At 43.1% G+C, this 144,179-nt stretch overlaps 2 protein-coding genes across 5 annotated transcripts; one reads left to right on the top strand and one right to left on the bottom strand.

The window, feature by feature from the left end:
* Positions 1–29,278: 29,278 nt before the first annotated feature.
* LOC147606919 (HMG1/2-like protein) lies at positions 29,279–63,225 on the top strand. 2 transcript variants are annotated; one of them, XM_086791225.1, is made up of 8 exons: positions 29,279–29,415; positions 61,697–61,760; positions 61,865–61,996; positions 62,130–62,187; positions 62,302–62,346; positions 62,435–62,515; positions 62,608–62,706; positions 62,809–63,225. In XM_086791225.1, the coding sequence occupies exons 2-8, from the start codon at positions 61,714–61,716 to the stop codon at positions 62,827–62,829; spliced, it is 483 nt and encodes a 160-aa protein (XP_086647351.1). In that variant the 5' UTR covers positions 29,279–29,415; positions 61,697–61,713; the 3' UTR covers positions 62,830–63,225. The 2 variants fall into 2 exon arrangements, with proteins under 2 accessions (XP_086647351.1, XP_086647352.1); XM_086791226.1 differs by lacking the exon at positions 29,279–29,415 and adding an exon at positions 29,462–30,302.
* Positions 63,226–67,430: 4,205 nt separating this feature from the next.
* On the bottom strand, positions 67,431–127,484 carry LOC147606918 (ubiquitin-activating enzyme E1 1-like). Of its 3 annotated transcripts, XM_086791159.1 has the most exons (7): positions 127,363–127,484; positions 127,023–127,240; positions 88,458–88,675; positions 87,544–88,329; positions 69,140–70,011; positions 68,601–69,033; positions 67,431–68,266 (listed from the first exon to the last, which is right to left on the bottom strand). In XM_086791159.1, exons 1-7 carry the CDS (start codon positions 127,413–127,415, stop codon positions 67,676–67,678), a joined length of 3,171 nt encoding a protein of 1,056 aa, XP_086647285.1. In that variant the 5' UTR covers positions 127,416–127,484; the 3' UTR covers positions 67,431–67,675. The 3 variants fall into 3 exon arrangements, with proteins under 3 accessions (XP_086647285.1, XP_086647286.1, XP_086647287.1); XM_086791160.1 differs by lacking the exons at positions 127,023–127,240; positions 127,363–127,484 and adding an exon at positions 89,483–90,447; XM_086791161.1 differs by lacking the exons at positions 88,458–88,675; positions 127,023–127,240; positions 127,363–127,484 and adding an exon at positions 89,483–90,447.
* Positions 127,485–144,179: the final 16,695 nt, after the last annotated feature.

Genomic DNA, 144,179 nt, shown 5'->3' with positions numbered 1-144,179 from the left:
GCTTGGCATTCTTCACTAGGATATTCAAGGGTTCGTTCAGTTCTCGAATGAACCTGGCCATCAGTTATTCTTCATCCAGTGGTGGCCGAGTACTTGAGGAAGAGAGCGAACGCTTGGTGATACACTTCGATAGTTCTGCTCCCCTGGGTTAACTCTAAGAATTCATTCATTTTGGTTTCCAAAAGGCCAGGAGGAGATAATCTCTTCCTTAGGTAAATCTTGAGATCATTCCATGTCTGGGTATTCTGATCTAGACGATTTGTCTTGCAGTGGTTTCTCCATGCCACTCTCACTATTTCTACTATCTTTAGCCTTGCAAGAGCCATTTTACTCTTCTCATTGTACCCAGTGACATCGAAGTATTCTTCCATTGCTTCGATCCACTTCTCCACAGCTTTGCCCAAGTTTTTCCCTTCACCCTTGAAAGGTCTAGGCTATGATCTATGAAGAGTTTTACGAACATCCGGGTCGAGCTCTTCCTCATTGAGTTGGGGGTTAACATTCCCACCACGACAACCTCAATCCATGATCCTTTAAATACAAAAATTCTTGTTAAGTCCCTTTTTTTTCCAAATTAACCAAGATGCTCAGGTGAAAAGACCATTTTATTTATAATTCAAATCTGACTTTAGATCCAAATGATTCTGGGGTTCTTTATAATTGGCCAACCTCCCACAGAATCCTAGGATAAAGATCCCTTCTACAAGAAGAACATACAGAATTCATTACCAGAGAATAATTCATTCATATTCTTAACATAATAATGGTCCATCAGACCAAAAATTTTATTTGAACATTCCTCCACACGAGAATTTCAGTTATACATGTTTCCAATTTGTCATCCCTTAAATAGATCCACTGGGTCAAAGGTCAAATAGCAGCAATCTGTCAGCACAATCCACTAATCTCATAGTGATTTGCTGAAGTCACAATCGTCTTCCAGTTACTAACATCATCACTGGGATTCGTCCTCCCATTCATCCTCATTATGGCTTTGTTCAACTTATCTTCTTTCAACCAGAATTCAGAAATCATCATCTTTCAATCAAAATCCAAATCAATTCAGCAATTCTCAACCAGAATTCAAAAATCATATCAATTAGCATTCAAATTCATCCTCTGGATAGCATTTTTGCTTATAACTTCAAGGTCTTAGATTTACTCGTATATATTGTCAGTAAAGAGCTGTAGATATACCCACAGTATATATTATCAGTAAAGAGCTGTAGATATACTCACGGTATATACGGTTAGTCATGGTCCTTAGAGCTATAAGGTAAATACCATCATATCTATGTTGGATATGATAATTCAACTATGAATATTGATCAAAACATACTCAAGGTGGATCAAAGCTTGTACAAAACATCATGAACATGAGGGACAAAAACTAGTATATGCAGAAATTACTTTGAGATTAACACAAAAAGACTCTAATTATGATTAGGCATGAACCAAACTTACATAATCACTTGATCACGACTTGTACCTTATTTAGAGACCCCTCTACCCTATTTTTAGTTGCATGAACCATATGCACCAACCATTTGTAGGCTTTACACCAACCACTGACCACCACTAGCCTAACCACCATACATTAAATTGGACTAAGGAGTTGGGATTACATTTACAAAAAGACTGGGCAAAGATGGTTTGCACAATGGTATGCAAGGATGTGAGGTTGATTCTCACAAAATGATTATACTTGTAAGGCTGATTTACTTGTATTAGATACCGGTCCCGTTGAAATTGTTTTGGGATATGATTGATTGGAAACTCTTGGGTTTTTTCACATGAATTTATAGCAAGGGTATATGAGTTTTATGCATGGAAACTATGAGGTTCATTGACCGAAACTCATGTACCGAGTATCAAGATGATCAATGCAACACAACTTAAGAGGAAGCTAAAGAAAATTGGATGCATATATGTTTTACAGCTTTGCAAAGAAGAAAGCAATGAAAAAAATGGTGAGGTTGTGCATAAAGGTATGAAGGAATTGTTGAATGAGTATGAGGATGTGTTCCAAATTCCAAAACACCTCACCCTTCTCCTTCATGAAGTATACCCACACTTTCCTTGTGTGGTCATCAATAAATGTCACATAATACCTGTAGCCTCCCATAGACATGGTCTTCGTAGGACCCCATACATCTGAATGCACAACATCTAGTGTATTTTTGCTCACATTTCTGTTATGTGGAAATACATGCTTTGTTTTCTTTCCAAATTGGCATGCTTCACATATTTTCTGCATACCTTCAACTTTAAACTTTGGCAGCCCTGTAACAATTCCTTTAGTCTACATAGACTTCATTCTCTGCACATTTACATGTCCGATTCTTTTATGCCAAATGTCTGTGTCTGCAACAATTCCTGAACCGTTTGCAAACATCGCAACACTCACTTCAGGCATGTTTACATTCAATGTAAACATTTTGCCCACTCTATTTCCTTTTGCAACCAACCTGCACTTGTCTTTAAAGTCTTCAACATAACAACCATTAGGGTTAAACCGAACCTGCAAACCCTGCTCAATCATCTGGCCAACTGAAACCAGATTCTTTGTTATGTTCGGAACATGAAGTACATCTCCAAGGTACTTCACTTTGCCATCCTGCATAGACAATGGCACATCTCCAACATGGGCAATTGGATGAGCAGTGTCATCCCCTGTTTCCACAAAACCTAGTCTTTCAAGGTTTTTCATCTCCTTGAACCACTCCCCCTGACTTGTCATCTGGTTTGAAGCACCTGAATCAACGTACCATACATCATCTTTATGTGTTGCTTTAACATTTTCAGACATGGCATTAACAACACGCTGCATAACAAACAACCTTTCATTATCCTCATTGCTTCTGCACGAGGATGCATAGTTGTTTTGCTGCAATTTTCCATTTTGCATGTCAGCATACTTCTTATAACAATATGCCTACACATGTCCAGGCTTACCATAATAAAAGCATCCACATGTATCATTATACTGCCTTTGCCAATTTCCACGACCTCTTTGACTCCCCTTGCCTCTGAATTAGCCTCTTCCACCTGCGTGTTGTTCTTGTTGTTGTGAATTCTGGGACTGTTGTTGTTGCTGCTGGGGCCATAATTCTGATTACCTGTTCGGCCACCTCCTTGGCCGCGTCCACGACCTCCTCTACCTCGTCCTCTTCTTGAACTTGTGTAGAAGGCATGTTGCTCTGAATTGTTTTTGTTTTGTGAAGACTGTTGGTCTTCACCCAAGCTCTTCTCTTCTATAATCAACATAGACACCAAATCTATAAAATTGGAAATGTTTTCCCAAGTCTGAATAGACATCTTGAACGCCTTGTATTGTGGCCCGAGACCACGTAGACAGACTTCCACCTTATCATCATCATCTACTGAAACACCAATAGATGCAAGGGATTCCACAATACCCTTTATCTTTAATGCATAGTCATTCACAGACATACTCTTTTTCTCCACAGTATGAAGTTCATTCTTCAACTGTATCTTTTGTGCCTTGGTATTCGTTTCATAGAGTTTTACCAAGGTGTCCCACGTCTCCTTGGGGGACTTGGCATCCTGTATGTGCCCAATCATGGTGTCTTGTATACTGATAGAGAGACAATACATAACTTTTTTGGCTCCTTGGTTCCAATCCTTGAACTCTTTCACGTCTGCAGCAGTCGGATTGATCTCCGGTATCTCCGGTGCCTCTTCATGCTCACCTTCTATGTAGTCCCAGTAACCCTTTCCCATCAAGAAATTTGTCAGCCTGAACCTCCAAGCATGGAAGTTGTTCTTATCAAGCTTCTCAGCAACAATCTGGTTTATGCCATCATTTGACATCTTGCCAGACACACAAATTTACCAGAAACAGCACTCTGATTTGTCCTGCACAAACTGCTGTATTTTCTGCAGCAGCGGTATTGTATTACACTCAAATGTCACACAACCAGTGACCTCAATGTGCATACATACACCCAATTGCAACTGTTGACCTCCTTGCAGCAGCACACACAATGTCTGCACAACCAATCTGTCTTCCTGTAGTTCTTAAAACAGAGTTCTACAGAGAATCGATGACTTACCCATCGCAGTGCCGAAATCGCCTGCTTTCTAGAAAACGGAGGTCGTAACGCACCTGAAACGCATTTTCGGCTTGAAAAATGGTGTCCGATGGGACAATATAGTTGTCTTATAGCTTTACTCCCGCAAAGAAAGCTCCTCAATCAGAGATCGTTTGCCGATGCCTCCCGTAGAGCTCCCGACAAGGGTGTAGTCGCCTCGCTAACACAAATAGGAAAGAGTAGTTGAAGCTCTCACCCTTGTACTGCTTCCTGTGCTTCTCTTGCTTGCAGCTCAGCCCTTAGCATAAACCTGGCTCTGATACCATGAAAAGATGTAGGGGAGAAGAGAGCTTGAGCTCTTGCAAGCACACACACACTCACAAAAACCTAAAAGAGAACACACAAGGTGAGAGGCTGAAAATCTTCTTCTTCTTCACTCAACACTCAACACACCATATATAAAGATAAGAGTACACACATATGAAAGGTACTCAACCAAATACATACTAGGGTTCTCCATAGTGTGAACCCAACTAAATGAGCTGGCGCTATAACTATGCCAGTCTCTAGAATGGCTGTCACACAGCCTGTCATCCCACTGGCCGCATATCACTCATAATCTCACCAACTATGCCAGTGTTGTAAGTGTGGGGCCTATCCCCCAGGCGGGTCATCAATGTCCACCGCCTCACTAGATGAGCTCGATATCTCAACAAAAGCTAGTGATGAGTGGTATCCATAACAATCTACACCCAGAGAGATGGTGGAGTGTATAGAGGCTCTATCCCAAAATATGACAAGAGATCCTCTATAAATATGGAGTGTATAGAGGCTCTATCCCAAAATATGACAAGAGATCCTCTATAAATACATGAATGGATTTTTCCACCTCATAAGATGGCTCAAAAGGAAGAGAAAAATCATTCAAGTGTGTAGCAAAACCTATGTCAAATAAAATAATCGATGGCGAGGCTATGTGAGGATCAACATGCATCTCCCATGGTTAATTTCATAAGTGGATACAATGTCTGACGTAAATGTTGTGGTGCCTTCATCACACGAGGTACAATCTCCAAGGGGGTGAGCTCCATAACTTGTGCTAGGTGGTCGGGGTATGGGATGTATGTAAAAGTTTGGGCATATGCGACTAGATTTGAGGGTGGAACATGATACATGAATTGAAACACCTCTATGCGATGCTCTCGAGTAAAATGAATACATAGGGGAAGCCACGTAATGCTATGAAGTGCATCGAGTCCTGATAGAACACCTCGTGATGATGAGATGTCCATGGCTTGTCAAGCACTACGGATGCAAGAGTATCCCATGTGCTCTCAAGAAATGGAAAAATACCCCACCAATCCTTATACCATCGCAAAATGCACATGATGCTAGAGATGCATGTATCATCATGTGGGGAACGACTCGAATATGAAAAAGGATTTGAATCATGTGCTATTCCATGAAAAATTTGAACAAATTTCAATGGTGGACAATGGAATATTTCTCCCTCCTCTCTTTTCTATTTTTGCGTGTTGCTCCTCTGCACTCTTTTTTTTTCCAAAGAATAATTGTTAGTGAAGTTAATTTTGTGTGTTATGGTGTGTGTGTGTGTGTGTGTGTGTGTGTGTGTGTGTGTGTGTGTGTGTGTGTGTGTGTGTGTGTGTGTGTGTGTGTGTGTGTGTGTGTGTGTGTGTGTGTGTGTGTGTGTGTGTGTGAGAGAGAGAGAGAGAGAGAGAGAGGGATGAAAATTAGTCTATGGTATGTGTTAATTTACATAGGTAGTGGGAGAAGGCAAATGGAGTGAGCCACGTGGAGGAAAAAGAAAAATGTGCCAATGCTTACCACTCCTATGTACTCATGGATGAAGGGACCTCCGAGCTTGCGCAATGCATGGCTGCGGTGGGAAGCTACCCTCAATCCCACCTCCCTTGTCGTGTCTCTTTGCTGTTTACGGCGGATCGATTTGTCCCCTTACTTGGAAAGGTGCTGGCCACCTTCTCCTGGCTATGTGGGATAATATCAGAGTGTACTTTAATGTTAACCCTCTCAAATGTATTCCGACAACTTAATAGCATCGTTAGTTTAAATTTCATGCATTGTCAGCCTCCCATAGTGAAGGAAATTCATACCTTTGGGTTTGAAATCAAGATCCTCCCATAGTGAAGGAAATCCATACCTTTGGGTTTGCAATTAGGCTTTGAAAGTTAAGTAATGATGTGGTAATGTAGTATACAAGCTCTTTTGAACTTTTTTTTAATGCAAAAGAGAGTTTCTATTAGTATCAGAGAGACGATACAACACCCACACGTTACAACTTAGATCTTGCTAAGGACCTAATCAGCATATTAGCTGCAGAGATTTTAATTCTTCCACCCTTTGCCCTAGCAAGCTTACAAGCTTGAACCAAAATATTCCTCACTCTCTCTAAGCTGAAAGTTGTATCCTTTCCAAGCCTTTTATGGACTAGAGCATTCCTAGACTCCCATACTTCATTAAAAACAAAGGCCCTTAGAGTGTTCCACACTTTGTAGGCAGGCTGGATTCATCATACCTTTAAAGCCAAGTAAAGCTTGCTTCCAATACAACTTATCTGTTACACCATAGTTTGAAAGAAGCTTCTCAACCTTCCTCCAAATGGGATAAACTGCCTTGCACTCCCAAAGAGAATGCCTCAAAGTTTCCTTTTGGCTTTGACACCAGGGACATAAAGGATTACCATCTCCCCATTTTGAGGTTACCTCTCTCATAGGCAGTTTGTAATGCATGATCCTCCAAAGTAGTAAGTCTAACCTACCTGAACCTGATGATTTCTAGACTTTCTAGGACAACTTTTTGCAATAACCAAAAGATAGCTTGCAATCCATCATTGCCCACTTATCTATCATCCTCTTAATCCACTTAGAGCTGTGCCTTTTTAGTCTTACCTTACTGCCTAGTCTTCTCCCATTTACTGATTGCTCACTTGAGAAAAAGGTGCTGATGGCCATGTGGACTTGATCCTAGAAATTACTTGTGAAAGAAATTCCCTTTCCTTCCTACTGCAACTTTGCCAGATTTCCCAAGGGATCATCCATTGCTGAGCCTCACTACTCCACATGTCCTTAAACAACCTTAATCCTTTGTCATGGCACTGTTTAGCCAATGTGCAGTCCTGCAGGTTTTCCATCAATATATGCAGCTTCACTGAGCCAAATGCACTGTTCAAGAGAGGAGTCTACTCTTGAATTGCACTTCCAATTGGCTTGTTCTAGCATTTTATTCCAGCTGTTCACCAGCTGCTGTGTGTAATTGGAACCTTTAATCTTGATCTTTTCAGGCACAAGCAACTTGTCAATCCAATTAACACTAGGCCACTGCCTTCCTTCTACCTTGGCGGAAGAAATCCTCCACCTCACAATTTCAGCCCATGGTTGTGCAGACTCAAGTGATTTTAACCACTTTGCTAACAGCTGCTCTGCTTTGTCTATTAGCTTGGGGATGCCCCACCCTCCTTCCTGTATTGGAGAGCATACTTGGTCCCAAGAAACACAGGCCCAAGCCCTATCTTCAGCAAATGACCCGAGAAACCTCTTGTAGACTGTTTCCACCTTTTCACATTCTGAGCTTGAGAATTTAAACAATGTGGCAATGTATATAGGTAGATCCATGATCATATGTTTCAAAGCAATAAGTCTACCTATAAGACTAAGCTTGAGTTGGGACCTACTTTGAACCTTTTGCATAATTTTTTGATACATCCACTCAAAGCAATGATGCCTAGTGATACCAACCCCAATGGGACATCTAAGGTGTCTGACCACTTTGCCAATCCCTATGTTTTTAAGACCCAACTGATCCCTATGTCTCAGAGAGGTTTCAGTTTGAGAAGGTCAATTAGGCAAGGGTGTCCATTGGCCCCCCTCTTGTTTGCCGTGGTTACAGACCCTTTACTGAGGAATGTAGATAGGTTGGTGCAAAGAGGATCCATCAAAGGGCTTCCACTTCCAAATGGAGGTACACTCTACTCTGCTGATTGTAGTTTAAGAGGAGACATTCAATTTTATGATGAGCTATCTTAGAGCCACTCACTTTACAGAAGTCCTCATATACTTGTACCAATTCCTGTATACAATCTTTCTCACACTTGACTATATTGCTGTTGTCATTGGCAAAAAGCTGACAAGTGAATGTACCTCCATTTGGAAGTGGAAGCCCTTTGATGGATCCTCTTTGCACCAACCTATCTACATTCCTCAGTAAAGGGTCTGTAACCACGGCAAACAAGAGGGGGGCCAATGGACACCCTTGCCTAATTGACCTTCTCAAACTGAAACCTCTCTGAGACATAGCCATTAACGTGAACAGCTGAGAATGCACTGGTGAAGAGGGTCTTGACCATATGGCAGAACATAGTCCCAAACCCCATCCTTTCAATGACAGCTAAGATAAAGTCCCAACAGACCCTATCAAAAGCCTTCTCTAAATCCATGTTTATCATGACAAATTGATCCTCTTGCTCTGCAACCCACTCCATGCCGGTGATTGTGTTCAAAAGAGCCTTATGGATACTCCTTCCATGAAAAAATCCATATTGCATAGCATGGACCCTTTGACTAACCAATGACCTGATTCTCAAGGCAAGAGCCTTGGCCATCACTTCATAAGTTGTATTTAACATTGTGAGAGGTATGTAGTTCTTAACATCTAGTTTGTCCCCCCCCTTAGGAATTAGCTTGATCAGCTCGGTGTTCATTTGCTCTGGTAATTGGCCATCTCTCCTACATGCATTAAGTAGGTGGCATAGATCTTCACCTGCATATCCCACTAACTCTTGGAGCACCTCTGCTTGCAGCCCATTTGGACCAGGAGATTTCTCCTTTTTGAGTGAAGCAACCACAAAATCTATCTCATGTGAGGAAAAAGGCTTGCCTAGTAAAGTCTAGTTTCTTCCCCCACCATACATTCCACAGGTTTCAAAAACTCTTTGACACTTTCACTATAATTGTCAATTAGCTCCATAGGTGACCCACAACACCTGATAAAGCTTTCACAAAAGTGTTCCTTATCTTGTCTTCATTTGAAATTATCACTCCATGTTCATCTCTGATAGAAGAGATAAACTCCATATCCTTCTTGGATCTCAAGGATTTGAAAAAGACCTTGGTAGGGGCATCCCCAACATGCAGCCAGTACAACCCTATTTGTACCCTTGCAGCCTGGCCTGCTCCATTCTTCTAGCATGATCCTCAAGCTCCTTGAGGACCTGTAGCATAATTGAATCTCCTTCCCCACTACCACATATGGTCCTCACAGTAGCCAAAGCCATGTGGCTATGATTTTCCTCTTGCTTCCTCTCTTTAGCTCTCTTTTTCCCCTCACTTTTTGCTAGATTAGCGATAGCATTACAACCCATTTCCCACCTCTTGTAAGGGCTGGTCTCTTTGTCCCTAGCCTGTACCCAAGCCTCCTTCATTCTCTTGCAAAAGCTCTTATCTTGAAGAAAGGAAATATTAAATTTGAATGCAGGGGGTCCTCTGTTAGTCCTTCTCATCAACACCTTACATCTGAAGAGCAATTTTAAGGGTATGTGATCAGACATGGGGTATTCATGCAAGAGGCTACCATTGCAATCACTACTTAGCCAGCTGGCCATCTCTGAGGCATACAGTCTATCCAATCTTCTTGCTACATAAGCCTCATTAAACTATCTATTGCTCCATGTGGTACTGTTTAGAGCCCTGCAACCATCCATGCAAGCTAGATCTAGTAGATCTAAATGGTTTTTTAGAGCCTTCCATTGATCAGAGTCTCTTTGGTCCTCAGAAGTTCCAGTCTCCTGCAAGCATCATTGGGACATCCCAATCTATTGCCTTGATTGCATCCCATAAACCCCTTCTCTCTACTTCATTATTTGGGGCATAAGCACATGTAAGACCTATTTGGGTACCACATACCTCAAGTTTACAAGCCAGGAATCTGTCTGCATCATCTTTCATTACATCTAAAATCTTCCATCTTTTCCTGACCAAAAGCATACAGCCACCAGAGCCTCTTCTAGTTCCACTGGTAATGTACTCCATATCTCTGAATCTAAGCAACATTGGACCACACTTTGTCACTTGCAGGCAAACAACATCAGGTCTTTCAGCTGGCCACCATCTTTCTTACACAAGTATGTCTCCCTTCTGAGCATAGCCCTCTTACATTCTAAGAGAGCATCTTCATCTGTCCTGAGTAGACTCTATGCATTCCCTCCATCATCTTTCTTACACAAGTATGTCTCCCTTCTAAGCATAGCCCTCTTACATTCTAAGAGAGCATCTTCATCTGTCTCCTGAGTAGACTCTATGCATTCCCTCCATCATCAAGGTTCTCAACATCTTCTCCTTCAAGCAGAGTGGCAAATGCCCTTGCTTTATTTCTAGCTTCTTTCTTAAGATTTCTGCCAGCACTCTTGTTCGTAATGTCTTGAAGAACTGTTTTTTGCCCCATTTGGCTCTGGTTGTTGCCAGCCTTCTTTTGGGCAACAACTTGCCAATTTTCATCCTTCTGAATCTTTTCATTGCCTCCTCCCTCAATCTTGTTGGCATATGCCTTATCACTATGCTTGTTCTTTTCCTGCATGTTGTCCCCTTTGCTGCTCCTTACCATGATTGGCCTAGGTAGCCTTAGCTGCAGCCTCATTAACCTTCTTATCCTGAGCATCCTTTGGGGAGTTGACTTACATTCCTTCAGAGGGTTGCTTGCTATTTTCACTCTCACCTGGGCAATCTTTTGCAAAATGCCCATGGCCCTTACACTTGTAACAAGAATTAGGAAATGGGTGGAAGTGGACTTCAATGTCAACTTTGAAACCTGCCATGTCGAATTGGATGAAATCTGGAACCTCCATCCTTCTATCCCACAGTACGCATGCTCTCCTTGTTGGTGCTCTGCCTTTAGACACAGCCACTTTACGAACATGCGGTACTCTGCCCCAAGGCACTAGCCAACTCCTTAACTTGATCCTAGAAAAAATAGGGAAGCCCTGGGAAGTCCACCCACACTGGGCACTAATATAGGAGAGTCTCTTTTGGCTTAAATGTTGGGGACTAGGGGATAGAATATACAACATTTCCTTTGAAGGCATCAACTATTGCAAGAATATACTCCCTTTGGCCCTCATGTTCAACCATAGCCTGATAAAATCCCTTACCCACAAAATGGAACCTACACAGAGAGGCTTTTTTCCCATACACCTTATGGAACCACCTCTGAAATTCCTCATCATATGGTGGCTTACCCATGAAATAGAAATAGACACCACAAGCCATAGCCCTATGAAGCTTTTCCATAGTTTTGTTGATCAAAAGTTCCTTACCAACTCTGAGAACCCTCTTACCCTCACCCACCTTGCTAGAAAGCTTGCCCAATTCCTACACAATCTCATGCTCCAAAAAGACCCTTGCTTACTCAAAAATGCCTCCATTCTGAACCCTAACAGCATAAGTCTGGTCACTATTCTCTTGTACATCCATCACATCAAGCTGCACTTTCTCAGACTCACACACCCTCCTCTTGGAGGGTCTCTGACTGCCTTATCCCTTAGTACCCTGCAGGTCTTTTTGTCTATTGCCGTCTTGCTTCTGTCTTGCTCCAGCCAAAAGTTCTCGCCCACCAAGCTGAACCCTTACACAGTACATGTAGACCAGCTCTTTTGAACTTATCTGGTACTCAATGGCTTACAACCTACTTGTAATCTCAGACTTTTTGCAAATTCTTAGATAAGATAGCTTGTGATATTATCAATTTCAAGTGTAACTTACAAAGTGGTTGGCGAATTTGGGACTACTGAGTTGTTTTGCTAAGTTTTTTTATTTTGCCTTTGTGATGTCGCCTCTCCAATGGGACCAATGTTAAGGTGTAGCCGACTAACACTTCAAGGGTCTGTGCATCGATGGAAGATGCATAGAAGGCAACCACCCAACGGCCAGTGCCACTATGGTGCTCAAGGGGGGAGTAGAAGGAGAGGAGAGAGGGGGTAAGGGTAACTAGATGAATCCGACAAGAAGATAAGGTAACACGTGTGAATGGAAGTGAGGGGTAAGGGTAACAAGAATGAACTTGAAAAGGGATAAGGTGACAAGAGAAGAATGAAATAACATAAATGTGATAAATAGAAATAACTCATGTAAGGATTCTATGATAAAACAAGGATAAACTCCAATGCTCTCACCTGATTTATTGTAATGTTTAAAAGGTACATAATCTTAACTCGTACATAGATAGGCACCCTCTCCATGCACAAGGAAACACACCCCCACCTCCTTATCACATGCAACTAAGGACATTAATCACATGAACACAAAGCATCTCACACATACCATAGCTCCAATAATGCAAGACTCAACCTAGCAAGCGAAAGTAGCCCAAGCCACCAAGAATGTCAACCACACAACCATGCAAGCATCTCTCACATGCAAGAGCTTCTAGTGTGAAAGACCTCACCTAGAGAGTAGCAGCTAGAGAGATTTTCCAAAATGACACCAATGTGGTGGATTCCAACTTGGTCTAGAGGGAATGCCTTGCCTCTCACCCTTGCCTCTCACCCTATGCTTCTTTATATAGGAAAAAGAGGCTCATCTCCTTGCCACATAGAGTGATCTCACATATTACAACCATAGAGTGATCTCACATATTACAACCAATAGGGTGTGGGCATACCCATCACCCCTCAAACCATCTAAATATGTGCACAAAGTAATGCAAATGATGTGCGATGTGTGCACACAAATGAGTGCAATGTGGGCTATCCAAGGGAAAATACAAGAAGCTAAATGTGAGGTGAGGGATAAGAGAGAGGGTTAAGTATAGGGGTTAATAGTGTCACACAACACAAATAAATTTACACTGTCTTTACTTCCAAAATATTACATGCATGCACACACACACATGACCCCTATCACTAAAATCAAACCTCTTTACATCGCCATGGCTTAACATTAAACCTTTTAAATTTTCACACACACACACACACACACACATATATGACCCCTATCACTAAAATCAAACCTCTTTACATCGCCATGGCTCAACATTAAACCTTTTAAATTTTCACTCTCAAATGCTTATAAAAAAGAACAAATAAAATTGAAACACTTACTTGTTGACATCGAACATGCCCCTACACAAAGGAGCTAGTAAATGGAAAAATATAGCACTCTAAATGGGTTTAATTTCTCCACTAGAAAGATTCCATTTATCATAATGCATTTGTCATAATGAAATTATTAAGCATGATAAATAATCCACTTGTCATTAGTGTACTCAAGTGTCATTAGTGTCTAATAAATTTGTATAATGAAATGGTCAAAATGAAAAATAGCCCACTTGTCATTATTTTACACAAGTGTTTGGGTAGAAAGCCTAATTTTCTTCTTCTAGCTAGCTCTTGCACCACAACCTTCAACATATTACTAGGAATTTCTCTCAAGCACATAAAAAAGGCCAGAATGATTAAGCTCTTTTTAGTACAAAAACCATCCAACACTTAAAAAAGGCCATAATGATTAAGATCTTTAGTACAAATATCATTAATACCACAACATGAAGTGCTTATAGTCTATTCCAAAAATGCTCTCCATGAAAAGCACATGGATGCATACACAAACTAATCATGAATCCCCCCGACCATCAAACCTATAAAAAAAAGCCTTATAACAATCAAAGAACAATGTGTGCACAAAGTGGTGGTCAAAATCTTAGGGTATAAAGGCCTTTGGAAATGTTGTTTGCCTCACCACCATTCTCCCTCCTACCTTTGGATTCCAATTTCCACCATAACATCAATGGTTTGCTTTAAATTTCACTTTTATGTGGCACATGATGAGAAGTGAAGAAAAAAGGGTTCTCTCATTTAAACAATAAATATTGTTATTCATCAAGATCTGGCATAAATCATTACTCAAGGATAAGACTAGGAGCTAAATGAAATATGTGTGTAAGTCTTAGTTTCTCAAGATCTTTCAATCAAATGAGTTTAAATTTTAGGTGTACAAATCTTGGGTAGTTCAATTGTTAGTGGATGTATCAACTTGGATAAAAAAATTTGTTTTGATCATAGATCCCCATCCCCCAATGTTCTCATGATACTTGATAAGATGGATATCAAGAATGTCGAAGTGGAGACCAAAGTAGCAACACACACATAGATGCAGCAAGCAAGAAGAGATAGATGAAAGCACAACACTTAAAGTAGATTGATGAGAATGAGTGAACTACATGTGAAGTGACATGATAAGGTCACTTACACACACTCATAAGGGAGAGAAAAGTACCTCAACCCATTATTAGTCTATGTCCACACATCACTACCATATAAATGGCTACAAATTCCCCTTGTAGTGATGATGTGAACATGTACAGGCATCATGTGGCTGATTGATCCCTAAATGGAAATAAGCCAAAATATTTATGAGAAAAGATTCAAACTTCTTTCACATGAGAGAGCCTTCATGAACATATCTGCCTAAAAACCTTCAAACTTCTTTCATATGAGAGAGCCTTCATGGACATATCTGCCACATTATCATGTGTAGAGATATAAGCCAGGCTAATCTCTTATACAATGAGCCTCTCCTGACATAATGATAATGCACCTCAATGTGCTTTGTGTGAGCATAAAACACTAGGTTCCTTGTAATGGCTAATGCACTCTAGCTATCAGTGAAGATAGAGGTAGGGGACTACTGTCCAACAAGAGGATTTGCCAAAAGATGTTTGAGCCATACACAATCCACAGTCATTGTGTAAATGCTGCCATCATGTACTCAGCTGCATAGCTCGAGAAGTGGCCACTATGATGACTACTTCTTGATGAGCCACTATATACATGAATCACCAAGGTGAAAGCAAAAGCCACTAGTGGCATGTCATAACATCGAGCCCAATCAAAATTGCTAAAAGCATGCAACTAAACATCACCCCTTAGCATAGAATAAGCCAAGGAAATGATGCCCTATAAGTATCTAAATACTTGCTAATGCTTACTTCCAGGGATGTAAACATGGTCAACTAGGAGACCCCAAACTAAATGTCTAGCCTTGTATTACCTAGATAGATGTGGCACCTAATAGCTTGTTGTTGATAAAGTGATGCATCAAATGCATCCTGGGGAGACTAAGCCAAGCACCTTTCTCTACTGGTGTAGCAACAGGCTTACAGTCTTTAAGACTAAACCCTACAAGTGGTCTCTATATGTATTTTGACTGCAACATCATAATACCATCATAGTCATATGAGATATGGGTGCAAATGTCTCATCATAATCTATGTCCTTCCCTTGAGCATAACCCTTTTGTAATAAGCCTTGCACCTTGTGGGCGATCATTACCATCAGCTTTACGCTTAAGCTTATAAACCCATTTTGCACCAATGGCCTTTTACCATAAGACAAATTTGTTAAATATCAAGTGTCATTTTTGAGGATTGACTTGTACTCATCCTACATGCATCTAATAATCATTTTCTTATGCTTCCTCAAAGGAAACATGTTCCTCTTCATTGCATATACTGGCAATGAAGCATGATCCATAAAAGAATAAGATGCATGATGAGAATCTGCAAAAAGGAATGGCTAATTTGCTATCTTGTAATGTCTACACACTAGCCATTTTGGCATATTCTTGGATGCCTACATGGCTGCCCTTTTCTCATCCACTGCATCATCCATAATTGCCTCATTAATAGGCTGACCTGTGGGCTGAAATTCAAACTAATTTTTAGCTAGAACGGGTTGATTTGTAGCACCTTTTTTAGCATTCTGCTCCACATATGTTGCCTGGCATTATATAAAGGTAGGAGAGTATCGAAGATGTCCTATGAGTATACATTTTGTTATTTTTTACATAAAAGCATGGGTTGAATTGAGTTCTTAACAAAGATATTCTCTACTCACTAAAATCTCAACAAAGAACATCTCTACTCTCACTAAAATCTGCTTTGTGGCCGGATGGTAGAGTCTATACCCTTTGCTTTCTAAGTTGCATCCCACACAAATACATTTTATCGCCTTATCATCCAGCTTATTTTATTGTTGCTCGGGCATAAGTGCATAAGTAAAACAACTAAAAACACCCACAAATATGCTATAGAGCGCTTCCTATCATTCTAGGCTTCATAAGGGGCATCTGTTTAGCACATAAGTTGCACACATAACTACCTTCAACCAAAAAACATGAGGCAAATCCTTGCCTTTGGCTTTGTAACGTGCCATCACCCCATAAAAGATATGCTCTTCCTCTCAGCCAGAACATATTATTGAGGTGTATAAGGCATTATGCATTGATGTTTTATGCCTTTTTTAGCCATATATACATGAAACTCCTTTGATATATACTCCCCTCTTTAATCTGTGGTACGACGGGTGCCAACTTTATTTTTAGACACATTTTCAACCATAGAAACAAAGTGTCTAAAGCATGTAAAAACATTTTATTGGATACACCCAACCCATATATAGTCTAAAGGCCATGTCATGTCTTTTCTTCTCTCTCTCTCTCTCTCTCTCTCTCTCTCTCTCTCTCTCTCTCACACACACACACACACACACATTAGCTAGTTAGTAGGATTATTATCTCTTTTGAAGGTTTTTTTAATGGATAGATTACCTTTATGGTCTTCATAATGTGTAGCAATTTAAGTTTTTAAAGTTTTATGCCGTGAAAGATCATACTTCTTGTGAGTGTTCTCTTATATAAACCGCACATTGTATTCTCTTATAAACTTTAGCTATTTTAAACTTTAGAAAACAAATTCTTAGATTTTATGAGAGAAACATGCTTCACTCATATCATATTACAGTGCAACAACTGATGTTGTAAAGGATAGTAATGGTGACATAGACACCGAGGAGGAATAGTCAAACTTATTTTACTGATTTCTACTTATTGAAGTTATTTCTACGTCTAGTGCAAACTAGGAGATTTGCAAGATGCATTTACAAAGAATGGAAACTCTATCAAAATTTTGAAGTGTATAATTTTCATGCTTATGTTAGAGTATTTGTACCCCAAAATTCAAGTGATTTTCTTGATTCTTGGTGTTTTTTAAAATTTAGAAAAGAATACCATATTACTGAAGTGATACAATAGATGGAAAATCTCCACACCCGTGTGCTCCAGTGAAGGGATCTTTGATGGCTGATATGGACTATTAAGATGGAGGTTGTATTCTCATAGAAGTTAGGGAGTAAACTCACAGTGATTGACTGATGAACTATGGAGAAGGAGCTGGTCGTGTATCTATATAGGCATGTATACACTTGGGGAAACCTGACATAACAGTGTAGGTTCATGGTCATAGTTGGTGCCACTGCCACCATTTATAGTGTAGACTCGGCCCATAAAGATGTACTAGATAGTGCGTAATAGTTCCCCCACTTGCCATGGCCATCCGGGCTCATCTTGGGCCCCGTTTTTCAGGCCCCACACTATCAAGATAGGGTGTCCAAGAGTAAAGTCTACCTACTCCATGTGTGGGCAGTTATGTGACAGTGTGGTTAAGTGTAGCATGAAGCCTATTTGGTAGTGTGCCAAATCTAATCCAAGCTATCTCTAAACCCTCTAGCCATACAAGCAACCTTCCCATGTGAATACAGGGATGCCGAGCACCCAAGCTACTCAACCAATGGGGGCTATACAAACATGAGCTAGTTGGTGCCTCGACCATATACTATGAGGGTGGAGCATTGATATCCAACATAGTTTACTTCCAAAAAAAAAAATCTTTATAAGAGTGGAGTCATTTAATAAATATATCCACCTTACCAAGTTAACAACATTGATATCCAACATAGTTGACTTTCTTAAATATCCTATCTTTATAAGAGTGGAGTCATTTAGTATAAATATATCCACCTTATCAACTTTCATGGTAATTATTCTTAGAGTATTCTTGGTCTTATCTTTTTCCTCTTTCTAATTCCCATTCAAGAATTTTTTATGTTTTTCTATTTACTAAATGGATTGTGATAGACAAGATTGTGTTGTCATTTTCTTAATTTTTCATCCCTATGACTTTATTTATCTAAAATGAATGGCCAAGTTCATCCTTCTTTGCCAAGGTAGCCACAAAAGTACTCTTTTTGATATCTTGTGTTGCAAATATGGACTCAAAATTTCTTGAAGTGGTTCTCATCTTTGCAGGTCTTAACTCCAAATTTATTAGAGTGGTTTTCTTCCTGCTTTGTACTTCTAAACCCTAGGTACATCTTCTGAATTTGACATGGAAATTGTTATCAATATCCTCTGGAATGTGTGACATATTTTCTCACTCACAATTAGAGTCACGTAAAATAATTTACAATATTACAACTTTCTTCATGGATTCAAACAAGAATTTTTCCTTGGTCACATCAGAAAGCTCTTCCCATCATCTCATAACTTCTTGTCTTGCATATTGCTTCACTTTATCAAGTAATATTTTTGTCTCTTTAGCTTTTGTAACTAATTTCTCTACATATCTTTAGAGCACCGTCTTTTTCCTCCTCCATGAATCGAATTAATAGAATATAGACCATATTTTGTAAACCATTTTAAAACATTATAGACTACTTGATTGTAGACACCCTCATCATAAAATATGACAACATGTATAAAAATTGCACCATCATTACTATTCTTCTTTATCAAGAAAACATGCCAAAAATGTCATTAAGTTTCTTGAAGGAATTCACTCTCAATGCCTTTAATTTTTCCCATATGTATAAAATTCAAATTCAAATATTTCTTTGATCTGTATTAAAAGAGCCTTGATTTTAGACCCATCTTAGCAAGAGATATCATTGATGACAAAGTAAAGGCATCATGACCAAAAAATTCTTTTAAAAATGTATTGGGCATTTGATCAATATAAATAATGAGTGGATCCCACAAGAAGATAATTTACTATCACTTTATATAACTCCCCCATATAAATTAATTAACATATTTAAGTACCCTAGAACGGTTTGTTTTTTATTCCCCCATGCTATGTTATCAGGTTAAAGATATATCTTCCCAAGATATAATAGCCAAGTGAAATATTATAAATTATTCATATCAAGAACCTTCTTGTCCTCTTGCAAGGAATCATATTGATAGTGGCCAAACCACTTATCTTGGATCGTGGAAGTTCCAATAGGAGAGATAAAAGAGGCAAAGGGGTGTGTCAATCCCTCTTGTTTGATCCCTTCCTCTACTCTCAATCCTCTATGTTAATCCTTCCAAAATGCAATGGTTAAGCTAGAAAGCTTGAACCACTCGCTTATCCACTCTAGCTCAATCACTCCCTCAATCAAGCTAAGACCATATTAGGGAGTTTGGAAAAATCCCATTCCCATTTTGCAAGATCAAAAAATGGGGGGCATGGTGAACCCTTTTAAGATTTTATTAGAACCCCATCATGTGGCATATCATAGGAATTCTCTTGAAGAGTAGGTTATAAATCCACATTCTCCGACAAATTTGGAATTGGTATACTCAAGATACACTAAAAAGTAGATTGACAAGCAAATTCCCAAAAGTAATGGGATTTTTCCAAACTCCCTAATATGGTCTTAGCTACTAATCATGCACACTCAATCACACTCCAAGCAATTACCCAAGCATGCACACCATAAGCAAGCAATAGGTAAGAGAACAAGAGAAGAACTTGCCATGAGTGCCCTGGATAAGTAGTAAGGTGGATGATTAGGTACCGGTGGTGAAGACATGGCCCAACTTCTGCCTAGTTTCGACCTAGGTACGAGAGTGGGAAGAGCTTGGCCGGGAGATTTGCAAGCTTCAATGCTCTACATCAACTTCCAAGTGCCTATAAAGGATTCATTTTCTTGGGCAAGGATTTGGCAAGCATGCAATATAATGTTGAGATTTGGTTTTCAATCAAGTTTATATTGAGATTTGGTTGCAAAAACAAAGGAGATGCTACCAAAATTAGGTTAAAATCCATGCATAAGTGCAACCTAAAACCCTAATTTGGTCCACAATCGATAGAGCTCATTTTAAGGGTTATACATAGCTTGAAATCTTTTACTAAGGGCTACAATTCAAGCTATCAAGCACTCGATTCCCGACAACGATTGCTTGTCTAATCGAAAGCTTCTGCAAAAAAGTTAAAGTGGGGCCCAATCAAAAACAACACTTCATATTGGCAAAGTGAGCATAGGGTTAGGTTCCCTTCCCATCTAGCCTTAAACCTCACCAATCGGACACCCGAGTTATCCGCTACACCCAAGTTTTCATTGGATACCCTGTTTTTGTAGAAATTAGGTTTTTTGGACTGAACCAATTTTGACATATCATAGCTAGATAGTATGCTCTTCCCTCATTCCGGCAAGATAAAGACTTCAAGAATCGAACTCCATTTGCTCGATCAAAGTGGCAAATTACTATCCTGTTGACCTTTGAAGGAAGTCAAAACAAAGAGTACTTGTGCGTTGACCTTAGTCAAAGTGATCATACATGGGGCTTCTACACGTCATTTCCTCTCTATAGAACTAAAGATCTTGTAAATCAAAGTTTCCAACTTGAATTTGGTCGTTTTCCAATGGCATCCAGATCAAAGACCAAGTCAAAGACCAAGGCTACTTTCAAGGAAGTAGTTGAGCATGAGGGTGGTTGCAAGATCATCATTACAGTGACTTGGGTGGTTATTTCATCAATGATTCGAGGGTAGGTCATCATTTCAATGGTTCGGGACCTCATTATATTAGGCCACCTCAATTTAATGAGATGGGTGCTTTTCATCCAAGACCATGTGATCGTCATAGAGGGATGAGATGGGAAGGCTACTTTCAAGGAAGTAGTTGAGCATGAGGGTGGTTGCAAGATTATCATTACAATGACTTGGGTGGTTATTTCATCAATGATTCGAGGGTAGGTCATCATTTCAATGGTTCAGGACCTCATTATATTAGGCCACCTCAATTTAATGAGATGGGTGCTTTTCATCCAAGACCATGCGATTTTCATAGAGGGATGAGATGGGTGCTTTTCATCCAAGACCATGTGATCGTCATAGAGGGATGATGATGAGGAGTTCAAGGGTGTTAAGGATAAGATAAATTTCATTAAGTTAAAGAAGAGGGTTCATCGAATGATGAATTTGAAGAATGGATTGACAAGATGGAGCTTTACTTTTAACTTAGTCCCCGTAGGCGATAGGGCCAAGGTTTTGTTTGTTACTTTGCATCTAGAAGCGTATGCCCATGCATGGTGGCAGCACTTGTGAATGCTCATGGATATTTGATCACTACTTGGGATGATTTCAAGATTGAGTAAAACCTTTTTTTGAGCCCTTAATAGATCAAGGATGGGATGATCTCACTCAAACGTTCAATGTCAAGGACTATGTGCACAAGTTTATGAAGTTTTCACTTCATGTGAAAGGCTTGAGTGAGGAGTACAAATTGAGGAAGTTTATCAAAGGGCCGCAAAACAACATCAAGGTTGATGTGGATGCTTAAAGGCTCGACACCATCAAGGAGGCCATGCTTGTGGAGATCTATGAGGCAAAGTATACACATGCTAGTGAAACAAGGCATGGATTTAGGGCTGATATTGGCACTTCAACTATGGGAAAATCTTCAAGTGGAGTTTCTTATCACACAGGTCCTCCTAGATTCCCAACTGTTTATGGAAGAGGTGGAAGAGGAAGTTTCAAATTTGGTAACACTTTTTTTCGACATCCAAATGGTGATGGGAAGTAAGTTGATGCAAAAGCATCTAACAAGAGCAAGATTTTGGGAGAAGATTATAAATTAATGACTTGAAGGAAAAGGGTTTGTGCTTCTGGTGATAAATGAAACAAGGATCATTGGAACTTATATAAGGCCAAGAAGATTGAAAAGCAAACAGGGAAATATGTAAAGTGCCTAAGGTCAGATGGAGGGGGAGAGTACTTCTCTAATGAGTTCTCTGAATTTTTGAAGAAGAATGGTATTCGGAGACAGTTTACATGCAGATACACTCCGCAACAAAATGGAGTTACTGAGCGGAAAAACAGGCACATTGCTGAGATTGCGCGAGCATTGATGGAAGAGAATAATATGCCGCATTACTATTGGGCTGAGGCTGTTTCTACAACAGTTTACATCATGAACAGGACTCCAACTGCAGCCATACATGATGTAACTCCAGAGGAGAGGTTTACTAGCAGAAAACCTGATTTGTCTCATCTGAAAGTCTTTGGATACATTGCATATGTGCATGTGCCAGATGAGCTGAGAACTAAGCTGGATCCAAAAGCTGAAAAATGTGTGTTTATTGGATATTCCCTTGAGCAAAAGGGATGCAGGTGTTATAACCCTACTACACGTGAGTTGAGGGTAAGCAGGGATGTTGTTTTTGATGAGATGAGCAGTTGGTATGCTGCTGAAAAAGAAGTTGTTGGGGCTGATGTGAGTGGAAATGTGGTTGCACAGAATGCAAGTCAGCAATCACAGTCTTTGAGTGGACCAGGAGAGTCCTCATGGTTCAGTTGACCATGGAGTGGCAGGCTGCGTCATAATACCAATCCTGCAAATGTGATTAGTACATCACATAAAGGCAGTAGAAAGTGGTTGAGCCCCTTAGTATGCCTAACATTTCTGCAGGGCATTCTCATGTTGATGGAGAGTCTAGTGGCTCAGAGATGAGCCTTGATGAGAGGAGCTTGGAATACCAGCTATGAGAACACCTGGTGTAAAGAAGGCTATGGAAGCCATGAATGCAAAGCCGTGAAGATCTGGGAGAGTAAAGAATCATGTGCAGAGGTTTACCTATGATGGTTATGTGGCACATCATCATGCATACATGGCAAAAGTTGTGCAGGTTGCAGAGCCCACATGCATTGATGAGGCTATTGGAAATGTGTGTTGGGAGAAAGCTATGGATGAGGAGATGGATGCACTATATGGAAATGAGACTTGGGATTTAGTGCAATTGCCTGAAGGCAAGAAAGCCATTGGATGCAAGTGGGTGTACAAAGTCAAACATAATAGTGATAGAAGCATAAGCAGGTACAAGGCTAGATTGGTAGCCAAAGGATATGCGCAGACATATGGCATTGATTATGAGAAAACTTTCAGCCCAGTTGCCAAGATGGCAACAGTGAGAGTTGTGATAGCAGTGGCTGCGTCAAAGAAATGGTCTTTACATCAGATGTAAAGAATGTATTCTTGCATGGGGATTTGCAGGAAGAGGTGTATATGTTGCAGCCACTTGGTTATGAGGATGTGAGTCACCCCGAGCATGTTTGCAGGTTAAAGAAAGCCTTGTATGGCTTAAAACAAGCACCAAGAGCATTTCTGAATATTTTGTCACTATTGGCTTTCATGTAGCCAATGCATATTTCTCGCTGTATGTGAGGCACAGTGATAGAGAGGTTGTGCTTGTTGTCATCTATGTAGATGACTTGATCATTACGGGAGACTATGATGCAGAAGTTTGAGATGAAGGATTTGGGGGAGCTCAGATATTTCTTGGGCATTGAGGTGATTAGGTCACCACATGGTATTGGATTACTGCAGAGACAGTATGGCTTGGACATGTTGTCCAAGTATGGTATGACAGGTTGTAAGCCTATCTCAGTGCCATTGGATCAGAATGGCAGGAGAGATCTTGGAGGATCCTACTATGTGTAGGTGCATAGTAGGAAGCTTGATCTACATGACGATCACCAGGCCAGATTTGTTGTCATTTTCTGCGACAACGTTAGCAGTATATAGTTGGCCAGGAACCCAGTTTTTCATGCTCGCACGAAGCATATAGAGGTCCACTGCCATTTTGCCAAAGAGAAGGTTTTGGCAGGAGACATTGACCTTGTTTATGTCAGCACACAGGATCAGGTCGCTGATATCTTCACCAAAGCATTGGGTACAGAGAAGCTACGCAAATTCAGGGCTTCACTTGGTGTACATGAGATGGAGTTGAGCTCGAGGGGGAGTGTTGAGATATCGAGCTCATCTAGTGAGGCGGTGGACATTGATGACCCGCCTGGGGGATAGGCCCCACACACCACTAGCATGGTTGGTGAGATCATGGGTGATATGCAGTCAATGGGATGACAGGCTGTGTGATAGCCATTCTAGACTGGCATAGTTATAGCACCAGCTCATTTAGTTGGGTTCACACTATAAAGAACCCTAGTATGTATTTGGTTGAGTACCTTTCATATGTGTGTACTCTTATCTTTGTATATGGTGTGTTGAGTGTTGAGTGAAGAAAAAGAAGATTTTCAGCCTCTCACCTTGTGTGTTCTCTTTTAGGGTTTTATGAGTGTGTGTGTGCTTACAAGAGCTCAAGCTCTCTTCTCCCCTGCATCTTTTCAGCTTTTGCTTGAGCTACAGTTTGGAGCACCTTCATTTAGAAAGCAGGATTGGGCTCCATTGACACTCCATGGGCGTAAACGATCTTATCCTCATCATTGACCGATGTACCTACCTTTTTAGATCCTTTTGATAAGGACACCTTTTTCTTGATGGCCACATCTTTTACAAAGGTGTTCCTCTACTCCATAGTCCATTCATTGCCCACATCCTTCTCACTTGGGAGCAGTACATTAGCATTGGCTAGGGCACCCCATTTGTCTTCATTCAGTTGGGACCCTGGCTTACATCAGGCAGAGTACCTAGAGTTTTTCATTTTTGTTTGGGATGTGGGTAGTGTTCCTCTCACCTTCGACATATATTTTACCCTCTTCATTGGCATGGATTCATCAACATTGTACTCTAGAGCTGCTAATAGAGTTTCCCATTTTTATTTAAGATCCAGTCAAACAACTTCCGTGTCATTCCTCCATGTCCTTGGGCCCTTTTTTCCCACAGGGTTTTTTCCCCTTGGACAACCATCTCTCCCTTATACATACCTATATTTTATTCCCCTTCCGCTTATGCTTCATCCAAACACCTCTCCATCTCATCTTCATCGACTACACTTTGGTCCCATCCCCTTTCACACCAAAGGGACCGAATGTGCTTCAGAGGTGGGAGGATGTTAACCCCTATACTTAGCCCTCTCTCTTATCCCTCACCTCACATTTAGCTTCTTGTATTCATCCAAGGTCACTTTTTCCCATGAGGTTTTTCCCCTTGGATAGCCCACCTTGCACTCATTTGTGTGCACACATTGCACACAGCTTGTATTACTTTGTGCACATATTTTGGATGGTTTGAGGGGTGATGGGTATGCCCACACCCTATTGGTTCTAATATGTGGGATCACTCTATGCTTGCCATATGGCAAGGAGATGAGCCTCATTTTCCTATATAAAGAAACATAGGGTGAGAGGCAAAGCATTCCCTTTAGCCGAAGTTAGAATCCACCACATTGGTGTTATTTTGGGAAATCTCTCTAGCTCTTTGCTTTCTAGGTGAGGTCTTTCACTAGAAGCTCTTGCATGAGAGAGATGCTTGCATGGTTGAGTGGTTGACATTCTTGGTGGCTTGGGCTACTCTCGCTTGCTAGGTTGAGTCTTGTATTGGAGCTATGGTATGTGTGAGATGCTTTGTGCTCATGTGATTAATGTCTTTAGTTTGCATGTGATAAGAGAGGTGGGGGTGTGTTTCCTTGTGCATGGAGAGGGCGCCTATCTATGTACGAGTTGAGATGTACCTTTTAAACATTACAACAAATCGGGTGAGAGCATTGGAGTTTATCCTTGTTTTGTCATAGAATCCTTACATGAGTTATTTCTATTTATCTCATTTATGTTATTTCATTCTTCTCTTGTTACATTATCCCTTTTCAAGTTCATTCTTGTTACCCTTACCCCTCATTTCCATTCACACTTGTTACCCTTATCTTCTTGTCGGCTTCATTTAGTTACCCTTACCCCCTCTCTCCTCTCCTTCTACTTTACCCCTCGAGTGCCACAGTGGCACCGATCGTTGGGTGGTTGCCAGGCATTCTATATATCTTCCATCGATGTGTGGACCCCCGAAGTGCTGGTTGGCTACACCTTAACATACACTAGAAGGGTGTACAGGTGAGGATAAGGGCAATATTATTTTTATGTGTGCCTCATTTTTGTGTGGGTGGTTAAATTTTTGGAATAGAGCTTGTGTGTTCGTGCATGTAAGTTTTGAGTTAGAGGGGGAAGGTCTCATTACATAACCCATGGACACCTTTTAACTTTTTTCCACCTCTTCTTCTTCTATCACACTTTGTAGCTATTGTTGATCACTCTATATTTTCCTTTTACTTGTCTCTCTAACTTCAATTTCGGGTGGGTCAATGCCCCTCCTACAAAAGATTTTTACTCTTGTCCATGATAGGTTTGTTGCTATTTGATGAGTCTCTCTAATGCTTCAATTTTGGGTGAGTCAAAGCCCCTCCTAGAAAATATTTTTACTCTTGTTCATGATAGGTTTGTTGCTATTTGATGAGTCTCTCTTTTGCTTCAATTTTGGGTGAGTCAAAGCCCCTCCTAGAAAATATTTTTACTCTTGTTCACACAAATTTTTAGTTTCCATCTATTAACCCACTTTGATGGGGTTGACTAAAGATACTTAGTGATTCTCTACTATTAAAGTTGTCTTTAAAGCCTTAGAGCCTAATGAAGTCATGCCCCTTATCCTCATCTTAGTCCCTTTCTTCTTTATATTAGTTAAAGCTTGGGTTTGCAACATGTTCCTTATGTGCCCTAACCTCCAAGCCTACAATTCTTGGTCATTTTGCTCCCTCTACTTTAGTTGCACAAATTTGGGTACCCACAAGACTTGGGCCTTTTAGGCTTGCTTATGTGAACTTGTGGAGGTTGTTATAGTGTTCTTATAGTGTAACCCAACTTTTTTTTTAAACACTAAGGCTCTTTTTTAAATAACTCGAGTACCCCTTGGTCTTTTCCATCACTACATTCTCACAACTTGCATAATGTGTGTACGTCTTTTATAATCATTCTTGATTTATTTTCCCTTAATAATTTTAATTGAAAACTTGGTGAGCCTTAGATCTCCCTTTCTTCGTTTGGTATGCTCCTCCACAACTTTCCCTTTGTGCCATTTTTCTTTATTTTGAAGGTTTTGGGCCTCAGAGGGGCCTCCCTATTAGGCACACAAAGTTGTTTACCATGGAGAGTATTTTGTTGAAGAGTAAGAGTTTTCCCAAATTTATCTAGTGGATTTAGAAGTATATTTTTAAATTATGACTATAGCCTAGCTTCTCTCTCCTATAAGTGCACTATTAAATATTTGATTGACACAATAGTGTAGTGGATTTAAAAGTATATTCTTAAATTATGACTATAGCTTATTCTCTCTCTTATAAGTGCACTAGTACATATCCATTGGACACCATACTGAAGGTGATATTGCAACAAAAGAGGGTTTTAATTAAAAAACTCAAGCATCACTTAAGATGTCACACACCAATCAATTGGCAACATTTTTTAGACTCACATAGTAATGTTACCACTATTAGTTCTGAAGCATAGAGTCACATAGTAATGTTACCACTATTAGTTCTGAAGCATAGAGTCTTATTGGTGACAGCACTCCATCTAGTAAGGAGATCCCCCCCACTTTGTATCTCTTAAAAAATAGTCCTCCATTCCAAAGATCTCAAGAAATAAGCTTTGATTTCTCATTCCTTCACATTTGGAAATAATAGCATTGTTGGAGTGCACCCATTCTTAGGTTGCAACTTTGCCACAATTTGAGCTTTCTTTCACAAGGAAAGGTGTAGTTCTTTACATGTATGAAGATAGGTCTCCCCTTAATTTAAGGGAAATCTTTGCATGTGAGTTCTCACCCCTATCTTGAAATGCATGGCAATACAACAACCACTTCTCTATTATACATGCCTCAGTACTGTATGCAAGACCTTCTACCTTTGTGCATCACAAATTCACCTAGACCTTGCACACCTTACAAATTATTGACTCAATTCATTCATTATTCTCTATTCAAGAGAGTTACTCCCAAACTATCACTTCCAACTATGCTAAATTATGCAAACTATATGTCTAAATGATAAGCTATCTGGCCCTTTAGACTCATTATTAGAGTGCACACATTATTCCACCAAAAATTCAACCTACTGAACGACATGACCGAGATGCCACTTATTGACTTCAAGCCTAAAAAGTGTGTCGGCTCTACACGTGCCGTGAATGACTATGCATGATGGGTTACAAGATTCTTTACCTAATATTTTTCTTCCCAGTGGACATTCATGTATCCTCATCCCCTCTAAGTAGCACAAAAATAAATGCTTGTACACATAGTGTATACATTTAGTGTCCTCTACACTCCTTACCCATTACATGGCTAAGGCTCTTACCACATAAGTAAATACATGCCCCTCATTACCACCATCTTGCATGTACCACAAAATATCCCCTCATCTACATAAGCCAAGGTAGATGTGCTCATCTTGAGCTTGCATTCAATCTTTCCTTCCTATAGCAAAGCATCAATAGCCTCTTATGATACTTTAAGGAACAAGATCAAAGCATTAATAGCCTCTAAATATGGCACCAAAATGTTTTTTGCATTTTCATTAAATTTATTATGTGAGATTTTCAAGAACAAGAGTGTTTTTCTAAGGTTTCATTTTAGTTTGGCTTGAAAAGGTCAATGAAATGATGAGTCTCCATATGCTTTCTATTTGCATGCATTCACCCCTAATATTACTTTAAGGAACAAGATCAAAGTGCATTTGTAGCCTTGAGGTAGCATTATAGACTCTCCTTTGACACTTAGTTCCTCATAAGCATCTACCTATATAGACCCTTCCAAATTAGGCCCAATACACATGATGGGTATCCCAAATCCCTCATCTAAGGTCTCTTTTGTATTGTCCATCTCTAGCTCATCTTGCTAATAAGGAGGTGTATTGACATGTATCCTAGGCAAGCAAGTTAAGTGGTGCTATGCCTTTTCTTGAGTTACTACATTGTGATTGTTGATTGGACATTGTAGGCATTAAAGGACAAACCCTAAATACGCAGACAATCATTGCAGAAAGGCTCCAATTGCTGTTAGAATACTGTGCAAAAATGTCATCACCATGCAAATGAAGGGGGTTTTGGGGCAGGCTAGTCGAGAAACGCCTCGAGCTGTATAGGGTAGACGTGCGAAACCCCTCTTATGGTGGGGACAAACCCTAAATAGACAGACAATCATTGCACAAAGCCTCCAATTGCCGTTAGAATACCGTGCAAAGAGAAAGGGGTTTTGGGGCGGGCTAGTCGGGCGCCCATCTCACATTTATGTCCGGCAGACGTGCGAAACCCCTGTTATGGTGGGGACGGGCTTAGCCGGTAACCGGTGGGCAGGTCGTCGTCTTCTACATAGCAAACGTTGAAGAGGCGAAGAGTCGCGCAGTGGCCGCACCCGGTAAACCAAGTGCTGTGTGAAGGAAAGAGCCCACTACGACGACCGGTAAGTTTATATACTAAAAGTCCATCGTTTTTTGCCCCTTGTGCTCAGGGCTAGTTCTGTCGAGAGGTAGAACAAGTACACATGTGGGTACTTGGGTGGAAGCTTTTCCAAGCTTTCCCCCTATCAGTTTCTGATGCTACCCTCTTCTCGTGAGCGAGCTCACGCAGCTTTCCCCAGCTTGCCCTCCCTGAAAATCTAGGGTTTTTCTTGTTCGTTGTCTGTATCTTTATGTACAACCCTAAAAATCTAGGGTTTCAGCCCGTGCTTTTTTTTTTTGGCTGCTTTTTAGATCTGCAATTTCTCTGTTTTTATCCGTGTGTTTGATCTTTGCCCAATGACTTCTGCTGAGGTTGGCAGTAGTACCTTCGAGGGCACGGTAGCTCCTTAGTCCATTTTCAATTCAGATGTCCAAAGTACACCTACATTAGCCTCTTTAACACACACACACAAACACACATCCTCATTGTGCAGCAAAGTCACTTGTCAGGAGCTTGGCTAGTCCCCTGCTGAAATTTCAATATCCATACACATAGTGGGCAGGGTCCATGACCCTGTCATGAAGGGCAGGATATGGCTGTCTTGCCTTGTATGCGGGGAGAAGGACCCATCATGGCTATGCTGACCATGGACTGAATGGATCGCGACAATGGTTCTTATGTATGGCACCAGCAGGGCTATCATTGGAGGGGTGGAGGCCTGGACACCGGAGTTCACCTGTTCATGTACAATGAGTGGCCTTGTTACCAGCGTGGAGCTAATCTTCAAACCCCCTTATTCCATGCAATTTCAACTGTACGAAGTTTAATGCCATCATAAAGTTTGGCCCTCATGGTGGAGCAGTGAAGTAGGAGGGGTGCGACAATCCACATCTACTACATACAATACAGGTAAACAAAAGCAGTAGTAGTGTGAGTACAGTTCAATTGTAGCGCCAAGTGCCCTTGAAACAGAATCATGGTATCAGCTGAGGAAGTTGACTAGGAAGCACTGTAAGGGTAGAAGCAATATTCCCAATGGGGGCAGCAGTTGTTTGACCCTTAGTGTGATGTGCATGGGCAGTCTTGGCAATCGCTGGCTGTCTAGGCAGGTTGGACAGGTGGACAAAGCCACATGGGCAAGCACATCAGTCACGTGGGTAGCCGGGCAGGCCAGTTGAACCAGCCAGCAGATAAGTTGGACCTACCCATGACCATGGCATATTTGAAGGAATAGTTAGCCTAGAAATAGGCTGCCTAGTGGTGATCATAATCACAAGTAGTAGATTATTTCCAGTAATCAGATTGCAGAAGCCCAACAGGTGGTGGCTTTATTTTTTACCAATCTTCTTTTCTTATAATTTAGCCGTGGCAGTCCCATGTACAAATTACCTTCAGTCTATCCACTGTAATCATTCGACAGAAATATATGGACAGTTTTTATTGCAAAATCTCTTGCCTGCAGTGTGGGGGTATTTTTTTATGAGCAGTCTACAACATTGGGCTCACATTTAGTATTCAAGTGGGTTTATTAACCAACCCAGCCTCTTTGCATTTTTTTAAAACCGAGCAGCCACACCTAGATTTTTTTTCTTCTTCTATGCAGAAAGTCTTGGACCAGCAACAGCCTACTGTCTGATGCATTGAGCATGTCTGTCACGGTCTAGGACCAGTTGACTGATTTTTAACTGAACCGTTGGTTCAAAGGCAGATGCAGCGGCAACAATTGCAGATCCAAGCACAGGTAGAGGCCAAGATGAATGAGCTTGCGATCTTGTGCTCCAATTCACCGGCAATAGGCTTACTCCACATCCCTATGAGCAAGCACCTAGTGTTGTCCCCTCATTAATTCTGTAGGTGGCTTCTATGCCAGAAGAGCAGTTAGTGGTAACTTTGCAGCTGGTTTGCAGGTGTATTGCCACCAGCTCTCTAGTGCTTTCACTTGGAGGAGTTTCTACTAACTCCCAGACATTGTATCGTAGACAAGAGAACGTTTCACGGTGGTGCTCATCAACAATGGTCGCTGTGTTGTGGTATCAAGTTATTTGTCCACTCAATTAGATGATGAGCGGATCAGGAATGCGACTCGTATGTTTGATAAGGAGTGGGTTGCTCTAGACTCTCAAGCCTCCCACCTTCTCATGCATAGGTGATGGCGGTGCCATTGTCCAGTGGACATAGAGATGATGTCACCATTGAGCTATCTAATGGTCCTCTTATCTTCTTGTGTGAGCTTTGGGCTCTGGATGAGCATACTCCGTAGTGGTGCTCCATCGCTAGGACTGGCACGGCGTGATTCGTAGTGCCAGGGACGGGTGGATTGCACACGGTGTATGTTTCTGGATTACCACCGCTAGGACTGGCACGGCGTGATCCGTAGTGCCAGGGACGGGTGGATTGTACACTGTGTGTGTACCTGGAATTGACTTTCCGGTGGGCCTGCTTGTGCCCGGAAATGTCAAGTATTGTGCAAGTACATGAACGGAGATTATCCTTTAACAATGTTGCATTGTGCACTCATGTTTGCCTGCCTTTGAAATGTTTTCGCGTGAACTGGTTTCGTTTGTATGCCTGACATGTGTGTCTAGCTCAGGGGTCGGGGACGCCCTCCCGTGAGCCGTGGAATGCCTTGTCTTCTGACAGGTTTTGTGGCGTGTGAACAGGTGGGAAATCCTTATTTTAATAAGAGTTTTAAGTTATAAGCCTTATAACTTACAGGTTTCATACTTCATTAAAAGTAGGTGGACACTTTATAAGTGTGGGCACCCTCTTTTGGCCTGGGCACCCTTTTATAGCATGTGGGGTGGGGCTTGGCCACCTACCCCACCTACCACACCCAATCCTTTGCATGGGAAGAAGGCGCCTCACTTCCAGTCCTCTCCCTTGCATTGGTGAGGAGAAAAACACGACTGCTTGCTGGGATTTTGAGAAAACAGGCCGTACAGCAGCTGGAGCACTCATTATTCTCATGAAACAAGTCGTACAGCTCCTATTCCAACTATTGTTTGAGGACTGAACCACACAGCAGGTACAGCAGGTATATTATCCTCATTTCTTGCTGATTCTGGTCGTACAGTAGGTACAGCAGATACAGGAAGTACAATATCATCATTACCTGTTGATTTTGGCCGTACAGCATCTTTGGAACCCTTTTCCCATGGACTGAATGGTACAGCTTCTCTCTTTTCACTTCCACACGTGGATTCAGGTCTGGACAGCTCTCTTTTTCTCTCACGTGTGTACTCAAAACAGCTAGCAGGAGCCCTCTTCACTTCCCCGTGTAATTCAGGTCAGTACAAGCATTCACGTGTGATTCAGACCAGCAACAGGTCTCTTCACTCCCACGTGTGATTCAGGTCAGGCCAGTGGGGTTATCCGCGTGGGTTTAGGTCATACGCATTCCCCCCAAGTGGCCCAGGTTGTTTCACTCTTCCTACTGGCTGTACGGTGGCTCCAGAAGATTTTCATCGCGAAGAACGAGGAATTCTCGTGCTCTCCTATGTCTGGACTCCTCTTCCATTCACCGAGTCAACTCCGCGAGGGTGCCCCATCGCTAGGACTGGCACGGCGTGATTCGTAGTGCCAGGGACGGGTGGATTGCACGCGGAGTGTGACTCTGGAAGGTGCTATGGACGGGGCAGCCCTTGGTAACTGCAGACTCGGCATCAATAAACATATTCGGGTTTGATACTTTGTTTTCATTGTGCATTGCTTATTGGAAATCTGGCCTTGGGCCCGTGTACTTGTAACAAATTCTCCCAAGTAATAATATCATTCCTTGGGGGGGGGGGCCGGCCGTTCCGGCCTCAGTGTGGTGTCATCTATCTATGCTCAGAGTTGTTAATTACTTTTTTGCTATTTTGTCTTGTGCTATTGTCTTTTAAGAGTGTATATTAAAGTGCTAATTAGAGAAGTGAGTCCAGGAAGGGGTGACCCCTGCTTGGGTCTCGTTTCAGATGAACAAGGAGCAGATTGCTCTAGACTTTCAAGCTTTCCTCCTCCTCCTATGACGAGTGGATTACTCAAGATCAATCCTCCCACCTCCTGCATACGTGATGGTGGTGCCATTGTTCAGTGGACATATACCATCATGGAGATGATGGGTGGTTGAGACAAGCACCAGGTGAAGATGGCCGCCAACCAACTTGGCGATGCTGCCTACTAGGACTACCGGTCATCACTTGGATGTAGCTGTGCGAGCTATTCTCGTGGTACATGGTTGCATTACAGAACATCTATGATGCGGGACTTGTCACTATTTGGCTCCCTAAGCATGATTTTGCCCTACATCTCTGGAGGTTTGACAGAAACTTAGTACAAAGGGCTTTGTGTGAATATATGCTCTTATATGTGTGTGTGTGTGAGAGAGAGAGAATATCTTGATACAGAGTTCTACACCCACTATTGGGCACTGATGACGTTAGTGGGGATTGTTGAAATATACAAGTGAATAGGGTGTGTGCGAGAACAAGCCCAGATTTAGGAAGTGTGGAGATATTCTGGGAGAGGTGGAGAGAATCAAGCAAAAGAGGTGGAGTGAATCAAGGAGAAATCAGTGGGATTAGATGCTTGGATGTAAACTCTATAAATTGAGGCATTGGCCTAATGAGAATTAGCTGGTTTTTGATTATCCATGCCTACATTAAGCTATTAGTTAATTACTCACTAATTACGTCTTAATTATTTTGTTAATGATGTTGATTCTAGTATTTGATCCGCCATAGCTCATCACATTGCTGTAATTTTAATATGGTATCAGAGTCAAGCCTAGAATTCATCAAGTTTATGAGTCCATAATCTAGTTGATTAGGATTAGTAGATAATTAGGAAATAATCAAAATTTTTTAGTTATTTTCAACTAACCTCTATACCCCCAGCCAGTGGAGGAGCTCCATCTCCTTGCACACTCAAAATTAGTCCAAACTCTTCTAGCTCAACATAGCCAGCCTCTCCACGATCCAGCCCATCGAATCAGAAGCGCAAACCGCCGTCGGATGTTGCTGAAATTCGCGATTTATCAAGCACCTGTTTCTGGGAGAAAAACTTAGATCTTCTCTTCCACAGATCAAATGGGTCTAATTCCTCTTAACCCCGGGGGTTTTCAAGCATGCTCTACAAGCTGATGAAGTCAGAATTTGATTTGATCAAGTCTACAGTGAGATCCAAGCTCTTCATCAAATCTGCAGGTGACTTTGGTAAAACAGAGATTAAGCATTCAATGTTTGGTCAAATCTTGTGTTTCTTGGCTTAATTCTCTACTAGACTAATTGCTATTGATGGCCTTGAAAGCATTTGAGCTCATTTGAACTTTAAGGCCTCAGATCTGGGCTCCCTGCATACTTTGTTTTTTGCACACAAAACAGAGGATTAATTTGTTAATCAGTGATTAATCAATGCTAATCACTATATTTTGGTGTAATTGAGGGTTCAAATTAACCATTAGGTATCTGATACAGATTCTTATAACTTCAGATTGCAATTCGGAGATGGTTTGATACTCCAACCATTCCGTGCAAATTGGTTACTCTTGATTTAATGTAATTTCTGATAAAATTATATTGATAAATTTGTGGTAATTATTATTTTGCATTTAACCCTTGGTTAATGCTTGCAAATCACACTCAAATTCAAGATTATTCACAGCCAGAGTTGCATTTGGGAATGTGCATAAGAATGAATGCCATATGCATTATGTATTGGGCACATTACATCAGTGTAAAAATGGGATCAGATACTGCCGTTGTCCAGAATAAGGTAAGAGGTAAGACCTCCGGCATAGATTTGGGTTTGCATTGCATAATGATACAAGATAAACATCAAAAGCCCAAAAGAACTGTTAACAAAACATTTAAACATGTTGCTCACATGGAGCAAGAATTGACGGACAAGCTCATGGCCCCAGCCATGAAAGAAGAAAAACATCTCTTTCCAAGAGGAAGATCCACACCAAGAAGAAAAGCTAAAGGAAGCATTGAAGGAAGACATGGACATGAGAAGAGAAGCTGCCACAACAAGAAGACTGAAAGAAGAGGAAGACATGGACGCGTGAAGAGAAGCTGCCACGACAAGAAGACTAAAGACAAGAGAAGATGTGAGGCTCCAAAGAGTGAGGGGCCATGTGAAAATCTCTGAGAGAGAGAGAGAGAGAGACCCCACAACCCAATGTAACCTGCCCGAACAAAGTAAAACCACCTCTGAGCCACCGATGATGTAGGCCACGTGGTAGATGTATGTGTGAGCACTTTAGTCAAGGTCGCGGGCACTTGTAGTAGCCTTGGACACATAGAGAGAGAGTGTCAAGAACTATGAGTTTAGGGACTTGAGGCAGTGGTCGCGGACTATCAAGTAAGAGAGAAACTTGGTACAGGGTCCAGGTGTGCTAAGTTAACTTGAGGGGAGGTGTGCTAGGCACTGGTCGCGGACTATCAAGTAAGAGAGAAACTTGGTACAGGGTCCAGGTGTGCTAGGAGTATTCACTTGAGGGGGGGTGTTGAAATATATAAGTGAATAGGGTGCGTGCGAGAACAAGCCCTTGGTTAGAGGCTATAAAAGAGAATGTGTAAATGTGAGAGAACCTGTGAAAAGGTGAGAAGAATCTACTGGGAGAGACTAAAGGGTAGCGTGAGAAGATTTAGGAAGTGTGGAGATATTCTGGGAGAGGTGGAGAGAATCAAGCAAAAGAGGTGGAGTGAATCAAGGAGAAATCAGTGGGATTAGATGCTTGGATGTAAACTCTATAAATTGAGACATTGGCCTAATGAGAATTAGCTGGTTTTTGATTATCCATGCCTACATTAAGCTATTAGTTAATCACTCACTAATTACGTCTTAATTATTGTCTAATCACTTTGTTAATGATGTTGATTCTAGCATTTGATCTACCATAGCTCATCACATTGCTGTAATTTTAACAGGGATGTCGTAGTATCTAGTCCATACTATGCATAATGGAGTTGATAGTTATATAGTCTTGTGGGTTGACTACCATGAGTATATAACATGCACGTTCCTAAAAGGTGAGTTTGGGCATGTTCTTGGATTCATCTAGGTATATATGATTTAACTATGATGTAAGAGCATTATTAATTCCAAAAGCTCTTTTCTAGGACATGATGATTACTAGGGTGACTAGCCATTGTCTATATTTTTTTTTTCAAGTATGACTAGAACTACTGTTACCTCTAGTGTGACTAGAGGTGGGTGGCTATGCTAGTGTGAATGGTAACTCTACATCTCCAGTATGATTGGAGAAAGCTAATGTGATTAGCCGTTCTTGCTCTCTACTAGTGTGACTAGATGAGAGGCGAGCGAGATTGGTAGTGATGTGCCACCAATGTGAATGGGAACACATACACACCAGGTCCATTTTGTTAGCACATTCATCCCCAGTTTCTACCCATTTCTGGTGTCCTTTTGGTACCTTTTGTAGGGCCCTTGATTGTGGGTGGCCACCCCTATTTTCCATATTTTTTTGGGATTTTTCCCAGCCCGTTTGGTATTTCCCCAGTTGGCCGGCTACTCTGCTCCAGTCGGCCAACTTATTCAGCTCCAGTCGGCCAGCTCTCCCCACCTATAAATAGGTGGGACTGGTCTCTCACTTTTTCATCTTATCTTATATCTTTTGCTCCCTCACTTGTGAGACTACTTGTGTCTCTTGCTTGAGACTGTTCGCTCTGTGCCCTTTTGCTTCCGCTCTATGCACTCTTTTACATTTTAGCCACCTACGTGTCCAAATCAGTGAGTTGTGGATCCATGACAAATATCAAGTGATCGAGGACAGGTGAGGGATTTCAGCCTTGTGCGATGAGGTAAGGGTTTGGTGGGGTAGGCAAGCACAATATACCCCAATTAACGTAGGTGCAGGAAACCCAAACATCCACGTTTCCCAAAACTCGAACTTGTGAACACTCTTAAAATCTAGGTACTCTACCCTATCCAAGCGGTCAATGCACATGGGTGCTGGAAAAGAAAAGAAATTTGCAGGTTCCCTAGGCTCAGATACCAACTGTAGGGCACTTGCGTCTATGTGCTAGGGTTTTCCAAAGATAGAAAGAAGAGCACGGGAGAATCAAACATACAACGCACACAAGAGTCCTAAATTATTGGATTGTATTATGTACAAGAAAGAAGTAATACAATCGAAATTCAAGTACAAGATGTGGCTGAGAATGAAGATGTCAAATCACAGCCCTGTTACCTACTGCACACTCGTGGGCTAGCACTTCGCCTACAGAGAAATGCTCTATGAACTCCAATGTACTCCTAGGCAGCCAGGAGTAATGATGTTGGCCAGTTGTACCCGACTGCCGCATCATCAATGCCACATCACCACCGCCACATCAGCACTGCTACGTGGAAGTGCTGTGTGTCACTTGCACTATTGGCTGCTATCCAATGTCTGGCTCTGCCTTGTATACTCGTAGGTGTGTCACATTTACAAGTACCTTCTTTGATGACAGCTTGGTATTTGTCAAGAATGAGGAAGAGCACAAGAGGCATCTTGCCATTGTGTTTGAAGTGCTAAGAAAGCACAAACTCTGTAAGAAGAGTTCTTTCTTTCTTTGTGAGATACACTACTTGCGGCACATTGTTTCCGAGGGTGTACATATGGATCTTGCAAAGATAGTGAAGGATTGGAGAGAGCCAAGAAATGTTCATGAAGTACGTAATTTCCTTGGGTTATGTGCGTATTACAAGAGGTTTGTATGGCATTTTGCTCACATGGCTTCTCCTGGCCCGTTCTCATAGTGCCCAACCTTCAGAAGCCTTTTATGGTTGAATGTGATGCAAGTGGGGACTGCATAGGTGCTGTCATGAACCAAGAATTTCATGCAATTGCATTTGAGAGTAGAAGGTTGCATGATGTAGAGATACACTTGGGTCTTTATGAGAGGGAACTCTTGGCCGTAAATCATGCCTTGATAGTGTGGAAACACTATCCTTTAGGGGCTGAATTTCCAGTGAAGACTGATCATCAGAGCCTTAGGTATTTCTTTATCAGACAAAGCTTTCCGAGAAGCGCATGTATATGGCAAACTTCTTATCAATGTTTCATTTTCAGATGATCCATTGCTTGGAAAGGGAAATGTAATGGTAGATGCATTATTCTAAAAGCCTTATGTTGGTGCGTCACATGAGGACTTGTCCGGGATGTGCAAGAATTATGTCACAAATGAGGAATGTGCAGCCATATGGGCTGATTTGCAGGCCAGGACAGCACTCATGCCTTCCACATTAAGGATGGTTACCTCATGTATTAGAACATACTTGGTGTGGTGAAAAATCTGAGAGCCAAACTTATGGAATAGTCCCATGCACTATCCAGCAGGGTTAGGGGACCTTGGGATTAGGAGTTTGATTTGAGAGCCAAAGTTATGGAAGAGTCCCATGCACTACTACATGCTGGTCATAGAGGGATTATGCCCACAATTCAAATGATTGAGAGGTACTTCTATTGGCCAACTATGGGAAAGGACATTGATGCATTTGTGCATCAATGTATCACCTTCAAAAAGGTGAAGTTCGATAGACAAAAGGCTGTTATGTACCTGGTTACTAATCTTCGGATTAGTGGGTCTAATCTAGGGGCCTTGGGATTAGGAGTTTGGTCTAAGAGCCAAACAGTCCCATGCACTACCATATGGTGGTCATAGAGGGATTATGCCCACAACTCAAATGATTGAGAGGTACTTCTATTGGCCAACTATGGGAAAGGACATTGATGCATTTGTGCATCAATGTATCACTTTTCAAAGGTGAAGTTCGATAGACTGAAGGCTGTTATGTACCTGGTTATTAATCTTTGAATTAGTGGGCCTAATCCAGGCCCTTGGGATTAGGAGATTGCATGCAGATGTTGGGAGCTAAGGCTGAGATCCAATAATACTTGGCTACTTGCTATTTATGGCAGTTGACTATTTATAGCATCCGTGACTCCTATATAAGTGAGGCCTTGGGTTATTATTGAGTAGCCAGTTGTGTGGTGTACTTTGACAGGTTTGTGCTTAGACCAGAGTTTCTACTCCTGCTACGGACATGGCGGAACACAAAGTCTTGCCGAGGGTCCATGTGTCACGTGCTATGCATATATGTATATATGTAAGTACTTAGTATACATCCATAAACATATATAACATTTAATTATTTATTTTTAGGGTGATTGTATTTACACTCCACGCCCGTGCCATGGCTAATCCAATGCATGAACAGCCTTAATCCTTGGTTTAGCTGCTAGCATCAGAAGGACATCATCATTAGTAGCATCAGAAGCATCATCATCAACAAATAGAAAGAGTTTAGTTCTCTTTTCCTCTTTGGAAAATAGAAAGAGATGCTTATAACTCAAGTTCTAAATCGAATTTGCATGTGCAACTGAAGAGACAGTTGCTGAGATGGCCTGGGCGAGTCGTCATGTCACCTCAAAAAAAATAAAAATAAAATAAATTATTAAAAAAAAATAAAAATTACTCGGGGGGTTTTCGACTGCTCTGATTCCAATTCCAGCCTCTGTTTTCCCAAAAGATGAAGGGAAAGGCCTCTAAATCGACCTCCAACTTAAAAGGTACATATCTTGTAAAACTATCAAAATTGAAAGTAGTTTAAGCAAGAAACATACTTAACCTCCTGCAAAATACAAGTTGTTAGATCAGCAACCAATATTATGCACAAGTTCGATGCTTTAAGATGAATGTCTAAATGTTCAAGCATTCTCAAAATCAGCATCCAATGCAAGATCTTCAAATAGCTTATTGTGCATGTGCCTAAGGTGAGTACCATCCGTTCCATACACTTGTATCCATCTATACGCTCTCCCATACTGGTAAGAGTGCATAGTCCATCATGCTTATGAAGCATTGTCCAATCATACTTTCCGACTTCGAGATGGAAGCATGTCCATTCATGCATGCAATATTATGCTCTCCTATTTCGGAATAGAAGCATGTCCAATCATGGTTCCTTGGAAAAGAACACATGTCCATGTCAAAGTTGACAACGCGGAAGCAGTATTGCGTTAGTGAGAAAATGCTAAGGGAGAGAGGATGAGAGAAAACGCTGGCAGAGAAAGAGAGAGAGAGGGTGCACAAACGCTAGAGAGAGGTAGAGAGAGAGAGAGAGAGTATTCGAACCAACACAACAGCAATGAATTAGATATTTTTTTACAATGGAGCTAGGGTGCTTATATATCCACAAGTGGACTTGGGCGACCTCACTTGAGATGCATGCAAAAAAACAATTTTAACACCCTCTTTGCCACTCATAGTGGACATAAGTAGGAATACCAAGTCGATGAAGAAGCTACCATGGACACCCCAACAGTGGCCAACCACTAGGTACACCTCGGATTTGCAACCACTAGCTTGTCACCACCAAAAATGCCATCCTGAGCACCAATTGCCTCAAGGAACATTGAACTGTAGACCACACTACGTCCAAGAATCCCCATTCATGAACTGTGAACACATCACGTCCAAAAAACTCCACAAGATAATGAACTTTGGTACACATCCTGTCCATTATCCCGAAAACAACAATGAATGACTGCAACACATCCATAGTGTTTTATACGCCATGTTGGTTCCTTGCCAGATGCCTAGTGCTTTGAATTTCGGCACACGGATCCAAGCACCCAGAAATTGAACTCCGACACACGGGTTCAAGTCGTCAAAACGGGAGCACAGACTGCCCCTCTCTGCCACTCACATGCCTCTCTCTGGCTGAAGCACGTGGTAGCATCCATCCACCAAGCTAGAATGCTGGAGCATATGCCAGTGTAGTCCTCGCCACACCGGCAGAAGCCGTATCATCCCTGGTAGTATCACTGTCACTGTCATCCTCGTCAGCTTTGTCTTTGCCTTTGTCATTCGTCGAGCCTTAAGCTGTAGCTTTGGATTTGCAATCCCGAGCCAAATGCCCTCGCTTTCCGCACTTATAACAACGGCTCCTAGACTTCTTATTGAATTCCGATGCAGCATGTGCCGATTCTGTTGGAAATAAGTGCACACTAGGTGTACTATTTCTCTAGTCTAGTTTCAGTCTTTGTGTCTTGAGTCTAGTGCCATGTGGCACCTCTACATTTATCCCATAAGTGAGTCTACTCAATCTTGTACTTCTCACCTATAAATTGTAGGTGTCACATCAATGAATGTATCAATCTTGTGTCTTGTCTACACTCATCTCAAGGTAACTCTTTGTCTTTCATTTGTTCTTGTTTCATTTCTAGTTTTGCTCTTGCTTTCATATTTTCTACATGGTATCAGAGCATGCTGCTCCTGCCCTGTGTTACCCGCCATAACTTCAGGCCACCATCTCCCTAGCTGCGCTCAGCTTGTAGGACCAGCCTATACACATTCTGCACAGGCTGCGCCGGCCTGTTTTCAGTTGCTGTTGCCTGCGCTTCATCCTCTACAGGTTGCGCATCACTCCATACCTGCTGGTACTGTCGGCCTCCCTCTCTGGATGAGCAGCACTTGTACTGCTTATTCACAGGAGCTGTATTACACCTCTGCAGCAACCTACGTCTATCTGCTGGAGGCGGTGTTTCTTCATCTACAGGCTATGTATCATCTAAAGGCAGTTCAGTTCTGCCATCGCTTCCTCTTGAAGAATCTACAAGGTACTGTGCATTGTCTCCTTCAGTTTGCTGGTCAGTCCTTTTCTTATCCTCATATCTGCAAACTGCTAGTTCCTCATGCTTCGATGGGCTGTCACATGCTATGGCCTTGACAAGTGGTGAGAGAGCCGGCTTCTAAAAACAGTTTGGATCTCTTCTTTCATTCATTTCTGCAATCTTGTAAGGGAATAGACACTGCCCTTGCATTTTAGCAAGAGGTAAGACCTTCCCACATGGCCTCTTCTACTCATTCTCTCAGGTCTATCGACAAATTCAATGGCTCCAACTTTCATACTTGGCAAATCAAAATCAAGTGCCATCTTATGAAAGAAGGTCTTTGGGACGACGTTCACCATGCTGCTCCCGAAGATTCCGACATTGAGCAAGTTATCACTTATGCTCCCACTGCCAAGAATGACAAAGCCTATGCTATCATCCTGCTCGGTCTTGGAGATGATACATTCATCACATCTCCGACATACAGTCTGCTTCTCGAGCATGGATCACTTAGGATACCCTTTTTGGACCCCGTTCTAAAAACTCTAAGATTGCACTTATGATCTCATTCTTTGATCTATATATGCAGGAGGGAGCTACTATAGCCTCTCATGTCAATTATTTTCGCAGTCTTATGGTTCAGCTTGCTTCAGTGAAGTCCCCCATCTCCGAAGATATTGCTATTGCTGTGCTTCTCAAAAGCTTACCTGACACCTATGCTACTCTTGTCACTACCTTCAAGTATCACAATAATCCTACTCTTGAAGGTATCATCAATGCTCTCCAAGAAGAGGAAAGAACAAAACAACAAAAGGTAACTGACACTGCATTTTTAGCAAAGAAAGGAGGTTCTAAGGTAAGAAAGCCTTGCACCCATTGTGGGAAAACTAATCATATGGAGAAGGACTGCTTCAAGGCTCATCCATGCACCATTTGTGGCCGTGATAATCACCGGGAGAAGGACTGCTACTCTAAAACCTCTACATCAGCCCCTGCATCTACCTCAGCCCATGTTGCTACAGCATCTACATCAGCAGATCTTGCTGTTCATTCCTCACATGATGAGGAGTGGGCTTTTTGATTACTTCACCTTTTCTTGTCTACCACTTTGACCACCGATGATGTAGGTCAAGGGGTTCTAGTGTCTTACTCATTATGCTTTTTGACCTCTCTCTTGTCCCTACCCAAGAGGCAGAGATTGCCCTTGAGGAGGGGATGTCTTCAAGGTCCATCTGTTTGTCTACAGTCAGTCTTCTGTCTATCTAGTCTTGTCTGTCTGTCTATCTGTCTATCAAATCTGACTGTGTCTTGTTTTAGATCCATCTTGTCCCTATCCTTGTGGACCCATATGAGGATATCACTTGAGGAGGGGTGTCTCATGATCTTTTGTCTCTCATGTCTTGTCTCTCAGTCTATCAGTCTTTATGTCTGTCTTCTAGTCTTGTCCATCCTGTCTTCTAGCTTGTCTCTCAATCCTTGTCTAGTCTCTCTGTCTTGGTCTTATCTTTTGTCATGTTATAGTCTTGTCTTTTGTCTTTCTCCTAGTGTCCACTTAAGGAGGGTGTTGGAAATAAGTGCACACTAGGTGTACTATTTCTCTAGTCTAGTTTCAGTCTTTGTGTCTTGAGTCTAGTGCCATGTGGCACCTCTACATTTATCCCATAAGTGAGTCTACTCAATCTTGTACTTCTCACCTATAAATTGTAGGTGTCACATCAATGAATGTATCAATCTTGTGTCTTGTCTACACTCATCTCAAGGTAACTCTTTGTCTTTCATTTGTTCTTGTTTCATTTCTAGTTTTGCTCTTGCTTTCATATTTTCTACAGATTCTACATCCTTCGGAACTCGAATCTTGCCTTGGAAAATGAGCACTGCTTCCTCCTCAATGAGAAAAGAGCTGAGATCATCAAATTCCAGCTTTTCCTTCGTGACTTGTAAGCGTAATGCCCTCGAGACCATCTCGTACTCCTCAGGCAACTTCGTAAGAACCAAGGCAGCTAACTGGGTACTAGTTAACGCACTATTCATGGCCGATAACTGATCATGTACTTTGCCTTCATTAGAAATGACTGCATAGAGGTCCCGGCTTCAAACTTGATGGAAAACAACTAGCCGAGAAGGGTTACTGCCTTGCGCATCCAAGGCATTCCTAGCATTACATCACACCCTTGAGTAGGGCCTATGAGAAAATCCACATGATCCAAGTAGTTTCCTATGTGAATCCTCAAAGGATCCTTCACAGGGACAACTTGAGCTTGTTGACCAAAAAGTGTGTCAGCAATAGTGGGTATACCTTTGTCTTCCTCCATTAGGCCAATGGATCTGGCCACCTCTTCAGAGATGAAGTTATGAGTACACCCAGAGGCAATCATAACTACCACAGAGTGATTTCTCAACTTACCAAATGCCTTCCATGGTTGTCTTTCTTTGGCGTCGTGGCTGGCTTCTGGAACTTGCACATCAGCTATGGTACCAACCTTAAGTTTTGATGTTTCTTCTTCGGTCCTCTTCTTAGCATCCTTCTTTTTGCATTCCCAGGTCATGTGCCCTTTTGTCCACACTGGAAGCATCTTCCTTCTTTGATGTGTTGCTCTAGCTCCTCCTTCGACAGCTTCTTGAAGATTGGTTTAGGCTTTTTGGTTTGATCTTTGGAATTGGATGATTTGGAGGTTACATAAGGCTTCTTTTCTGCCTTTTCTTGGTTCTTTATCTTCTTTAAGTGTGGCTCCTCCGAAGAAGACCCCTTCCTCTTTATCATCCACTTCATGTCACGAGATTCTGCATTCAATGCAGACTCCATGCAATCCTTCAGAGTATCTGTGCATGAAATATGCATGAGAGGATGTAAGAGAGGATTCAAACCTCCCTCATACTTGCGGATCACTTCGCTATCACTGATGTCGATGTATTGAGCAGCTTTGAGGTAGACCTCCCAAAACCGATTAATGTATGTTTGCACATTATCTCCTTGTTGATCCAACTTATCCCATTCTATGCACACCTTCTTCTTGAAGTCAGTGGGCCCTTGAACTCATCCCAAGTTTTTGGATTGAGATTCCTGGTAACAAGTGTTAGATATCAATTACTAGCAACTTCTTTAAGATGTATAGCTACCTGATGGAGTTTAGATTCTTCTGAGAAGTTCCGGTTCTTGAAAGCCAAATCAAACTCCTGGATGAAGGCTAAGATCTTTGAGATGTCACGGTCCTTCCCATCAAAGTATGGCAGTTTCACACTTCGATCTCCCAGCTTGCAGGTCTCTTTCTTCTCTTTCTCCTTGGTATCTTGAACAGCAGCCTTTTTCACCATCATGGGTGACTCTGTTTGGTGATATATTAGAGGAAGCTAAGATGTAGGGCTCCAAGAAAACAGCTTGCCCAGATGGATCGGGACCAATGATTCCCTTCTCATAGAGGTATTCCTTTGCAAGCAGCATAGGATCACCTAAATCTGATTTCTTCACATAATCTTCAAAATGAGATACCTTGGAATGGTTGATGGCCTTCTTTGACACCACCGCTTGCACATCTGGATCGGTCAACAGGTCCTCCATTTCTTTGACTCGGCAAAGGAGCGCCTCCTCACCATAGGCATGAGAATTACGTCGTATTTCTTCATTTTGGCCAAAGGATCTTGAAGTTCGTGGAGAATCATCACTTTGCCTTGTTTCCCTGTCAGCACCACCACCTCTTCTTCTTGAAGAAGAGACTTCCATTGACTCACTAGGACGAGCCAGCGATCTTGATCTCTCGCTGTGGGTTGACATCTTCTTTAGCAGCAAAAGGCTTGTTCTCAAGGATTGTCTTCAATCACCAACAAGGTGGGGAAGATAACACCGCTTTGATACCACTGAAACTCGCTGAAGTTGCGTAACAAGCCTATCACTGCTAAATCACATTAATCCACTTTTAACCATGGCTGAAAATTGAAGTAAAACTTGTGAATTTTCAGCCAAGAATAAATGAGAGAGAGAGAGACGACATAGCATAGACCCGGAACGGCCGGGCCCCTTCATAGGAAAGTGAATTATTCCTCCAGAATTTTACAAGTGTATGGGCTGATTTGAATCAGCATGGTACCGCCATCAAATAAGATAGAAAACAAAGCCTTTGGAATCTCCTAGTTTGTATGTGGTGGCCTACCACACACACACAAGTGTTGGAGAAGGTCACCCGTCTGTGTGCCACCCCAATGGCCTACCAATGGGTCACACAACCGGTTATCTTCTCTTGTGGCAAGGATGCTCACAAGAGTGAAGTCCTTTGATGAAGAAAATCAGCAAGCTCTTCTTCAACTCTTCAAAGCCTCTTCTTGATTAGCACCTCCATCTTCACATGATAGCCTTCTCTCTTGAAAAATGGTTCTCTACACTTGGTCGAGAAGAAGCTAGTCTTCTTGCCTTCCTGCTCTCAAAAATGCACAAGTTTACATGAACTCTCCTCTTCCAAAATGAAGGGAATCACCTCCTTTTATAGGTGAATTCCTTTCTAAAAAGCTTTCTTAGTTCAAAATAGAAAAAGATTACACAGGTTGGTAGCATGGGAAACTTTTACACATGTTTTAGTTTGCATGGGAAACTTTTACACATGTTTAGTTTTGCATGTTGGGTATGGGGGGAGAAGCCTACACACAGACACACACACACACACACACACAGCTGCAAGAGAGAGAAAACAAGTGAAGCTCAAGCGTACTGGAAGAGATGTACTCAATAATGATATGAAAATGAAAGTACAAGTGAGTACTAAAAGGCCTAGGGCAAAGTGCCCAACACACATAAGTGTGTTCACACGGGGAAAGAACCTGTGTCCAGTCACAGGGAAAAGGTGCCCGTGAGTAAGCTGTGTTCACACGTGAACTAGCCGGGAGTGGTCATGACCAACAAACCCCCCTCAAGTGAATGGTGTGAACGGGGACAGGGTGTAGGAGACTACACTGGAAGAGGTTGTAAGCTTAAAGCTTCGTGGAAAGCTTCAAACTTTTCCCTCGAAAGAGGCTTTGTAAACCCATCTGCTATATTGGCATGTGTAGGGGTAGTCAATTGTGTATGAATTGTGGTATCAAGCACGAGGGGCCTGTTTAAACACCATACAGTGCTTTATGTAAACGGCATACTTTATTTTCTACACCTTTTTGAACAAAGCCAGGAGGTTGAGACACATAAACTTCCTCTTGCAAATCGCCATTCAAAAAAGTAGTTTTAATATCCAATTGATGTACATGCCACTGCTTGTGGGCAGCCAATGCAATAACAGTACGTATGGTAGTCATACGTGAAGTGGGAGCAAAGGTCTCCTCATAGTCAATGCCCTCACGTTGGGCATACCCTTTGGCGACCAAGCGAGCCTTATGGCGATCAATTGAACCATCAGGCTTACGCTAAGTTTGAAAACCCATTTTGTGCCAATAGCACGCTTGCCCGGGGGCAAGTCACATAACTCTTAAGTACCGTTTTTGTCAATGGAGTCTAACTCCGAACGCATGGCTGCCACCCAATGGTCATCCTCCAATGCATCAACATGAGAAATCGGTTCCTCATTACAAGCGGTGGCAACAAGAGCTGTATCCACATAATGTGAAGATGCATGGCGAGAAGCAGCACGTGTACGACCTGGCATAAATGTAGACTGTTTGCTATCACGCAAAGTGTCAACCAGCCATCTAGGAACAATTTTTGACTTCCTAGTATCTGCATCTTCCTCTGCCAATGCATCACCCAAGGTATCTCGATGAATTTGAGGCAATTCAGGATCAATTTGGGGCAAGTTCAGCTGCTGATTTTACTGGTTTTCAGCAGGCATAGGTGGCTGTAAATGAGCTGAAACGGGCTCTACATTGTCCACATTTGAATTGAATAAAGGCAACAAAGTATCAAAGACATCTTCCGGCCCAATAGACGGCTGTTTGGTACATGAGACAAGTGGTTGAGATGCATATTCGTCAAAGATAACATCTCTTGACACAATGATCTTGCCTGTATTAGGCACATAGAGTCTGTATCCTTTACTCTCAGTACTATAACCAATTAAAATGCATTTGATTGCCTTTGCATCAAGCTTGTGTCTTTGTTGTGTGGGCACATGAATATATGCCAAACACCCAAAGACTCTCATATGAGTCACCATTGGAATCCTGCCATTCCATGCTTCAAAGGCAGTCTTAGATTTAAAGGCTTTAATGGGGCAACGGTTAAGCACATAATTGGCACACATAACCGCCTCAAGCCAAAACTTACTGGGCAGATCCTTGCTTTTGAGCATGCGATGTGCCATCTCCATGAGTGTACGATTACATCTCTCTGCAACTCCATTTTGCTGAGGAGTATAGGGGGTAGTACACTGATGAGAAATACCATGTAACTGCATGTAAGCTGTGAACTCATTTGACAAATATTCCCCCCCGCGATCTGTACGCTTGTGTCCACAAGCATTTTCAGCCATGGGACGGAAGTCTCTGAAAGCTGCAAAGGCATCTGACTTCATTTTTAAACCATACACCCAACAAAACCGAGTGTAGTCATCAATGAACGTGATGAAGTACAAGTGTCCTCCAAAAGATGGAGCCCTCATGGGGCCACAAAGATCACTATGAACAAGCTGTAATGGTCGGACAGCCCTCATAGCCCCATCTTTAGGAAAGGAATTCCTGTGCATCTTTCCAAGGATGCATCCCTCACATACATGCTTGAAGGGAACCTGCATAGGAGGAAGCTCATGCACCATACCTTGCTTCTGCAAGCGTACAAGAGATGGGAAGTTCAAGTGACCAAACCAAGCATGCCATAACTCAGTGTCACTCATCACACGGGATGTGGAGGCAATCATAGCATCATGAGAATAAGTACTCCTGTCATACATATCAAGCTTATACAAGCCACTGCATAATGTCCCAGAAAGCATAAGAGAAGCTGAATCTCTGCTGTCATACACTGAACAACAATGATCAGAAAACTGAACCTTAAACCCAGATAATGCAAGGGCTGAAGCAAAAATGAGATTCTTCTTAATGCCTGGTACATATAAAGTGTCACAAAGAGTAAAGCTATCCCCATCACATGCTGTTAGCTCCACATTGCCAATGCCTTTAGTGGAGTAGAGGCATCATTGGCACGCATAACTATGCCACTTGGAGGTGAATCCTGCAAATTGGCAAAGAGATCTCTGCAAGAAGTGATGTGCAAGCACCACTGTCAAAGTACCAATCTCCAGCTGAGATAGACATACAAGAAGCAGGCAAACTGCATATCCCTCATGAGCAAAGTTTGCCTCTGCTTTAGTGTCCACAGTAGCAGCCAAACCTTGGTGCTTTTTTTTCTTTTCACTCTCAATGCGCTTCCTACATTCCTCAATAAGATGGCCAGGTTTTCTACAATAGTTGCATCTCTTCTTTTTCTTGTTGTCACCCACTTTAGACGAGGTAGAATCTGAATGGGCATGTGGTTTGCCCTTAGGTTTACCACTAGATGAAGCCCCAGATTTACCTTTGTTTCGATCAAAGGCACCAAATGCTTGATCAACATAAAGCATAGTGGTCCTATTAGAACGAGACTGCTCCTCCTGCAACAGTAAGAGATTCACCAACTCATCAAAGGTATACAACTTTGGATTACCCTTCATGAGTAGACGAAGAGTAGTAGCAAAACCGTGATAGGATTTTGGCAAACCCTGAAGCACTGTAGATACAAGTGAACCATTTGGAATGACCTCATCCATATGCTCAGACTCAATCTTCTTGCGAAGATAGGCAACACGGGCCTCATTGCGAACCTGATACAAAGAAGCAAGTTGTCATGTGCACAGTGTGTATCTACCATGTGCTACACGCACACAAGACTAGCTTCGAGGTTTGGGGAAGCTTGGAGCTAGGCAGGCTGATTGGCGAACTGAGTTAGCGAGATAGACTAATGGGCGGGCACCCAAGTATGGATGGGCGGGCGCCCAAGTGTGGACGCCCGATGACCGGCCAAGAGCCTATAAAAGGGTGGCCAAGGTTAGTCATTAGTCATATAGAGTCTCGCGAGATTTGTGAGAGCTCTATGGTCTTGGAGCTTGGATCTAGTGCAGATGTGCACCTGCTTTATGCAGCCGAGGCCGGCAGCAATCTCGAGGCCCGCGAGGGTAGCTTCGTGGCGGTATGGGACGTCGCGAGGAGGAGATTGGTCGGTACGTCATCCTAGTTAGCTCAGCTCGTGGCTCGGTGGGGACAGCCAAGATTGTGGGCTTGCCCACGGCTGTCATGTTTGGGAGGTGAGTCAGGCCTGCACCCCCTTGTTGTTTGTTTGTTTGCAGGTTTCGAGTCGCATACCAGGAGCGTTCTACGAGGAGATCTATGGGGATTTGACACAAGTACATCCCATGCACCCTTAGAAGAGGTGCATGAACGAATGTGCGGTATAACCTGCCTTTTGCATGAGAGGGCAATCAACGCATGTGCCTGAGCATCCTTGGCATCCCATCTGAGCTGTTCTGGAGTGGGTGGTAAAGGTGCAGAAGATGTAGCACCACCTGAAGATACATCATCACCTGCATCCTTGGTTCCTGAAGTACTTGTTGCTCGTGCAAGAGCAATGGGCCTGACATCAGCCCCTGATACATAAACCCACAAATTCTTTGCAACAAGTACATGTTTCATCATGTATGCCCACATAGGATAGTTGGTGCCATCCAACTTATCCTCAACGGAAAGCATACCAAATAAATCACCAGTATTCCCAAACATGGTGGTCACAAGTGTGTTCAAGCAAGTAGTAATGCTGTAACTTCCAAAAAATTTGGGGGAAATGCTCCAATGCCAACCAAATGTGCCTGCAATACCCAAAATTGCCTGCAAATAGTGCCAATTTTTGCAAAATCCCCAAATTTCTAGTGCAATCACGCACTGAATCATCGGGCAAAATCAGTGCCAATGTTGCAATTTTGAGCTCAATGGTGAAAAGCTTCAAAATTAATGCAGTGTATTTGCTAGTTTTTAGCAATTTTCGAGTATTTGAAAAAAATTACAGAAATACCAATGTTGTGGAGCAACTTCAATCGGGTAGGCACAATAGTGCACATGATTTGTACTGCAGGTATAGTCGCTTCAGTCGATTGGGCGCACAGGTCAACAGGCGATTGTGTAGGTGCCACACAGTAGCTGCGTAGGACAGCAGGTACAGTAGTACAGTTGGCGACAGAGTGTACGGAGCAGCAGCAGTCGACGACGCAATACAGGCAGGTACACAAGGCGGGCGCAGTACAAGCAAGTACACAAGGCGGCGTAATTGGTACAGTCCGGCGGCAGTGACGCTTGTACGACGCAGTTGGTACAGTCAACGGAGCTGGTATAGTCGTGCAGCGCAGGGCAGGGCGGCAGCTGCAAGTCGTGGACGGCGCAAAGCACGACTAGCAGCAGGTACAGTCAACGGGCAGCATTACGGGCGCTTCAGTGTATGGACAATAAGCTGAAGCTTTGACGGGTAGCAAGGGGAGCAAACCCTAATGCTAACCCTAGCCAAGCTCTGATATCAATGTTGGGTATGGGGGGAGAAGCCTACACATAGACACACACACACAGCTGCAAGAGAGAGAAAACGAGTGAAGCTCAAGAGTGCTGGAAAAGATGTACTTAATAATGATATGAAAATGAAAGTACAAGTGAGTAGGGCAAAGTGCCCAACACACATAAGTGTGTTCACACGGGAAAAAAACCTGTGTCCAGTCACAGGGAAAAAGTGCCCGTGAGTAAGCTGTGTTCACACCTTAACTAGCCGGGAGCGGTCATGACCAACATTGCATGGGAAACTTTCCTTTGTCAAGAAATAGAAAGAGTTTAGTTCTCTTTCCCTCTTTGGAAAATAGGAAGAGATGCTTATAACTCAAGTTCTAAAACGAATTTGCATGTGCAACTGAAGAGACAGTTGCTGAGATAGTCTGGGCGAGTCGCCACGTCACCTTAAAAAAAAAAAAAAGAAGCTCGGGGGATTTTCGACCGCTTTGATTCCAATTCCAGTCTCTGTTTTCCCAAAAGATGAAGGGAAAGGCCTCAAAATCGACCTCCAACTTAAAAGGTACATATGTTGTAAAACTATCAAAATTGAAACTAGTTTAAGTAAGAAACATACTTAACCTTCTGCAAAATACAAGTCGCTAGATTAGCAACCAGTATTATGCACAAGTTCGATGCTTTAAGATGAATGCCTAAATGTTCAAGCATTCTCAAAATCAGCATCCAATGCAAGATCTTCAAACAGCTTATTATGCATGTGCCTAAGGTGAGTACCATCCGTTCTCTACACTTATATCCATCTATACGCTCTCCCATAATGGTAAGAGTGCATAGTCCATCATGCTTATGAAGCATGTCCAATCAAACTTCCCCACTTCGGGATGGAAGCATGTCCATTCATGTATGCAATATTATGCTCTCCTATTTCGGAATATAAGCATGTCCAATCATGGTTCCTTGGAAAAGAACACATGTCCAATCATGAAGTCTGCCATGCTAGGTTAGACAACATGTCCAAGTTTTATTAACTTCATTCTTGATACAAAATTCCCTGTAAGTTGATTAGGGTTTTGGATTGGGGATTTCTCACAAATACAGGCGGGTGACAATCATCCTTAGTAGAAGCCTCAGCTTCTTGAGCACGATCATCACCATCATCATCATCATCATGGGGGCTAGATGACCTGTCCGGCAGCCAATTGCACACAGTCGACTTCCAACAGACTATCTAGGCATGAGGTGGCAGCAACCAGAAAAGGCATGGCAACATGGTTGAACCCGGGATTAAATTCCATTAATTATGTGCTTTGATTTAATTGTTGTCCGGCCAACAGGGTCTAGTGGTTGGCCGATTGCATCCCTTGCATATATATAAGCATAAGCATACAATTAGTCAAACATCCAGTTCTTTCAGCATTTCATAACTCTAGCATTAGTAGAAGTTATGTAGAAGGGGCCAGGGGTCAACCCCAAGGCCCACACATGTACAAGCATTTATGCAATCTTTTTTATACCATATTAAATATAAGAAAACCCTGACACCAATCTCTCTCTCTTCTCTCTCCTCTGTCTTACTCATGTATAAATCAATATCTTGTTCTTAATCAGGCTTAGGGCTGTGGATCAGTACAGCAAGACTTCTGCGCATGCAACATTGGTATCAGAGCATTCAGGCTCAGCCCACTAAGCATAGTCCCAAGGAAGGTGCACAGTTCCAGCAGAAGAACGCAGCAGGGTAGCAAGCGAAGTTAAGAGGAAGCATTCCTTGATGGTATGTACGTAGAACCGGAACATCATTACGCTCTCAGATCAGTTCCAAAAGCCGAACAATAGGCATGATTAGTTCCAGCAGGTGACCCACCGCTGTGTTAAGGATAAGGGAAAGCAAGCATGGGAACAACAGTGGAATAGATGCTCAATTCCTTAGCAAGACTTGGAAGTGGAGATCAAGAGTGAAGGTGTTCAGACAAAAAGGTCAGGCCATGGGTCAACTCTTTGGGACTGACCAAGGCCCACACATGTACAAGCATTTATGAAACCTTTTTGTACCATATTAAATATAAGAAAACCTTGACACCAATCTCTCTCTCCTTTTTCTCCTATGTCTTACACATGTATAAATCAGCATCTTGTTCTTAATCCAGCTTAGGAGTGTGGATCAGTACAGCAAGGCTTCCGCGCATGCAACACCCTGTGGGTGGGCACTAGTGGTATGGGGGGCCATGGTTAATTGGCATGTATTTGTTGAGCGGAGCCTTAGCCCCAGGCTCGCGAGTGGATCGAAGCACAGATCCTATGGTTGGGTGGTGAGCTAGCCTGCACCCCTTTATGTTGGGTTAATCCTAATCTTGTGCTGGACTGTGTTTAGGTGATTCTTGGCAAGACAGGTCTTGAGGGCTTGTTAAAGGTATTCAGATTGATGTGGCTAGATTTCTTGGCAGGTATGAAAGAAATGCTTGTTGTAATGAGAGATTCTGTCAAGAGTGCTTAGGATAGAGCATGGTTTTATGTTGATAGATAGTGTTCGTCGAGGGAGCTATCCGACGAAATGCTAGTGTATTTGCAAGTACCCAAGAGTTTAGAGACGTTATGGGCGAGAAAAAGGTTGGGACGTTATCCCCTAGATATCGTGGACCTTTCCGGATCCTTAAAAAGATCGGCGAGGTAGCTTATTAGCTAGAACTGCCTCAGAATGTGAAAGTTTTTATGTCAGTAGACTAAAAGAGATGCTGGGTGCTGAGGATAGCATTATGACTTCTCAATAACTTGTTGAGGTTGATGACTTGCCTCATGTTCCACATGAATTGGAAGCAATTATTGATTTTAAGGAAAGACAGCTTAGAAATAAGCTGATTCTAGGTCATGTTCCACATGAACTGGAAGCGGTTATTGATTTTAAGGAAAGACAGTTTTCATTTCGGTAGACTAAAAGAGATGCTTGTGTTGGTTTAGATGTAGATGTATATGCTAAACGTTTACAACTGGAGTATTCTAACTTAAATATCATCAGAATGCCTCACTTCACTTCTAACAATCTTGTGTTGGTTTAGATGTAGATATATATGATAAACGTTTACAACCAGAGTATTCCAACTTAAATATCATAAGAATGTCTCACTTCAGTTCTAACATTTCTAAAATAACTAAATATGGTGTTGTCTCTTCTCAATTATTCAGATTCTGTTGTATTTGTTCAAACAAGTTTGCTTTTATTACTCAAGTTTGCCAACTCATCAATTTGCTTGTACAAAAGGATTATTGCTTTAAAAAGGTTTTAAGCAAAGTTCGTTGCTTTTTGAATCGAAGTAGATATAGCTTTGAGATTTCTGCTTTTGGAATGTTTAAGATTATAAGTAATAAGTTTCACAAAAATGGGGAGCTTAAAAGCCCATTTTTTGTTTAGATCATTTTAGCTCTTAGTTGTTATTTATCATTGCTTCTAGTCTTGCTTAATCATTTCCGGAGAAGTGATAGAAACTTAGCTCGTTGGTCTTTGTATAAAAATTGTCCCCTCTTGGTTTGGTCAAATTTTTATATATGTGAATCCGCACCTACTCTAGGCGCTGATGACTTGAGTAGGGATGTTGTAGCACCTAGTCCATGCTATGCATGAAGTTGATGATCTTCTATTTCATCATGCTATGCATGATGAAGTAAAGTTAGCACTTTTTGTATTCTTGTCTTTACTTGTTTTGTTTTAGTGAATTAGTCATTTAAGGTTTGTTTTGTTGTGGTTCAATAAAGAATTTGTTTGTGTGTGTAGGCGTGTGTGATTTAGTTATGTATTTGTCTATTTTTGCAAGTTATTATTACTATTATTATTATTATTATTTTCTCGGGTGTCTCTATTAAGGATTTTTAAAAATATATATTTTTTAAAATTTTGTTTGTTTTTGGTGATTCTCTTCTTTCTTTTAAAATTATTCAGAAGTTCAGATTCATTTGGCCTTATGAGGGTATATATATAAAAGAGATGCTCGGTGCTGAGGATAGCATTGTGACTTCTCAAGAACTTGTTGAGGTTGATGACTTGCCTTATGTTCCACATGAACTGGAACCTGTTATTGATTTTAAGGAAAGACAGCTTAGAAATAAGCTGATTCTTGAGTATAAAATCAGGTTCCCCGATTTTCTTTCTTTGATAGCTTTTGTTTCCATGAGCGAAAACATCTTGAGGAGGGGAATTATGTTATGTACCTGGTTACTAATCTTTGGATTAGTGGGCCTAATCTAGTAGGGTTAGGGGGCCCTGGGATTAGGAGATTGTAGGCAGATGTTGGGGGCTAAGGCTTAATTCTAATAATAGTTGGCTATAGGCCATTTATGGTAGCTGACTATTTATAGCATCAATGACCACTATGTAAGTGAGGCCTTAAGATAAAAACCTTGCCATCTTTGGTAGTTTATGTACCACCATCCGGATAGCATCATGCCCTTTGCTGGTTCGTGGCAATCCGACTATACATCTAAGGCTAGTAAAACGTCTATTTTACCAATTCATAAGTCTGTTGTATCCCTGAATGAGTTGTTGTAGGAGCGTCGATAGTCATAAGGAATTTCTCTCCTAATTCCGGCACATAGACTCAATCATCTTGGAACCATAACCTGTTCCAAATAAAGTACCGACTACTTATTGACCCTTAAGTTCCTGTCTAATAACAATGGAGCTCCTTGTTTGGACTTGTTGCGAATACCGACTGGAATGCCCATCGATCAAACATAGCCCTCTCAAGGAATCATACAAGTTAGCACAAATCTCGGTGAAATTGAAAGATTGACCACCCCAATCTTGCTCATCTAAATTGCCTTGCCAATACTCTGAAAGTCCTATCAAAGTCCTCAAAGTCTTGCAGAAACTCTGCCTACTGTTCCTTCCACTCCTTGACCTAGGTTAACTATCCCCTCAAGAAAAGGACATGCTTGGCTAGAAATATACACACATCGGGAAACTGACATGCTGTAGATCCTGGTGTCCCATACCATTAGGATTCATCCCACATAAAATTTCCTTTAGGTTTTAGAGCTGGGTTAGGGTGATCAATCCTTTCCCAAACTCGGTCTTGGTGGAGCTAAACCTCCACCTCATGTCACGGTCAAACCTATCAATGGCTTCTGGAAGAAACAACCAGATAAAGCATTCCTACAGATCCATCAAGACTCGTCCTTCTGGAACTCCGAAGGGATAAATACGTTTGCGATTTGTCCCAATCTCATCCTCCCCCAACTGGTTCATCCCGTAAGTCACAATACTCACAGACTAGAACCCTGGGGTTATCCAGTAAAGATAACATTCATGAAGTTTGTCTTGATGCTCTCTAAAACCTTGGGACCGCAAAAACACCCTTCAACATATTGGAGCATCATCCATAACAAAAGACAAAGTATGACCCTTTCAATGTACATGGACATCATGGTTATAAAACCCATTGAGACACAAGCATGTTCTAAATCTGTCCACATCTAGCCCCAGGTTTACACGATAGATGTGATCATTGGATTGCGTCTCCACTCCTACCTTTTGTATAGGGGGTGATACGAGGGTCAAAAGGATGTGCACAGTCTTCCCTAACATAGACCCAAAACATACATATCAAGTCATTAGCATCATGTTAAAACTATATTCGATGTAGGCACTTTGACCTAAACAAGAGTAATATGAGGGTGAAATACCTGCCCTCCCAAGTACAGTGAAGGTTTTGCTGGTGCTTATAATCTTTCTTCGGATTGGATTTAGTGGAGCCTCCCCAGACTTAAACTTGCGTTTATGCTAGAAAGCCTGTTCAGAGGTTCCTGTGGTTTGAGGCTTCGAGGAAACATTCTTGTTATTCTAAATCTGGCCAGCCATCGTCTTCCATGAATCCTAGCATACTGGATGACATCCTCCAATGTTTTGCCTAAGAGTCCTCTTCACCTGGAGCTTGTACTCTCGCGACAGTTCACGGATAAAGAATCCACACAAAGTTGTGGAATCCATGTGCTCTGCCCGAGACTACAACTCCCTAAATCTCTGTACGTATGTGTCAAGAAAAAACACGTGCTGCATACCCAAGTTCACAAACTTGGACATCACATCAAACCCCTCATCCTCCCTTATTTCGAAACTAAGTCTCGAAATCTGCCCAAAAAAAGTGAGTTTATTCCTTAACTCAACTCTCTCTAGCATGTAAGGGCTGTCCCATCAAGGAGACCCCTAACCATCTAATGCTATCTGCACTATGAAGTAAGTTTACTCTGCCCCATCAACCATCTCCTGCTGCACCTCCACATGATCCTGCATGGGCTGAGAATCATCCTACTCAGGCTTCCATAGATAATCAGTGCAGTGAAGTGTCTTAGCCGTGGTAAGGGGAGAGAAAGAAAAGGACTGCTGCTGCAAAATAATCTATGTGCTGGTTTTGAATGTCAAAGAAAACAGGAGATAACCCACGCCTTAAGTGAGGAAATCCCGGAGAAAAACATGCAAGAACACGACCCACTTATGCTCCACACATGAGAGGCATAGAGAATCAGGGTATCTATAACCCAGTTCTTGGGGAGACTGAGTGATCCTATCTATATCACTTGGGGTACTATTACATAGGATACAGAATGGGCGTTTAGCGTGTGGCTGCCTTGAATCACTACAAGAGGTCGCTTTTAGGAGCTATAAAAAAAAAATACCCAAGTGCTTTTTCACTTTAAAAACTAAGCCATCTTTTTTTAGATGTGCTTTAAAAAAAACTGATCCCCACTTATAGCTTATGTTTTAGATTTATAGCCTTCCATGTTTTTTTCCATTTAAAATAAAGCACTAGCTTTCCCCCCCCCCCCCCCCCCCCCCCCCAACAGATAGCGTCACGACATGCCTTTTTTTTTTTCACATCTGTGTGTTTCTGCACCATCAATCACATGCCGGACTCCATCTCTCTGCTCTTCCTGCCTGCTGCTCCACCCAAGGCCGCCCCTGTTGACATGTCTGCACACAGGCTGCCATGTGGCACCTGTATGACCTGTTCAGGCATGTACAGCCTGCACATGCATCTGCCCTGTCTACCTGCATGCCATCAGCCTATAAGCGCACCTGCTCAGAATTATGCATACATGCTGCTGCTGTCAGTTCTGTGCACAACCAAAGCCTCTATGCACACGTTTCTGGCTGCCCTCCGAACATGCAGTCAGCGCACAGAATGCACACAGCCAACCATATTCCCCCCCACTCCATCTGCACACAGCCCAACTTCGCATAGAGTACATGCAGCCCAACATACCAGGGCTTTCTACTCCCTTACGCGACCACATAGATGTTTCACAAGACCGGCTGCAAGCTAACATCAGTGTGTAAGCCCTACTACAGCCCATGTTTCAACAATGATGCACCCTACATGAAGGTAGACACACAAAAACTGCTGCAATCCTTAGGATAACAAGAGATCTTGGGGCTTTCTTGCTATAAGGTTCCCATCTCTTGCAAATCATGCATATCTCTTCCCCCCTTCTCCTCCTCCTCTCAAAACCCACACGAAACAAAACATGCCGCAAAAACCCTAGAAAGCACCTACTTCTTTACAAGAGATCTTGGGGCTTTCTTGCTATAAGGTTCCCATCTCTTGCAAATCATGCATATCTCTTCCCCCCTTCTCCTCCTCCTCTCAAAACCCACACGAAACAAAACATGCAGCAAAAACCCTAGAAAGCACCTACTTCTTTGCAAGAAACAAAATCATAGATCATGGCGCTTGAGAGATTACCTAGATTGGGCGAGTTTGAAAAAACACACGACACGCACACCTTGCTTTTTTCCGCAATTAGGTTTGCTTTGATACCAATTCGAACATCCCTCTAGGATTCAACCCTAATTCACAGGCCAAGCACACCACCCAACTGTAGGTCACGTCCGCAACCACCCCTGAGCCAGGGGCTAAGGTTCCACTCCCCACAGGACAAGGTAGTCAGCCCTAGCATCCCATACCACCAGAGAGCCTATCCTAAGGGACCTTCGGCAAGACTAACTGTGATCTGCTGAAACCGGCCTTCAGAAACTTGACGGGCGGTGAACACACTTAATCACACTTTAATCACTTTATGAACTGGAATAATAAATTTGGAAGAAACAGAAAATATTTAAGTGGAGCTAGAGTGCTCTTGCACAAAAGACCAATTGGCCCCAAAGCGTGGCACCCCCGCAGGTATTTATTTATCACTCGAGGTTGGTGTAGCCCTTGTACAATTCCCGAGAAGATTCCTCCTTGATCCACGGGGAGGAGATCTCCTTCAAGCTTTCACCCAAGATGTGTTGTGGGATACAAGAGCCTTGGTCCCCTATTTATACAAGTCTAGGGGTGAAAAGCTATGCTTTTCCCCCTTAGAGAGAAAAAAAACTATGCAAGTGCTTTTATCTCATTCAAAAACTCTTTGAATATTTTCTATTTAAAAAAATAGCACGGTGCTGGCGTTTTCAAAAATCCCACGCAGCTTTCTTTTTTTTCGATTTGCTGCCCGGTGCTTTTTCTCCATCGCGTTTTTCTTTGCTGCCCGGCTGGCATCTCTCTCTTGCCCGGATGCCAGCCGCCTTTGCCTCTCTCTCTCTCTCTTGCTTGTGTGCACCTGTGCCTGCCATGTAGGCAGCGCCTGTGCTTGTGCAGCCAACCGCCATGTGTACCAACAGTCAGCCCAGCCACTTGCGTTTCTTGCAGCCAGGTGTACCACACACACGTGCGCTTCAGCCAGGTGCCACATCAGCTTACAGCCCATCCTGTGCAGCCAGCCGTACCACTTGTCAGCTGCCATGTCACCTGTGCCACGTGGCAGTGCCACATCAACTGCTTGCCATTAGTGCCATGTGTCGGCTGCCTGTACCTGATGGTACTTGTTGCAGAGCTAACCCACAAGATGCCTCAGCTGATGCTCCTGCAACAAGATAAGAGAAACACACATATACATGCATATGCACAAACATATGAGCATGCACACATGTACACACACCAAACATGTATCTGAATCCACACACATGTACAAACTTACACATGCATTTATTGGATTAAACATGATTAGTAAACATAATTAACAATGCTTAAGACAAAGAGGTAAAATACTCAGTCCTGTAACATCTGCCATGTCAATGGCAGGAGTGAGCCTCTTAGTCCAGGTCCATATTGCATCGAATAATAATAACCCAAGACTCACTTATATAGTGACTTATTATTGCTATAAATAACCATCCAGTTATAAGTAGCGAATAACCAAGGATTTATTAATATTGAACCTTAGCCACCCATCCAAGCTTGGTTTCCCAAATCCAGGACTCCCTTAACCTTGCTGGATTAGTCCCTAACCCCGAGGGTTAGTGTTAGGTATGTAACACACATGGCTTGGGCTGCCCATACACGTGGCCTTGGTGGGTGTGCATAGTCGACCAACTCTCTCGCTCTCTCTGTCTCTCTGGCTCTCTCTGTCTCTCGCTCTCTTTCTCCTTGTTCGCGAGTTAGACGAAGAGAAAAACGTACCCATGATGACCTTTTGATCAAGGGGAGCTGTTGTACAGCCATCTCTGAAGGCAGCTGAACCCTCTTCCGCTCTGTACAGCCAGCCTTGCTGCTGCCTGCTGTATGGCTGTATGCACGGCGTATCCCCCTGTTGTATGGCTCCCTGCTATACGGAAGGTGTACGATCATTCACCTGTATGGCCAGCTCTGCTGCCTTCTGATGCCAACAAGCACCTGAACAGCATGTGCAAGATGTTGCACAGCCTGTACTGACTGCTGTACAGCCTGTTTTCCCGTGTCCCTGCTGCTGTGGTCAGTCGGAGCAGCCAGCAGATGAGTTGGACCAGCCCATGACCAGCGTAAGGCTGCCAACCAGCACTTGATGGTCAGGCATGATTGAAGGGGTTGTTAGCCTGTAAATAGGCTGCACATAGACCGTAATCATGAGTCCTAGATAACTCCTAATACTCAGTTTGCAGAAGTCCAACAGTTATTAGCTTTAATTTGAAGCAGTCACATCAGTCCTCTATAATAATCATCTTCAGTCTAATCACTGTAATTGTTTAGAAGAAATATACTCACACTTTTTATTGCAAAATCTCTCTTGCGGTGTGGATATTTCTCTGCGCATTACGTGATTACAGCAGTGAGCTTACACTAAGTATAATGCTCACGTGTTGTAGCATCCCAGCAATATGGATTTCTTAACAAAAGCACGGCTTATTATTAGTTTGTATGGCTCTTCTGTACAGGCATACAATCCAGAACAATGAAAGAAAGCGGTGTCAAAAGGACATCTGAAGCTAAGGAGAGCAAGTTAGTCTTGACCTTCTTTTTCTTTTGTTTTTGGGCTGACTTGGCCATTGCAAGGTTTCTTCCTTTATACCTGATCATTGATCTCATTCCTGTTTGATGTTCAGGGATGCAAAGAAGAGGCAACAACTAGCAGTTAAGGAGCAAAATGCCAAGAAGAGACAAGCTAGGAAGGAGCACAAGGCCAAGAAGGATCCTAACAAGCCAAAACGGGCACCGACTGCTTTTTTTATTTATCTGTAGGTGTTGTCTTGTGCATCTCGTTCCAATGTCCATGCAAGAAAGGCATCACCTTCTAGTTATTTAAAATTTTAAGAATGTTTTTTCATCATGATGATGGTTTTCATGTTAGTATTTTGTTTGTGCTTGCAGGGAAGATTTTAGGAAGGTCTACAAGGAACAACATCCTGATGTCAAGGGGGTGGCAGCAGTACATTTCAACCCTGGCTGATATAAGCTAGAGTTTTATCAGAGAGTTTTAAAAATTGATGTAAGTGTGCTGATAACTATTCACATGCCTAAATCATTTTTGTTTGCTGTGCAGGTTGGTAAGGCTTGTGGTGACAGGTGGAAGGAGATGAGTGATCAGGTCTCTTCTTTTTCTCTCACTTTGTCATGGTCGTTTCTGGTCTTGTTGCTATCTGGTGAATTCAGAGATCTTGGTTTGTGGCATTCAGGAGAAAGCACCTTACATTGCAAAAGCTGTCCAGAAAAGAGCTGAGTATGAAAAGGCTCTTGCATCATATAATCGGAAACAGGTAATGTCCAGAGCCTAAAATTTCTTCTCTGTTACTTTCTAGTGAGTTACGCCTTTTGACGAATCTCAAGTGAAGTTTATTCCCCTTTGTAGACTACTGGAGGCAGCACTCATGCAAACGATGAAGAGGATGTCGAAGAATCAGAGAAGTCGAAGTCTGAGATCAATGATGATGAAGAAGAAAGTGGAGAGGTATGCTTACTAAGCTGTCTTCCAAATTAATGCAAAACTAAGCTTGTGTGTGTATTTTAAACGCGTTGTTAGATTTCAGTTGATATTATCCTTTGGTAGCAGGAAGAAGACGATGAAGAGTAAACATGCTATGCTCAGGAAATGAAGGATTTTACTTTCATGGTTAGGCAAAGACGTTTAAGGGGCAGGCTGAACCTGGTAGCCTGTCATAACTACTGTTACCAAGCGCTGGTTGAGGAGTGCGACTCTTCAACTATATTCACTAGCTCAATTGTATAGTAGGTTTTGTTTCCACCAGTTGTCAAAGCTGGGTATAAGCTTAAATGGACTTTCGAATCTTAGAAGAGGTGTTTCTTGACGAGCTTCACTCTTCCTCTCATGCAGCTACTAACCAACTTTTCTTGGGTGCTGAGTTTTGTGACCTCAGCAAGATGATTTTTTTTGGCTGGAGATAATCGGGCAATGCTAATTAACATCTATATCTATGTAAATTGCTTTTTAAGGACTTAAATTTGCTAATCTAGAACCAGGCACTGCTCCTCACTTAGTGCTGCATTGTTCGTATTATGTAGCAGATGTTAAAGCATGCATTTCATCCATCAACTCTACAGATCTATTCTACAGTATGTCTAATCTTTTGCCAAGCTTGATACATTAAATATATATATGGGATGAGCAAAGGAGGGTCAATATGAATGCATTGGATGTATACCACATACATTTATCAGAGTCTGTATCCTTTAGAAGGAATTTAATTGGTGTAGGGTGAGTGGCAATTAGTTAGCCATGGTGTAGATTTTTAAGGGAAGATGACGGGTTGTATGAGCAGGTGTGATGCTGCTTTTCCATCGTCTTCCTTGTGTAATGCATGCAGCATGGTCTAATGCATGCATGCTAGCCGTCTTGTCCAAACCTTCGTCGCTGGTGTTGAATATCTCTATGTTGGTTTTATGCAACTATGGGCTATGTATTTTTGGAGGCCTTAGTTGGTGGTTGTAAGCACGATTTACTAGGGGGTGTTTCTGATGGTTTTAAGATAGAACATTTTATCTCTACAGGCAAAGCAATATAAATAACTGGTGGGTGAGGTGGTCTAGTGGCAATATTTTCATTGGGATCGGGGTGCCTGTACACTTAGCCTCTTATTTTCTTGGGTTCCCTATCAAATGAGTGTTATGGTGCATGAAAGGTCTGTGGTTGAGTGCGCATGAGGAGTAAGGCAGCCCCAACACAGCACCAGAATGGAGGTGGAGGTTCATTTCGAGAAGACAGGATGAGGAGTATGGCAATGCCTAAGTTTTAAGGATTGAAGTAACTCCAGAGTGGGTATGGATATGAAATTGCAAAATATAGATGCCTGAACAGGTAGGGAACATGATATGGAGGATAGCATTGTCTGATATTGTTAAAAAACTTAGATGCTGTTTTGGTTGAGGGATTATTGGAGTGTGGATCGTACTAGATGAGATTGAGATTGTGAGATAAAGCAGTATGGATTAAAAAGACAGCTAATTTTTGATGAGATTACTAAGTAATGCAATGAATGATACGCAAACATAATGCATCTCCATAGCATAAAATGTTATATCAAATATCCAATTGATTACGATAGATTCATATTGAAATGCGCTATGTGCGCCTAGAATTACTGTAACCTTGTTGGTTAACTGGATGCTTACAATGCAAAGGCAACGAAGTTGCAAGCAGAATGACATCCATAATTGTGCTCAATAAAGAGAGGAAGTAATTATTGCACTGTTATGTTTGGGCAATTGATGACCAAGATCTATGGAGATGTACTAGACGATACTTGAATGATTGGGCACAGGGCCTTAAAGTCATAGCTATGGATTTAAGCATGTTTTAGGTGGGTCCACTACACTCTTTAAGCCATAATTAAGAAAACTAAACACAAAGGGGTAAAATGTATATTAGTCAAAGTTACTTGAATAGAGAAACCTTTGTGTTTGATAAAGAGGTGAGTCTTGGTATGCACAAAGCACATGTTAGATGAACCTTTTCATAATCACGAGCAGCCAAGGAAGAGTGAACATAGATATCAAAGATGACCTTTGGTGGTGGTGTGTCCGCACAATCCTTCGTGCCCTAGAAAATGCAGGCCATTGCTCTTTGCATCAATGAGGAGATCAAAAAGGGGTGGCGACTTCGGAGGCTAAGGTTGCCTGAGAAGCGATGGAAAGAAGCATACATAGAAGAGACCATGTGAGAGAGAGGGGGAGACCTTGAGCGTGAGCTCTGGGCTCTATGTTTTCTTCCCTATCTTTTAGTTTCTATAGTTTCAAGGAAAAGAGAATATGGGATCCACTAATTTGTCTCAAAACATGTCCATGGACTTGATCAAGCTCACACATTGACTCATAGTTGCTTTTTGATAGTGTCACGCTCGTTTTTGAGCATTTTGGTTGTAAAATACTTGCAAAATTTTAAAATGCTAGTCACAAATTACATTAAAATGCAAAAAAAACTTGAGATATTTCACCAAACCCGTCAATTTGGAAGGTCAAGGGTGCCGATCAAAAATCAAGCCCACATGGAGTAATTTGAGGGGGAGTGCACGAATAAGACTCATAAGTCCATGGTACTATATTTACAGGTACAAAAGTATTCTTCCAAAGAAGAGCACGTTCTTTGGTTTTTGTAATTTTTGGAGAGGAGGTGTGCCATCTCTCCACCCACATCAAATTGTGGTTATAATATGTATATATTTATTGAACACACATATTATTACTATGTACACAATAAAATAAGTATGAAATTTTCAAACCCATAAAAAAGAGACCACATTTCAATGACATAATTCTGATTTTTGGTGCCCCGTGTAGTATGGTGTGTGTGTGTAGCCGGGTGAAATTCTTGTGTGTGGCCAAAAATGGAATAAGACCTCATTGGAAAAAAATAGTAATAAGGATAGTAATAAACTTTCCTTTTTAAAAGACATAAGCATTGATTTCAAAGTCATGCTATTTGTTAGGTAGACATATTCTTGTGTGGCCCTAGTTTTTGAGTGTTTGGAGATCTCCCTTCCCCTTCCCCCCATCCCTCCCTCCCTCCCTCTCTCTCTCTCTCTCTCTCTCTCTCTCTCTCTCTCTCGTAAGAAAAGTTCAAGGCTTGTTAAGCTTGTAAACTAATGGTGCTAAATATATTTAAGCTTGTAAACTAAAGGTGCTTTATGTGTATCTGTACTGCAAGTCATGATTGTTGCCACCTTTTCTTCTTTAGCCTCCTCCTTGAGGATGTACTAAGTTCATATGGTATTAGGATGCACCAAGTATGTGACATGTTTGCAAATGTTCACTTTTACCCTTCACGTTTATTAAGTGTTTATATTGAATCTGTCACATTTCTCTTCATTTTATGTTGACAAGAAACCTCGACAATCACCATCATACTATATCAAACTGCTTTCTATTCAACTTGGTGACAAATAAGACTATTTGAAATTACTCATTTGTATGATGTTTAATTGTTGCCATCACCCAATTTTGAATGAACATAACAAACTAAAGAACATACTCTTCTTGCTTTCTAGCATGTACACACATTAGACAATGGTTCCATGGGCCTTGGTGGAGGGGTTTCTTACTTTGCCAGACATGCTTGGTCGCTTGGAATAATTGGTTGCTATGGGCTCTTACTTTGCCTGATTATGAAGCCACATACTTAAGCTCGGGTTAGATTACTTATGAGTGTGATTGGTCGACACTCTTAAGACTTAATTAAGAAACAATGTTTGTGATATACCTAAAGTAATTTTCTAATTTCAAGAAAGCTGATCAATTCTTGTTGCTCCAAAATTACAAAGATATCAAGTGGAGACATTTTGAATTCCTTAATTTTGTGTTATTTCATGTCTTGTATTATTTCAACTTACCTTTTTCTTGTGCACTCTTTGATATATCCCGCTTTGCTTTCAACTCTGCACAAATTTGACAAACACCCATCTTTCTCTTTTTGGGAATTTTCATATGCGAAAAATATTGTCTCCATATCTTGAGGAATGAGGGAAGTGGAAGAGTATGGTTCACTTTGTCCCTCATTGACTCTACATAAAGATTGTACACTTCTCTTTTGGTAAAATTATTTGGCAAATGAGTGAAGCTAGAGTTTCGAGCACTTCCCCATTAAACAATACAAAGTTTTCTAGCCACTGCCTCATTAGGGAAATTATGAGCTCATTTTGGGACCCTCTAAGGAGTTTCATGCGCTTTCTCTCTCTAAAAAATGGGACCATGGTGAGCCCTATCAATCTTATGTCAGAACCCCCCCATGTGACATTATCATTGAGAAGCTTATGATGAGTAGATTTCAAATACAGAATCTCTCTCCATTGAGGCTTTTGACATGTGGAGACCATGTTATTTTCCTTGGGCGCCCAAGGTTTCAAAGCTATAAGAGCTAATCAAAAGATAGCATGATGAACTTTTAAAATGGATGGAGAACACTAGAACATTGGAGGCCATGTTATTTTCCTTGGGCATCCAAGATTTCAAAGCTATAAGAACTAATCCAAAGAAAGCATTATGACCTTTCAAAATGAGGAGATAACACTTAATCTTCGAAGGACCAAAAAGATAATTTTATTTGTCGATCTTGTAGATAAATGCTTGATGTATTTGACAACTTGTAGATAAACGAATTCGTGAGCCTTGTAGATAAACATAGAATCTAAGCTATAAGAACTAATCCAAAGATAAGCAGTATGACCTTTCAAAATGAGGGGATAAAACACTAGCTGTTGGTAGAGCAAGGACCAAAAAGATAAACACCAGGTAAATGCTTCATGTATTTGTGAACCTTGTAGATGAACACACAAATTTTTATTTGTGAACCTTGTAGATAAACACAGAATTACTTATTTGTTAACCTTGTAGATAAACACATGTCAAGGTTGTAGTAGATAAACACACAATTATGTGGATAAGCTCACAAAATATGGAGTGTTGTAAACCTACTGCCGGAAATGAACGGAGACTGTCGGAAGGGTGCCATCGTAGTCGTCGGAGGCAACTTCGATGTCGATATGGCGGCGGTGAGGAGGGATCTGCAGCTTAGCAATCTCTTTGGCGAGCTCAACTATTCTCATCTCCAGCCTCTCGTTGGAGGTTGCAGTGTTTTGATAAAGCAAGCTTCGCCCACAAGAGATGCTGCATAGAACCAGACCCTTCTCCCGCTTGAACCAATCCAGCAGTTCCCCAAGTTTAAGGTCTCCATGAACCTCCCACCGATCCCATATTGACCACTTCAGCCCACCATGCTGGGCCACCTCCGCCCGACTTGGCTCTGCCATCGTGATCAACGGCAGCGCCAGATTTACAAAGGAATTGCGGTACCTCTCTATCCCCCCATGGCCATGGAGTACCTTGTACAGCTCCAAGCACACTAACCCTGCTGCAACCGCCGTGGTTGTGGCTATGGCTGGCACGATTCTCCCAGCTATTATCTTTGCTGTAAGTTTGTCCACTTCCTTTATCCCATAGTTTCTCGCCCTCATGTTTGCTAGCCCAGCTATGAAATCCATGTGAAAGTTTCTGTCATCGTCCTGCAAACACGCCGCAATAATAATTCAATGCAATATGCACATACAACATACACATAGACACATGCTTGCAACATACATATGTGCATATACATGCGCACGTGCACACACACACACCATGATCAAAATTATGTTTGATGGGCTTTCCTCACGGTGGCACACAAGGGCAGTGGCAAGGATATATGTGAACTATGAAGATAGTTTGTCCTGAAACCCTTTCTATGGCGACACTCTGTGAAGAGAACCGCAGCCCTCAAAAATCTCAGGCTTGTTCAGACTGCAAGAAACTAGTGTGAATGCGAGCTTGTAAATTGATGGGGAAAAGCTTGCTACTTACCTTCTCAAATTGCACAGGGTGCATTTGGAATCTGGGAGGCAAGCTGGTGGCGCCCTCTTTCAATGTTTGGATCATCTGATCGATGGCATCAGAGTTGTCTGGATGTGAGGAATTGTGGTCTCCATCCTCATTGTTGATGTTAATGTCAAATTCCAGCTTGGGTATGAATTGAGGAAGCTGGGTTCTGTCCACCGCGTTTGCCAACTTATGGGGATCCATTGCCCAATCAGGTATAGGGATGCCATAGGATTTTGCTCTCAGAACAGACGCAGCAATTATAAATGAGAGGTGTGAAGGATCCTCAGAAGAAAACTGCAGTGGCTTTGGAAAGCGCTTGGGGGCGGACCAAAAGAGTGCACCCTTACTTGTTACAGCATCTTCTGGGAATGCAAAGGTCAGTTGTTTTACATGGTTTACGAAGTAGTGTTCAAACCTGGAAACACAAAAATGCAGGAGTAAGGCAACCTGCATGCATGCTAGTAGCAATGCTGCTGCAATTCCTCAACGAAAATGCAGTTTAAGAGGTGCAAAGCAGCCACCTTTTTCGCGCCCATTCTACACAATCCTCGAAAGTGTTGCATACATCTGTGATAAGACATTCTATGAGTCTTCTGAGAGATTCTGCAGCAAGGACATCCTGTGATGACTTTGTTATTGAGTCGATGTACTGCTCTGGATTTGATAGAAACGACTTTGCCTCAGAGGGAGTTTTCATTAGCACTTCATCAAACTCTGACCTTGCCCAAGTGAGACAATGATCAATCTTGTATGGAAAATAGTGAAGAGTGCACATGGGGACTTGCTTCTCAGGAGGATCCCTTGTGGCTCCATAGTTTTCTGTCAGGTGAGGCATGACTACCTGTGTGCTGCACTTGGTCCCTAAAGTACCTGAATCTAGTAGCGGTTTTTGGAAATACACACATTTGGAATCCACATATAGTCTTGCCTCCACATTGTCCACTGCAGTGATAACCACATCAACGTCATTCCACAATGCATCATCGAACACACTTTCACTTTCCGGCCCTATCCTGTTCTGCAGGGCTTCAACCTTAAGGCTAGGATTCATTGCCATCACAGCTGAGGCTGCCACTGTAGACTTGTGCTTTCCGATATCTTTATTGCTGAATAGGAACTGCCGGCTTAGGTTGCTCTTTTCGATCACATCATCATCTGTAACTATCAATCTACCACTGGTTCCACAAGCTACTCCCATCATTGCTAGGTTCTTGAGAAGTTCGCATCCAAGGGCACCAGCACCAACAACCAGTACTTTTGTTTCTTGCAATTGGTGCTGATATTTATGCCCGAAAACCATCTTCTGTGCATCGTACCTGGTGCCTAAAGTGGTCATGTCGTTGGCTTTTAGTGCTTCTGCTGCTAGGGACTCCAAGGAGTCGAAGTAGAGAAACTATCTTCAACAATTCAACATCAATCATTAGAATGATGGGGATTCAACAAGTAGAATCACTTCTATAACATATTATTAACCATGGACAGTTTTTAACATGGAATCATAGTCGGACTTTCGAGAAACACGTAATGTACCCTGAAAATTAAAAATTGAATTTAGAAGATGCAGGATAACATGAACCTAGATAAAAATACTGGAAAGATGATGCTGAACTTTCTCTGATTGCTTTATTGAAATGTGCTGCTGCACCTCTACTGTTGCTGAGTCTGAAGAGGGCACGGAGCAATGATATGGGTTTGAGTTTGGTGGGTTTGGAGCCTCTGCTCCATGCTTGTCAGGTATGTAGCTGGACATGGTTTCAGACATGAGAGAGGGTGACTGGAAGGAGAGATGGAGAGATCAAGCCATGGTGTCTTGGTGCATAGAGATGTATGGGTGGAAGAGAGAGAAAGAAAGAAAGAAAGATATATTAACGTCTCCTAAAGGCTGAAATGGCCCATGAGACCAAAACAAGGTACAACTGGTGATGATGATGTCTCATCATAACAAATCTGAAAGAAAGAATGAAAATAGTAACATCCTAAGAGAGCTAAGAGCTGAAAGCTGAAACGCTGAATTGTCGCGGTAAACTCCTCCGGTGGCAGGCAATGATGGCTCGAATCTGTCGATGGTGAGGGAGTCATGGACGCGATCCTCGTGGTCGTGGGCGTCTCATGAGAGAGAGAGAGAGAGAGAGAGAGAGAGAGAGAGAGAGAGAGAGAGAGAGTTGTTCCTTCATGTACAATGCTTTATATAGGCACCAAGGCTCCATCTTATAATCTCTTAATAAGAGGGTGTTCACACACCACTGGACACTAGTAATTACTAGACTTCGAAATATCCAACAAACCGCCCTTTGGAGTGAAGGAGTTTCATCTAAGAGAGAGAACTTTAGCATGATGATTTGGGCTCTAAACTGCAATCATGTGATACAAAAGAACACAATGATGCCGACACTTGAAACTCTCATGTCAAGCTTGATACAAGAACTTGACCATACATATTGCCCACATCAGTCTATCCATAGACAAACCCCCTGGCTCGAAGTAGGGAAAGTAAGATAAAAAGGAATTGGGCCTTTTATAGGCATTTAGAATTGAGGGTCTCCCTGCGCAAGAACTCAGATTGCGAGGGTACCTTGGGGGAGTGGGCAACGGATTTCCGCTCTCTGGCCTCGGCCCTGCACATGAGTGTGCGTGCAGGATTTTCTTAGTGCACTGGGTAAAGTGGACGACGGGCTACTCTTGTGCTTTTGAGTACGTCGGAATATTAAAGAAATACCATAAGGGGCGCCAGGGGATTTGGGGCCAATCGTCTTCATGTCGAGAGCAGGAGCGCTCTAGCCTCCATCGTGCATATCCTTTTATTTTTCTGCTGTTCTCTGTGGTGTGATAGATAGTAACCACCGCCCTTTCTCTTTTTGAAGGCCGGTTTCAAGGTTCCGTTGCCGGGACACTGCCAACTTTCTCAAGGGAGCAAGGTCACGGTAGTGTCAGGAGAAGTCACACCAATGGCGGACACTGATGATGACGTCCATGTCTCATCTTCTAAGTATGAGTCTTCACTTGAGCAAAGTGAAGACGACGCTGCAGAAGAAGCATGTGATGAAGATGTTATGCAACCCGGGGACCCTGGCGACGAAGATGTCTTTTCAAAGCAAAGCTACAGAGTGCGACGGAAGTAATGTTGGAGCTGACCAAAGATCAAATTTAAAAGCTTCCACCAAGAAAAAGAAGAAGGGGAGCAAGGAGGCTGAGAAAAATCCTCAATAGACGAATTCCAACTTCTACCCTCCAGATACATCTTTTGCTCCTTTCTCTCACCCTGCTAATCCTCTACATCCTGGATATTTTGGAGGAGGTTCTGTCTTTCAGTCCATGACTGGGGGTTATCCTCTCGTTGGCATGGGTATGTCTGGGAACTTCAGAGCTGGTATGCAGCCTTGGATGCAGCCAGGCATGTACGGGAATATGGGAGGAGGTTTTGGAGGAATGTATGGCAACCAAGAAATTTTGATCCCAGTGTGGATAATAGAACAATGGGAAATAATTTTCTTAGGCTTGATCTGTATGATAACCTTTCGCCAATGGGCAAGGCCAAGGATTATAAAGAAGGTGGAGCTGCAGTAAAATTTGATACCGTCAGTGGGGCAAAGGATAGGCCTAAAGCTTTTTTTTTCATCCAATAGTTTGATGCAACATTTTCAGGAGGGAATTTAACTGAAGCCTCCAAGGTGCGTAAGGCAGCATCTTTTCTGAAGAGCAATGCTTTGCAGTGGTGGTCCTCTTTACTACATCAGGGAATCGCTCCTACTACTTGGGTCGAGTTCAAACAGCTTTTCTCTTCCATTTGGCGAACACCTACTTTTGAGGTAGGTGTTATGACTGCATGGCATGGGTTGAACTCGAAGGACTGTGCTAATTTGGACGAGTACAACAAGAAGTTTTGGGATGCTCTACTTCCAGTGACCTCTTTTCGAGTAGTGCCACTCTTCGAACAGGTTGAGAAGTACTGTTGTGGATTGCTGAAAGAGTTGAGAGATTATTGCATCTAAGCGAAGGTCAACAGCATGACTTAGATGATAGAGAATGCACAGACAGGTTATGCCTTGCTCACTGGGCATATGTCAGGCTTCAAGGACAGTAAGATTTTTGGAAAGAAAGCTGCTAAAGCTTCAGATGCACCTCGGATGAGTGAAGGGAAACAGAAGAAAAGGTTTCCACCACTTCCATCAAGAACCCCTGAAGAAGAGGAGTTGATTTATGGGAACAAGTGTTTCTACTGTGGAGAAGAGGGACATCGTTTCTTCAAATATCCTAAGAGGAAGCCAGTCGTCGCTGATACCAACCAAGGCTAAGAAGTCAAAACCTACCGCCGGATTGGTCCTGGATGTGGTTGGCGAGCAACATGGTGGAGAAGCTACGGAGTTATGTAGAGCTTGGGGCAAAGTTAGAGATCAGACAGCTTTGATATTCTGACCCTGGCCCAAGGGCTAATTTCATTTCCCCAGAGTTGGCAACCAAATTGGGCATTTGTGCGGAGGAAATGGGACATGTTCATGAGGCAAATATGGCATGTCTTGGTCATTCAGAGCCAATCATGCCTATCATCGGGAAGCTCAGGCTTCATGTGCAGAGTTATGTAGATATTGAGGAATTCTTCATCATGTTGTTGGATGGTGTGATGTCTTGTTGGGCATACCTTGGTGCCACAGAGTACGAGCGATAGTGGATATTTATAATCGGAAGATCACATTGACTCATAGGGTAAAAGAACACATTCTTGATGTAAAGCTTAAAGGGAAATCTGTCCCAATTGTTTCGGCTTCTGCCATTTCTCAAGTAATGAAAAGTCACATTTCCGCTTACTTGGTCTTTGTTAAAGATAAGGATGGTACAATAGAATCTAACCTTGAGGGTTTAGAAAAGGATAGAATGGAATTCCTACAGAAGTATTAAGATTGTTTCTCAGAGTCTTTGCCAGGAGAGCTTCCTCCGGAATGGCCTGAAGATCATGGTGTCGATCTTATTCCAGGAAGTACTCCACCGAATCGAATTGCTATACCGTGTGAGTGCAGCACAACAGGGAGAAATCATGAGTCAAGTGAATGAGCTTTTGGAGAAGGTGTTGATACAACCGAGTTCATCACCTTTGTGTTCATCAATACTCTTGGTTCAGAAGAAGGATGGTTCTTGGCGGATGTGCATTGATTACAGAGCACTGAACAAAAGTACCATCAAGAATCGGTTTCCAATACCCAGGATCGATGACATCTTGGATCGATTGAAGGGTTCGTCTTTCGTTAGTCGAATTGATTTGAGGAGTGGATACCATCAGATCCGCATTAAATTTGAAGATGTGCACAAGACATCTTTCAGGACAACTTTTGGACTTTATGAGTTCTTATTCATGCCATTTGGTCTGACAAATGCTCCAGCTATCTTCAACAGGATGATGGATAGAATATTTCAGCCTCATAGAGCATTTGTGGGCACTTTCTTTGATGATATAATTGTGCACTCTCGCTCTGAGGAGGAGCATAGGGAGCATTTAGCCACTGTGTTTGAAGAACTCGGGAAGAATAGGTTGCTGATTAGTGGAAAGGAAAGTGAATTTTTCTTGAAGGAGATTCACTTTCTTGGGCACGTTGTGTCTAAGGATGGGCTGTGGATGGATCCAGCAAAGGTTGAAGCAATTAGGAATTGGCCGGATTTGAGGACCGTACATGATGTGTGCAGTTTCTTGGGACTCTATTCATGCTATAGGCGGTTTATTCGACATTTCGCAGAGATTGCTTCACTGCATGCTTTGATTAAGAAAGGAGTTGAGTTTGAGTGGGCTGACAAAGAGCAAGTAGCTTTCACTCAGTTGAAGGAGAAGCTGACTATAGGTCTTGTGTTGGTATTACCGAACTTTACCGGACTTGCGTCGAGCTTTGTGGTTCAGTGTGATGCATGTGGGAATAACATTGGGGCTGTGTTCTAATGCAGGATGGGCATGTGATTGCTTATGAGAGTAGAATCCTTCATGGAGCTGAGAAGAATATGCAAGTTTATGAGAAGGAGATGTTAGCATTCTTTGCCTGCAATAAATTATCTTGCTCACACTGTAGGAGAAGCCTTTGTTGAGCAGTAGCAGTGAGGCATTCACATGTCTGTTTTGCCTGCAAGACTGCTTCACGAATATCATGCATATAAGAGCGCCCATAGTCAATAATCACAGCTTGCATGCGATAAACAAAATGGAACCACGCAATATCAATGTCCTCATAAATCTGATGGTAAAGTGGTACCAAAGCATGGAGAACCATTTCTTTAAAATGATCATGTTGCAAATAGCTATGTTATTATGCTAAACGAGCAGCGTAAATTACAAAAGTGGATGGTTCGCTCTCGTCAAAGGGCATTGCTGGATAAAGGTTGCTCTTCTAAACAATTTTTCAAAAGTTTGCATCAGTCCAGGGAGAAAGAGAATATTCGCAGAGTTAAAAAGTCAGATGGCCAATGGTCTGATTCTATGCAAGAGTTGGCTGACTTGGCTAAATGCTATTTCTCTTCTCTTTTTGCCTCGAACTCGGAAGTTTCTCCAGAGGTTTTAGAGGCCCGTTGTAAACTTTTGCAATATGTGCAACCTATTATCTCGCCCGCCGATGCAATGGTATTAGAGGAACCTTTTTCAGAAGAGGAATTAAAGGAAGCCTTGCGTTCGATGGGTAAATGCAAATCACCTGGCTGGGATGGTTTGACTTTGGAATTTTTTATTGCCTTCTGGCCTTTTCTAGAAGAGGTGATCTTATTCATGATCAATAAAGCATGGCAAGATGACTGTTTGCCAATGTCTTGGAAGCAAGGATTAGTCAAGCTTTTTCCTAAAAGACATCTTTGTGAATCCTTTTCGCATTGGCGTCCTATCACTCTTATGCCAGTTATTTATAAATTGGTTACTAAAATGCTGGCGAACAGAATTAAAGGTTTTCTGCATGATGGATTACATCCTGCTCAATATGGTTTCATTCCTCGTAGGCAGATTAATGACAATCTGGCTAATGCATATATTGGTATGGAATATGCCAAGTATACTAAACAGGATGTACTTGTGCTTCAGATTGATATTGAAAAAGCCTTTGATACAGTTTCCTGGGACTTTGTTGCCATGACTATGGCCCAGTTGGGCTTTGGTTTAAAGTTGCAACGTGTTGTGTACTTCCTCTACAGTGATAGTGATGCTTCTTTGATACTTGGCTCTCGGATTACCGACCCTTGGAAATTAGAAAGATCTGTAAGACAGGGTTGCCCTCTGAGTGCGTTGCTATATGCTGTGGCTACTCATCCTTTGCTTACATATCTAGATCATTTGACAGCTTCCGATGTGCTTCATGGATTGCAATTGCCCAATGGCAAACAATTTTTAGCACAGGCGTATGCTGATGATTCTTTTTGTATGCCCCGCAATACGCAATCGGATGTGCAAAGATTAATGGAGGCACTAGAGCTGTTTGGGCAAGCTGCTGGCCTTTATGTTAACTTTCAGAAATCTAAACTTTTGGCTCTTGATGCTCGGTCTTGGCATAGTTTAATTTGGCCAGGTGAAATTCCTTCACAAATGCATGTAGTCAGACACTTGGGCTACCCATTGGGATGGCATATTTCTAATCAGCAAATGACTCAATGGGTGATGCAACGGTTGAATCAGAAACTTAATTACTGGAAGCTTTCTACATGGCCATTGCATGTTCGTTTAAGGATTGTACAGGCTATTGTCATGGCATATATTCAATTCTTTATGCCACTAATAATGTGGAGAAAAGTGGACATTGATCGTTTTATGTCTTCAGCCATGAGCATTTTTTGGAAAACCAAACATGCTAAGAGGGGCCTTAACCTTCTCTCGCTCAAGAAGCTATGTAGTCCCAAACAGCATGGAGGCTTGAATATCCTTAATATACACTTTCATGCATTGGCACGAAAGTCCACCTTGCTGTTGGAATTTGTATCTCAGAGGCAGCCTTGGGCGATTATGTTGGCAGATATGTGTGTTGAGATGTCCACTAAATCGTTTGGCAACTGGACCATCACGCATTGGGATGCTGTGTTTGGCCATTTTGAAGGCAAGATTGCTGGTTGTCCTTTCTCCACAAAGTTAATTTTGGCATGGAAAAAGCTTACACAGTTTCTCAGCTGGACTCCTCGAGTGAATACTAACTGTAATTCACTGCGTTTGGAAAGCATTCATTGGAGTAGAGTTTTTGAGCGACCTTTGGCTGTGCAAGAGCCTAGAAAAGCTTATTTCCTTGCCAAAAAGGGTGTCTATTTCATTGCAGATGTGCTAGATGATAGTGGCCATGTTCTGTCTTTTATAGATGCTTGTCCTAAATTTGGCCTAAGTCATCATTACCGTCCCCTATGGGAAAAGATTGAGAGTTTGTTGGCCCCTTTTGAGCCTCTTCCCGCTCTTGAAGAGTCGGATAGGTTGCACGATTGGAGCTTGCATAGGCCCATACTTACTCGTGGTCCTTTGTCTCTGCTACAGCTCTCGGTGCATACAGTCTATGGCTTTCTCCTTCCTGAAATTTGGGTTCATGATTATGCAAATGATGCTTGGAGAATGCATAAGCCTTTGGCTTGGTGGAAGAAAAGGCTCAGGATGATATGGAGCAGTAAGATGCCGTTAAAATGTCGGCTTTTTCTATGGCGATGTCTATTGGCTGTTCTGCCAGTTGGCTCTTTCCTGGCAAGGCACCATGTGACATCTTCAGATTGTTGTGTTTGTGGAGCGCATGATGAAACAATTCTCCATCTGATGTGGAATTGTAATGCAACTAAACTTTTGCTGGATCATATAACGGCTCTTCTTCGAGCTCGTTTCCCTTCTGCTTCTTTTGGGAAACATTTTTGGTTGTTTGGTATTTTTTCTCCTGCTCTCAGACAGTATAGGGCCTTTTTTGATTGGCTTCGTTACTGGGCCATGTGGACGATTTGGTACTCCAGGAATCGGGCTGTTTTTGGTGAGCCGCCCATTCAAGCCTTTCACTATTTCAAAGAATCTTTACATCAATCCCTTTATGATTGTCTCTCTCTACATGAGATTGACCCATCATTGTATAGCCTTTTCACGGATATATTTTGATCATGCCCCTGTTCACTATGAACTCTGGCATTTCTTGTATATGATGCTTTTTGTGGGTTTTCCTCATTCTGAGGTTTCCCACTAGTAATCGAAATAATCATTTAAAAAAAAAAAAAAAAGAGAAGGAGATGTTAGCAATTATACATGCTCTTTCTACGTGGAAGCATTATCTTCTTGGAGCTGATTTTATCGTTCAAACAGATCCTGAGACTCTTCGGTATTTCCTCACTCAGGCTAAGCTCTCAGATAAGGACATGAGATGGCACATGAGATGGGCCAACTTCTTGTCCATGTTCCGAGAAACGCTGGAGACGAGCTGTTTCCATTTCCTTGAAACGTTTCAGCTCCAGAAATGTGTTTCCTACATGTGGCATTCCCGAAACGGCGTTTCAGCCTTGGCACAATGCCGTTTCCAGTGTTTCTCGTAACTATGCTCCAAATACGATGCCAAATAGATGGCCCATCAGCTCTGCTTGTAGTAGACACATGCCACCATGAACAAGGGAGAGTGCACAAACCCTCTATGATACCATATTGGAACCGGCAGCAGCACACAATCGGGTACCCACCAGCCAGCTTCCACAGCAGCACCTCCACCCCTCTAATCCCTCATGAACCCTGGGTGGAGGGATAGAGAGAACAGTGTTGCCCCCTATGATATATACTTGGTGCTTCCTAGAGATCTTTTTAACATATAGGATGTATAGTGCCACATGTCTGCTCACCAAGGATCTGCACCTCTACAAATTGGCTTCCTAGCGCTGATACCCTTTGGGAAGGCCAGGGAAGCATACCGTCACTGGAAAGCCAATTGCCTCCGTTAATGGGTCCAGCTCTGAGGAGAAACCGTGTTTCCATGAGGCGAAGCAATGCCTGGGAGCTTTGCACTGCATGCGGGGGAAGCTCTGCAACGGGGTCTTCTCTGAGTAGGGGTGAGAGGCAGTGAGCAGGGGGTGCCCAGCCTGTCCGCCAAGGGGGGGGGGGGGGGGGGTTGTGTGTGGGGTTGCTGTGTTGCAGATGTGTGCACGAGGGGCTCTAATTCCGATTGTCGAGTGGTTTTTTGTATGGCCTGTACTTGCTTGCTGTTGGTACAACATCTAATGTTACTGTACTCTCTTTTGTACCTCTTGTGCCTGATGTACTTGGATCTGCTGTACTGCCTCTTGTACTGGCTGAACCTTGTACATACCTGCTGTACCGTATTGGCTGCAGCTTGCTGCACTGCACCGGCTGAACTTAACACATGCAAAAACTGGCTGCAAAGGCAAATGAAACCGGCCTCTGATAGAAACTAGAGTGCGGTAGACTAGCAGTCACCCGTCCACTTGTAGTCTAGATATGAAAACAGAAAAGATTGGGGCTAGAGTGCCCAAATCTGAAAACAAAGCGACACCTGTTGGCCCCAAGCTTGGCGCCCCTTGCGGTATTTCTTTATTCAATTCCAAAAGTATGAAAGGCTGAGTACAACCAAAATCAGCCAAGAGATTACACCTGTATGTCCAATCTGACAGCCCACAATCCCTCTTAGCACAGAGGATTCACGCACACAGATCTGTGTCTCAAAGCAACACATTGTGCCTCCCTCTGATCAGCCAAGACCACTAAGCAGGGCAGCCATGAGCATACATCTGGCATAACTCAAGCACATGATTCAACATCTCAGCTCATACATACATGTACTGTTCAACCTCTGTCTCCACTCTTGTCAATCTGCCATACCCCTCCTCTCACAAGGAGCCAGATAGCTCAAATCTGCAAACAGACATAAAGCAGTAGAAAGAGAGATAGATGAAAAGATGCGGAGCTTACCAAAATCAGCTTGTGTATCTGCACTAGAGGAAGTAACGGTACCAATCTGTACTTGCAGGCACTTGTTTCCACAACCCTGCTTCACACGTGTGTATGTACTTGTCTGTACCCTCCTCCTTGTATCCACCTCAGTGGTGTACCTGTCTGTACAGTCCTGAAAAACAGCACTGTACCAGTCTGTATTCCCAAGGGGCCACTAAGGCCTAGGGGCAACTTTAATAAAACATTAAAATTCTAATGTTCTAGTTCCCCCCTTCACATCTAGGGATGTCCACACATCATTAACTCTGTCCGGGCACCCCCCATGTGAATCATTCAATATTCTGACTTAGCAACCACCATGCCCACACTTGTGCTCTTCCATTTTCACAGGGCCATGACATACCCCCCTCTTGAAAAATGGCAAACGTCCTCGATTGCATTCTGGTGATACAGCAAAATATCCAAAGTGAAATATACAATATGGCAAGATCAGCGTCCCAATCTCTCTAAGCCATGCACATGTATCAACATCATTCACTGCAAAACAATGGCGTAGTAATAGTCCAAGTTGTATACCACTGTGAACCATACATATCCACAAAATCCCATGTGACTAGTACACATATATCATAGAAGTCCCATAAACAGATGTACTGTCAGCCTCAGTACCTTCGGGTGAGATAAAAACTGCACCAAGCGACCTCTAGATGTCATCTGAGCCTGTCTGTATCAAGGGAGTGGAGGTGCTACCCCCCTCTTGAGCATCAGGTAATGCTCCAGACCCATGCTCTGCTGAACCTGAATGAGCCACAAGAAGAGTCGGCTCTAACTCAAAGGCATCGAGATAAAGCTGCAAAACCTGAGGTGAATCTGTTAAGTCACCTTCCTCCATCCACTTCGCATCCATCGGTGAATAGTTCTTGAACTTCACAAGATAGCGACGGGAAACTTTATCTCGTACCTTCCTTTCTTTATGTGCTAGTATCTGCTCTGGAATCAGAACCTCATCAAGTTCCTCAACTTCCGGCTGAGCCTCATCTGATACATCCTCAGGCACATCCCCACGGAAAGGTCTAAGGAGACTCACGTGAAAAGCATTGTGAATCCTCCAGTGATCTGGTAGCTTCAAGCGATAGGCTACCTCACCAATCTTTTCCAATACCTGAAAAGGCCCATAATAACGCATGCTCAACTTAGGGAATAAGCGCTCTTTACCCTTCATCTTCTTGAGTCTAGCCTTTTCAAAGTGCAAAAGAACCCAATCACCCAATGCAAACTGTAAATCACGTCTGTGACGGTCTGCGGCTTTCTTTTGCTTCTGCTGAGTTTTCTGGAGTGCCAACTTAACTCTCCGATAAGCTTCATCCAGACTCTCCACATACTGATAAAGATCTTATCCTTTGTATGCAAAATGGGTGGTACCTTCTTCCCTCCTTCCACAATCTCAAAAGGTGCCTTGCCTGTTGAGGTATGAACAGTGTTGTTATATGCAAACTCCACTAAAGGAAGATACTTTTCCCATTGTTGCTTGTGCTTTGACACATAACACTTGAGAAGATCCAACACTGTCGAGTTAGCCTCTTCTGACTGACCATCTGTCTGTGGATGAAATGACGATGAAAACTTGAGAGTTGTACCCATGTTGTCAAACAACCCTCTCCAGAATAAACTCGTCATCCGTGGATCACGGTCACTAATGATAGACGTAGGCAAGCCATGATACTTGAAGATGTTCGCCATGAACAACTTCACCATATGATCCACTTTGATCATATGATCCACTTTGATCGTCTTACGCACGGGAATGAAATGAGCCTGCTTACTGAATCTGCATATGATAGTCCAGATGCCGTCATTTCCCGTTTGTGTCCGTGGAAGATCAAATATAAAATCCATGGCAATGCTCTCCCAAGGTCTATCTGGAATAGGTAAAGGCTGTAATAACCCTGGTGTCTTCTGACGGTCAAACTTTACCTTCTAACATACGATGCATTGCCTCACAAAGGCATCAACATCTCTTCCCAAGGTTGGCCAATAAAAGAAAGTCTCCACTGCTTTTACCGTGGCGTCCATACCTCTATGACCTGCATACGGTGGAGCATGACTTTCAATCATAACCTTGAGTCGCAATGGCCTGGTAACACACAGTCTGCCATGCATCAATAAAAACCCATCCCTGAGAGTATAGTGCTCATGCCGCTGCCCCTCAGACATCTGATCATACAACCTTTCAAAGTCCTCATCATGGGCATACTGCTCTTTCATTTCATCAAGCTCATGATGATAAGCAAGTGAAACCACAGAGACCTGTGGCTTGCGTGACAAAGCATCTGCCACCACATTCTTTTTGCCTTCCACATGCACAATCTGGAAGTGAAACATTGACAAAAAGTTTGCCCAACGCATATGCTTCTCTGAAAGCTTAGTTTGCGTGAGGAAATAACGCAAGGTTTGATGATTTGTACAGTAAAATCAGCCCCAAGCAAGTAGTGTTTCCATGTAGAAAGAGCGTGAATTACAGCCCACATCTCTTTCTCATAAACCTATAAATGCTTCTCAGCATCTTGCAATACTCTACTCTCATAGGCTATCACATTTCCCTCTTGCATGAGAACTGCACCAATGCTACTTCCACATGCATCACACTGGACAACAAAAGCCTTTCGGAGGTCCGGTAATACCAATACTGGGTCCGAAGTAAGCTTTTCTTTGAGCTTTTTGAATGCTGTAATTTCCTGATCAGCCCATCTAAACGGAGTTGCCTTCTTCGTCAAAGCATGAAGAGGCAAAGCAATTTCAGCAAAGTACCGTATGTAACGCCTGTAATAGGAACACAATCCTAGAAAGCTGCGTACATCATGCACGGTCCTCAAATCTGGCCAATTAAGAATTGCTTCCACCTTTGCTGGATCCATACAGACTCCATGCGCAGACACAATATGCCCCAAGAAATGTATCTCCTGCAAAAAGAACTCACTCTTCTTGCCATTAACAACCAGCCTATGGTTTCTGAGTTCTGCAAACACAATGGCCAAATGCCTTCTATGCTCTTCCTTAGTTTGTGAATGCACAATCATATCATCAAAGAATGTGCCCACAAACTCTCTATGAGGCCTGAAAATCCTGTCCATCATTCTGTTAAATGTGGCAGGCGCATTTGTCAAACCAAAGGACATAACCAAGAACTCATACAACCCAAACGTGGTTCGGAATGCTGTCTTATGCACATCCTCGGGTCTAATGCGTATCTGATGATACCCGCTTTTCAAGTCAATACGACTAAAAACTGTGGAGCCCTGTAAGCGGTCCAAGATGTCATCGATCCTCGGTATGGGGAATTGATTCTTGATGGTATTCTTGTTCAGCGCCCTGTAATCAATACACATGCGCCAAGAACCATCCTTCTTCTGCACTAAGAGCACAGGTGAGCAAAAGGGTGATGAGCTAGGCTGTATCAACCCTTTATTCAAAAGCTCCTGCACCTGACTCATAATCTCTCCCTGTTGGGCTGCATTAACATGGTACGGCGGTCTATTCGGTGGAGTACTACCAGGAATGAGATCAATGGCATGATCTTCTGGCCTCTCAGGAGGAAGTTCTTCTGGCAATGACTCAGAAAAACAATCTTGAAACCCACATAAGAAATCAGTCCTGTCCTTATCTAACATAGACAAATTAGACTTAGACTCATCATCCTGTGCATCCTTTTCATAAATCAAGTATGTGGAAAGATGCTTTTTCATTACTGATGAAATCGCCGAAGCGGATACAATAGGAACAGATTCCCCTTTGAGTTTTACATCCAATACATGTTCTTTCCCTCTATGAGTCAGAGTGAATTTCCTATTGTAAGTATCCACCACCGCATGTACCCTGCAAATGAAGCCGAAGCTTCCCAATGATAGGAGTAACGGGTTCTGCATACCCTGGACAAGCCATATTAGCCTCATGTAACGGCCCCATCTCCTCTGCGCGAATCCCCAATCGGCCAGCCAAATCTGGTGAAATGAAGTTGGCTCTAGCACCTGTGTCAAAGAAGATCAAGGCATTCTGATCTCTCACTTTGCCCCATGCCCTGCACAACTCTGTTGCTTCACCACCTGGCTGTTCCCCCACAAGATCAGGAACTAAGCCTGCAGAAGGTTTTGGTTTCTTTGACTTGGGCTCTCCTTTATTGTCAGAGTCCTTTTGGGACTTTCTTTTGGGACAATTGAATGACATATGCCCCTCTTCAGTACAGTAAAAACACTTATGAGCATCTCTCAAAGCCTGTCTTTCCGCAGAAGTCCTCTTGGGCATTGGCAACTTCTTATACTTCGTCTCTGAAGACCCTTTAGCATCACGAGAAGCATGCCCAGATTTTTCAGCTTTCTTGCTCAAGTTCTTACTGCCTTTAAACCCAGATGATCCACCAGTGAGTAACGCATTAGCTGTCATAGCATTTTCAATCATCTGTGACATGTTCGTTACTCTTGTCTTGATACAATAATCTCGTACCTCTTTGGGCATCCCACAACAATACTTCTCCACCTGCTCAGACAAAGGCACTGCATGGTAAGAAGTCACTAGGAGTAAAGCTTCCCAAAACTTCTTGTTATAATCCTCCAAATTCTCACACTTTGAAGCATCCAATTTGTGCCATGCAGTCATAACATCCACCTCAAATGTAGATGTGAGCCATACGGAAGAGAAAACCTGTTTAAATTGGACCCAAGTGGTGGGTGCTATGCCCTGCAAAAGAAGAGTAGACCACCACTGCAAAGCATTGCCCTTGAGAAAAGTGGCAGCTTTCCTCACCTTAGAGGACTCTGTGTAATTCCCACTAGAAAAAGCAGCATCAAATTGCTGTAAAAAGGTAAGTGCTTTCAATGTATCTTTGGCCCCACTGAATGTATCAAACTTCACTGCAGCTCCCCCTTCCTTGTAATCCTTCGCCTTTCCCATAGGCGTTAGATTGTCATATGGAAGTGGTTTCGCAAGATTGCTGCCCCCAACATTCATGTCCATTATTGTGTCAAAATTTCCCATTCCCACACCAGGCATACCATACATCCCAGCCATGTTTCCAAACATTCCGTTATGCATACCTGGCTGCATACCACCAAACATATTGCCTTGCATTCCAGGTTGCATGCCCCCAAACATATTTCCTTGCATACCGGACTGCATACCACCATACATATTCCCCTGCATACCAGGCTGAAAATTAGCTCCAAAAGGCCCGTGCATACCCATGCCTCCCTGAGGATAACCCCCAGAGTTCCTTCTTTGGACAGCCATCAATTCCTCAGCAGAACATGCATCCAGGCTATTTTGGTGGTGGCTCGGTGTTGAGTTTGCTCCATAAGCATGCTGCATGTTCGAAAACTGGCCAAGAGATGGTTCCTGTGGGATGGCACCACTATGACCCTGTGGAAGATTCTTAGAACGAACCTTCTTCTTTTTCTCGGGCTCTGTGCGGGATCTCATAAATTCAGCAAATCTCTCACTCTATGTGAGCTGCATAAGTACATCCATAACACTAGCCAAACGATCTTTGAACCGAGCATCATCATCCTCTTTACCATGTACATCCTCTGGCTGTGTTACATCCTCATAAGGCTCAGCATCTGCAGCCTGTTCTCCTGCATGAATATCCTTAGATACATCTCTCTCAGGAGAAGTCTCTTGCTCTTCCTCTTCATGATAGAAGTACTCATCCTCTGTATGAGACATGTTTGCTGAATTTTCAGCGATGGCTTTCTTCGAGGCAACCATGAGCTCACCCCCTTCAGAAAGTTGATGATTGGTCCCGGCAAAACGGAACCTTGAAACCGGCCTCTGATAGAAACCAGAGTGCGGTAGACTAGCAGTCACCCGTCCACTTGTAGTCTAGATATGAAAACAGAAAAGATTGGGGCTAGAGTGCCCAAATCTGAAAACAAAGCGACACCTGTTGGGCCCAAAGCTTGGCGCCCCTTGTGGTATTTCTTTATTCAATTCCAAAAGTATGAAAGGCTGAGTACAACCAAAATCAGCCAAGAGATTACACCTGTATGTCCAATCTGACAGCCCACAATCCCTCTTAGCACAGAGGATTCACGCACACAGATCTGTGTCTCAAAGCAACACACTGTGCCTCCCTCTGATCAGCCAAGACCACTAAGCAGGGCAGCCATGAGCATACATCTGGCATAACTCAAGCACATGATTCAACATCTCAGCTCATACATACATGTACTGTTCAACCTCTGTCTCCACTCTTGTCAATCTGCCATACCCCTCCTCTCACAAGGGGCCAGATAGCTCAAATCTGCAACAACAGACATAAAGCAGTAGAAAGAGAGATAGATGAACAGATGCGGAGCTTACCAAAATCAGCCTGTGTATCTGCACTGGAGGAAGTAATGGTACCAATCTGTACTTGCAAGCACTTGTTTCCACAACCCTGCTTCACACGTGTGTATGTACTTGTCTGTACCCTCCTCCTTGTATCCACCTCAGTGGTGTACCTGTCTGTATAGTCCTGAAAAACAGCACTGTACCAGTCTGTACTGCCTCGGAACACGTGCCAGAAGCTGTCCTTGCATACGCCGCCTGCTGTAGGCAGTATCTGCACACGACTGTACCTGCGCAACCAGCCTGTACCAGATCTGTCCAGCGCCGCCAACAGCTGTACTGTCCAGCGCAGCTGTACCTGAACTGTTCGTACACTGTACGGCAGTCGTACAGTGCTGTACGGCCTGTACCAGGACCAGTAGCTACTTGTGATAGTCGCCTGCTCTACAGCCGCCTGCAACAGCAGATGTACTCGCAGCAAACTGTGCGCAGCTTGTTCCAGAAGAGAGAACCTGCTGCCTGTCCGTACAGGGCTGTACGGCTGGTTTGCATAGAGAACACAGCAGCCAGAAAACCTGCAGAGCAGCCGACTTGCTCTTCTCTAGCTTTTCCACGCTTCCCAACAAGAGCACGTATTCTCCACGTTTCTTTTTCCCCAAAAAGAAGAGAGAGAAGCTTACACTCCAAAAGTGGAGTGGCCCCCTCCCCATAATAATCCCAAGGCCCCAACTTTAAAAGTTATTAAAGTTCCCTAGGGGCCACTAAGGCCTAGGGGCAACTTTAATAAAACATTAAAATTCTAATGTTCTAGTTCCCCCCTTCACACCTAGGGATGTCCACACATCATTAACTCTGTCCGGGCACCCCCCATGTGAATCATTCAATATTCTGACTCAGCAACCACCATGCCCAGACTTGTGCTGTTCCATTTTTTCAGGGCCATGACAGCAAAAATGCAAACTCTAATTGGTTGCTAGCCCCTTGTGCAAACCCCAATCTGTTTAGGAGAAACCTGGATGTTTTGTTACCAAAGCCACATGAGTGCTAACAGTGGAAGATTTAATCTTTAGATTAATGCTAATTTTATTTATCTAGCAAACACACAAGAGAAGAGAGACAAGAGATGTAGCACTATATCTACTGGATATTCCAAAAGATGATCATATGTACAATGGTTCTTGGATTTTAATTTACATTATACCGTGCATGCCTATCTGCTGACGCATACCAAAAGATGTCATGCTGACTCCACTGCTTGGTTGTGCTCTCCAGATGCTTGCGTTCTTGCCTAGAGCTGCCTCTATGCGGAGGTTCTTGCTAACACCTGAGAGATGCCCAAAATGATATTTGACCTGCCCTTTTATACTGGCAAGGGGCTGGTGGGTTGGTGGGTTCGCTGGTTAGCCAACTATGCCAACTAGCCAAATTTGCACGACTAGATACAATGTCTCTAAAAGCTGCTGACATTCATGATTTGGCTGCCTTTTTGTCTGCCATGTGGAACACATGTATGGCTGTCCCAAAACAGGTCCAATCTGCCCATACTATTCCTCGAGTCTTGCCCTTGAGGCAGATGTAAGTAGGAAGCATGTCCATTTGGCACTCACCTGGGTGATGCACATGACATTGTTGATGCACCGATTTATTTTTACAAAATATTTTCAGCTCATCACAATTGGATTGCAATAACCGTGTTGGATAGCATATCATGTGTGAAATTTTTTGTTTCTATTTTGGCAAATGACAATGGGTTACCTGAAATAGAGGGTGGAACTTTCCAGAGCATGCCTTGATCACCTCTTGTCCGACAATCCCTCCGAACATGGCTGCCATTGGATTTAGAATAGTGCTAGAACTGCTTGCAAAATGCCGAAGAACCCCTTCATCAATAGTCTGTATATTCAGATGTTGAGAAAGTTTGGATTTCTTTTTCACCAAATCAATGATAGTGCTAGCATCATCCACAGCCGGATATCGCCCATATGATGCATGGAACTCGTCCAGAGCTTGGAAAGCCAGATGTAGTACAGGGCAGCGGTCGATTTTTGAAAAGTCGGTGCAGAGGAATGCACTTGGGCTTTGAAGAGCATCTTCCAAAGGCATAAATTTCAAAACCTTTGATTGCTTCACTTGCATGACGATGCCTCCTTTGCAGTAGGCTGCAAAATGTATAGTATCTTCTTCTAGAGTGAATGAGTGCGGCTGGCATTCCCGTATCCTCCTTACTTTCTTGTCATTCAGTTCAGTCATCCCTTGGACTTCCTCAAAGACCACGAAGTCACCATCTTGAAACTCCAACCTTTCATCATCTACACACGATACAATTGATGGGTTGCCATTGCTGATGGATGCAATTACACCCTTGTGGGGCTCTTCTCCATCAATGTCATTCACGGTAAATTCTGGACCAAAGTCACAAAACACACTGCCAAACACTCCACAGACATTGGCCTTGATGAATGCAATGGGTGGATCATGGTCATGGCAATACTTGTTATATTTCAACGCATTCTCAAGCCCAACATCCGTGAAAACAACTACCTGTAGCCATACACACATTACACACATTAGCTTTGAATCAGAAGGTAAACAATATACATTGGCTCTGAAACATGAGTGAGATGTATTTGATTAAGGCTTTGGTTTTGTGGAGCTGGCAAGGGTCTCACTTCAAAACGAGAAAGAAGTTTTTCGGTAATCTCCTCTGTGTTGGCTGATACCATGGCAGATGTATTAAGATTTCTCAGCTTATCAAGACAAGCAAGGGCCCTATTTTTCCCGACATCGGCTAGTGTGAAGTAGAATTGAGCCCCGAGATTTGAAACTTCGACTATCTTTGTGTCGTGAAGGGTGACTGATCCAACTCCCGCCAGAATCAGGTTCTTTGCTGCAATTAAGTTTGACTAGAATTTGATGAAATTCCAACCATGCACAAAAAGACCTTTAGTTTAAGATTATGATGAGATTTCATGTAATTCAAGTAAAGGTTCTGAGGAACAATGCTTACAGTTGATGCATTACATTCAATCATTGGTAAATTTAGTTACAAAGTAGATAAGGATTTAGTGTATGGAAAGTCCTGAACGACTCAAAGACTTTATCCTGTTGGGAGAGTACTCATGAACACCCTTATATTGTACACTAGCACTGTGTCGTATAGGGGGGTGAAGTACTAGTGTAGAGAATCTATCATATTTTTTAAATCTATTCATAGCTCTCTCTTCAGCAATTTGTTAACGTTAGCTTTAAGTTACTTATACATCAGCTGGCCAAGCACATGTGGAGGTGTGACTTTTTCTACTCATCTCCATAGCAATGTGTCTAGTAATGTTATGTGCTTTACATATCATCAAGTCCTGTCTATGTGCCAAACCTGTGGCATTGAGTTCTAGCTATGTCCAGCACAACAAATGGTTGATGCTCTGTGATGTTACCTAGCATGTAGTGCAAGCAATCACAGATTTGCTTTACTAGCTAACCAAACATGCCTTTGTCCAAAGTCATGCTTTCAATTATCAACAAGCTTAGTCATGCAAATGATGTCCTCTTCATCAAACAATTTTTGTGAACATATAATGTGTTTTGATTCAATCGAGTTTAATATTTATTTAAGAATTTCATCATAAAATTTATGGAAATAGAAAGCAATATTGATAATATTAACGGAGCTTTAATTAGTTAAAGCAAATAGTACTTTGACTATCATTGGTGATTCTGTTCTCTTCTTTCCATTTGAGGTGGACCGTCCAGGGTAATTTGGTGAATCCCCATTTCTTGCTCGCAATAATGATGTTCTGCTTGTCTGCTTGTCTGCTGGAAATGCAATAAGACTGGCTGTTCCCATCCCTGCTCATCCGGATCTGGTGGTGCAGTACTACCACCTTACACAAACTTGATCCTTGTCTGAGTGTTGTACCTCAGCTCATATTCTGTGGCGTTTGCTCACTGGCACATGTCCCACTCCAGCTCTTTCTTCTGGCCTTATGTCGTCCACTTCTATCACCCTGGTTTCTGGATGATTGAGCCTTGCTCGATACATTGCTGCCCCCACAGCCATCCGAACGGCGAAGGCATGAGGCTCTGTGTACTCTGGGAGGATTGGATACTTCTCTGGCTCCCTTTTCCTTCTCTTATCTCCCTTGCTTCATGCCCATCCATATGGCGTAAGTCTGGATTGCTCCTGTCCAGATTGACACCTTGAAGAACGTTGCCGAGCATTTCTAGCCAGTCTATTCTATATTGGTCAGGGGCTTTGGCAGCACTGCTCGTCGACTGAGCTTCAACCTCCACACTCAGAGCAACTAGTCATGACACGGTGCCACTCCCCGGCACAACTCTGGATCTGGTTGTGTGGCATGCACCAGGGGATACAGAAGATGAAGCTCCCGGCCTGGATACGCTATGGCTTCTAAGACGGGCTGCTGAGGCGCCTGAGTATGCTTTCCTTATAAACCCGGAGCAACTAGCCAAGACACGATGCCTCTCCCCGGCAATAACTCTGGATCTGGTTGTGTGCCATCCACTAGGGGGTACAGAAGATGAAGATCCTGGATGGACTCGATCGTTGCCGGACCGCTTGCTTTTGCAGCTACTAATGATGATGTTCCCGGCCCACATCCAGCTATAGCTGGCGAGATGGGTTGCTGTTGCTGCTGAGGCACCTGAGTATGCTCTCTTATAAACCCTTCAACCTTGCCACCTGGAGCAACTAGTTGTGCCGCGGAGTACAGACATAGTAACAGGAAACGGCCGTTTCCTAGCCCGGAAATGCAGAAACGGCGTTTCCCTAGAGTCGCCGTTTCCATTTCCGTTTCTCCGTTTCTTAATCTCCAATAAAAAATCACCCATTGATTTGTCTCATCTAGTGCTTGCTTAGTGCTGGATCACCTGGTCTTGCAGCTACTAATGATGATGTTTCCGGCCCAGCTACTAATGAGACAGGTTGGTGCTGCTGCTGAGGCACCTGAGTACGCTTCCTTATAAAAACCCTTGGATTGTTAGCCAAAAGGAGGGTGTGTCACACCCTTTCTCCTTCGCATGATCATCCCAACTTTTCGGGCACACACATGCCTGCTTCACAATGGCTTCCTGGCGTTGCCATGTTGCCTGCTGCCTGCCTTTGAGTTCCATCCTTGCCTTCTGCTCCTGCTCTGCCAAGGCCTGAAAGTCAGCAATCATCTTAGCTTTGCTCTCCAACTCTTTTTTGTGTAACTTCTGTGAAGCTAGTTGGATGCAGTACCATCACAACAGCTCAGGGAGCATGTGCTGGCCACCACCTAGCGCCTTGAAGAACAATCCAACAAAGTATCCGCCACACTCCGAACCCACATTGAGGAGATGGAAGGTGTCATTGAAGAGTACAAATGAGTGCAGAAAGAGAACAATGAAACCATCAAAACACTCAAGAAGGAGATAAGCAACCAGAACCAACCAATCACTAGACAGACTCATATAGTGCAGAAATACGCTCTCACTTCCTTCCGGCTCCGTCTCCTTTGCTACCTTTCTCCCTTCGGCTTTCAGATTCCAAAGCTTGGCTTTCCAGTTATTCAATTCCTCCTGCAGCTTTGGTTCTCTTCCTTGAGCACTTAGCCTCATCACTGCTTCTGTTATCACCTGATGTATCCATTCCGGATCCATCTTTTTCTCCTGAGTGTTTTCCTGACTCCGGACCCTTGCATTAGCTTCTGTTGTTCCTTCCCACCATCTGGATTCTGGTCTTCTGGGAGAAACAAAATCACTCGCGTATAGGTGGGCGTGGGGGCATTCATGACAGCTTCAGGCAACCTTGCCACACCGCACGTAGCTCTTCTGGTGCGTGTTCGTCCCCAGTCGTCCATTTTTGCTGCGCCCAGCTTGTAAATTTTTGGAGTTCCATTCACCTCATACACGTCAAGCCTGGCATTGGCTTTCACCAGCTCAACTATTTTATCCACCTGCCCTATTACAGATTACATCTTGCACTCTAAAAAGGTCCTTTGTCCTTATTTCTGCTGCTGGCGGCTCTGAGGTTGCTGCCTCCAGTGCCCGTGTCCTTTTCCCTTCAGGGCGTTTTGCAGTCTCTAAATCTCCTTTTGGCCTTTCGCATCTGCAAATAACCTAGTGCTGCATCCTGCCTGTGCCCAGTCCGCTTCCACCCTGTCAAAATTTTTATAGTACTTGGAGCTTCCTCCTTTTCTAGACCACTTCTGCTATTCAAGTCCCTTGTAGCTTCCTTCTTTTCTAGACCACTTTTTGCTTTTTTTTTTCTTTTTTTCTTTTTTTCGGGGAAAAGATTTTTCAATTAGTTAAAGAAAAAACAGCCACAAAGGGCTAAGTACAACCATGAAGGGCTAAATACAAACTCACCTCATATAAGGGCGGGAAACAAGTGATCATAAGGTGAAGAGTTGCTTCTCCTCCGGCTTGCCGCTCTATGAGGAGAAGGCTATCTCATACAGGTGGTCTGTAATGCGGGTCACCGCCTCTATCTGTGAGGAAAGGGCCAGGCCTCCAAAGTCTCAAGAAGGCTTCTTGTCGCTTCCACATGCGGTTAGAACCTCCTTACAGCTTCCCCCACTGACCGCGGAGGGTGTGAATGATGTCAAGCCATATGCTCATGATGGTCTCAGCCGGTGGAGTGTGGGTACCCTCGATGGCCTCGCTACATCTAGCACGCCAGATGTGCCAGGCTGCGATGCTACTGCAAATCTCCCATCATTGGCATGAGCCTGGTCGCCAGACACCTGCAAGTGGGGCTGTGATTGGTACTACTGCAATACAATGGTGGGAGACTTGAAGGGCAAGGCCTCCCCCATCCTCCTCGTAAGTCCTGACCACTCTAGCCTCGGTGGCCCAAGCGATAGTACCCCAAGTGATGCTCCGGGTCGATACCCTGCCCATAGCGAAGATGCGGAGAATCCGTTGCCGAATCTGTGGAGCCTTCGAGTAATCCCAAAGGCAATGTTGCTCAGACTCCCGGGGGTGGCCACACCTCGGGCAAGCTGCTGACCGACCTCTGACTGCCAGCCAAGTACCACCGCTAGACTCCTGTGTGCCATTAGCCAAAGAAAGAGAGTGATCTTCCTCAGCTGAAAGCTGTCCCAAAGCCTCTTCCATAAATCTTAAAGGAAGCGCTGTGATAGGCCCTGAGACTGCTAGTGTGTTGTTGTTGTTGTTGGTGTGCCATCTGTCTCTGGCATCTGGATCGTGCGGCTGAGCCGCGCTATATATGCAAAGAAAGGGGCATCCAGAGTCTCCATGTGATCTATGGGATCATGCCAAGTCCACTCTCCAAGGTCCCACTGCAACCGCGTGGCGTGAGAGGTCGGCACTCCCAAATCCATAACCGCCAAAATCTCTCCTTGGCCACCTTGGCCGGTACTGGATCTATGTGCCATGCCCGCGCCCAAAAACCAATCACCCTCACCCTCTGCAAGGTGCAGCCTCTGAAATCCTCCAAGGGGTGCTCTGATCTCTCTAATCGGCCATGTAATCCAATAGAAAAAGTGAGCAGACCATTGTCCTCATTTGCTCCATGGATCGCCACGAGAATATTGTGTTTGGTGAACACGGGTCGGGTCTAGAATAGGAGTTAGCCACTCCGGAGGAATAGCTGAGTCAATGGTCAATGTCGATGGTGGTGAGCCTGTCTCTACCCCGGATCCCTGTCAGGCCTCTCTCCTGCTCCTCTTGAGGTAACTGCCTGTGTGCAACTCAATCTCGAAGAGACCTGGTTGGTCCCATGCTCATGGTGCCCTAGGATATGTGCGGTCGGGCCCTTAGCATGTGGCCACTGGGTAGACGGATCAGGGGGTTCCAGATCAAAGGCGGCGCCACTGGAACAGTCTGTCTGAGGGCTGGCCTGAGATGATCCGAAGCACGAAGTAGACTGGCTGCGAATTTATTCTCAAAGGCAGGACTAAAACCATGGGCTTGCATCTCTGTGAAGATCCATCTAGTACTCTGCGGCCACGGGCCTCCAAGGCTCAGAGTGCGGGCTGAAATCCGGGCCAAGAGGAAATCCTTCCAAGACTCACCACCGGGTAGGAGTCCTCTGACAATCAACTTGCCCAGTAGGGCACGACTCTGTATAGCTGGATCAATGAGGCCGAGCCCCCCTCTGCTATGTGGCTGAATGATCACTCTCCATGCCACCTTGGCCCTGGCTGGCCTTCCATCACTGCCGGCCCACAAGAAGTTGTGGATCAAATGCTGTATCTGGCTAATACAAGCCCGAGAAAAGGCCCAGCACGAGGTGATGTACCACATGGTGGCGAGCAGTACATGGTTCGCCACCACCACTCTGCCTGCTAGGGATAGCCTCGCCGAGCTCTAGGATAGAAGCTTCTTCTGAATACTCATAAGAAGCGGAGCGAGTTGCTGCTTGGGAGAGATATCAATGCCAACCTGGCAACCGAGGTATCGGACTGGAGTGCCCCTCGGGATCCACTGGAAAGCCTTAACTGGTCGCCAAGTCGGGGTGGGTGCTAAGCCTACCCAAAAACCACACGACTTGTGCTAGTTGATCCGTGCTCCTGATGCACGGCATAAAATCTCTATCGGCTCCATGAATCTCTGGAGATTCTCAACATCTCCAGCAAGGTAGGCTACTGTGTCGTCTGCGAGCTCTGAGTCCAGGAGCTCCTCCTACGTGCGGAGGGGAAGGCGCAATCCCTGAAGACTGGTCTCCTGGGCAGAGAGAAAACTACTCATGGCCTCGGTGACAAATAGAAAGAGGTACAGTGCCGGAGGACAGCCTTGTCGAACCGAGAGAGAGAGGGAAAATCTGTCGCCTCGGCCTCCCTAAATGAGAACCTGGTTGTGAGATGCTGAATAAAGTCCCGAGACTCCACGAATCCACTCCATGGGGAATCCCATCTGGCTCATAGTGCCCTCCAAAAAGCTCCAATCCACCATGTCATAAGCTTTCACAAAGTCTAGGAGTAGCACAATGAGGTCCTGCTGTCGCATCTTGGCTGAAGCTGTCGCCTCCCAAAAGGTAAAGATGTTGTCTAGAATACTCCGATCCTAAACAAAACCAGTTTGAGTGTCATGGATCAAGTCTGGGAGGGAAGACTGAAGTCGCCTGCTAATGGCCTTGGCCAAAATCTTGTAGGCCGTCCCTAGAAGGGTGATGGGTCTCCACCACCGGATCTCCAATCTATCACCACCCTCCTTGGGAATCAAATGTATCAAGCCCTCTGTAAGCCTCTTTGGCATGGCACCTGTGAGCATAATCTCATTGAAGGCAGCACGAAGGCCACCTTCCATGAGGTCCCAATGGCGAAGAAAGAAAGAAACAGGAAGCCCATCCGCCCTTGGGCCTTTTCCCCTAGGTAATGCCTTCACCGCCTCCGCCAGCTCCTTTGCAGTGAAAGGGGTCAATCAGAAAAACTGAAGGGAGGGGGGAACCACCTCTCTCGCGTGCCTCAAGACTCTCTTGCGTGCATCCATCACCTCGGGGGATAATGGGGCACCAGTGAGAAGAGATCGGAAGAAATCCGTGGCGATGGCTCTCACATGTGGGGGATCAGAAACAATAGCTCCATCCTGGCCACGTAGCTTGCGAATACCGTCTCTCCTCCTGTGTGGGCCGGCTATCTCAAAGAAGTCTCCAGTGACTCTGTCATCGGCCTGAGCCCAGAATGAAGCCTTGGCATGGTATCTATACTCCAGCCTCCTCTCCTCAATGGACCGAATCTCCGTGCGGGCGGCAGCAATTTGACTCTCAATCCACGGGCTGTCTGGGGAGCTCTCCTGAAGACGTTGTAAAGAGGCTAGGCCCCTCCTCAGACTGGTCTCTTGCTCCCGAAATCCCTCCAATCTACTCTGGGCTGCCTCTTGTAAGAAAATACTGACCTCCCCAAGGCCATCATCCAAAGTGCACGCTGCAGATCTTGAGGAAAAGTCCAGTCCCGCCCATATCTGCTCAATCCGGCTACAAATCTCAGGGTCTTGAATGAGGCTATTTGGAATCCTAGAGCTCGCATGTCTATCATGCCTACATGGGTCCTCTAGGGACAAAATAACTAGGGCATGATCTGAAAATGTAGTGCCTTTCAGAATACCAGCCATGCCTCCACGGCTGCAAGCCCACTCGCCAACATATTACCTGTCCAGCCGAGAGAGGTTGGGGCCAGTGCTCCGCCCATCCGATCGAGAGAAGCTAAGACTCCCAGGGCTATGCCCAAACTCTGGAAGATGCCAAGGGTCCTGTCCCCTAAGAATTAGTATCATCTCCTCCCATGCAGAGTACTCCGCTCCTGAGACTGTGGCCGTGCCACCCCCAAGTCTTTCCTCTGCTACCTCTATCATGTTGAAGTCACTGCCCATGCACCAAAAATCAGCTTGGGGCAGGGCCTGTCAGACAGTGCTATGAAAGATAGCTTTGCCTGCAGCCTCATTCAAGGCATAAATGTTGAGGAAGCCAACGCTATCCTCTCCAATCAGAATGGTAACCCACTGAGCACATCCTGGAGCTATGACTCCTGATCCTGTCTCACAGACGGCAGAAGCTACTCACTGACAGAGAGAGACACTCCTCCGTGCGTCCCTGAAGGGCTGAAGAATGGAGACCAAAAAGTATGATTCTTGCCTGGTAGAATCTTCCCGCAGCGCGGCGGGTACGCCCCTCAGTAAGATGGTGCTCTTGGAGGAAAAGAACGTCGATAGGTCCCCCCCAAAATAACTCGATGCAGCTCTCCTCTAAGGATGCCTCGTCTCTGAAAGCACTGATGTGTGAGGTGGAACTGCCCTCCACTCGAAGAGTCTTGGGCGCGGGCTTAGACAGGGAATAGTCACAATCTGTCCTGGTGCGGAGTTGCGCCAAGTGGGCATGGATCTTGCCCTCCATGTACTGCCACTCTGCTCGACCGCAAGAGTATGCATACTCCGTGCTCCATCAATCACAATGGAGGTATCTGTAAGAAGGGGGGAGAGGTACTGTGAGAGAGGTATGCATGAACAAAAAAAGCAGCACCTCCAGACTAGAGGTCACCATCTCCCCTCCTTGGTCTCTGTGCGTTGATCCACCAAGCTCCATCCTGGCCAAAGGCCATAGATGAGTAAGAATGGCCATAGATGAGTAAGGACGTCGGTGATGCGAAGATCTTGCAGATCATGCGATAGATCAACTGCCTGATCCTGAATGGTAGTGGCCACCGACTCTGGATCCTACTTTGTCTTGGGGGCTACGCTCAAGGGGAAAGAGGATCATCTTGCCATTCTCTGGCGTAGAGGGTCTAGAGTGTGGTGGAAGACCACACATACCCGATTAGGGGCTACGGTCTCCTTGAACCTGGCTGTCCCTTCCGTTGGAAGACACCGGAAGAAACTATAATCCACAAGCTGCCCCAAGATCTTGGAGGGCCCGCCTGGAGACTCAGGTGGGAGAGCCCTCACCGGTGAGGCCGCAATGGTCATCTCCACCGGCTCTGAGAAATGATGAATCAGGCGGCGAACGGTACTCGCCAGTTGTCTCCTCTCCAGATCAGGGGTTGCAGGAGGCCAAGGGGAATGCGTTGGAGAGGCGCCCGGGGGCGGGGGGGTGGGGGGGTGGCGATGGTAGGCATGGAGGAAGAGGAAGGGGAAAATGGAGCGACTTCGGGTAGAGTTGGGGAGGCGAGGGTGGGGGAGGAGGCGAGGGGGAGCGGGAAGGCAGAGAGGCTAGAGAGGGATGCTGCTGAGAGGTATCCATCGGAGAGGAAGGCTGCTGGGGAAGGCTCGATGAAGCGAGGGTGGGACCTACCCTTTTGGGCAGGGCTAGAGGAGAAGTCGCGGCGAGGAATCCGCCACCACATCGGGGGGGGGGGGGGGGGGGGGGTCGTCGTCTGCGGGGGGGTGCTGTGATAAGTGCTCGAAACTATTCTCTGACAGAATCGAATCCTCTTGCATGCTGCCAGCTTGGCGCACACGGCGGCGATGCTTAGCTTTGGTGCTCAGCTAGCGACCAGGGCGGTGGCCAACCGCCCGCCACTCTCCGGCTGATGGGTCATCCATGGTTGGAACCTGGTGCTCCGCGGTCTGGGAACCTGCTCCTCCCTCGGCCCCTTGCTGAGGATCTGAGCGGGAAGTAGGAGGGGGGACCACCGGGGGCGGTCGCCTAGTCTGACGCCGAGGGTGCTCTGGCTAGATGACCCATTTGTCTGCAAATAAAGCATTGGCCTGGAAGGCTGGAATACTCCACTCATTGCATGATGGGGTCGCCCCGAAGACTGCGAATAGATATCATGTGAGGCACAGAATCCGGCGAGGCAACACAGATGCGGAGAGATTGGAATCCCGGTCCCTTGTGCGAGGGGTCGAGGCAGCGGTGGGGGGGGGGGGATTCCATCACTCTCCGGATGGCACCACCAATCACCGGGAGAAGAGGAAGGTATTTCTTCCTGAGGCCTAGAAAGCAGACTGTCACGGGAAAGCCTGAAACTCCAGCTAATGGGTTGGATGCCTGCCACCGTGCAAAGAAGGCTTGGGCCGTACGCAGTGTAATGGGGCTCAGCTGCATGACAAGATCAGGCGCCGCTGGTGAGTCGAACTCAACCTAGTAGCCGCATCCCAAAGGATGAATATCTATGATCTTTGTTGGCACACCTAGGAGGCTAGCCTGAAGAAGATCTTTGAGTTGGCCATGTGTGGGACAGCTACCGAAATCTTGCATACCATGGTGGAGGCCTCTAGGGATGTGAAAGTCATAGCGAGAAGTTGCAGGTTCGCTTCGGAAAACGAAAGGCAGGTAACGGCGGCCTCGGTTGGGGGAGACGGAGCGGTTGCCATGGAGTCCTCCTGGGGGTGAAGACCAGAAGAGGCCAAAACTTGCCTAGAAAATGAAGAACTGCCCATAACTTGAGTGTGCTGCCGGAGGAACAAGGATGGCCTAGAGATGGTGGGGAAGAAAGGAAAGGAAGGGGCGGAGGGCACAGAAAGGAAAAGAAAAAGGGGGGGGGAGTCGCAGGCAGCGAAGGGCAGGGGGGCAGGCGCAGAAAGAAGGCAAAGGAGGGAGGCCACAGGCGGCGAAGGGAGGGGGGGGGCGGCACAGAAGGAAAAGGGGCGGGGGTCATAGGCAGTGAATGGAGGGGAGGGGGGCGGGCGCAAGAAAGAGAGGGGGGGGGTGCAGTCGGGCAGGGCAAGGGCGGATAAGAAGTTTCAAAAGAGAGGGGGGGGCGTAGGCGGGCAGGGGCGGATAAGAGGGGGGGTGCAGTCAGGCAAGGCAGGGGTGGGGCACAGGCGCAAACAGGGGAGAAGAGGGGGGCGCAAGAGGTGAAGGGCAAGAGAGAGGGCTGGCAAAGGGGGGGTGTAGGCGGCGGAGCTAGGGCAGCGGGGGCGCCGGCAGCAACGCAGAGCAGGAGGGGGGGGAGCGCAGCTCGCTACAAACACAATATTCATTATCAACCAGACCACTTTTGCTATTCAAGTCCTTGCAGCCTTTTCTCATCAAGCTTTAGGAGCTGTTCTATCTTGTGCTTATCGGAGTCTTCTGGAGTTAACCTTTCAGCTATTACTACCCTAAGTTTAGGTACCAAAAATTCCATAGGTAGCACCATTGCCTCAAGTCTATACACACCATACTAAAGGGTGTCAAACTAGTCGTGTGTTCTTGTAAGTTGTCTGGAATGCTCATAATGCAGAATGTAGCTTCCTGTCTTAATCTGTCCGATCGTCTTGATCAGGATTTCTTTCAGGATTCTATTGGTTGAGACTCTACTAGGCAAATCAGCTTGCGGGTTATACATTGTTGATTTCTTTCTATGTTAGCTTCTTATCACTTCACTCAAGGAATTGAAAACAGCCACAATGAGCTTTCTATAGTCTATGCAGGCTCTGAGTATGACTGTTTCCTCCTTGACTTGTTTTGCATAATTTAGATTCATCCAATATCTATTCTACTTGATTGGAATTTCATCTTCCTTCAAGTTGATCTTGTGCTGATAAAAGCTAACGTCAATGCCCTTCATGTCTATACCATGCAAACTCCATGCAAACACATATTTATATTTACCACCAGCTATCAAATTATTTACATGAAGAACCACTAAATTTAGAGCCCAATCAGCTTCTACTTAAGTGAAAAAGAAGCCTAATTTGCACCTAGTTGCTACTAATAGCTGATCATGTAAGAATGAGTTGCCAATTGATCTAGCCTGGATCGAATTGCAAGAAGTTAAGCATAGTGATGAAAGTTAGGCAATGCTAATTAAGGTTAAAGTGTCCATGACTGCATGATGCTACCAAGTGTACGATACCTATAGACCTTGCCACTTGCTATGTATCTTATGCATGACACATATCCTTTAGACTTTTAATTTCTGGTCTTGTAACATAGTAGCGATGACCTTAGGAAATTTCAACGGCTCTATCACCCATATAAAAAATACATAGGATGCAAGATCAATATTTCAACATCTTTATGATCAAAACAATGCCTTGTCTTCATTCCAGAATGTTGCAACAAGGCGAACCAACCAAGTGTCCATGATCAACAAAGGACTTTCTCATCCCCACACTTTGGTGCTATCATATGGCTCCTCCCTGCACTTTAATGATGTCATATGAATCACATATGGTCCACTGGCTTGACTATGGCATTGAAGTTACTACTTCCATTCTCTTTGCATAGAACTACCTATACAAAGGGACCATTTTCATGATGGTGGTCATGACGATGGGCAAAAGGCAATCTCACCTCAACTACATGCTGGAGATCTCTCTCTCCACTTAACACCTTTTCCCTGATGAAGTGATAATGGATCTCTATATGCTTCGTGCGAGCATGAAGCACTAGATTATTAGCAAGCATGATGCTGCTAATGATTTCGCACATAAGAGGTACTGGTTCCATAACATCATATCCAATCCGACCAAGCAAGTTGCATATCCAAACAGACTCACATGCTGCTATTGCTGCCCCTCTATAGATGACAAAGTATCTGTGGGTTGCTGCTTTGAAGACCATGAAACTGCATCACTGCAAGGCTGAATACATACCCTGATGTAGACCTGCATCTATGTAGGCATGAAGCATAGGTTCTAAATCAGAGAAAGAATCGCAATGCTCCTAAGTAGTTAAACGACGGTATGTTTTCACGCATAGCAATAGATGTCTGAAATAACTGGTACTCCTTCCCGAGTCCATGTAAGCATGCAACTACAATGTCATCATCGTCTACTTTCACATTGATGCTACCAAGCTGATCCACAACTCCCCGAATCTTCCAGACATAGTCCTGAATGCTTGAACTCTTTCGCCGAACATCATGCAACTCCTGTTATTGAAGCTTGCGTGCTTTCGTGCTTATTTCAAACAATTTGGCAATAGCATCCCATGCATCCTCTCCATGACACTCACAGAGGTTTTGTTTAGGATTGAAGCATTTTGGACAACATCTTCACCTTCTGGGAGGCCACAGCTTTGGCCAGGATGCGGCAGCAGGACCTCATAGTGCTACTCCTAGACTTTGAGAAAGCTTATGATAGGGTTGGTTGGAGCTTTCTGGAGGGCACGATGTGCCAGATGGGGTTCCCAGTGGAGTGGATCTATGGTGTTTGAGGAATTTACTCTGCCTCTCAATTCAAGGAGCCCATGGTGATAGATTCCCCCTTTTTCGCTTGCCTAGTAAGGCTATCCTCTAGCACCTTACCTTTTCCCATTTGTCGCCGAGGCCATGAGAAGTTTTCTCTTAGCTTAGGAGACATGGCTCCAAGGATTGCGTTTCCCCCTCCATACCCAGGAGGAGCTGCTAGACTCCGAGTTTGCTGATGACACAGTAGCTTACCTATTAGGAGATGTGGGGAATATTTGAGATTCGCTGAGGCAATCGAGATCTTTTGTTACACATTAGGAGCACAGATCAACTGTCACAAGTCGTGTAGTTTTTGGGTAGGCTTTGCACCCGCTTTGACTTGGCGCCCAGTTGAGGCTTCCCAGTGTATCCCGAGGGGCACTCCAGTTCGCTATTTTGGATGTCAGGTGGGCATTGATATCTCTCCGGAGCAGCAGCTCGCCCCTCTTCTTCTGAGCATTCGGAAGAAGCTTTTGTACTAGAGCTCTGCGAGGCTCTCCCTAGATGGTAGAGTGGTGGTGGCGAACCAGGTCCTTGTTGCCACCATGTGGTACATTACTTCTTGTTTGGGACTTCTCTCAAGTATGTATTGGTCAGGTGCATCGGTTGATCCGGAACTTCTTATGGGTCGGCAGTGAACGGGAGGCCTGCTAGGGCCAAGGTGGCATGGACAATGATCATTCAGCCATGACATAGAGGGGGCCTCGGAATCATTGACCTTGCTATTCAGAGCTGCACCCTGCTGGGCAAGCTGATTGTTAGAGGACTCCTTCCCGGTGGTGAGCCTTGGAAGGAATTTCTCTTGGCCCGGATTTCAGCCCGCACCCTGAGTCTAGGGGGCCCTTGGCCGCAGAGTACCAAATGGATCTTCACAGAGATGTAGGCCCACTGATTTAGCCCAGCATTTGAGGATAGATTTGCAGCCAATTTACTCCGAGCTTGAGATCAGGCAGGCCCTCAGGCAGCTAGCTTGAAAGAAAGAGCATCATAGGTTGTAGGCCCAAAGCACAAATTGTAGAAGGCTGGAAACAATTGATTATTGCTGAAAATGAGCATGATGGAAGCCCATAGGTGCTTGCAAGCATAAGAGACTATTGCTACAGCCAATGACCTCTATGCAAGAATGAGATGAAAGGTGAGGGAAAGAGTGAGAACCCTTATATATCCCTCCAGAGAGCTGGTCGGCCAGCTGTAGCAGGCCAACAGCTGTCCAGTAGCATAAAATGCCTAAAAAATGGAAGAAAAATCCCAAATAATATCTGCTAAATATGCCAATGCAGGGTCTCATAAAATGACCGGTACAAGCATGAAAAAAGGTGATGTAGACCCTCTGGAGATGATATATTCCAACACTTCCTCTTTAGCGCCAGAGGGGTGGTCCAATACCAGCATGCTAAAGTAACACCTCCAAAGTAGCTCTCAGAAGTGGTTTGGTGAAGAGATCAGCCACATTGTCCTTGGTAGAACACTAGGCCAGCCGAAGAAGTCCCAACTCGATCCAGTCACGTACAAAATGATAATGCACCTCAATATGCTTGGATCGTTCCTGTATCACAAAATTCTGAGCTAGAGCAATAGCACTCTGAGAATCCAAGAATATGGTAATGGGGGAAGTGTCGGCACATCACAAATGCTCCAGAATCTGATGAATCCAAAGTGCCTCAGTGGAGGAGAGAAGGTAGGATTTATACCTAGCCTCGGTGGAAGAAGCAAAAATAGTCCTCTGCTTTTGAGACTTCCAAGAAACCAATCCAGTACCAAGCATGAAGCAATATCCAGATGTAGACCTCCGAGTATCAATGCCAATCAGAATCTGTGAAACCAACCAAATCAGCACCACTGGAATAGGTGATGCCATAATCTGAAGTACCTTGAAGATAATGAAGAACTCTCAAGGCTGCCTACCAATGAGACCTTCGAGCGGCTGATGAGAACTAGCTGAGAACACCATAGCATAGGAGATATCTGGACGGGTGTTGGCTAGGTAAAGCAATGAGCCAACAATCTGCTGGTATTTTGTGGAATCCACCAAGGGTGTATCATCCTCCTTGGATAACTTGGCATTGGGATCCATGGGACAAGAGAGGTGTATAGTCTGACGACCCATAAAGTGAGAGAAGCTTCTTCACATACTTCTGCTGAGAAATGAAGATACAATCATCTTTCTGCCAAACCTCCAGCCCAAGAAAATAATGAAGAAGGCCAAGATTAGTCATCTCAAATGTCGCTGAAAGCTTGGACTGAACTTGTGTGACCAACTCAGTATCTGAGCCAGAAAGGATGAGGTCATCAACATACAAAACAATGACACAAATATCCCCATAAGAAAGAAGCACATAGAGATTGCTATCAACATATGCCCTCTCAAAGCCAAGAGATAACAAGAAGGCATCAATCTTCTCATACTAGGCACGGGGTGCTTGTTTGAGACCATAAAGAGACTTCTTTAGAAGATACACATGGGTGTCCTATCCCTAATCACAAAACTAGGAGGTTGCTCAACATAAAATTCCTCCTCTAAATCTCCATTTAGAAAAGCGGATTTGACATCCATCTGGAACATGGGCCATTTGAAGTGTGTAGCCAGAGCCAAAACAATCTTGATGGTGGTATACCTGGATGTAGGAGAGCAAATGTCTTATCAAAGTCTTCACCTACCTTCTGAGCATATCCTCGAGCAACAAGACGGGCTTTGTACTTATCCGAAGTACCATCTGCATGAAACTTGACTTTGAAAATCCATTTCACACCAATCACACGACGATATAAAGGCCGTGGCACCAAAGACCAAGTGTGATTTCTCTCAATAGAGGACATCTGTCATGGCCCTGTGAAAATGGAACAGTACAAGTGTGGGCATGGTGGTTGCAGAGTCAGAATATTGAATGATTCACATGGGGGGTGCCCGGACAGAGTTAAAGATGTGTGGACATCCCTAGGTGTGAAGGGGGGAACTAGAACATTAAACTTTAATGTTTATTAAAGTTGCCCCTAGGCCTTAGTGGCCCCTAGGGACTTTTTAAGTTTGGGGCCCTAGGATTTTTATGGGGAGGAGGCCACTCCACTTTTGGAGTGAGTGCTTCTCTCTCCTCCCCCTCTCTCTAGCTTTTGGAAAAAGGAGTCGTGGAGGATTGATGCGCTTGTGTACAAGCGTGGAAAAGCTGAGAAGGAGGAGGCGGCTGCTGAGTTTACTGGTTGCTGCTGATTTCTGTGTGAAAAACAGCCGTACAGCACTGTACGGCCAGATCTGCTGTGCAGGTACATGCTCTGGTATAGGCGGCGCACAGTCAGCTGCGTGTACATCTGCTGGTTGTAGGCGGCTGTAGAGCAGGCGGCTAACACAGGAGGCTGTTGGTTCAGGTACAGGCCGTACAGCCCTGTACGACTGCCGTACAGTGTACGGACAGGGCTGACGCAGGCTGCGCTGAACAGAGCTGCTGCAGGCGGCGTTGGACAGGTGCTGGACAGATCTGGCTGCGCAGATTCAGACGAGCACAGGTGCAGACAGCAAGCGGCGCTTGCAAGTACAACTCCTGGCACGTATCCCGAGGTAGTACAGACGGGTACGGGGCTGTTTTTCAGATCTGTACATTCATAGACAGCATAGAAGTGAACACAAAGAGGAGGGTACAGACAAGTACAAACACATGTGTGAAGCAGGGTTGTGGAAACAAGTGCCTGCAAGTACAGATTGGTACCGTTGCTTCCTCTAGTGCTGTTTCACGAGCTGAATTTGGTAAGCTCCGCTTCTGTTCATCTATCTCTCTTTCTACTGCTTGATGTCTGTTGTTGCAGATATGAGTTATCTGGCCCCTTGTGAGAGGAGGGGTATGGCAGATTGACAAGGGTTGAGACAGAGTTTGGACAGTACATGTATGTATGAGCTGAGATGTTGTATCATGCACTTGAGTTATGCCAGATGTATGCTCATGGCTGCCCTGCTTAGTGGTCTTGGCTGATCAGAGGGAGGCACAGTGTGTTATTTTGAGACACAGATCTGTGTGCATAGATCCTCTGTGCTAAGAGGTATTGTGGTGTAATCTCTTGGCTGATTTTTGTTGTACTCAGTCAGCCATTCATATTTTTGGAATTAAATAAAGAAATACGGCAAGGGGCGCCAAGCTTTGGGGCCAACAGGTGTCGCCTTGTTTTCAGATTTGGACACTCTAGCTCCAATCTGTTTTATTTTCACATCTAGACTACAAGTGGACGGGTGACTGCTAGTCTACCGCACTCTGGTTTCTATCAGAGGCCGGTTTCAAGGTTTCGTCCCCAGGACCAATCATCAACTTTCTGAAGGGGGTGAGCTCGTGGTTGCTTCGAAGAAAGCCATCGCTGAAAATTCAGCAAACATGTCTGATACAGAGGATGAGTACTTCTATCATGAAGAAGAAGAGCAAGAGACTTCTCCTGAGAGAGATGTATCTGAGGATATTTTTGCAGGAGAACAGGATGCAGATGTTGAGCCTTATGAGGATGTAACATAGCCAGAAGATGTGCATGGTAAAGAGGATGATGATGCTCGGTTCAAAGATCGTTTGGCTAGTGTTATGGATACTTTTATGCAGCTCACACAGAGTGAGAGATTTGCTGAATTTATGAGATCCCGCACAGAACCCCGCACAGAGCCCGAGAAAAAGAAGAAGAAGGTTCGTTCAAAGAATCTTCCACAGGGTCATAGTGATGCCATCCCACAGGAACCATCTTTTGGCCAGTTTCCGAACATGCAGCATGCTTATGGTGCAAACTCTCAGAGTTCCTTCTATGGACAGCCACCTATTCCTCAGCAGAATATGCATCCAGGTTACTTTGGTGGTGGCTCGGTGTTTCAATCTATGACTGGGGGTTACCCTCAGGGAGGCATGGGTATGCACGGGCCTTTTGGAGCTAATTTTCAGCCTGGTATGCAGGGGAATATGTATGGTGGTATGCAGTCCGGTATGGCTGGAAATATGTTTGGAAGCATGCAACCTGGGATGCAAGGCAATATGTTTGGTGGTATGCAGCCAGGTATGCATAATGGAATGTTTGGAAACATGGCTGGGGTGTATGGTATGCCTGGCATGGGAATGGGAAATGTTGACCCAATGATGGGTATGAATGTTGGGGGCAGCAATCTTGCGAAGCCACTTCCATATGATAATCTAACGCCTATGGGAAAGGAGAAGGATTACAAGGAAGGGGGAGCTGCAGTGAAGTTTGACACATTCAGTGGGGCCAAGGATAAACTTAAAGCACTTACCTTTTTACAGCAGTTTGATGCTGCTTTTTCTGGTGGGAATTACACAGAGTCCTCTAAGGTGAGGAAAGCTGCCACTTTTCTCAAGGGCAATGCTTTGCAGTGGTGGTCTACTCTTCTTTTGCAGGGCATAGCACCCACTACATGGGTCCAATTCAAACAGGTTTTCTCTTCCGTATGGCTCACATCTACATTCGAGGTGGATGTTATGACCGCATGGCACAAGTTGGATGCTTCAAAGTGTGATAGTTTGGAGGATTATAACAAGAAGTTTTGGGAAGCTTTACTCCCAGTGACTTCTTACCGTGCTGTGCCATTATCTGAGCAGGTAGAGAAGTATTGTTGTGGGCTGCCCAAAGAGGTACGAGATTATTGTATAAAGACAAGAGTAACGAACATGTCACAGATGATTGAAAATGCTATGACAGCTAATGCGTTACTCACAGGTGGTTCATCTGGGTTTAAAGGCAATAAGAAATTGAGCAAGAAAGCTGAAAAATTTGGGCATGCTTCTCGTGATGCTAAAGGGTCTTCAGAGACAAAGTATAAGAAGTTGCCAATGCCCAAGAGGACTTCTGAGGAAAGACAGGTTTTGAGAGATGCTCATAAGTGTTTTTACTGTACTGAAGAGGGGCATATGTCATTCAATTGTCCCAAAAGGAAGTCCCAAAAGGACTCTGACAATAAAGGAGAGCCCAAGCCAAAGAAACAAAAACCTTCTGCAGGCTTAGTTCCTGATCTTGTGGGGGAATAGCCAGGTGGTGAAGCCACAGAGTTGTGCAGGGCATGGGGCAAAGTGAGAGATCAGAATGCTTTGATCTTCTTTGACACAGGTGCTAGAGCCAACTTCATTTCACCAGATTTGGCTGGCCGATTGGGGATTCGCGCAGAGGAAATGGGGCCGTTACATGAGGCTAATATGGCTTGTCCAGGGTATGCAGAACCCGTTACTCCTATTATTGGGAAGCTTCGGCTTCATTTGCAGGGTTATGTGGACAACGAAGAGTTCTTCATCATGCCTTTGGATGGCTTTGATGTTTTGTTGGGGATGCCATGGTGCCACAGGGTACATGCGGTGGTGGATACTTACAATAGGAAAATTACTCTGACTCATAGAGGGAAAGAACATGTATTGGATGTAAAACTCAAAAGGGAATCTGTTCCTATTGTATCCGCCTCGGCGATTTCATCAGTAATGAAAAAGCATCTTTCCGCGTACTTGATTTATGTAAAGGATGCATAGGATGATGAGTCTAAGTCTAATTTGTCAATGTTAGATAAGGACAGGACTGATTTCTTATGTGGGTTTCAAGACTGTTTTTCCGAGTCATTGCCAAGAGAATTACCTCCTGAGAGACCAGAAGATCATGCCATAGATCTGATTCCTGGTAGTACTCCACCGAATAGACCGCCGTACCGTGTTAGTGCAGCCCAACAGGAAGAGATTATGAGTCAGGTGCAGGAGCTTTTGAATAAAGGGTTGATACAGCCTAGCTCATCACCCTTTTGCTCACCTGTGCTCTTAGTGCAGAAGATGGATGGTTCTTGGCGCATGTGTATTGATTACAGGGCGCTGAACAAGAATACCATCAAGAATCGATTCCCCATACCGAGGATCGATGACATTTTGGACCGCTTACAGGGCTCCACAGTTTTTAGTCGTATTGACTTGAAAAGCGGGTATCATCAGATACGCATTAGACTCGAGGATGTGCATAAGACAACATTCCGAACCACGTTTGGGTTGTATGAGTTCTTGGTTATGCCCTTTGGTTTGACAAATGCGCCTGCCACATTTAACAGAATGATGGACAGGATTTTCAGGCCTCATAGAGAGTTTGTGGGCACATTCTTTGATGATATGATTGTGCATTCACGAACTGAGGAAGAGCATAGAAGGCATTTGGCCATTGTGTTTGCAGAACTCAGAAACCATAGGTTGGTTGTTAATGGCAAGAAGAGTGAGTTCTTTTTGCAAGAGATACATTTCTTGGGGCATATTGTGTCTGGGCATGGAGTCCGTATGGATCCAGCAAAGGTGAAAGCAATACTTAATTGGCCAGCTTTGAGGACCGTGCATGATGTACGCAGCTTTCTAGGATTGTGTTCCTATTACAGGCGTTATATACGGCACTTTGCTGAAATTGCTTCGCCTCTTCATGCTTTGACGAAGAAAGCAACTCCGTTTAGATGGGCTGATCGGGAAATTACAGCATTCAAAAAGCTCAAAGAAAAGCTTACTTCGGACCCAGTATTGGTGTTACCGGACCTCCGAAAGGCTTTTGTTGTCCAGTGTGAGGCATGTGGAAGTAGCATTGGTGCAATTCTCATGCAAGAGGGACATGTGATAGCCTATGAGAGTAGAGTTTTGCAAGATGCTGAGAAGCATTTACAAGTTTATGAGAAAGAGATGTTGGCTGTAATTCACGCTCTTTCTACATGGAAACACTACTTGCTTGGGGCTGATTTCACTGTGCAGACAGATCATCAGACCTTGCGTTATTTCCTCACGCAGACTAAGCTTTCAGAGAAGCATATGCGTTGGGCAAACTTTTTGTCAATGTTTCACTTCCAGATTGTGCATGTGGAAGGCAAAAAGAATGTAGTGGCAGATGCTTTGTCACGCAAGCCACATGTCTCTGCAGTTTCACTTGCTTATCATCATGAGCTTGATGAAATGAAAGAGCAGTATGCCCATGATGAGGACTTTGAAAGGTTGTATGATCAGATGTCTGAGGGTCAGCGACATGAGCACTATACTCTCAGAGATGGGTTTTTATTGATGCATGGCAGACTGTGTGTTACCAGGCCATTGCGACTCAAGGTTATGATTGAAAGTCATGCTCCACCGTATGCAGGTCATAGAGGTATTGACGCCACGGTCAAAGCAGTGGAGACTTTCTTTTATTGGCCAACCTTGAGAAGAGATGTTGATGCCTTTGTGAGGCAATGCATCGTATGTCAGAAGGTAAAGTTTGACCGTCAGAAGACACCTGGGTTATTACAACCTTTACCTATTCCGGATAGACCTTGGGAGAGCATTGCCATGGATTTTGTATTTGATCTTCCACGGACACAAACGGGAAATGATGGCATCTGGACTATCATATGCAGGTTCAGTAAGTAGGCACATTTCATTCCCGTGCGTAAGACGATCAAAGTGGATCATATGGTGAAGTTGTTCATGGCGAACATCTTCAAGTATCATGGCTTGCCTACGTCTATCATTAGTGACCGTGATCCACGGATGACGAGTTTGTTCTGGAGAGGGTTGTTTGACAACATGGGTACAACTCTCAAGTTTTCATCGTCATTTCATCCACAGACAGATGGTCAGTCAGAAGAGGCTAACTCGACAGTATTGGATCTTCTCAAGTGTTATGTATCAGAGCACAAGCAACAATGGGAAAAGTATCTTCCTTTGGTGGAGTTTGCATATAACAACACTGTACATACCTCGACAGGCAAGGCGCCTTTTGAGATTGTCGAAGGAGGGAAGAAGGTACCACCCATTTTGCATACAAAGGATAAGATCTTTGAGGCTGATCAGTATGTGGAAAGTTTGGATGAAGCTTATCGGAGAGTTAAGTTGGCACTCCAGAAAACTCAGCAGAAGCAAAAGAAAGCCGCAGACCGTCACAGACGTGATTTACAATTTGCATTGGGTGATTGGGTTCTTTTGCGCTTTGAAAAGGCTAGACTCAAAAAGATGAAGGGTAAAGAGCGCTTATTCCCTAAGTTGAGCATGCGATATTATGGGCCTTTTCAGGTTTTGGAAAAGATTGGTGAGGTAACCTATCATTTGAAGTTACCAGATCACTGGAGGATTCACAATGCTTTTCACGTGAGTCTCCTTAGACCTTTCCGTGGGGATGTGCCTGAGGATGTATCAGATGAGGCTCAGCCGGAAGTTGAGGAACTTGATGAGGTTCTCATTCCAGAGCAGATACTGGCACATAAAGAAAGGAAGGTACGAGGTAAAGTTTCCCGTCGCTATCTTGTGAAGTTCAAGAACTATTCACCGATGGATGCGAAGTGGATGGAGGAAGGTGACTTAACAGATTCACCTCAGGTTTTGCAGCTTTATCTCGATGCCTTTGAGTTAGAGCCGACTCTTATTGTGGCTCATTCAGGTTCAGCAGAGCATGGGTCTGGAGCATTACCTGATGCTCAAGAGGGGGGTAGCACCTCCACTCCCTTGGTACAGACAGGCTCAGATGACTTCTAGAGGTCGCTTGGTGCAATTTTTATCTCACCCGAAGGTACTGAGGCTAACAGTACATCTGTTTATGGGACTTCTATGATATATGTGTACTAGTCACATGAGATTTTGTGGATATGTATGGTTCACAGTGGTATACAACTTGGACTATTACTATGCCATTGGTTTGCAGTGAATGTTGATACATGTGTATGGCTTAGAGAGATTGGGACGCTGATCTTGCCATATTGTATATTTCACTTTGGATATTTTGATGCATCACCAGAATGCAAACGAGGACGCTTGCCATTTTTCAAGAGGGGGGTATGTCATGGCCCTGTGAAAATGGAACAGTACAAGTGTGGGCATGGTGGTTGCAGAGTCAGAATATTGAATGATTCACATGGGGGGTGCCCGAACAGAGTTAAAGATGTGTGGACATCCCTAGGTGTGAAGGGGGGAACTAGAACATTAAACTTTAATGTTTATTAAAGTTGCCCCTAGGCCTTAGTGGCTCCTAGGGACTTTTTAAGTTTGGGGCCCTAGGATTTTTATGGGGAGGAGGCCACTCCACTTTTGGAGTGAGTGCTTCTCTCTCCTCCCCTTCTCTCTAGCTTTTGGAAAAAGGAGTCGTGGAGGATTGATGCGCTTGTGTACAAGCGTGGAAAAGCTGAGAAGAAGGAGGCGGCTGCTGAGTTTACTGGTTGCTGCTGCTGATTTCTGTGTGAAAAACAGCCGTATAGCACTGTACGGCCAGATCTGCTGCTGGTACATGCTCTGGTACAGGCGGCGCACAGTCAGCTGCGTGTACATCTGCTGGTTGCAGGTGGCTGTAGAGCAGGCGGCTAACACAGGAGGCTACTGGTTTAGGTACAGGCCGTACAGCCCTGTACGACTGCCGTACAGTGTACGGACAGGGCTGACACCGGCTGCGCTGAACAGAGCTGCTGTCTACAGGCGGCGTTGGACAGATCTGGCTGCACAGATTCAGACGAGCACAGGTGCAGACAGCAGGCGGCGCTTGCAAGTATAACTCTTGGCACGTATCCCGAGGTAGTACAGACGGGTACGGGGCTGTTTTTTAGATCTGTACATTCATAGACAGCATAGAAGTGAACACAAGGAGGAGGGTACAGACAAGTACAAACACATGTGTGAAGCAGGGTTGTGGAAACAAGTGCCTGCAAGTACAGATTGGTACCGTTGCTTCCTCCAGTGCTGTTTCACGAGCTGAATTTGGTAAGCTCCGCTTCTGTTCATCTATCTCTCTTTCTACTGCTTGATGTCTGTTGCAGATATGAGTTATCTGGCCCCTTGTGAGAGGAGGGGTATGGCAGATTGACAAGGGTTGAGACAGAGTTTGGACAGTACATGTATGTATGAGTTGAGATGTTGTATCATGCACTTGAGTTATGCCAGATGTATGCTCATGGCTTCCCTGCTTAGTGGTCTTGGCTGATCAGAGGGAGGCACAGTGTGTTATTTTGAGACATAGATCTGTGTGCATAGATCCTCTGTGCTAAGAGGTATTGTGGGCCGTCAGATTGGACATACAGGTGTAATCTCTTGGCTGATTTTTGTTGTACTCAGCCATTCATATTTTTGGAATTAAATAAAGAAATACGGCAAGGGGCGCCAAGCTTTGGGGCCAACAGGTGTCGCCTTGTTTTCAGATTTGGGCACTCTAGCTCCAATCTGTTTTATTTTCACATCTAGACTACAAGTGGACGGGTGACTGCTAGTCTACCGCACTCTGGTTTCTATCAGAGGCCGGTTTCAACATCTCTGCTTCCATGGCTTGCCACCACTGCAGCTATGAAAGAGCCTCCTTTGGACTCTCAGGCTCATCGATATCTTGGAGAGAACTCATGAGAGCATAATTCATTGTGTGATGAGATGTGGAAGCCTGAGATGAACGGCGAGGTCCAGGGGTGGTGGTAGAGAGCTGGTTGTGGAGCTGTGCATCAGTGCAACCATAATCTCTAAAGAGTTGCTCATCTGATGTTACTGGGAGAGGTGATGAAGTAAGCACTGGTGGGGGTAATCCCGGAGTCAAAGCAAGACTCATAGAGGGACTGGGAGCTGCAGAAGCTAGTGCAACAGGAACTAGTGGCTATAAAGTAGCAGCTGGCACCGGAGGGGGAGGATGTGGAAGAGGTATGAGATCACTAACATCCGCTGGGAATGGATCATCGAGAAAATTTGTAGATGCATCAGGTTGACAGGAGTCGATATACCAAACAAGCTCTCATCAAACCAAGCATCCCGAGAAATGATGATGTCAATATCCTCTTTGACTTCGGTGCGAGAGTGGTCCTCTTTTGATATGGGACATGCACATAAGCAACACAACTGAAAACACATAGATGAGAAACAGAAGGCTTGTGTCCTGTAAAAGCCTCCTCCGGAGTCATCCCCTCAACATCTTTTGTGAGAGAGCGGTTAATGAGATAAACTGAGGTAGCCACAGCTTCACCCTAGAAAGCAAGAGGTAGACCTACATGATGCAACAAAGAACGAGCCATCTCTTTTACGGTCTGGTTCTTCCAAGAGACTCAACCTCCATAGGTCCAGCAAGATTTGCATGTATAAGCTCGAGTCTTCGGGTTGCTCAATGAGTGGCCTCCTTTGGAAACGCATCTTGATGATGCTTGCCCATCATGCAAGATGAGAAAATGTGTGAAAGAGACCTGAGCTGAGGTAGTCCGCTGACAACCTGCTGACAATGGAACTTCTGTAAGGCAACAATGGGTACATGACCAAAGCGGGAATGCCACAGAGAAGTATCTGCCTCAAAAACCAAAGCCATCAAGGGGGAGAAAAGCTGATGAATATGAGAGTCAGTGCGAGGGATTTGGGAAGAAAAGTTGGTGATCTTGTAGAGACTCCCATCATAGACTCCATTGGCAACAACCGAGAGAGTATTCCTGTCGATCACTTCAATGACTTCATCATCAAAGTACACACCAAGTCCCTTTTGAGAAGCTTTGCATACAAAAAACAGATTTTTGGAAATCCGTAGTACATATAAAACATCATGGAAGGTGGCAAGAGGAACCCAAAGAAATATTACCAACACCAGTGATAGTAAGCGAAGAGTCGTCACCGATACGAACTAAAGAAGAGAGAGTAGTAGTACTCCAAGATATGGGCTTGATTGGTCATGTGGGCAGAAGAACCACTATCACCAACCCATTCCACCGCTTTAGGTGTGTCACTGACCTCTTCTGGACAAGTCATTGCTGTGATCACGAGGAGTGAATCCTGTGAAGAAGTAGATAAATCTGTGACTGCCATGTATGCAACTTTGGGAGATCCCTCCTCTGAAACTTTGTCCTCGCTCTTGTCTTTGGTGTTGTCCGTGTCAGATGCTTTGGAAGCATCCTGGTCTTTATAGTTGGCTTTGGCTGCTCGAGGGTCATCACGACAAGCAAAGCAATGAGCCTCAGTATGACCTGTCCTACCACAGTAATCACATTCATTGCTTTTGTCCTTGGACTCCTTTGAATCCTGTTTACCCTTGCCTTTGCCTTTGTTTTTGTTGTTGTTGTTGTTGGAGGTCCCTTTTCTGCCTTTGCCTTTGCCCTTTGTCAGAGGCAACAAAAACAGACTCCGACTTGCCTTTTCTGTGTAGCATGCACTTGTCGTGGAGATAACTCACGACTTCCTCAAAAGGGGGGAGAGGATCACAGAACTAAATATTATCCTTAAAAGAATCAAAGGAGGTAGGCAATTTACCAAGAAGTTTATGTATGGGATTGTTGATGGTGCTCCTGTACTCTTCAAGTTGCAGCTTGATACGGGTGAACTCTCCAATCTTTTCAATCAAGTTATCTGACTCATTGATTGTAAGCTTCTCCAAATCTTACTCCAATTTGGCAATCTTCACTGTCGAAACTCTCCCATACCTCCTCTGAATCTTTGTCCACATCTGGTGAGCATTACTCCAAGTAGAGACAAACTGTGCCTGTATAGATGGAGTCATGCAATGGATGATGATAAGACGAGCCCGAGCATCCAATATGCTTCTCAAAGCAGGGTCCACCAAGTGAGGTGTGGAGATAGCCATCCACACACGGGCTCCTTCAAGCAATAACTGAGTGTAGAAAGACCAAGTATGATAGTTGGTTGTTGTAAGCTTCATGGAGTCACTAACTTGGGGAGGATTGTAAGATGGTGTATGGGTAGGGGTGGGAGCAAGATCTAGATGAGAGAAACTTAGAGAAGAAAGATTGGGAAGAGGAACCACCTAGGGAGTAGGGGATCTAGGCAATGAAGGAGCTAGAGTATCAACAGGAGAAGGAGCAGCAGTAGAGAAATCTCCTGAAGCCATGTCCTCTGACAAGAAACCTTCTCTGAAGGAAGAGGGCTGTAAAAAAACAGCAAATGGCCTCCTCTGAAGCTGTGCACAGCAAGAGGAGAGAAAGAAGAGAGGGAGGGAGGGTGGGAAAAAAGAAATAGAGAAAGCAAATCTCTCAGGAACCCTATCCTCAGCACCTAGAAGAGAGCTTCAGCCTCCAACAGCAAAAACGCAACAGTCCAACAGAGTAAAGATGCAGAAAAAACGCAGCAATGATGAAGCCTCTATTTCAATCAGAAAAAACGCAACAATTCCTTACCTATAGATCAGCGTTTAGCTGTAATACCATAAAAGAAAGACCATCATAGGTTGTGGGCCCAAAGCACAAACTGTAGAAGGCTGGAAACAGTTAATTATTGCTGAAAATGAGCACGAGGGAAGCCCGTCGGTGCTTACAACAAGCATAAGACTGTTGCTACAGCCAATGACCTCCAGCAAATGAGATGTAAAGTGAACATATGTACAAGAGCCCTTTGATGTGAGGTGACTCTGAGTAGAAAGACCAATGCGGAAGTAGAGATGATGTTGGAGCTAAAGCACGGTCGGTGAGACGAAGGCTCGCGTTGATGTGAGGCAAAGCACTCTGAGAGGTGGTCAGTGTCGAAGGCTCGCGTCGGTGGATGCAGAGGCACTTCGAGGTGGTAGTGGCAGTGGAAGATGAGGTGATGTAGGCTCTAGTGACAAGGGTGCTACTGTACGTGAGGTGGTAAATGAAGAGCAGAGAAGGCTGCCGTCCCGAGTGGTGGTGGTGGTGCAAGCTCTGATGATAAGGGTGCTGCAAGACCTGAAGGGTGCACGCTCTAGTGACAAGGGTGATGCGTACCTAAAGGGTGGTGAGGAGCACAGAGGATTGCCGTCCTGAGTGGTGCAAGCTCTGGTGACACGGGTGTTGCGTACCTGATGTGGTAAGGAGCAGAGAGGGCTGCCGTCCTGAGTGGTGCAAGTTCTAGTGACACGGGTGCTACGTACCTAAGGAGATGTCGATGGTGAGGATGAGTAGAGAGTGGGCTGCCATCCCGATGGTATGATGTAGCAGAGAGTGGGCTGTTGTCCCGATGGGAGAGCTGAGGCAAAAACGCTGAAGTGCTCTATGTATAGCAGAGGGGTCCTGCTGTCCCATGAGCTGTGATAAAACGCTGATATGCTAATGTAAGCGCTGATGATCTGCTGATGATAAACGCTGATGTAAGCACTGATGGTGTGCTGATGTAAACGCCGATGTAAACCTAATGTAAACACAGATGATAAATGCTGATGTAAGCCTAATGTAAAACGCTGAAGATAAGCCTGATGTAAGCTGATGTAAAACGCTGATGAATGCTGAAGTAAAACGCTGATGTATGCTGATGTAAATGCTGGTGTAAAATGCTGAATGTAAGCAGAGAGGGCTGTTGTCCCACTGTGTGGCCTGTAGCAGAGAGTGGGCTGCTGTCCCGTGCTGTGGCCAGAAGAGAGAACGCTGATGTGCAATCCTGAAAGGCGAGGGTGACGAAGCTATGTGATGTAGAGCCGGCAGGGGCAGCAGCAGCATCAGATGGTGTGGTACCGGATATGATCAATGATGTGGTAACACGAGGTGACGTGATGAGGCAAGGCTATATATACCAAGGGGGAGTGCTGGTTGGTCAGCCTAAAGGTTGTAGGCCAGCAGCCAAGACAAAAATCCCCAAATAAGACCAAAAAATCCCCTTTTTAGGGCTGGGAAAAATATTGTTTTCACACATAGCCCTCCCCCATCCTCCTCCTAAGCCCTGACCACTCCAGGCTCTGTGGCCCAAGCGACAATGCCCCATGTCATGATCTGGGTCGATGACCTTTCCATAGCGAAGATGCGAAGAATCCGCTGCCAAATCTGTTGAGTCTTCGGGCAATCCCAAAGGCAATGTCTCTAAGACTCTTAAGGGTGTCCGCACCGTGGGCAAGCTACTGGCCAACCTTCAACTGCTAGCCATGTACCGACCACCAAACTCCTATGTGCCATTAACCAACGGAGGGTGATCTTTCTAGGCCGAAAGCTGTCCCATAGTCTCTTCCAAAAATCAAAAAGGAAGCGTTGTGAGAGGCCTTGAGATTGCCAATGTGCTGCTGTTGCCGGTGTGCCATCTATCTCAGGCATCTGGATCGTGCGGCCTAGCCGTGCTGTATATGCAAAGAACGAGGCATCTAGAGTCTCCTCCCGATCCACTGGATCATGCCAAGTCCACTCTCCCAGGTCCTAGTGGAGGCACGTGAGAGGTCGGCACTCCTAGATCCATAGCCACCATAATATCTCCCTAGCCACCTTGGCCAGTTCTGGATCTATGTGCCATTCCCATGCCCGACTTCACCCTCTGCAAGGTGCAGCCACTGAAATCCTCTAACGGAAGCTTAGATCTCTCTAGTCTACCATGGGATCCAATAGAAAAAGTGAGCAAACCACTATCCTCATTTGCTTCGTGAACCGCCACTAGGATCGTGTCTGGTAAAAAACGCCTAGCCACACTGAGGGGGGTCGGGTCTGAGGGAGTCAGGCACTCCCGAGGGATAGCTGAGTCGATGTCGTCGCTGAGCCTATCTCTACCCTGGATCCCTGTCAAGCCTCTCCTCTGCACCTCCGGGGTAACTGCCTATGGATAATCCAATCTCCAAGAGACCTGGTTGGTCCCATGCTCAAGACGCCCCAAGAAACATGTGGTCGGGCCCCTAGCATGTGGCTGCTAGGTAAACGAATCAGGGGGTTCCAGAACAAAGGTTGTCGTAGCCGCTCCTATGAGGCAATTGGAGCTATCTGTCTGAGGGAAGGCCTAAGGTGCTCCCAAGCAGTCCTCAAAAGCCAGGCTAAAACCATGGGCTCGCATCTATGTGAAGATCCATCTGGTACTCTGCGGCCAAGGGCCCCCAAGCCTCGGAGTTCAGGTTGAAATCCGTGCCAATAGGAAATCCTTCCAGGGCTCGCCACCGGGAAGGAGGCCTCTAACAATCAGCTTGCCCAACAGGGCACGGCTCTGAATAGATGGGTCGATGAGCCCTAGCCCCCCTCTGCAACGTGGCTGAATAATCACTCTCCATGCCATCGGGAAGGAGGCCTCTAACAATCAGCTTGCCCAGCGGGGCACGGCTCTGAATAGATGGGTCGATGAGCCCTAGCCCTTCTCTGCAACGTGGCTGAATAATCACTCTCCATGCCACCTTGGCCCTAGCTGACCTCCCATCACTTCCGGCCCATAAGAAATTCCGGATCAATAGCTGTACCTGGCCAATACATGCCTGAGAAAAGGCCCAGCACAAAGTGATGTACCACATGCTGCCAAGAAGTACCCGGTTCGCCACCACCACCTTGCCTGCTTGGGAGAGTCTTGTCCGAGAGCTCCAATATAGAAGATTCTTCTGAATACTCAGAAGAAGCGGGGCGAGCTGCTGCTCGAGAGACATATTAATGCCAACCTAGCAACAGAGATAATGAACTGGAGTGCCCCTTGGGATCCACTAGAAACCCTCAACTGGTCACCAAGTTGGGGCGGGTGCTGAGCCTACCCAAAAACCATACGACTTGTGCCAGTTGATTTGTGCTCTTGCTCCATTGAAAACCTCGATCACCTCTGCAAATCTCCACAGATTCCCCACATCTCTTGCAAGGAAAGCTGCTGTGTCATCTGCAAACTCTGAGTCCAACAGCTCCTCCTGCATGCGGAGGGGAAGAAGCAATCCTTGAAGCCCGGTCTCCTGGGCGGAGAGAAAACTACTCATGGCCTCGGCGACGAATAGGAAGAGGTAAGGGTACCAAAGGACAACCCTGTCGAACCGAGCGGGAGAAGGGGAATCTGTCGCCACGGGCTCCCTAAATGAGAACCTGGCTGACTAAATTCCTGAGACTCCACGAATCCACTCCATGGGGAATCCCATCCGGCTCATAGTGCCCTCTAGAAAGCTTCAATCCACCCTATCATAAGCTTTCTCAAAGTCTAGGAGTAGTACAATGAGGTCCTGGTGCCGCATCCTGGCCGAAGCTGTCGCCTCCCAAAAGGTAAAGATGTTGTCCCCAGAATGCTCCGATCCTGAACAAAGCTAGTCTGAGTGTCATGGATCAAGTCGGGAGAAAAGGCTGAAGTCTCCTACTGATGGCCTTGGCCAAGATCTTATAGGCTATCCCTAGAAGAGTGATGGGTCTCCACTATCGGATCTCCAATCTGCCCTCCTTGGGAATGAAGTGAATCAAGCTCTCTGAGAGCCTCTTTGGCATGGCACCTGTAATCATAATCTCATTGAAGGTAGCTCGAAGGCCACCTTCCATGAAGTCCCAATGGCGAAGAAAGGAGATTGGAAGCCCGTCTGCCCCCGAGCATTTCCCCCTGGGAAGTGCCATCAATGCCTCCACCAACTCCTTAGCAGTAAATGGTATCAATAAGAATGACCGAAGAGAAGGGGGAACCACCTCCCTCGTATGTCGCCAGACCCTCTCACATGCGTCCACCACCTATGAAGATGCTGGGGCACTAGAGAGGAGGGATCGAAAAAAGTCCGTGGCGATGGCTCTCACCTGGGGGGGATCTGAAAATAATAGCTCCATCTTGGCCACACAACCTACGAATGCCGTCTCTCCTCCTATGGGGTCTGGCTATCTTAAAGAAATCCCCTATGACTCTGTCGCTTGCCTGAGTCCAGAAAGAAGCCCTGGCATGATACCTGTATTCCACCCTCCTCTCCTCTATGGATCTAATCTCCGTGCGAGCAGCAGCAAGCTGACTCTCAATCCACTAGCTATCGGGGGACCTCTCCTAAAGCCATTGCAAGACGACTCCTCAAACTCCTCTCCTGCTCCCGGAAACCCTCTAATTGGCTTTGCGCTGCCTCCTGCAGCAAACTGTTGATCTCCCCTAAGCCCTCATCCAATGTGCATGCCGCAGAGCCTGACAGAAAATCCAATCCCACCCATATCTGCTCTATCTTGCTACATATCTTGGGGTCCTAGATGAGGCTGTTTAGAATCCTCGAGCTCACATGCGTGTCATGCCTCCAGGGGTCCTCTAAGGACAAAATAACCAGGGCGTGATTAGAAAAGGAAGTACCTGCCAAAATACCAATCATACCCCCTCGGCTGCAAGCCCACTCATCAACATAAAACCTATCAAGTCTAGAGAGGTTGGGGCTGGTGCTCCTCCTATCCAATCTCAAGAAGCAAAGACTCCCAGGGCTATGCCCAAACTCTAGAAGATGCCAAGGGTCCTGTCCCCTGAATGCAAGAGTCATCTCCTCCCAGGCTGAGTACTCTTCTCTTGAAACTGTGGCCGTGCCACCTCCAAGTCTGTCCTTTGCTACCTCAATTGTGTTAAAGTCACCACCCAAGCACCAATAGTCAGCCTGAGGGAGGGCCTACCATACTAAGCTCCAGAAGAGGGCTCTACTTGCAACAGCGTCACAATAACCACCTCACCACCAAAGATACAACACACAACAAAGTAGCCCAATCTCTAGTACCACCATCAGATCTTAGAATCATACCTTGCCATGCCAAACAGTTTTGGACAACCATCGGCCATTGCCTTCAATAGAAGATGGTCTTGGTGCATGAATTCGTAAATCAAAGTCATGAGCCCTCTTTCAAAAAAACACCTCACAATCTTGGAGATGAGGCCTTGCATCAAGCATTTAAAGCCCATATTACATCACACAATCCATATTACATGGCAAGCAGCCTCAACATGCTTCTAAACTCAATGTCTAACCAAACTCTCTAACAAGCCCCAAAGCACGTGCATTGGTCTCTTCACTAACTCCATCTTTGACCATCCATAGCTCTTTGGAACCGACAATATTTCACTGCATGTGCTTGATGATGGTAAGACATGGTCACCATTAAGAAAGGAGGGTATGTTAACCACTCCACTAGAGTGGTTAACATGGTTTCGCTTGCCCATCCTACCAACATATAATGGAAGCCTATGCTTTGTAAGATGGTGTTGGCCTTTATGAAGTGGCCTTACCCTCTTGTCCTTAATGCCAAATAAGGAAGTAGCATACTTTTTTTTTGTAATGTGCTTAATGCCAAATAAGAAAGTAGCATACTTTTTTTTGTAATGTGAGATTTTTATTTGTACCAAGCAGTGTCCTTACAGATGAGAATTGGAAATAAGACTCGATCACCAGACCTTACCCCAAACACACACACGCTTCACCAGTTGCTCTATTGCACTGCTTGTAAGTAGCATTATACTTAAGGCTAGAAGTAGTGGCCTTGAACCATTTTTAAGTTATGACCGACCAAGTGAGCGAGTTGCTAGAATACTTGTGAGATCTCCTTCTTCTCCCTATCCTCTTGCTTGTGTTCTATTGAATCTTGTTATGAAAGATCTTCTAAGTTATTAGTTTGCCAAGCTGAATGAGTTTTCTGTATGAGGAGAGGAGAGCAACAGCCATATTCAAACTTATTTGCGATAGAGGACACCAAGATCCAGGGCATAGAGACTGTCCTAGCCTAGGGGCACTAGAAATGCAAGGAGGAGGAGTGCTAGCTCCTTAGGCAAAGGTTTGTGAATAGAGCTCACCATAAAAGGCATTGTAAGATGGGGGTGAGCTTTTGACCTTGGGCATGAGAGATGACTATTGAAGGAGAGAGTGTGGCTTGAGACTTGCAGTGCGAAGGAATTTTTGCACATGACCCCCCTGCAACAGCAGGACAAGAGATTTATTAAAAAATCCTCTCAGGAAGCTATTAAAAAAAAATGGCTTTGCTACGAGGCCGTTCACACATGCTCTTGCCCGACCGCTCACGCGGACGAGAATGTCCGGCTCATATGCTTCTTGCCCGTCCATCCATGCTTGAGAATGTCCGGCTCATATGCATACAAACTAGTGCTTATTGCCCGACCACCCAAATTTTGCCCAACAAACCACCAAAACATAAATAATTTAAATTTTTTTCTCCATATAACACTAGAGTTTTCTCCCCATTGTGAGTGGTCCTTTTGTTTTCTTACATCATCTACCATCTGACCAAACATAGGAGAGCATTTCCTCAAAGCTAATAGCAAAGTTAACATATGCCGTTCGTGGTAACCAAACATAAGAGGGCACTTTCTCAAAGCTAATGGCAAAGTTAACTTATGCAGTTCATGCTCACTTTTGTGTGATATGAGCTTTTAGCTTCCTTTTACTATGGATATGGGACAAAGCTCATTGATTTCAACCTGCATATGTTAAAAAAAAGCCCTAAATGGCTTAAGAATAGGTCACCAAGCCACCTAGGGCCTTTTATTTTTTCGAAAATGTCATTGAAGTCACCTAGGGCTTCATATTGATGTAGCTTATTGATAGTCTCTTTTTTTGCAAAAAAGGTGATCATTTCATACAATAGTATTTTCTTTTTCCATTGGAGCCACGTAGGGCTTCTTATTGATGTAATCTTTTTTGCAAAAAGATGATCATTTTATACAATTTAAAAAACATTTCCCTTTGTTGACCCAATTGTTTGGGATTAGTAATCCTCTTTCATCAACTACACATTCTCATGGATCTCCATCACCTAAGATTTAATTTTCAAACGTAATGCTTGGGGATTGTTAATCTACTTTTATTTTGTTCGTGTTAATGAGAGTCAAAAGGTTAACAAGTAGAGCGTATTCCAATCGCCCATGGGTACAAGGATTATCTAATTGATGATACATAGCTTTGGCAAAAGGATGAAGCACACAAGTGCTTCGATGGGTATACACGGTAAAAAGACATACTAACAAGGACACCCACAATGATATGACGTGGATTGAAGGTCTACATTAAGAAAATACAATAACCAAAGCCAACATTTTTGGGTTGGAGCTTCGTTAAATGGACAATCATAATAGAATCCCATGATCTTGACATTTTTTGTTTGGATCTTCATTAGAATGGGCAATTATAATAGAATCCCATGATGGCAACATTTTTGGTTTGGAGCTTCATTAAAATAGCTAATTATAATAATCAATTCTATGATCGTAAATTAACAAGGTATGCTCAAGGCCATTATCACTAAATTAGAAGCTAGGATAATAAGAAATTAGAGAATAGACTACAAAATAAGTGAATTTTGGGCACAATGGAGTGTGACTCAAAATGTGTGTGTGTTTTTAGTGGACATATCATGAATAATGTCTATTGGGAATGAACTCTTAACCACCTATATTATTTTCTCTTTTAGAAAAGTTCAAATTATATCAACCCATAAGACCCCATAATTATAGGGATTTATCTTTACATAAGTTTTACAAGAAGCTCATGCCACACCTTCCTACAGACACCAATCAATTTGAACTTGTATGATTGGAATTTATACGCGTATAGATTTTATTCTTACACGTATAAGTTTTAAGGGTCATGTGTAAAGTTTCCAAGAGTGAGCGTATTGTTCCAAGTGTATAAATTTTTTTTTACACTCAATATACCTTTACATGCTATTTTGGGAGCTCTTGAACCCTAGTTTTCCTCTTGTTGGTACCACTTATTCTCATTCTTATCTTGTGCTTTCTTGGACTCACTAATTTCATGGTGCTATGAACATCTAGGTTAACAATTGAGCCCATGTGTGTTGGTTTTGGATAGAGAAGGTGATATCAGGATGAAGATTCAGAGAAACTCGCATGGTCTACTCTTGAGTGTGTAAGCTTTGTGTGGCATAAATCTTCACATTAGGGTTGAGTGTGGTGCAGGAAGAAAATGAAACTAGAGAGATGAGAGTAGGATGAGATGACTAGAATAATTGTGGAGAAAGAGAGTGGGTTTGGAGAAAAGCTTGTAAGAGTTTGTTGGTAGAGAAATATTTCAATTTGTGTGCCCTGTGCTTCTTGGAGTAGGGATAGGCAAAAAGAAGCATAGCCCTTGAGATAGAAGAGGGGAGGAGAGTACTCAAAGTGTTCTCATAGCTTGGGTGAACAATGCACTTGGACGCATGCTTATGCTTGTACCTTCCACCACTGCTTTAGTTCACTTGAGTTTACAAGCAAGAGACAAGTAAGCCCATGGAGCTTGAATTTTGGAACATGAGCCAAAAGATTCCAACACGATGTATTATCTTAATGTAGGTAGGATTGGGAGTAAGGAGGAGTAGAAATAGGTAGGATTATGATGTGGTCACACCACCCTTGTTAGTCAAGTGGTACCTCTTCTATGTGTCAAATAGAAGAGGCCATATCTAATGGGTCATCCTAGCCTACGACAACCATGTAACCATCCACATAGCTAGTGATCACAAACCCCATGAAAGATATTTGTGCAATGCAATGATGGAGTTAACAAAGTTTTATCACCATTGTTAGGGAATGCATGCTATTATTTGGCTAAGGCTTCTCAAGTATCATATGAACCCCAAATCAAGGAGGGATTTTGCCTATTTGGAGGCATCAACTTTGACCTAGGATTAGTGGTTCATGAAGTTGAGGTCATGTTTGATACTTAGATTTACACAAAGCATAGAAACAACCCTCGATCTATTGATCAGCACTTCACAAACTGCAAGAGAGTTTCAAGATCAACCTAAGCCACAGTAGAAAGCTCATTGAATCAAACTTTCAAGTAATTTTTTGTAGGTGATGGTTTTGTGTGTCGCACATGTTTTGTGGCATAATAAGCACTAAGAATGCACACTGAATTAGAAGAAAAAATTCCAATGGCTTGGCATACTCCAAAGTTTATAACCATCACCAAGAATATGGAGAAATTCAAAGGCTATAGTAATGCACTTAAGTATTTGCAACACTTTGAGACCTTAGAGCACATTCTTAGTAGTTGTAGATGGATTCAACATAATTCTTACTGAAGCAAACATGAAGAAACTAATGCAGTGATCATTTTCAATGTATCTATAGCTTATCACATGTATGCATATTTGTGAGCCACCTTTATGTGACCAGTCTTCACTAGGCTTGAACTTATAGTGTTTTGGGACTAGCCACAATTCCTTAGTTTCAAGAACTATAGTGGACGAAAGACAAAGTGTGAGCCTTCATCACTAGGTTTGAAATAATAGAATTGGGGGCTACCCAATTCCCTAGTTTACAAGAACTTCTTCATTAGGTTTGAACTTATAGAATTTTCGGACTAGCCAATTCCCTAGTTACAAGAACTATAGTAAAAGAAAGTCAATGCAAGACTACACTACAAAGTTATATAATCTCATTGCATACTTCTAGAGGATGAAAAGGCCAAGGGAATATGGCTTAAAGAGAGAACTTATTTTGGGTCTCAATCATAGGGATGCATTAAGAAGTACATGAGCCTTAATTATAGGGATACATTAAGAAGTCATTAAGCCAATGCTCCCAAATTGCAACCATGACATGATGTTTTTTGGCGTTCCATTTGTAGAGGGAATCGTATGACAAACGAGTCCCACTTAAGATCCATGAGGTATTATTTTTAATTACATAGTGTGTGGGAAGTCATGATATTCAATATGTATGGAGAAAGGGGGCAGCACATGTGGCTCCATATCAAGGGCCATAATGCCCCCAAGTTCAATTTCAAGAGTCCATGCCAAGAGTTAATAAATCTTATCCATGTGTGTGTTTTCTCAAGAATCCAAAGCAACAATAGTAGCCAACATGGCATGCGAATTGGTCAAGAAAGAAATATTTTGTAATATATGTGGAAGAAGGGAGAGGATGTTGATTCTCTATATATGCAACAACACAATATGAAGTAAGGAAACTAATGGAATGCTTTGGGCAAATCAAAGGATTGTTGAATAGGTACCTAAACACGATACAAATGGTAGTGCATATGTGAGGATTAAAGTGTACCATCTCTATTAAGATTGTCCAACGTAGGCATCTACTTCAACTGCTTCACAAACACTACAAGGCTGTGCACCATCACCAAGAGGCAACCACTATGAGCACAACCCCCCACCCCTCCCTCCTTGGGCACTATAAGTACCACTTACATACAACATGGGATACATAACCACCAATATTGTCTACTTAATGCTATATAGAAATCAAATGCGTTTCAATGCATATAGCCTTGCCCTTTTCATAGAAAGAAACCTTCCATATAGAAAGGGACATTACAAAGAATATTAGTGTGGGAACAAAATGAGTGTCAAATGCTTGCATCATAGCGTGGGGGGAGGGTAGAAACCCTATGATATGATAGTCGAAGCTTCTCTATAAAAGTCATTAAAAAAATCTCTCGACCAAAATCGTGTGAAAAATCTTCGTGTGGGGGAAGGGTAGAAAAGCTCATGATATGATAGTCGAAGCTTCTCTGCAAAAGTCATTTGAAAAATCTCTCGACCAAATGCTTGCATCTTAGTAGTGTGGGGGAAGGGTAGAAGGCCCATGATATGATAGTCGAAGCTTCTCTACAAAAGTCATTTGAAAAATATTTCGGCCAAAATCACGTGGAAAATCTCTCGGCTATGTTTGTATTTATCTCAGCACCCACCTAAACACACCACCCCCCCCTACCCTCACTAGAGAGAGAGAGAGAGAGAGAGAGAGAGAGAGAGAGAGAGAGAGATTTGTGGTTCGACAAGTGGTTCCACTATATATACTAGAGAGGGGGAGAGAGACACACACTACATACACACATACATACATACATATATATATGTATATATATATATATATAGTACACACATACATACATATATATGTATGCATATATGTATGTGTTATGTTTGTACGTTATATAGAGAGAGAGAGACACGACATACACACATACATACATACATATATATATGTATATATATATATGTATGTATGTATATACTTACGTACACATACATACATACATATATATATATATATATATATATATATATATATATATATATAGTACACACATACATACATATATATATGTATGCATATATGTATGTGTTATGTGTGTACGTTATATATATGGCTCCACGATCTTTTTATATGACATAATATATTTATTTTATACCTGTTTCAACCCCGAGCCCATGAAGGCCAGAGATGAGGACGTTGGACGTGGAGAGGCGCCGCATGGTCTCCCTGCCGTAAACAGCCAGCTGCCGGCTATGCAAATCCTCGTCAATCCCCACCGTAGGTGACTTGCTGCTGCTGGCACGTGTTTCCTCTTGATCCACGGCTGATGTTGGACGCTTTGTGCGCCTTCGAAGAAGCACGTAGTGCACGAAGCTGATCACAATAATAAATCATTTGATTTAAACTTCACGCTAATAATTAAGACTCCAAAATCCCAATTAGCCCCTACCTAGATTAGATTAGCGCACTTCATTAGACTCTAAGATCTAACTAACCCCGAAATTGCAATGATCGCCAACGCCACAAATGGAAGCTGCTTTATTTCCATCCTCCTGCATTTGCATCGTTTCAAGGCTATTAAAGCTTAATTAACACCCAAATTCAATGCTTGAATCAACAGATTTCCATGGTTATTACCACTCTCAACAAGAGCTATGGTTCTTAGCTTAACTAGTTTGTGATTAGCATTTTCATGGTTTTCATAGAGCTTGAATGATAAATTAGCTGTTGTAATGTTGATAAGATGTAATGCTTTTTTATTAATACACACACATATATATCTATATATATAAATATATTGGTTTAAAAAAAGAATATCTACATTCATTAAATTGAAAGCTTAGCATATATGTTTAAGTTATATTTCTTTCGAACAAATTTTACTTGCTTCTAGCATCAAAGTTTCTTTACAAAGCAAAAAATATACTTTAATTATGAATGTAAAAGCTTCACATTTAAATACCAATTGTACAAGTAACTATCCTTTCTCCTTTTGAATTGAAAAACCCAATTTTCAAACTATGTTTATCTTTCAAAAGAACTCATCTCCTACATGACATAATTTTTGAGCTCACAACTATTTTCTCATAAGGCATAAAAAACATAGGCATTATGTAAACCTTTTATTATATGAGGCTTTCAATAAATGTGACCATAGCCTCCGGCCTAGCGGTAGCGCCTTGGCCTCTCAAATGGGTGGTACATGATTCGAATCTGCCCTTGGGACACGTTTAATTCAATATCCCACTTGCATTAAAAAATGTGAGCATAATTAAGGTTTAAATGCTTAAGGAGAGATAAAGAATTACTTTAAAATATTACTTTCATAGAACTTTTATAGGAATTTATCCCATTCAAGTAGTCATGCTAAAGGTAATACACACTTCATAGGTCTAAAGTAAAAAAAACATGGAATGAAGTGAACTTCTCTCAACTCCCCTTCATCCCACACAAAGAAAAAAAAAGTGAGTGAAACTTTTTCACAAAGTATGTCAATGGTAATAAATTTTAATCTAGCCTAAGAAGCTTCACACTAGTAATGGTGACAATGTTGTAGCATGTATCCTAGCACCAAGAACATTATCTCAAATCTAGTGATGAACTAGATTTGAGATAATCTAGCCTAAGAAGCTTCACACTAGTAATGGTGACAATGTTGTAGCATGTATCCTAGCACCAAGAACATTATCTCAAATCTAGTGATGAACTAGGTTCTTCTCAATGGCTTCACTGTCGCTCCTTCTATTCCTTATGTTTTATGGAAGACTCTTACTTTTGGACAAGATAGTCTTGAAAAACTAAGTCTATAGGTTTAAGTGTTTCTTTAGCTAAGCATATATGAAACATTTGGATTTATGGCTTCCCACACTATTTCTCATATATCCATTTAAAACATAATCATTAATATATAGCCCTTGTGTGTATAAACACTTCACATTATTGTTTGAAACATAAGAAGAGAATCATTACACCACGAATATCTAAAGAGCCACGCTATACCACATCATCCTAGTACTATAAGTGCTAATGACAAAGGGAAAGGTTTATACAAAGCTCATTATGATAAATATACCTTTCTTCCTCTTAATTCTTATTACATAGCTGCAATACAATTAGTGTAACACATATCCTATAGGATCACCCCTTACCACTCCAACATAAACCATCCATATTTACCATATCCCTAACTCATTCCCGCCACACCACCTTTCTCATTGAGCACCCCCACACCTCTCTCCTCTTTATCCAAATCATCTCACTTAATACCTTAATTTGTCACTCTCTGATTACACCCAATTGCACAACCCAATACCTTAATTTCTCATCTCACTTAATAAGATTAGGAGATCCGACTGGCGAAGAAAAAAGGAAATCAAAAGCCCGTCTGCCGCCCCTAGGCATTTGCCCCTAGGAAGAGCCATCAAGGCCTCAGCCAGGCTTCTCTACTGTGAAGGGAGTCAATAAGAAGGTCAAGGGAGCAGGGGGAACCACCTCTTTTGTGTACGCCAAACCCTCTCTCGCACGTCCACCACTTGTATGAGGATAATGGGGAACCCGTGAGAGGAGGGATTAGAAAAACTTCGTGGCAATGGCTCTCACATGGGGGGGTTAGAAACAATAGCTCCATCCTGGCATCGCAATTTGTGAATACCATCTCTTTGCCTATGAGGGCCTGCAATCTCAAAGAAATCCCTAATAACTCTTTCTCTAGCTTAGGTCTAGAAGGAAGATCTAGCATGGTATCTATACTTCATTATCATCTCCTCTATGGATCTGATCTTTGTATGTGTGGCTCTCAATCCATGTGCTATCGGGGGAACTCTCTTGGAGACACTAGAGAGAAGCAAAGTGAAATTATCACCATGTGGGTGTTGGTAAACAAAAAAGGGAGTGCATGGTAATAAATTTTAGTCTACCTTAGCTTCACACTAGTAATTGTGACAATGTTGTAGCATATATCCTAACACTAAGGACATTATCTCAAATCTAGTAATGAACTACATTCTTCTCAATGGCTTCACCAAGTTCATTACATGATAAATTCATCTTTCTTCCTCTTAATTCTTGTCTCATAGTTGTAATACGATTGCCGTAACACATATCATCTAGGGTCCCTTACCACTCCAATATCAACTCATGCATATTTACCATATCCCTAACTCATTCCCACCACACCACCTTTCCCATTGAGCACCCAAACACCCCCCTCCTCTTTATCCAAGTCATCTAACTCAATACCTAAATTTGCCGCTCTTATTACACCCAATTGAACAATCCACCTCAAATCCCAACATCACCAGTCAATATTATGACTAGATACATGACAAAATAATTTGGTTAACCCAAGAACCTATCTACTCTCACATAGGTGCATATAGCTTCAAAGGGGCTTCATTTTACAAGATTCAAAGATGCCATGAGAAAGCTACAACATTCCCCACACTCATCCTTATTAGTGAGATGGTATCCCCCATAGACATGATCTCTCATGGTGGGGACCTATTTGTGGGATTCTCATTATTGGAGCATGTGTTGGAAAAGTACACTCCCAACGTAACCCCACAAAGGAGGTTTCTACCCTTAGCCCCTATGCAACAAAGCAATTGTAAGAGTTGATGAGACCAAGGATAATCCAAGTGTAATGAAGGCTAAGTTGCATGATTTGAATTTGATAATTTAAATAATTTATAAATAACATCTAAATAATATATTTGGGCTTATTATTATTGTGAGTTATTTACTAGCACTTCATGAATTTTGTGTTATTTGTTTTTGCCCTTATATTTTATGCAAAAAAACTTTTGCATAAAAAAATTTGGTACAAAATACTATAATGTGAAATTATCATCGTGTGGGTGTTCGAGGTGCAAATCTTGCATCATGGATATTTTTATTAAAATATACTAATTTGAAAAAGGTACATAAAGGTTTTAAATTTTATGTGCTATCACTATAATAGTACATGTCTAGGACACAACTATTCGAGCCACTTTAATATGCTTTCACCCACCATCTTGGAAACCAAGAGTTGCCACACCACCTAATGATGATACCACACCACCACGAACGAGCAAACAACTACCAACAATGGGCCTAGCATGCTTTCTAGAGGCACACACATCTGCATGGGCTTTTGGAGGCTCTAGCATGCTATGGCAAGTTCCCACCTTGCCTAACTAGCCTCCAATCTTCCACAAAAGACACGTTTGTGGAAGTTGAAGATAGGAGGGGTCTCTTTGGACTATATACACCCTTTCATCCTCCACACTGCCTTTGCATGTGGGATTACATGGAATCCCTTTTCTCATCTTACAATCCCCACTATACCACTCCCCCCCCCTCTCTCTCTCTCTCTCTCTCTCTCTCTCTCTCTCTCAGTTGTTATGAGTGTAGACCCCTCTCATACTCCCTCTCCCTCTCTAATAAGCACCTTCAATACTGCAATCTCTCTCTCTCTCTCTCTCTCTCTCTCTCTCTCTCTCTCTCTCTCTCTCAGACTCCAAGAGGCCAACAATATGAAATCCAATGTATGAAGCGGCAGGCTTCAAAGCTTTGAGGCAGGCTAAAAGAAGTGCTTTGTGCATGTATTGAACAAAGAAGGGTCCCTGTATAGGTTTAAGGAAAGCCTACAAGTGATCTTTGCAAATTTTTAATATTTTTAACAAAGAAGGGTGTATTGCAAGTTTGAGGTAAGCTTACAAGTTCTTTCTATAGGTTTGAGGTTAGTTAGGAAGTGGTTTATATAACCACCTTCAGAAGTGCATTTTGTAAGCTTATGGAGTTACATGAAGAGGCATTACAATGTAGTAATAGTAGGAGATTTGGAAAGACATTTATGAATAGAAGGGTGTATTGCAAGTTTGAGACAAGCCTACAAGTTCTTTCTATATGTTTGAGGTTAGTTTGGAAGTGGTTTATATAACCACCTACAGAAGTGCATTTTGTAAGCTTGTGAAGCTACATGAAGAGGCATTACAATGTAGTAATAGTAGGAGCTCTAGAAAGACCTTTATGAATGAAGAAGCATTAATGAAGTATGAAGTTATTAGAAAGAAGAAGCAAAGGAAAAGTGTGGAGAAGATTGTAGAGTATATATTGGGAGTGCTTAAGCAATTTGGCAAGCAGGGAAAGACTGAAGTGATTAAGATGTTTTAAATGATAAGCTTGTTTTGCCATGTGTCAAGGAGGGAGCGTGTTTTGGCATGTGAAAAGGAGAGCAACAAATGCATACATTGATCATTTCTATGCTTAAAAGTTCATTGTAAGTGTTGGAAAATTCCCATATCTAATAATGAGCATTTTGTAAAGCGAAGCGCTTTAACCATGCTCGTGAATGGGCTAGGTGAGACCGAGAAGATTTAAGTATTTGAAAAGCATCAAAGCTGCTTGACATATACCCAAGGAATCTATATAGGGCATTGGATAGAGTTCAAAGTGATGGTTCGTCAAGCCAAATGTTTTTGGAGCAATGTCAAAGAAAATCAAGGGATGACGTTGTTACTCCCGAAATTAAAGAGCTGGTTGTTACTTTTTGGACAGAGGAGAGCACGGTTTCCCCTAACAAAAAAGACAGCAATTCAATGGTTGGCACATGTGCAATATACCACAGTTGTTATGCTATAACAATCCTCATAGAGGGATGTGACTTACCACTAAGCTTGGTAGCACATGTACTAACCCACGTAGGGATTCATTTGCCATATTGCACTACTAGAAAGCACATATAGCAAGCCACACATTGAGGTGAGTTAGTACATATGCAATATGTCACACTTTTCAGCCTATATATAGCACATGTAGTAGCCCATACAATGAAATGAGAGAATACATGTGCAATATAGCATAACTACTATGCTATATAGCACATGTAGTAAGCCATACATTGATATGAGTTTATGCATGTGTAATATAGCACTACCATTTTGCTATATAGCAGCACATGTAGTAATCCATACATTGATATGAGTTAGTGTATGTGTAATATAGCACTACCAATCTGCTATATGGTACATATAAGGTAGTATATATATGCAATACAGTATTTTGTGCATGTAGTAAAAATAAACATTGATGTGCATTGGGGCATGTGTAATATAGCACAACCACACCACTATAGGTGCTATATAGCACAATATGTAACTAACGATGCTGGGTGAGTCACCACATGTGCTTTATAGAAAATTATATGAAACATGACTTCTTAATTTTGTTTCCATGTGTAGAGAGATCTTTTACTCATGTTCAAAGACAAACATCCAAAAGTGCTCATGGGAAGCAACACTCCTTTGAGAAGCTAAAAACCTTTTTTATTGCAAATGGAACACATGTTGTATCTACCACAAACAAATGATGTACTTGAAGGATGCTTTCAATATTGTGCACATGTATTCTTTTGGTTTGTGTGGATCTTCATGCCAATGTTCTTGTGATGTCTGTAAGGCTTCAGTATATCGCAAAAGTGTCTTACACATGAACATGTGTTTTTGGGGTTACACAATTGTGGGAGTCATGTTTATGTTCCAAAAAGTAGGATTCAACATACCATGAGTACAAGTGTCTTATGGGGGAGTGTAGCAATTGTGGTGTACAAAAGTTGCTATCTACCCCCATGTGTGAAAAATCTCAAGATACAAAGATGGTAAATGTTTAGGTATTTGAAGAGGTTGGGCTCTGAACAAAAAATGAGAAGAAAAAGCACAAATTTCTTTCCCTCAAGCAGTTGCCTCTTAATCAGTTCATGTTAATGTTATAGGATCACACATTAAAGTTCATCATGCACAATTTTACGTACAGATGGTAAGCCTAATAGTGTGGGGAGTGTTTGAGGATATTTTTGATTGATACAAATGTGTCAATTGTTGATTTTACAAAAAATTATGAGATATAGAGCATGCACTAGCACACTGACCAATGCACAATCCTAGTTCACATCAGTTATATTGACATAGGTGGCATGGAAGATGGGACAATCAAGGAAATGCATTTGTACATATTGGATGATAGGTAGCATGACACTCTTTTTGTTCAACATGACATTCTTTTTGTTCAACATTGTTTCACATCAGTTATATCGACATAGGCGACATAGGCGGCACGACAGATGGGACAATCAAGGAAATGCATTTGTACATATTGGATGATAGGTAGCATGATGCTCTTTTTGTTCAACATTGTTTTCTGCTACACAGTCAATGGCTTAAAGACCAAGGAGTACAATTGAAGAAGCAATGGGTGTGGTTTGATGGTGCAATATATCTTAGTTCAAGGTTTCAAGGCTATTTTATTTTGTCACCAGGTATTTTAAATTTACTGATGTTGAGATTTCATGGAACTTCTCAACATTAGGGCATGGAAAAGGGGAGCATGATGGGGACATGTTGTGGGGAAAAGGGCACTAACACATGAACAACTAAAGACTGATGAGGTAATGTTGAGATAGGTAGTGAATGTAGTGTGCTATTTGTCAAAAAGCCAAAGGTCTTCCATCAAAAGCAAGAGAAGAAGAACTTTTTTGGGAGATAAAGGCGGGTAATGTAGACAAGTCTAACCCATGGGCTTGTGCATGAGTTGATGGGTCTTGGTCCTTGCACTCCATTTGTGTTTTTTCAAAGCATACGCCTACACTAATCAAGACCAAGGAATTATCATGATTTTTTGATGCACGCTTACACAAGCACTGGAGATCATGTTCTAACAAGTCACGTGTTTAGCCATGGAAGTGCATCCTTCTCCACCCCACCAAAGAGGTGTGCTGAAGAGTCCCGAGTGGACGAACCTATGTATAAGGGATGTTAAGACTTCCTTAGTGACCTCTTGATATCAAGTGACAATTTTATAGTTAAGGCAAAGGCTAACAATGAAGAAGGATTTGAGTTTTACATATTAAAATGAAAGCAACCAAAATAAAAAGCAGAGGGGCACCTCAAAGACACATGGGGAGACACAATCAAAGTAGGTGTATACTTTGTTACTAATTGGTGGTTTGATGTGCAAGATGATGGTTATTATTGTTTGCTCAATGATAAACCCCATGTGTTCATCCTACATCACCTTGTTAGGGACATAAAGTTTCCCATGTCCATGGTAGATAAGGGGTATCTATAACCCCTACCACATCATGTGCACCTACCATGTGTAGAGTAGCTAGGAGCTAGCACAATCCTTTCATGGTACTATTGGTCTGTTAATTGGTAACCAATGCTATATAGTAGAACAATAGTAGCACATCCTTGCATGTAGAGTAAACAACTAGCATAGTCCTTGCATGCTTCTCTACTGAACTGTTATATGGCATACCCAGAACACCAGTAGTAGCATAGTCCTTACATGTAGAGTAATCACTGTTCTATTTTAGATTTGAGCAGTTTACTATGAAATTTGTAGTTTAGTTGCAGTTTTATACAAAGCGTACTATGCAAAACCAAATTTCAAGAATCTTGATGCAGAATTTTCAAAGTTTGTAAGGATTATTATGCAAAAACAAATCTTGGTGCAAGCTTGAGTAGTGAGTGATTCTTGATTGAAACTTTCCTAATCCTTATCATTTCTTTGCAAGAATGATGTTTCTTTAAGAGACAATTAGTGAAACTGTAAGAACATCAAGAAATGCTACAAGTTTGATGCATGATAAACACAACTATGTTGTTCTTGCTTAATTTGACCCAAGTAAGCAAAATTATTGAATCTTGTTGGAAGTAATGTAGATTATTGCAACACTTGGTGGTTTGAAGTGATCATGAAAATTTCTTGACCAAGAAAGAGTTTATAACAATGATCTATACTAATAAATGTGATTAGTGATTAATTTTAGTGAAGTTTAATCTCTTGAGTATCATTTTCAAAGAGAAAATGGCAGTTGCAAAATAGTGTGATTGTTAAGTGCATCTATCTTTGCAAAGAAATGTAGGAAACTTGTCAAGAAACACTAAACAAAGCACACTTGTCGAAAGCTAAATCCTAACAATTGTAGTTACAAAATAACAACCCCATTGGGATTCGAATCCAACCCTCTAGTAGTGCAACTAGTGCACAGCTAGTACTCAAAGCTCCTACCAACATACAATAGTTGATAACAAAAGCTTACGTAAAGTTTTCATAGATCCTAGCTCTGCACACAACCCTACCAGATTGTTTATTGGACAAATCCAACATAGAAAGTTGGAGAGAGCAGGCTTCTACATGGAACTCTCTTATCTAGTTAGTTTGAAGGTCTAACGTCCCCACGGTTATCAAAAAGATCAACTCTATAGGGATAGAAGAGAGACGATTGTTTCCACGAGAAAGGTTTGCCAAACGGGGGTAGCCTACAATTAATGGAGGCAATGCAGATATTACATTTTGGGTTTATGGCATGATTTGGGTTCTATAGCTGCTTGTTAGAAAAAACAGTCAAAGTTATGTAGTTTGGGGTTGTAATAGTGGATACATATTTTATAGCTAAAGAAATCTAAGGTAGCAACAGTTGAAGCTATAGCATATGGTGCAATATGAAATGAGTGATGCTAGAGTGCCAAGTCACCTAGTCAAAGTTATCCCACATGAGCTATAAAAGCTTTGTTGTACCTCATTCATATAAAAGAGATCATTTTCAATCAATGGAATCAATCAAGCTCTCAAGACTCTTTATGTGTACAAGTCTCAATCTTGTAACCTAATTGTGCTTGAGTATAAAGCTTAATGTTTTTAGTTAATTCATCATGATTATTCTTAGATATCATCCGCCCTAGCTTAGCTTATCACTAATGATATGTAATTAGTATAGGATAAGTTCACTTTCACCATCATCATCTCCATGAGAGCTTGGATCCTCAAGTTTTAACATGGTAGAGCAGAGCTTGGTTAGCTCTCCATAGGTGGTGTTTTAGCTTAGTTTTTCATCACTCTCTGAATTTTTTTATCTCTATTAATGATTATCTCCCATAATTAGCTCACAATATCATCACCTTATTCTCATCTTCTAGTTGTGGCTAAGCTTGCAGAGCTCATTACTCACTACTCACTCCACCATTGTCCTTCAAACTTAAAGAACATCTTCCTCTACTAACTCCACCACAGAGTTTCACCCAATTTGAAGCAAATCGACAAAATTCATGGTATTTCTAGCCACTGCAGATCTGCATCATTCTCCCATTGTAGTTATATTTGAGCCAAATCCTCTTAGAGTCTCGACACTCGACTACTAAGGAGCTTGCCTACTAAGATTCGCATCGTTCTCCCACTGTAGTTACATTTGAGCTAAATCCTCTTAGTTTCTTGGCAATCTACTACTAAGGAGCTTGCCTATCAATTTTGGTAGCCATTGTTACAATAGAGCACCCATAGGAAGCAAAACATCTATCATCATTTTCAGCTTGTTTATGCAAAATTCAGAGGCTTCTATGTTGTTTTTCAGCTTGGGGCACTTGTTCCCATCTAGAGCAACACACCCTTTGTAAAAGTCCCATTAATAATTTCTTTGGTGAGCTCAATTCCATCCCCAAAATTTTTCCTTTACTACTCCCTATTTTTTCTCCTTAATCACTTTGATTAGTGAGTAATTAGTAGTAATCAATTTATACTGATCTCAAAATTGAAAAGAGAGTAGTATTTTTCTCTAAGGCATATTCATTTACAAGCCAAATCTTTCCAAAATTGAAAAGAGAGTAGTATTTTTCTCTAAGGCATATTCATTTAAAAGCCAAATCAACTCTCTTAGTATTGCATAATCACATTGCATATCAAACTTACAAAAAGCTTACATCAAGTCATTAAAAGAAAATCAAAAGTTCTTGATTGCCAATCTTGTACGAGATTAGATACTAGTAATTAACAAAGCAAAACAAAAGCTTATTAGTAAGACCTTCTTATCATGGAGCATGTAAAAGTCATTTCAAGATTTAATGTGATGGATTTTGCACATGGCAAAGCAAGATTATGTACTTTTATGTGTAAGAGACTTTGGCACTTAATGAACAAGTGGAGGTCGAGCCAGTTCAAAACAACAAAGCATTGGACCTTATCAGTCAAAATCTCAATGATAATGTGATTAGTAACATTGTGGGCATCAAGATTCCAAGTTGGCATGACAGGAGCTTAACAAGATTTTCGACACCGACTTAAAGAGCTCAACGATCAACCTTCTCATGTAGTTTTACAAACTCAACAAGAAGGACACCAAGATCGTGGCACAACACATCGGCAAATTCAAAGGTATTAAGCCGCCACTTAGTACATTAAGCAAATTCAAAGGTATTAAGCAGCCACTTAGTACATTAAAGAAGGTTATTGAAGAAGATGAAGAAGATAAATCTATTACCGTGATGTTAGAGTGTTGACAAAGAACCATATGAATCACTTGTTGCTACACTTAAAAATATGTCCAATACTAAAATTCAATATATAGAATCATCTTTGCTTGAACATGAATCAAAATTCAAGGATAAAGAATTATTCAAATCACATTCAAGTGAGCAAGCACTCTTTATAAAGGTGGGAGATTTTAACAAACAAATCAATCAATATCTTAACTTTCAAGATACTATCACTGTGGAAAACTTGATCATACCAAGAATGAATGTCGCAATAAAGATAAATCAAAGCTTGTTTATAACTAATGTAGAAAAATTGATCACCTAGAAGAAGATTGCTATCACAAAAAAGCAGAAAAACAACATCGAGATCAAAGACACTCTAGCAAAAGGCGCACTCTTCTAGGGAAAGAACCATTGTATTTTTCATCCCTCTTGTCTCTACAAAAAGTGTGATGTAACCTTTGAGGCCATATGATGCACTCAAGCTGAAATTCATAGCCAAAGTAGCATAAGGATCAAAGTAACCTAGCACAAGGGAGAGAGAGGAAGAGTGAAAGTCTAAAAATTGTACCCAATCTAACATCAAGGAGAGGTGTTGAATGAGTGATGCTAGAAAGGCCAAGTCACCTAGTCAAAATTATCCCACATGAACTATCAAAGCTTTGTTGTACTTTCCTCATATAAAAGAGGTAATTTTCAATCAATTAAATCAAGCGAGCTCTCAAGCCTCTTCATGAGTACACGTCTTAATCTTGTAACCTAATTGTGTTTGAATCTAAAGCTTAATTTTTTTAGTTCATTCATCATGATTGTTCTTAGCTATCACACATCCTAGCTTTGCTTAACACTAATCACATATTATTAGTATAAGATTAGTTGACTTTCACCATCACCATCTCCATGGGAGCTTGGATCCTCAAGCTCTAACAAATATTAGAGACATAAGTGGGCACTCATTTCAAATGAAAGGCAAGGCCATCAAAGTTGAAAAGTATAGCAATCATATCTCTTAGAAATGGAAGTGAACGATATCATTTTAGTGCACATAAACATCATAAATTTTAAAAAACAAGCATCAAGTGGTGTGGCTCGAGATCAAGCACAGGGTGGGCTCATCAAAATGAACCCATGATGCCCTTCAACTTTTAATTTCGAGATCAGATCTTTATAAAGAGGCATAAGTGAATCAAGGAGAGAGAGGCAATCATATGTTGGATCAACTCCCTTCCCTAGATTTACCAAATATAAGTAAGAAAGCAGCCCCACAAGTACAGAGATAGCCTTGATTCCAAGCTCCTTAGCCTCCTTGTACTCCTCAATGGCTTTGTGGGGACGATAAGGCAAACTTAGTGTCTAGACCAAGTTTTGATACATGATGTAGTGGTAGTTGATGTTAAACCACTTTGTCATCTCTATGGTAGGAGTCTTTGCATTTCCACATGCCATTGAAAAATAAACTCAAAGCCAATCTCCCCACCTATCCAACCATAGCGAGGAGGAACTACCCCAACTAAGGCAGTGGTCTCAAGCACCTAGTCATAATATGAGAATGTGTTGCTTGGGATGTAGGAGATGCCAACACTGGACATTTTCTTCTAGATAGAGCACCTCAAATCCTTAGCAATTTTCTATAGTTAGAAGGTAAGGACTTCTTATCCGAGAGAGAGCACCCCAAATTCTTGGTAATATTCTCTAGTTTAGAAGGTAAGGAATTCTTATCCTAGAATGACTCGAGGGAAAACTTAAGCTCCCTCTATGGTCCCATGCGAGGGTATCTAACCATGTGAGAAGCCATCACCATTTCTTGCTTTGCTACACTTAACATCATCGTTGATGCAGAGCACAGACTGCAATGTAAGGCTCGTGTTTCTCTCATTGTTTGTGTGGGCAATGGTGGAGAGAGAAAAGACATGTTTTGTTCTACAGCTCAGCACGACCAAAAAAAGCTTGCTTACTTGGTTTTTTTAGAGGAAACAAAGCTTCATTGCCCTCAAAGCTCAGCTAGTGTAGGGTCATCAAAGAGAGAGAGGGAGGCTTCATGTGAGAAGAAGAGAGAAAAAAACCATGGTGCCAGAAAAAGAGAGAAGGTGTAGGTTAAACTTTTGACCTTTAATTTTTTAAGGGTTTCACACCCTCTCCATACTTGCGTCTAGTCACAATTTGGACGATTCATACCATTCACACCCTTGCCAAAGTTTGTGCCCCACTTGCCCACTCAAGCTTTCTATTATCCCAAGGTACCACTAAATGTGTGAACATTCCATAAAGCACAAAAAATGTGGAAACATTCTCACAAAGCAATAAGCGTGTGAACGACACAGACAATGTTCGAAGCATGTGTAATTGACATCAACAACATTGCATGTGAACAATCTCAAATAAAGCACCAGTGCACATAAACAATGCCAACAATACTCAATACAAGCCCCCACAATCTCACAAAATGTCATCACATATGAACAAACTGATAATCACCCTCAACCATGTGAACATCCCCAAGATGTATGTAGGCATGTGAAACACGACGTGTGAACAAACCCAAGATGTATGTAGGCATGTGAAACACGATGTGTGAACAAACCCAATAATCACTCACATCCTCTCCAAGCAAACATATGCATGCACAAACTGCATGAAAATGATTTTTTACAATGCTAGTGTAGGAAAGGTGTGAATATAGGAAAATGGGACGAGTTAATGGTGAAGATGAAGGGCTTAGGCAAATGATTGTAGACATCTCAGATCCTAGTCTTCGCTCATGCATTGTCTTCATGGCTTTACGCTTGCGAGCTACCATTTTGTGTCGCAGGTCATATTTCTTTTGCCGCATCTACACATACTTTTGGCAGCTTGAGGTTTAGGCCTTCAAACCCTCATTCATTGACTTCATACTATGATGAGGCATCTTATTCATGCCACAGGTGGTTTTTCAAGCTTGAGGGATTGATACCTAGTCGCTCGAGGCATTTTTTTGATGAGGTGGATGTGTGTGCTAGATGGTCCAATGGTCTGCGTAAGGGGATTTTATTATTTCCTTGCTTGACTACCTTCACATGGATGGTTTGGCATTGTTTTCATGGTATAATTCTTCTTTGGGAATCTTACACGAGTTTCCTACACTCTTGAGTCATTATGATTATGTCCTTGAGGATATAGACTACACAAACACTGGATGTATCACCCCCACATACCTATGATGATGTATCTCATACATATACATATGATGATGTACTGCACACACACACACACATATGATGATATTGATACACATGCACATGATGATCCACATGCACATGACCACAGTGATATACATGCACATGATGCTATTGCCACATATGTACATGATGATGATGTATGTGAGTTGGATCATGTGGGCATGATCTCAAAGCAGAGATGGCAATAAGCACACTAAGCATTGCTACTTCTATGCCTATCTTCCTTCCTACTACGGATCATGTGGATACATTAGTTGATCGTGGGAGCACTGTAGAGGATAGTGTGCATTCACTTCCATTATAGCACTGTAGAGGATAGTGTGCATTCACTTCCATTATAGCACACAAGTTTAGTGATACTTCACGTGGATTCTCGGGATATTTATGGGCATAAGCCTGAGTTCCTTGTGCTATTCTTCTAGGACTTTCACATGTGGGGACATTCAAGATTCGACCACTACCACTACTCTTAGTTCTCATAGCCTAACATGGCAGCATTTGCATGGATGTAGTCCACATGTTAGAGAAGTCAAGCATTGTGTATGAGGCCTCATAGGAGAGGTAGATTGATGCATACAGATCTGTATTCTCATCACACAATGGGGTACCTACTTTGCAATTTACTTATACTCTTTATTTTATTTCTCAAATGGCAAGAACAAAGAAGACATCAGATGAAATTAACCATCTAGCCCTTTCATGCTTCCTTATTGTGAGCATCCCCTTCCATTGTCAACATAATGAGGGCAATCCCCTAGCTCCAAAGAACAGAGGATCATGTTGACACCTATGGAGGCCAAATGAACACAACTCGATGTTGGCATCATGTAAGATCAAATGTGAACCAACACCATTGTCCCATGTAGTGCTACTTGAACAATTTATGGCATGATTCACTACATCTATGTGTGTATAAACATGATCCAAACTATACAACATACCCTACACTAGGTCAATCTGTCTAGTTATTAGATTTAGGGAGAAATGTGTGTAAAATGAGAAACTCTCTTTGGGGCCCCTGTAGCCCAAGATATCATATAGTTGGGTACCTTGAGTGGTTTGTGTAAATTCAATAAGACATTAACTCTGAAGGGTTCCTGATGTCCTAAAACCCTAACTCACGTAATATTTATGTCATAGATATGGAAAAAGGTAAAAATAAATTACTTAACAGAATGTTTATATGTAGAGATACTATAGTTACTCGTAAATATTTCCAAGTGATATTGTAGTTGCACTTAGATATTACTGAGTGATACTGGAGATGTGTTTATTATCGATGGTGCCAATGTTACCTATGGAGCCACTATTATCGATGGTGCTGTTGTTGGGAATAAGAGAATGTCATAGAGAACCTTGAAGGCCTCGCCTTCACACAGTGGGCCATCTAGTCCTAAAGATAATTTGGGTACTCTACTATGCGAAGAGAAAGCCCATGGGTTCCTTGAAGTTCTTCTTTTCGAATGATGAGATACTAATATATAATATTTGGTTAAACGTGGTTTACTGTATTGCTTCACACAATGTAGTCAAAGGATGTTGAAGAGTTAATTGAAGAAGAGACTTCTAGGGAGAACCTATTTGGTTTTCTTTACAAAGTTGGAGCAAACAACATATTTATAGCTATCAAATAAATATTCAATCCCAAGATTAATCTTGTTAAGTTAATAACAATAACTTTTGCTTACTATGAAGACCTCTTTTTGGAATTTCGTAGGATTACATATGGTCATTCATTGGTTATTGAATCTAAGGAATATGTACATGATAGTGATCATGTTCTACTAATGATGTTGAGATATCGAGCTCATTTAGTGAGGCGGTGGACACTGATGATCCGCTTGGGGGGATAGGCCCCACACTTACACCACTGGCATGGTTGGTGAGATCATGGGTGATATGCGGCCAGTGGGATGAGAGACTGTGTGACAGCCATTCTAGAGACTGGCATAGTTATAGCGCTAGCTCATTTAGTTGGGTTTACACTATAGAGAACCCTAGTATGTATTTGGTTGAGTACCTTTTCATAGGTGTGTACTCTTATCTTTGTATATGGTGTGTTGAGTGTTGAGTGAAGAAGAAGAAGATTTTTAGCCTTTCACCTTGTGTGTTCTCTTCTAGGGTTTTGTGAGTGTGTGTGTGTGCTTGTAAGAGCTCAAGCTCTCTTCTCCCCTGCATCTTTTCATGGTATCAGAGCCTAGTTCATGCTAAGGGCTGAGCTACAAGCAAGAGAAGCACAGGAAGCGGTACGAGGATAAGAGCTTCATCTACTCTTCCCTATTTGTGTTGGCGACTACACCCTTGGGTCGGGAGCTCTACGGGAGGCACCAGCAAACAATCTCTGATTGAGGAGCTTTCTTCGCGGGAGTAAAGCTATAGGGCACTATACCGTCCTATCAGACAATATTTTTGAGGCCGAAAACACGTTACGACCTCTATTTTTCAGAAAGCAGGCGATTTCGAGCACTGCGGGTAAGTCGTCGATTCTCTGCAGAACTCTGTTTTAAGAACTACAGGAAGACAGATTGGTTGTGTAGACATTGTGTGTGCTGCAAGGAGGCCAACAGTTGCCATTGGGTGTATGTATGCACATTGAGGTCACTGGTTGTGACATTTGAGTGTACTACAGTACCGCTGCTGCTGCAGAAAATACATCAGACAAACCAGAGTGTTGTTTCTGGTAAATTTGTGTATCTGGCAAGATGTCAAATGATGGCATAAACCAGATTATTGTTGAGAAACTTGATAAGAACAACTTCCATGCTTGGAGGTTCAGGTTGACAAATTTCCTGATGGGAAAGGGTTACT

This window comes from Cibotium barometz, chromosome 56 (genome assembly GCF_041138505.1).
Source record: "Cibotium barometz isolate CiBa-2024 chromosome 56, ASM4113850v1, whole genome shotgun sequence".
Taxonomy (NCBI): domain Eukaryota; kingdom Viridiplantae; phylum Streptophyta; class Polypodiopsida; order Cyatheales; family Cibotiaceae; genus Cibotium; species Cibotium barometz.
This window is presented reverse-complemented; position numbering and strand designations above follow the sequence as displayed.

Excerpts from the sequence above, each read along its gene's own strand:
- LOC147606919 (XM_086791225.1), top strand. The coding sequence starts at position 61,714 with ATGAAAGAAAGCGGTGTCAAAAGGACATCTGAAGCTAAGGAGAGCAA. Across the intron at positions 61,761-61,864 it reads TCTGAAGCTAAGGAGAGCAA|GGATGCAAAGAAGAGGCAAC; the intron begins GTTAGTCTTGAC and ends TTTGATGTTCAG. Across the intron at positions 61,997-62,129 it reads ACTGCTTTTTTTATTTATCT|GGAAGATTTTAGGAAGGTCT; the intron begins GTAGGTGTTGTC and ends TTGTGCTTGCAG.
- LOC147606918 (XM_086791159.1), bottom strand. The coding sequence starts at position 127,415 with ATGGAAATAAAGCAGCTTCCATTTGTGGCGTTGGCGATCATTGCAATT. Across the intron at positions 88,330-88,457 it reads AACTTCTTTCTCGTTTTGAA|GTAGTTGTTTTCACGGATGT; the intron begins GTGAGACCCTTG and ends GTATGGCTACAG. Across the intron at positions 69,034-69,139 it reads GTAGAATGGGCGCGAAAAAG|GTTTGAACACTACTTCGTAA; the intron begins GTGGCTGCTTTG and ends TTGTGTTTCCAG.